The following is a 144,179-nucleotide window of genomic DNA, read 5'->3' as shown; positions in this document are numbered from 1 at the left end:
TTGCTTACATTGGACTGTATTTGCCACTTTGTCAGGAGAACCACTGAATGTCCCTGTGAAGCAACAGGGAAACATAACCCATGATGGAACAAGGCAATCAATAATTCTGAGCAGACAGAAAAGGTGGAGATATCATGAATCACTGGGCTACCTTATACATTTAATAAAGTTTTAGAAATTGCATGCACTTGGCAGAGACCAGTCCTGTCCTCCAAGGTCCAGGGGGTGCTCCAAATGGCCGGGACAGGGGGCCTTGGGCAGCCACCCCACATCCACCCCGCCAAACCTCCACACTTAAAAAAAAGTTTTAGCGTGGCCGCAAGGTGGCTGCGGATGGGGAACGCTCTGGCCCCCGCCGCCACTGGGGGTCAGAGGGGAGGACTGCTCTGCTTCCCCCAGGCAGCCACCCCTTGGCCACGGTAATGATAATTTTAAATAATTTTAAATAAGGTTCGTGGGGCAGGGGCAGCCGTTTGGCAATGCCCCCCCCCGGATGTTTCAGGGGGATTTGCACCGGGGGTGGCCTCGCAGCTGGGTGGTCTAGGCACCCAAATAGCCTAGGTGCACCCCTGGCACTTGGATTCCTGACTGCTCTGTTGCCCTAATGCTCCTAGGTGATGCACCAGATCATGGAACTCCCACCATGGGGAGAGGAAATGCCCGCATATGGTTTTGAGGCAATTCGTGTTAGCTCTAACCATAGCTAGCCCTGATGCATCTCCAACACTACCTTGGAGTTAAAGAACACCCATAGAAAGCAGAAAGACAGTGCACAAGCCTGCTACATACTCCTGACCTCCAGCCCATGGTTTTCAAGATCTGGAGCATGTGAACTAGGGATGACCCACGGTTAGCTAAACCAAACAAATCTCCGTGCTCCTCATAATTAACAAAGCTAGGACTATTCAGCAGCCAGGCTTCACAAAGTACGATATTCCTGGACATTAATCCCGACCAAGCCTATACATATCAGCCTGGGGGAAATAACCTAAACAACCCAGGGCTGTGAGTTTGGAACAAGAGTATTAGCAGTGATTATTGTAGTGAGGAGCTGCATTTGCGAAAAGTTTAGAAGTCAGAGAGCTTTGACTGGGTATCCTATTTTTAACCATAATGAGCTCTACAGAGTTTCAAGATATCATCTGCTTATTAGAAAACTGGGCCCTGTGTCAAGTTCGAAGCCAGGCAAGCTTAGCTATGCATGCTGAAATAATTATCTTTCCCCTAGTGTTCTTCATCCCAATTCACACTGGACTGTAGAAGACAAATGTGAAGGCTGGTATGAGGTGAATGTGACTAGGATTATAATAGGAAGCATTTCACATAGTTTCAGTGCAATTCTCAACAAGATGGTGCAACCTTTTTATCTATAGCCATGGCAGCAGCAAGAGCCACATTCTTTCTAGATTTGACAATAAGCTTCCATCCAGAAACCAGGAGCATCGGTAGGCAACTCTTAACCATTTGCAGTGCACTGGGATATGGGATGTAAGAGTAGTATCTGCTCTTGACAAGGAGAAACGGGGGAAAGTAATGAAACTTTGAGCTGCCTTGCAAGCCAAAGTATACCCTTGCATGCACATAGTGGACCCACTTTTTTGGATACATCAGTATATCATGCTGATATATATGCATGCATGTGCACATGCGCACGCGCACACACACAGAATGCCTTCACTTTGGCTAGGCAAGCAACTTCACTTGCAAATCAGTAAGTCCACGGTTTATCCATGGCACAATGACAGATGTCTGTGGGAAAGTGTTGTATTGCCAGTGGGGTCCTGCCACTGGGACAGAGTTGAAACCGACCCATCCAGAGCAATTTTAGCAGCTTATTCAGGCGCACTGCATCAGACACAGACACTGCTCTGCCAGGTACACCAGTGCATCAACTACTAGTGCTAGTTTGCAATGTCCTGTTCACAGCCACAGTATGCAATGGTAAACACCTATATATGTATAGGTGATATAGCACCTATACCTATAGGTGATATAGCACCTATATATGTATAGGTGATACAGCAGCGATAAAGAAAGATGCTGAAAGGCATCATCTCATACTGCACGGGAGATGGCAATGGTAAACCCCTCCTGTATTCTACCAAAGACAACCACAGGGCTCTGTGGTCGCCAGGAATCAACACTGACTCAACGGCACACTTTACTTTAAAGCAGGCCTGCTCAACTTAGGCCCCCCAGCTGTTTTTGGACTACAACTCCCGTAATTCTCAGCCACAGCAGCCAATAGCCAGGGATTATGGGAATTGTAGGCCAACATCTGCAGGAGGGCCGAAGTTGAGCAGGCCTGCTTTAAAGGGAACTAGGAGCAGAGTCTGGGGACCCAATGTTGAGAATCCCTGGTCTACACAGACTGGCAGCGGCTTCTTCAAGGTTGCAGGCAGGAATCTCTCTTAGCCCTATCTTGGAGATGACAGAGAGGGAACCTGGAACCTAGATGCTCTTCCCAGAGCAGCACCATCCCCTAAGGGGAATATCTTACAGTGCTCATATGTAGTCTCCCATTCAAATGTAACCAGGATGGACTCAACTTAGGAAAGGAGACAATTAAGACTGTCATCCACAACCCTTTGGGCCCAAAAGTATCCACTGAGTTCCGTATTCTCAACAGCATAGGTCCAGGATACTTAAGAAAGTGCCTTCTCTGTCATGAACCTGTTGCCTATTAAAATCACTTGGAGGGGTCTAGTTACAATTGCTGCCAGCTCATTTGGTGGTGACTTGTGACCAGGCCTGATCTGTAGCTGCCCTGGGCTTTGGAATATGCTCCCTCTTGAAATAAGAGCATCTCCTTCTCTGTTTGCTTGTAGGAAAACCCTCAAGACACTTCTGTTTTCTAGGCTTTTAACTGGAATTAATTATACACCGTTTAATAGTTTTTATCCCATGAGATTGTTTTAACTTTTTTATTCTGTGCAATTGTTTTAATTGTTTTTACTCTTTTAAATTTGTTGTGTTTTAAAGCAGGGATCCTCAACGTTGGGCCCCCAGATGTTCTTGGACTTCAGCTCCCATAATCCCCAGCCAAAGGCCACTGAGCCTGGGGATTATGGGAGTTGAAGTCCAAGAACATCTGGGGGCCCAACGTTGAGGATCCCTGTTTTAAAGTGTGTACACTGTCTAGAGATGCACATATCAGGCGGTATATACATATGATAAATACATAAATATTCTGAATATTTGTGCTCAACATCAAATTATGCTGATTTGATGCTTCAAAACACTCCTGCCTGTTTCAGCAAAGCAGAACAGTTTGTTCAGAAAGCTTTGAAGCATGGTTGGGAACTGGAATGTAAGCATGGTTTTACATGATTTTCCAAAAAGCTTTAATATTAAGACTGTGTGTGTGCGCGCACACTAAGCTTTTAATTTAGAATGAGTCGTGCTTGCTACTGCAGGAGAGATTCCTTTCTGGATCCAATACAAGGCACATATTATCTGTTTACATTGGGATCAGATTCAGGAAGAGATTATCAACTTCATTTTATTAACTAAACAATTCTGGTCCTCCCAAACCCCAAATTAGCACCGATTTACAAGTAACATTCTGGGCTATGTAAAGAAGAATAAAAAGGATATTATTCCTGAGGAAAAAAATAGACTGTTGATTCAGCACATGATATTTTTATTAAAGGAAATCCCAGAAATAAAATTGAGCGTGTATGGACATGAAGTAGGTCAAATACTTTTAAAGTACTGGGTGTGTTCCATTCCTATGCTTTAGAGCCCCAAAATACACAAAGAAACAAATACAGAGTCCACAAAACTGACAGTGATAGGGCTGGGCTTCCCATATAAAAATGTTGTATGCAAAACTACAAAACATTAAACTCTGATAATCATAGCTTCATCTCTGGTAATCTGCAACAGAATAATAAGGTAATAGGGCAAGCAGAATCCTACTGCATTTACAGATGTTACTAAACAGAGGATTGTGAAAACAGATATTACTAAACAGAGTGTTGTGAAAATAGGATGCTAACACCCGAAATAAGGCTCAGAACAGAACAGAGAGATGCCCATAAAGAAAGGAGATGCCTGGAATGTGAACAATAAGAAATCAGGTTGTGCATACTTTAGTCTTAGTGGGTTGTCTGCCTGCTACAGCTTCAGTGGGGTGACCACACCTTGGATAGCTAGATGGGCGTTTTTATCCATGCTCAAGCAGCAGTGATTGAAAAAGCCACATGTATTAAACCTTTCCAGGCATACATAGGAAGCTGCCATATACTGAGTCAGACCATTGATCTATCTAGTTCAGTATTGTCTTCACAGACTGGCAGCAGCTTCTCCAAGGTTGCAGGCAGGAATCTCTCTCAACCCGTATGGTTATGTGCAAAAAGACAAGAGTATCTCTTCTAAACAGCAATGGGACAAATTATGGAAATTAGGGGTGTGCACGGAACCGCCACACTGCGGTCCGGCACTGGAGTGGGAGGTCGCTTTAAGAGTGGCGGGAGGGTTTACTTACCCCTCCCGCCGCTTTCCCCGCTCTGTCGCCGTAATTAGTAGAGTAATTGGGGCGGCAGGATACCTCCCTGCCGCCCCCTTCCCCACTGCGGCTCTGCAAAGCTCCCAGTAATGCTTTGCGCGTGCGCACATTGTGCGTGCGCTTCATGTCACTGACGTGCACACGCGCAAAACATTACTGGGAGCTTTGCAGAGCTGCAGCGGGGAAGGGGCAGCAGGGAGGTATCCTGCCGCCCCAATTACTCTACTAATTACGGCGACAGAGCGGAAAGTGGCGGGAGGGGTAAGTAAACCCTCCCGCCGCTCTTAAAGCGACCCCCCACCCCCAATCCGGACCACCCAGGTCCGGACTGTTCCGGGCCCATCCCTAATGGAAATGGACGTTGGACGTAACCCCGCCGATTACCTGATATGCCTTGTAATCCCCCACCCCCGAGTTACAGTACTACCTGCATATACCTCATAACCTTGTGGGTTTCCAAATCCTTGTGTGTAAATCTTTGTAGATATATCATGTACAAACAACTACTTTGTATATAATTGTGCTTTGGAAACGTACTGTATGCTTTGGTAGTTTGTTGGTTCAATAAAAAAATCTTGTACTATTTAAAAAAAATAAAATCTTGTCCTATCTTGGAGAAAGCCAGGGAGTGAACTTGAAACCTCCTGCTCTTTCCAGAGCAGCTCCATCCCCTGAGGAGAATATCTTACAATGCTCACACTTCTAGTCTCCCATTCATTTGCAACCAGGGTGAACCCTGCTTAGCCAATATTTGCTACCATAAGGGCATTCATTCAGCCTCAGTTTGGGTCAGTAGCTGGCAATAACTAAAACATTTTCAAACATGCTACTAACTGCTTTTGCACTGACAACAACTGTCCCTTCTCTGTTTACCGGGACAGTCCCTAATTTCTGGAATCTCGAATCAGTTACTGTTTTTGCTTCTTGGGGATGCCTTGTTGAGTTTTGTTTCAAATGAGTTGCTAGAGTTGTCCTTCTTTAGGATTCCTCTCCCTCCCCATTCTGGAAAATTATGAATCCCACCCCCTCCCCTTATTTGCATGAAGTTTGCATTAATTGCTCTCTCCAAAAAAAGTCTATATATTTTTTCCTGATGCCCATAGATTGTGATCTGATTTGGCATGTTGTTTGACCTAGTCATACAGTAAAAACAAAAACTACCTCCCCTATATTAATTTCATCTCACTTTCTCAAATAGTTTTTTCAAATAGCCAAGTAGAAATGTAGCAATGGAAAATATTCTACCCCGGATCTCTGATTTACATTAAAGACAACACGGAGAAAGGGTAGGGAAGAGGGGCCCAGCCCCTTCCCCGGATGGGAATATTTGCTCCCTAAGTCTTTTTCATGAGAATAACCATCTTTGAGGACTAATTTCAAATTTACACAATGGTACTCATGTAAGCTGCAACATTAGCCCATCAGCCCACAGACCACTCTCTCACGACACTAAGGGGAGTGAGGGAGGATGCTCTGTGCAGGAAATCTGTGTGGACAGGCACTTGGGCAAGTGCTGTCCTGGTCTCGGCTACTTCCGCCAAGCCACTGTCCAACAGGTTTCCCAGGTTGAGGCTGTTGCCAGGAGTGCTTTTTATCAGCTTCAGCTGATACGCCACATACATCCATTTTTGGAGACAAATGACCTTAAAATGGTGGTACATAGGCTGATAACCTCTAGGCTTGACTACTATAATGCGCTCTATGTGGGGCTGCCTTTGTACGTAGTTTGGAAATTACAATTCGTACAGAATGTGGCAGCCAGATTGGTCTCTGGGTTTATCCGAAGGGACCATATAACACCGATTCTAAAAAGAACTGTACTGGCTGCCTATGTTTCCAAATGAAATACAAAGTGCTGGTTATTACCTATAAGGCCCTTAATGGCTTAGGTCCCGGGTACTTAAGAGAGCACCTTCTCTGTCATCAACTCTGTCACTTATTAAGATCATCCAGAGAGGTCCGGTTATGGTTGGCACCAACTGGTTTGGTGGCAATTCAGGACCGGACCTTCTCTGTGGCTGCCCAAGGGCTTTGGAACATGCTCCCTGCTGGAATAAGAGCATCTTTTTCTCTGTTTGGTTTTAGGAGGACCTTGAAGACATACCTGTTTTCCCAGGCTTTTAACTGAAATTTAAATTGTAAGTGTTAATGTGTGTTTTTATATATTGTGATTTTTATCTGTTTTTATGAATTTTAAAGTTTTGCTTTATATTATGTTTTAATCTGTGCACCGCCTAGAGATTTCTATATAGAAAGGCAATAAATAAATAAATACATGCAATAAATAAACTGTGCCCTGCAAGCCCCCCACCCCACCCCAATGTGGAGATGTGCACCCCTGCCCATGCCCCCAGGGGCGACGCTGCCATTCCAGGACAGCTAGAACCCAGAGATACCCTCTCCCACCAATACCTGCACTGGGAGATTTGCATGCAGCAACATACCGGACCAGCACTGGGGATTTTGAATGGGTTGAAGGGTCCATGCCACAGCCCGGTGTCTGCATCATCCATGCAAATGGTTTATGTGGGGATGCTATTGGCAGGGTCTGAAAGGCAGCCCTCCAGAAGATATTCCCAAGCAGCCAAGTTCTATTTTTTTCCCCACAGAAAGGTTAGGGTAGCGAGGCCCAGCCCCTTCCCCTTTTTGCGGTTTGTGCCACCAAAGACTTGCTCATGATTGGGGCCAGTCACTAACGACAGTCTTGGGTCAACTGGAATGCTTAATCAGGGATCCAACCACCTGACCCATGGCTCAGTAGCCAGGCATAGGAGTGAAATGCCATGGGGACACCATGAGATGGTCCACCATGAGATGGACCATCAGAGTGGAGCGGAGAGAAGCGAATTGTCCAGACAAATCTGTAGATGGCAAAACATCCCCTTCTCCACCTGACACCTCCCTCATGAGAGCGTAGGCCATGGGTACTCATTCTGGGTTGCAGCCACCGGGAGTGCTACCCTGGGGATCACATTCCTAGTCTTGGGGACTGTGGACAAGCTGCTGCAAAACCATGCCCCCTGCCTGCCCACCCGCCCATGTGTACACGTGTGCCCTTGCCATTGACCCGGAACAGCGCCGGAATGCTCTTTGGGGGTGGCCAGAGAATGGGGTCTCTCCTCTCCCGTCAATCCCTGCACCTGTAGATCTGCATACAGCGCAAGGATGGACCGAGACCCGGAAGTTTTAAATGTATGGAAAAGTCCGTGCCAGTGTCCACCCCTCCACCAACACCACACACACACACACACACACACACACACACACCAGGGCAAGGGGAAAGAGAGCATCTAGATGGCCTCTGGGTGCTTAGAAGTCTGCACAGGGGAAGAGGGAGGGGAGGTTTCAGGGGGATCTGTTCTATTTTTTACAAAGAAAGGGTGGGGAAGTGGGGCCCAGCCACTTCCCGGGGGGGCAGGTTTACAACCCCTGGTTACTCATGAGCAAGGCGCTGGTTACTTCTCATCAAGGCATGATGATGATTTTGGCAATAAAATGGCCACATGGACTACGCCCGCTCACGAGAGTGTCAGGCTATGCGTGCTCTGAGTTTATTTATTTTATTTATTTATTTTTGCATTTTTATACCGCCTTTCGTTAAAATATAGCCCCAAGGCGGTTTACAAAGGTTAAAAACATACAATAAAAACACAATAAAAACAACATGCTAAGAGTATAAAAACATATAAAAACAGGCATAAAACAATACAAGAAATAAAAACACCCAGAAGCAGCAGTAAAAACGATTATGTAAAAGCCTGGGTAAAAAGCCAAGTCTTTACAAGCTTTCTAAAAGCCATGATGGACCCTGCCAGGGTAAAGCTGTGTTGCTGTGTGTTGGGAAGCTATGGGCGGAAATATCTCTGAGACTACTTTCCTGCTTTCAGGGATGGCAGCCGAAGTGCATCGGAAACCAGCCCCCTGCCTGGCCATTGACACCTATGCACAGGTGTGCTGTTGCCAGCGGCCCCTGCAAGTGACCCAGCTGCCCTAGGGTTGGGGATCAGAGGGAAATGCCCTCTCCCATGATTCCCCATGCCCTCTTATCTGCATACAGTGCACAGATGGACTGGACCCAGGATTTTAAAAACCTGAGTGAATGTACTGTCCCATTTGCTGACCCCATGGCCATGCACACAGATGTGAGGTGTGGGGATGTCCTCTGGGGTGCATGCAAGACTTCAGAGGGATTTGGGGAGAGGGAAGTAGTTGTCCACCCCCCTAATTTTTTAACAAAGAGAGTTAGGGGCACCACTAAAGCAGGGGCCCCCTTGGATTCCCTGGTGGTTAAATGGGTGGCTCAGGTTGCGAGCTCACAGTCCATGGGTGGGGATAGTGCCTTAGAGGGCACAGGCATATCACCAATAGACTGGCCCCTCTCATGAGAGTGCGGGCCCACTGGGCAGCAAGCTGCTTTCAGCAGCTTTGTGGTGGGTCTGTCTGGAGTGCTTTGCCTGGATCCCCCTTCATGACATCTCGCCTGGTTGTGGTGGGACAGACAACCCAGAATCATTTGCCCTCCCCCATCTGCAGATCCCATTCTAGCGAATGTGGGTTTTACCCTACACTGAAAGCGGGATTTGGTCCCCCAACCCACCCACCCCCGGAATTTGAGTTTGTGTGGTGCTTTCGGTGTGCGGAGCCACTTGCAGGGGCAGCAGTGCCATGTCTGGCAGAGGCACCAATGGTATTGCAGGACATTTAAATGGCTATTGATGCCCTTCCTCTGCTGAGGATGCGCGGAGCCCTCTGAAAATGCATGACTGTGCTCGGCATGCCTTCCTGGAGATCGTAGCCAATCACAGCTGAGCTGCTGGCATGGTGAAACTTTGCCCACAGACTGACCATGGAGCTGGCTGGGATCAGGCTTGGAGGCTGAGAGGCAGGGAGGGGCTTTCCTCTCCTTCTGCTCCAGTCAGGCTGGCCACAGTTTGCTGTACATCTGCAGCACAAATTGGAGCTAGGAATTGTAACAACACTCATGATTAACTGCGGTTATAGTGTATGTCTGAATCCACCTGCGTGCGTGCGTGCGTGCGTGCGCGTGCGTGCGTGCGTGCGTGCGTGTGAGAGAGAGAGAGAGAGAGAGAGAGAGAGAGAGAGAGAGAGAGAGAGAGATGTACATTCTAGCTAATGTCAGTTTTACATCTGCATTACAGAGAATTACTTTTGTATTACAGCAAATGCAAATTTTAAAAAGGATTTGTACAATCTAATCCCAAGCAAGTCACTCAGAATTAAGTTCCACTCAATTAAATGGGACTTGCACGACTGTACTTTCTAGCAGGTGTGTTTAGTATTGCAGAGAAATTACTTGTGTTCTCTAAGTAATTGAACATGAAGCCAACTTCAAATGAAAAACATGAGTTTGATATTTATTATTAACCAAAGCATAGGCTAAGAAAACCATAAACAGACTAACAGTCTCTTATGCAGAGAGGGAGAACTTCTCCATTTGAATTCAGGGCAGCAAGTGAGGAGGAGACAAACAAACACAGTCTCCACTTTCAGAAGTAACGCTGAACCATGGGCCCAAAGCACCCGCGATTCCACACCCCCTTCCCTCCACTCTCCCATCCGCATTCAGACGAAATTGAGATCTGCATCCCTGCAGTCACGCTGATGGCAATGACGCCAATGGCAGCCGGAGTGAAGAAGGAGCTTCGTCCCTCAATTCCAGTTACATGTGAGCGAAACTGTGGTGCCAGCATTTGTATGTAACAATGGCACCACGGAAATGGAGTTTATGGTGGCAAACCTCCACTCTGAACCAAAAGTTCAGATTGGAGTTCAAGGAGATCCCTTTCCACCTACAGTTGCCCACATTCAGACGTACAGCTACAGAAACTGGAGGTGAAGGGACCTCCGGTTTCCTGTTAAGTCCAAATTCGGCCAGTGGCTGCACGCACCCCCAAGCCAGTACACAGACACATTCAAATATATAAAAGCGTGCCCCACGTAAAGAACTGAGACAATGTCCATGGCAACATCCCAACATTCCCCTTCTCATTGTCTCATTATTGAATTCCAAGTCCCACGTTTTGTTTTATGGTGTGATACAATCTTTTATTCCCTGACTGCAGCAATTTATCTGTCTTTGAATTTGGCCTGTCTTCAGTTTTGTGCCAACCTGTAGGTTCTGGCAGTTTCTCTTCTCTGGCTGCCAGTGACAATCTTTTAGGTGGAATCCCTTTATTAACACTGCTTCAGCATCTCACTTCACATCAAATCTACCCTGCCTTTAAGTGAATAATGTCCGATGTTAACCAAGACAATTTCATTGTTGTCACCCTTACTCAACAAGCAATATGTATTCTAATGAGATCTCAATTATCATAATATTTTAATCATTCCATGCCACGCCATCTGTCTCACCAGATCTTCTGTTCTCTCTTTGGAAATGTGAATATTCATGAACATACATCACAATTTTAATGTTGTCATCCTGTGAACAGTAACAGTCTCATGATGCAATGCATTCGCTCCTTAATCTAAACCCCTTGTTCAAAATTTAGTGACAGGAAATCTAGCCTTCTTCCCACAAACAACATTCAGCCTTTCTTCTTTCTGGTTCTGTACTTGTACTGTTTCCAAGCTGTCTCACTGTGGTTTTTGCCCTAAGGGGATGTCTGGTCAGGGACCTGGGATCTGAGAAAAGAAAGGCAATTGTCCAGCTGTGCCGGCCATCTTGACCTGTGGATGGCATTCCGGAGTTGCAGAGGTGGGTGACAAGGCAGGCAAAGAAGGAGGGCAGTGTGCTGATGGGCCAGAACCCAAACCTGGCCGGCCTCCCCGCCTCACGGCAAAATGGAGCAACAGGCGGGGAGCCAGAATGGAGCAAGCCAAGGCTAGGGAGGCGCACAAGAATGATGTCACCAGCGTGCCTCCTGAAGGGAGGGGGCTCAAAGCGGAGGAGGGAGGAACAGGAACAAGGGGCACAGCAGCCAGGGATAAGGGGATAATAAAGAGGGGTGTTGGCATAATCGGAGGTGGGAGGTGCACAGCCTGTGAAAGGGCATATAAGGAGCTGGCCCTGGGATGAGGAGGAGGCTGGTGGTGAGTGCTGGGGCCCTCTGGAGAGAGGCCAGCACAAGGGGCAAACAGCCAGGGCTGGAGGAGACACCGGGTAATGTTTAACCCCTCCCCGTCCCTGCTCTGAGGCCGACTTCGCATGCTCAGGCAGGCTGGGTGAAGGGGATAGAGACTCATAGCCGGTCAGTAATATTTCTTAATGGCTGAGAGGAAGACCCGTTCACATGTCCCTTAACCTCAGTCAGTCATGTCCCTGAATGGGAGATTAATGGTTGAAAGTTTTGCAGAGACCTCTCTGAATGACGGAAGCAATCATTCCTTCCCCCACCCCCTTGTCAAGATGGTCAGGGTAAAGAAACTGCAGGTATGACGCTTCTGGGTCTAAGGTTGTCATCTCCTGCAGATTTCTGGGGGTTTGATGGATTTTAAGTATATTCCCTGGCACCTGGTTAGCCCATTTGTTTGCCAGGATTCTCAGCTTTCATTAAAAAAAAAAAAAAAGCTAAATATCTGGCTCTTGTTGAAGTGGAGTTAAGAAGCAAAATGTGCGGTCATTATTCGGTTCAACTGCTGGACTTAGAGATAGGCAGTGAACCACAGGAGGCTGGCTGGGAGACGTTCACAATAAGTCATCTACTTAAGGAATGTTGCCTTTGTTTTTTGTCAGCAGAGGATCTCTATAGGAAAGCTGAGAGGATAGCTTGATTTTGATGTAAATCATTGCCTGCCTGTGTGTTGTAATGTTTAAGGTTTTTGGCTTTATAGTGCAATCCATTCTATGTATGCCTACTTAGAAGTAAGGTAAAGGTAAAGTTGTGCCATCGAGTCAGTGTTGACTCCTGGTGACCATAGAGCCATGTGGTAGAATACAGGAGGGGTTTTCCATTGCCATCTTCCGCGTAGTATGAGACGATGCCTTTCAACATCTTCCTATATCGCTCCTGCCCAATATAGGTGTTTCCCATAGTCTTGGAAACATACCAGCAGGTATTCGAACCAACAACCTCTTGCTCCCTAGGCAAGTTACTTCCCCACTGCAACATTAGGTGGCTCTACTTAGAAGTAACTAAGTACTATTGGTTTTCAATCAGATTTTATCTCAAGTAAGTGTGTATAATTACAGTCCTAACTGAAAAGCTTGCTTATTGATTGATTGATTGATTGATTGTTAAATTTATATACCACCTTTCATTAAAACAATCCCAAGGCAGTTTACAGCAAAATTTAAAAACAAGATGGTAAAAAAGACACAATTAAAATATTAAGTTAAAAATATTAAACAAATCTGATTAAAAATTTAAAACAAAAGCATAAAAGCAATACAGAGTACAAAGAGCAGCAGCAGAGAATCAAATAAATGCCTGGGCAAAAAGCCAAGATTTTACACTCTTACTAAAAGCTGTGATGGAGACCGAGGAGCGAATAGCCACCAGGAGAGCATTCCAGAGGCTGGGGGCAGCAACAGAGAAGGCCCTGTCCTGTGTGCACGACAACCGAGCCTCCCTCATTGTCGGCGCCCGGAGCAGAGCCCCCTCAGATGACCTCGTCAAGTGGGCAGTAACCCTTGGGAGCAGGTGGTCCCTCAGGTATCCCGGGCCCAAACCATTAAGGGCTTTAAAGGTCAAAACCAGCACCTTGAATTGGACCCGGAAACAAACTGGTAGCCAGTGCAGCTCTTTCAAAATGGGTGTGATGTGCTCCCACCGGGCAGCTCCAGATAAAACCCTAGCCGCTGCATTTTGCACTAGCTGCAGTTTCCGGATATTCTTCAAGGGCAGCCCCACGTAGAGCGTGTTACAGTAATCCAGCCATGATGTGACTAAGGCATGGGTAACCGTGGCCAGATCTGCCTTCTTGAGAAAGGGACGCAGCTGGCTCACTAGCCGAAGCTGTGCAAAGGCACTCCTGGCCACCGCCTCCACCTGAGTTTCCAAAAGCAGAGCCGGGTCCAGTACTACCCCCAAGCTGCGTACTTGCTCCTTCAAGGGGAGTGCAACCCCATCCAGAACCGGTAAAATCTTCTCATCCCGATTGGCTCTCCTACTGACCAATATTACCTCCATTTTGTCTGGATTCAATTTCAGTTTATTAGCCCACATCCCACCCATCATGGCCTCGAGCCCCCGTTTCAGGAAATCTACCGCCTCCCTAGGATCAAGTGACAAGGAGAGATAGAGCTGAGTGTCATCTGCATATTGCTGACAACTCAGTCCAAGTTCCCGGATGACCTTTCCCAGCAGTTTCATGTAGATGTTAAACAGCATGGGGGACAAGACCGAACCCTGCGGGACACCACAGGCCAATGGCCACGGAGCCAAGCAGTAGTCCCCCAGCACCACCTTCTGTACCCTCCCCCCAAGAAAGGACCAGAACCACTGCAATGCAGTACCTCCAGTTCCCATACTCGTGAGGTGTCCCAGAAGGATACCATGGTTGATGGTATTGTACACCGCCGAGAGGTCCAGCAGAACCAACAGGGACGCACTCCCCCTGTCTAGTTCCCAGCATAGGTCATCCACTAGAGCGACCAAGGCAGTCTCAGTCCCATACCCAGGGCGGAAGCCAAAATGAAAAGGGTCCAGATAAACCGTATCATCCAAGACCCTCTGCATCTGGGACACCACCACACACTCTATCACCTTGCCCAAAAAGGGCAGGTTAGAGACCGGTCTATAGTTGTCCATGTTGGAGGAATCAAGGGAGGGCTTTTTAAATAATGGTCTTACCATCGCCTCCTTAAGGCACGATGGCATCCTGCCCTCCCTTAATGAGGCATTAATAATCACCTCCAACCATCTACCTGTCCCCTCCCTGGCAGCTTTTATTCGCCATGAAGGGCAAGGGTCAAGAGCACACGATGTTGCCCGCACACTGCCCAAGATCTTGTCCACATCCTCAGGCTGCACCAACTGAAAAAAATCCAACACAATAGGACCAGATGGTACCAGAGGCACGTCTGCCAGAACTGCCAAAACTCTGGAGTCCAAATCAGCACAGATGCGAGCGACTTTATCTGCAAAATGACAAGCAAACTGATCACAGCGGGCTGTGGATGGTTCCTCCCCCATTACCTGGGGGGATGTGTGCAGTAATGTCTTAGCTACACGAAACAGCTCCACCAGTCTGCACTGAGCAGATGCAATGGAGGCGGAGAAAAAGCATTTCTTCACCACCCCCACCGCCATGGAGTAGTCCCTAAAATGGATTCTAGCCACTATTAATATCTCAAACTTAGTATAGCCCTCATTTATTTTCTACAGATATTATTTTGTTTGTGTGTGTGGTTTTTTGTTTTGTTTTGCTTTACTTTGCTTTTTAAGCCATTTATTAAGCCATAATGAATTCTCCCTGCCCCCTGCTCGTTTCTAGGTTATACTAGTGTTCTAAATCAGGAGTCAATTTGGTGTTATATTTTATGTTACATCTCAGGATGTAAATGGTGACCATATTGTAGAACTAGAAAAGGTGCAGAAGAGGGCAACCAAGATGATCAGGGGCCTAGAGCACCTTCCTTATGAGGCTAAAGAACATCTGGAGCTCTTTACCTTGGAAAAGAGCTCACTAAGGGGAGACATGATCAAGGTGTATAAAATTATGTGTGGAGTGGAGAAGGTGGACAGAGATAAATGTTTCTCTCTCAGCCACAACACTAGAACCCGGGCTCATCCTATGAAACTGAAGGTCTGGAAAGTTACGACTGATAAGGGGAAGTACTTTTTCACAGAGCACATAATTAATCTATGGAATTCTTTGCCATGGGATATGGTGATGACCACCAGCTTGGATGGCTTTAAAAGCAGCTTAGACAAATTCATGGAGTACAGGTCTATCAGTGGCTACTAGTCTGGTGGCTGTGGGCCACCTCCAGCCTCAGAGGCACGATGCCTCTCAATACAACTTGCAGGGGAGCAACATCAGGAAAGAGGGCATGCACATACCTCTTGCCTATGGGCTCCCCAGAGGCATCTGCTGGGCCACTGTATGAAACAGGATGCTGGACTAGATAGGCCTGATCCAGCAGGGCTGTTCTTACATTCTTATGTAAAAGAAACCAAACCTAGGTAGCATTGCCCCATATCACTTGGGGAAGTGAGGACCACATATAATACTATATTAACCTTTTATATCCTCACAAAAACTGTTTGTCAATGTTCTAAGGCCTTTTCCTGAGAAGTTAAAATATTTGTGAACATTCCATAACATCACAGAAGCACAGCACAGTAGCTATAAGATTCGTAAGCAGTGGATGACTTCTAGTTTCCAGCTTGTTACATTAAAATGAGAACATTTCCCCAGGCACATTATGTGCCTTAAAGAATTCTGAACTTTATCATTCTAAAGCTGAGAACCCTTCTTCCAGATGCACAGCATTTGAACATGCAGTCATCTTGCTGCATTCTGAAGTTATACACTCACAAGAGGTCTTTACCATGTGATACTTACATATTGTTTGTGTACTCAACCACAGACAACAAAGGAAGCAGAATTAGCAAAAAGAAAGACTTTGTCAGAGCTTTTTGCTTAGGACTGGATAAACTAACATAAATTATTATTATTATTACTTATTTACACAGTCAGACAGGTGTTATTGACTGGTTTGTTTTATCCAGACATCGAGTCCTTCCCAAGGACCTGTGATGGCTGAATTTTATTGTCAGTGTTGTTGCTGTTGTTATAGATATCGTCGCAGAATACAGGCTGTTCCTAGTAAAGTTGCGACGATATCTATAACAACAGCAACAACACTGACAATAAAATTCAGCCATCCCAGGTCCTTGGGAAGGACTCGATGTCTGGAGATCTTTGTATTTTATGATTTTTTTCTATTTCTTTTTCTTCTATTCTGCTATCCCCTGGTATTGCTATGTCAATTATTTTGACTTTTTTTTCTTTATTATCAACTACAGTTATATCTGGTGTATTGTGTGGCAGATGTTTGTCTGTTTGTAGTCGGAAGTCCCATCATATTTTTACATCTTCATTTTCTTCAACTTTTTCAATTTTATGGTCCCACCAATCTTTGGCTACAGGTAGCTTGTATTTTTTGCAGATGTTCCAGTGTATCATCCCTGCTACCTTGTCATGCCTTTGTTTGTAGTCAGTCTGTGCGATCTTTTTACAACAGCTGATTAGGTGGTCCATTGTTTCATCTGCTTCTTTACAAAGGTGGCACTTGCTGTTTGTTGTTGACTTTTCTACTTTTGCTCTTATTGCATTTGTTCTTAGTGCCTGTTCTTTTGCAGCCAGTATTAAACCCTCTGTTTCTTTCTTCAAGTTGCCATTCTTAAGCCATTGCCAGGTCTTGGTGATGTCTGATTTTCCACTTATATTGTGCAAATATTGACCATGCAGTGCCTTATTTTTCCATTTTTCTGCTCGGTTCTTGACTTGTTCTTTCTTGTAGGCCTGCTTTGTTTCATTGGTGTTGAATAGTTTCGCGTTATTGACCATTTTAAGTGCATCTTCTTCACTGTCCTTGATATATTCTGCAAGGCCTCTTTTCTCCTCCTCTGCTGTTTGATGGACTTGCAGCATTCCTCTTCCACCTAAGCTGCGAGGGAGGTATAGCCTATCTACATCACTGTGGCAGTGCAGAGCATGATTGATGGTCATTATTTTCCTGGTCTTACGATCTAGCGTCTCTAGCTCTGCCTAGGTCCAGTCTATTATTCCTGCAGTGTATCTGATAACAGGTATAGCCCAGGTGTTTATGGCTTGCATGGTGTTCCCGCCATTGAGTTTGGACTTGAGGATTTTTCTAACTCTGCTGATGTATTCACTTCCAATTTTTCTTTTAACTTCAGTGTGTGCAATGTTATCAGCCTGGAGAATGCCCAAGTATTTGTAATGTTCTTTCTCTTCTAGGTTCTTGATGTTGCTTCCATTGGGCAGTTCTATTCCTTCTGTTTTTGTTATTTTCCCTCTGTTCATTATTAATGCAGCATACTTGTCTAGTCCAAACTCCATTGCTATATCGCTACTGAATATACGGACAGTGTTTAGCAGTGATTCAATTTCTGACTGGGACTTTCCATACAGCTTCAGATCGTCAGTGTACAGCAGATGGTCTATTTTACTAGATGTTTTAGATGTTTGGCATCTGAGGCCTGTTTTGTTTAGTATTTGTGAAAGTGGAGTCATGGCGATTACAAACAACAGAGGGGATAGTGAGTCCCCTTGGAAAATGCCTCTTCTAATGCTAACCTGTCCAAGTGTCTCACCATTGATTGTTAACCGCCCTTCCAAAAATGGCTCAGGGTGGTTTACACAAAGAAATAATAAATAAATAGATCCCTGTCCCCAAAAGGCTCACAATCTAAAAAGAAACATGAGATACACAGTAGCAACAGTCACTGGGGATACTGTGCTGGGGGTGGATAGGGCCAGTTACTCACTCTCTGATAAATAAAAGAGATTCATCACATTAAAAGGTGCCTCTTTGCCAAGTTAGCAGGAGTTCCATTTTCGGTTGAAAACTGCCTGTTTTGAAGTTTTTGATGTGAGGAGGAGGTATGGTACCTTTGAACTTTAAATATAATTACACAGCATTTTCAACTAACAGAATAGTTGATTCCCCTCTGTCCTGACTCTTCTGTTATCCCCTAGGTGAGAAGATAGGATGATCACTCACAGATATTGACTGAGTGCCCCCCAGTCAATATGTAGACACTCCCTCTACCACCACTACCCACTCCATGTCTCTTAATGACTGGCATGTTGCTAGTAAATAAGAATTTAAAAGTCACTAAATGGTTCATCGTATAAGGTTGTACAAGTTGACTCAAGTACAAGTTGACTCAAATGAAGGAAGTTTGCCACAGGTCCCTACTCTTTGTGCCACTAGGGTGGAGGAACTGGCTGGCTTGAGTCTTATTGCTTCACAGCACACCTGAAAGTAATGGAAAAGACACTACAGGCAGTTAGCCTCACCAAAATAAAAAATAAAAAATCAGGTGACCTAGCAAGCCAATAAGGGCCCTGTTACTCCTATATTAAATCTCTTCTAGGTGTGGCTCCCCAATATGACAACTTGTTGAACGTAGTAGCTATAGAGACTCTCCTGCTCCATCTGCCTGCCCTGCCCTAATACTTGACCACCACTTTATCTTTTACTATAGCCACCTAACGGTGCAACAAGGAAGTAACTTGCCTAGGGAGCAAGAGGTTGCTGGTTTAAATACCCACTGATAGGTTTCCCAGACGATGGGAAACACACCTATATCAGGCAGTGGAGATACAGAAAGATGCTGAAAGGCATCATCTCATACTGCGTGGGAGATAGCAATGGAAAACCCCTCCTGTATTCTACCAAAGAAAACCACAGGGCTCTTTGGTCGCCAGGAGTCAACACCAACTTGACGGCACAACTTATCTTTGACTGCATCTTCTGCCTCCAGCCCTTTTGATAGTTGTTGATAGTTGATAGCTCTTCAGAACTTCACCAGCAGCTCATCTCAGCTCTGTCATCTGCCTCTGACCCTGCTGGGCCCAACACATGGCAGGAGGTCTTGTGACAGCCAGGCAAGTTTTGCTCTTTCACCCAGAAGGAAAAGAAAATTATTCCAAAACAAATTTGAAAGGACTCCAAGTTACACATTCCAGTGGCATAAGCAAGCTTCCTTTAATTCAGATGGATGTATGCATTTCAGAACAAGGAGATCAACATATGATGTCATGGAGGGTTCAATTCTTTTTTGACTTGGTGGCTATATTTTAATTGGTTTCAGAATATAACTCCTATGGGATGAATGTATATATAAAGTTTGCAATGGTAAAAAGAGACTCATTATTCAGTAAGATATTTATAAAAATCACAGCTGCCGAGGTATAGAATTTACCAGGGAATCAAGCGATGGGCATGAAGTAATCTTTGTCAGCTTCCATCCTCTTTGGCTCAGTCATTTGGGCAATTACCATCCCCATCGCATGTTGAGGTCATCTGGGGTGTTCCATCTCCAGTTACCACCGGGTATGTCTGGTGGCGACTCAGAGCCAGGCCTTCTCTGTAGCTGCTCCTGGCCTATGGAATACACTCCTGGCAGATATCCATAATTTAGGCTCATTGTTGGCCTTTAGGAAGCTAAGTCAGACCATAGGACTATCTCACTCAGTATTAAACAGACTGGCAGCAGTTTCTCCAAGGTTGCAGGCAGGAATCTCTCTTTCAGTCCTATCTTGGAGATACCTAGGAAGGAACCTGGAAACTAGATGCTCTTCCCAGAGCAGCTCCTCCTCTAAGGGGAATATCTTACATTGCTCACACTTCTAGTCTCCCTTTCAGATGCAACCAGGGCAGACCCTGCTTAGCAAAGGGGGCATGTCATGCTTGCTACCACAAGACCAGCTCTTTAAGGGAGTCCTAAAAACTTACTTGGTTGGCCTGGCCTTCCAAGGTTTTTAAACTGGTTTTTAAAAATTAGTTTTAAATGGTTCTGAATTGTTTAAAAATAATTTTAAAAATTTTAATTATTTTCAAAATTTTAAAAATAATTTTTTAAAATAAAAAATAATTTTATTGTTTTAAGCAGTGTGTTTTGTTTGTTTTTATGTTTTTTAAACTTGTTGTGCACCGCCCAGAGCCTATGGATGGGGCGGTCTAGAAATGTAACAAACAAACAAATAAATAATAAAACAAATAAACTGTCTGTAGAATTCAGCACGTCACCTTAAGTGGCACAGTGGGGAAATGCTTGACTAACATGCAGAAGGTTGCCAGTTCAAATCCCTGCTGGTACTATACTGGGCAGCAGCGATACAGGAAGATGCTGAAAGGCATCATCTCACATTGCGTGGGTGGAAGCAATGGTAAACCCCTCCTGTAGTCTACCAAAGAAAACCACAGGGCTCTGTGAGTGCCAGGAGCTGAAATTGATGATGGCAAACTTTATCTTTACTTTAGAATTCAGCACATCTAGTTCTTGCACACTATTTGCCACAATCTGTTTTTCTGAATCTCTAACCTCCCTGCTTTATCTCCCATGTTCTGCCTGTTTCCTGCCCTCTCTCATGATCCAGCAATGAATCCACCTTATTCTTAGACTTCACCTTGTACTTTGACTTGTGGCCATGCAATTTTTCAACTTCTGGCCATGGACTTCAAAGCTGGTCTTTTTGTCTGCTTCATTCTACTGGTTCCCGAGGTTGTCCCATGTTCTTAATTCATATAAATTGTTTATGATTTCTGTCCAGATAAGTACAAAATATATGATGTATGGACTTTGCCCATATGTGAGGGTAGAACTGTCTTCAAAAGAATATGCATGAGGTTGAAAAAGGCTTCTGGAAGCAGAAAATACCAATAACTGACTAGTGTGTTTTCATGGATTGTTCTGTAGTTGTTTGTCATACCACTTTAAAAAAGTAAGTCGCTATGAAGGAAAATAATGGGTTGTAATGGCCATGTGGTGTTAGTGACTTGATTTCCAGTTTAATAACATAATTTAAACCGTGACTAGATACCTTTGATTGTGCTGTGGTCACAAAAGACCCTTTGACACCTTATTTATTTTGTTCCACTGAGGTAGTGAATGACTTAAGTGTGCAATCAATCAATCAATCAATCAACTTTATTACAGTCAGTAACCAGCGAAGTGTTCATAAATTGTCAGGTGAAAAGATGACAACCATATTGGCAGGGGCGTAGCAAGGTTGGACTGGGCCCAGAGACAAGATTTTAAAATGCCCCCCCCCCAAGTCCAGGGCCTCCGCACACCCCAGGCCCCCAAGGATTTAAGTCTGATATTCCAAAATAAGTATGCTGCCTGCAAATACATTTCACTGAATACACACACTCACGTCACAATATATAGTGATATACATTGAGTACTATACATTTGTATTACTTTTAATGCCTAGAACACACTAGAAAGATGAATTATTAAAATGGGCCCCTCGCTGCAGATTAGCAAAGGAGACTTTCAACCATGCAGGGTAAGCCTATGTTTGTTTTCCCAGAATTCTGAACAAATTCAGTCAAGTTTGATTGCAGGAGGTTTCTCACAGGAGGCTTTTAAAGCCCTTTAAGACACATCTCCTCTGGAATGGAGGTGCTGCATTCACATGTTGGCCAGATTTACCCTGAAGTCCCTGCAAGTTACTGGGGAGCAGTTCACACACAAGAAAAATAAAATAAAAGCACCACACATGCTTCACAGTTCTCACTCAGACCTTCTGGGTTGCAAAACAACTTGAACATAAGTGCATTTATAAATGAATGAATAAATAAATAAAATTAATAAAATACTGTTCCAGAAGTTTTTGCAATTTTCTGCCATGAAACAAGCCACTTACAGGACTTTTTAGATAGTTTTTTTTAAGTCAGCAAATTTTCCAAGCTGTTTCAAAATAAATATTCAGAGACTTCTCGGTCCCTCCCCCCACCCCCTTATCCAAGCCCTATGGCAAGCAGATCCCTATATATGGGGGTGGGGGGAAGGTAACCACAAAAAGGAGTTCACACTCTACCTGGCAAATGCTGGTCTGGGTTAAGCAGGGCAGCAGGGGGTCTTCTGCTGCAGAGAACACTCTGGCTGCCTCCTCCTTCCTGGCTTGCTTGGGCCCTACTCGAGTTCAGGCTTCACTGCGGCCTACACGGAGGCCTCCGTGGAAGCCCCGCCCACCCGCCGATCAGCTGAGAGGCGGGAGAAAAGGAGCTCTTTGCAGCTTGCCTGCTGCTTCGATTGCGGCCAGCAGAACAAGCAGGAGAGACGGCGAAGAGGGCAAGTGGCTGAGAGGCTATGGGGCTGGGCAGGGGGCAATGGGGAGTCACATGAGGTGCCTCTGGGGGGCCCCTCCAGGCAGTGGGGCCCCCAGACAACTGTCTCCCCTTGCCCTATCATTGTTACCCGCCTACATATTGGTTTTGTAGATGTAGCAATAACTTGCAGGCCCTCATTCTATCCATATCAGGTACACAAATCCCTGTGTGGGTGACTTATTTTTGGATAATCAATAGCGGGTGGGATGCCTGATAACCGCACCCCCTGACATTGATCTGAATGTCTAAACAGAAGTTATTCATGTACAAGCTGCATACATGTCTTTTCTTTTTGTGCACTCTATGTAGGGAAGACCTTGAGTTGGTTAGTTAGTTTGTTTGTTTATCATATTTGTACACCACCCCAAAAGTCTGTCTTTGGGTGGTTTACAGCAACAAAAAACAAATGAAAACAGAAACTAAAACCTTAAAACAATTTAAAACCACAAGTCTATTTAAAAAGCTTGGGTGAATAATTGTCTTTAGAGACATTTTAAAAGTTGTCAGAGATGGGGAGGCTCTTATTTCAGCAGGAGGTGCATTGCAGAGTCTTGGGGCGGCAACAAAGAAAGCCTGTCCTTGTGTAGCCAACAGACAAGCTGGTGGCAACTGCAGACAAAACTCTCTGGATGATCTCAATGGGCAATAGTGAAGAAGATGTTCTCTTAAATATGTTATTTAGCAGAGAAACCCAGTCTGATGAGAAAGGAGCTCACAGATGAGATCTGAAGACAATTGCTTTAAGGGATAAAACACGTAAAGATTTATTTTAAGACATTACAAATGTCGATTAAAAAAAACAAACACCTGCACCCTGTTCTAGCTACTTTGTGTGGGAAGGCAGAAGAAGGAACAGAGTGAACACGAGAAGAAGGGAGTGTCCTAAGAGATTCAGTCTACTAATGGACCAAGCATAAGAGACTTGAAGCAAGGATACAAGAATAAAGAGAGAACAAGGGGGCAGTCCTATATTGTCTACCTCTACTCCTAATGTCCCTAGTAGTCAATAGGAGTTATTGGTGTTATGAGTTGATGCCTATGGAGTCACAGCTCCAACAATCTGTGCCCTGCAAAAATGTAGGATACAGATCACACATCTGCCTACATGCATAAAGCTTGTACATGTCCAGACTCTGTGCAGATATTTAGAGCAGCAGATGCAATCTCACTCCTCGCTTCCATCATGCATTGATTATACTGAAGTATGTTGTCTGCACAGGGCTATAGGGAGGTGTTCTCCTGCAACGACACGAAATATTTTGCCTAAACATTTGCCCAAAGCTCAAACCTTGTGGAAATGTTGTAACGTTTATTTGGGCTGGTTCTTAATGGTCTTTCACAAGATTTCTTCATATGTTATCTCTCTCCTCTCGTAATTTTAACTCTCATATACAGCCTTGACTCATTGAATCTAGGTACTTTCATTATTTATTTAATTTAGTCATGTGTTTAACCCATCCAATCGGAGTGAGCAACAATGTTACATTAAAGAAATGGTGATGTCGTGTGTGATTGCCCAGTATGCTTACAGAGCCTTTGGGCTGAGGTGAGCTGTCGATCTAAGTAAAATTTTTAACGATCAAATAATGTACCCATTGGGGCTGTTCACATGACTGCATGAGCAATCAGGCAGGTGGGGGGGGGCAGGGTTCAACCTGGATCCAATTCATGTGCTGGTTCATACCTTTAAAACCCTTCAAGGCTTAATGCCCGTTTACCTTCAGGACCGCCTCTCCCGTCCAGTCCTGTCCTGTCCTGTGAGATCTTCTCAGGTTGCCCTTCTTTCGGTCCCTGGTCTCAGAGAGGTCCATAGTACTAGGGCTTTCTCTGTTGTTGCCCCCCCCACTCTGGAACTCTCCCCCCCCCCACACCAGATTCGGTCTGCCTCCTCTCTTTCAGACTTTAAATCCTTATTGAAGACATTTCTTTTTTGCCAGATGTTTGCCCTTTAATTTAAGGGCGTTTTTTTAAAAAAAAAAAATCTTGGACGCTGTTCTTGCCGTGTACACCGCCCTGAGTCTGTAGACTGGGTGGTATAGTAAATCTTAAATTAATTAATTAATTAATTAATTAATTAATTAATTAATTAAACCTACCTCTCCCACCCCGCCCAGACAACCACTTGCAGACCCAAAGGTGCTGGCAGGAGCAACGTGAATGAATCTTCACACTGCTCCTCATTGTCCTGCCCTCTGGAGATCCCACAATGCACCATGCAAGATGTGCAATGTATTGGGAGATTCCCCCAAGAAACAGGTGCTCTAGGTGCCTGTGTGCAACTAGGCTGGAAGCAGCCTGGCTCACACACAAGCAAGTAGCCTGGGTTAAGGTAGGGAGTGCTCACTCCCTTAACCTTGGCTAGCAGCTAGCTGGCCCACTGAGATTGGGCCCGATCCTGGTGGTTCTCACACGCAGCCTAACCCAGGCTGGGTGTCCCTAGCCTGGCTTAGGCTGTGTGTGAGAATAGCCTCATTATCTTGTCATAAGAGCCGGTATTTCAGTGGTGAAAAATCTGGGTTACCAATTCCAAGGCTGTGCATTGTTGGACTGTTGCCTCCCTAAGGGTCAAGTACTCAGAATAATGTGAATACCCACATATGGGACAGCAATCGTTACTGAGCTCACAAAAGCAGCAAGTGCAGTCCATGTTCAGCGTTTGTACAGTCAATGCAAGGGCTACTACACCACTGGAAACATGATTTCTCTCACATTTTTGCAACACTGTCTGCATATTTTCCCTAACTTCATGCTTTCTTCACCTCAGTATTATTTCTGTAAATATTATTGGTCATTTTGCAGAGAATGGCTTGTCAGTTTCCTTCATGACTGAAGCCACTTATGCTCCGGCTTGCTTGTTCTGTTCCCTCATGTTTCATTGTTTCCAGATTATAGGTACCTCCATAACTGTGAGCACAAGAAACATGTTTTATCTTGGCACCATGTTTTATCTTGGCACCAAATGTTCCTGCTCCACTGGGAGTCTGCCAGGGCAGGATATTTTAAGTTGTGTATGGAGAACAGCAACAGAAAAACTTTCCCCACTAAAAACATGAACAGAATGCACAACGGTTCCAGCATACTATGAGGAGCATCCACCTTTCTTGTAAGGATATATTTGAAAGCAAGAACAGGAAAGGAGTGCTGGGAGCAGGACAATGGGGCAAGAACACTACCGAAGGTGCCTCACTGGCGACAGAGATGAAATAGAAGCGCTAGATCCATAAAGCAGCTCTCATGCTGGCACTTGTTAATGCAAACACTGAATGGTCCAAACTGAAAGCAAGTTTTTGTTTTTCTTGTGTCTTGAAAACCTTTTATTGTGTCTCCATGCAACATAACAAACCGAGTGCATTCAATCCGTTTCTGGCTTTGAGAAGAAAGGTAGATACAATTCTTCTGTCTGCACCTGGCCTTTCATTTCTTTTTCTTAGTCCCTGTAAGAATGATGTGCTCGGTTTGCTTTTTACGTGATGTTCAAATGCTTGTTAAGTGTCTCATCTCAGACTATGCATGACAATTTGTGCGCGCAATCCTCTGCATGATAACTCAGAAGTTAACCGGCTGACCATTAACTTTCTTTCAGTTTAGTCTCTCTGGTGACTGACAAGAACTGACCTCTTGCATGATCGCACACTGTGCACTACTTCCATTATTCCCACTGGAAGTAGCGCATGATGTGTGATCATGCAAGAGGTCAGTCATTCTGGTACTACTCTCCTGTGCAGCACCATCACTGCATATGTTAGAGCCCTGCAGCGGCATGGGCAATTCTGCAATGCCTGCATTATGGGGGAAAATGGAAGTAGTGCTGTGTAACTGAGTGTTACACAGTTGTTGTGCAACTGCTTTGTTGTACAACACAAGACTGCCTTTCACGTTGCACAGCAGCCCCTAAAACTGGTGTTTGGCTGCACGGAATGTCAGCCAATATGTTTAAAAAGAGTTTTATAACCATATAAGAAGTTCCTAAATTGTTTCCGTTTATTTATTCTTGCACCAGAAGCAGAAGAGTGGCAGGTTCATACCAAGCAAGTTATGACTTATTTTGTCTAGAGAGCACAGATGTTAAAACTGAGTCATGGCTGTAGCTCTGTTTTCCCGGCACGTAATAAAACAGGCCTGTATGTGTTGGGACAGGGAGGCGTTTTCAGAATAAAATCTCATATGTGAAGGATTTGGCCATCTACCACTTCAGCCATTCGGAGTTGTGTCTCTTTTCTTTCTATCTTTCTATTGCTAAATACAACCTGGAATCTGACTGAGAATGTGTGGGCAAATAACATTTAAGATAAGGAGCTCTCAATATGATTCTTTTATTTCTTATCATGGCTTCTTGACTCTTTATTTATTTATTTATTTATTTAACTTATATACTGCCCAAACTTCCGTCTCTGATTTTCACATCTATCCATATGTAGTCCTTGGAGGACCAAACCAAACAAGATTTACATTGCATGATTCGAGCTTGCATGGTTGTTTTTTAAAATGTAAATAGTAATTGCACAGGGTCCTGATCCAGATCAGAACTACAGCAGGTAGAGCGGAGGCTAGCCCTTTACCTCTGCCACAGTCCTGCACTGGAGCACTCCGCCCCAGCTGCTATTTCATACAGGAGGAAAGCGCAGGATTGTTTATTTATTTATTTATTTATTTACATTTATATACCATGCCATCCAAAGGCTCTGGGCAGTATTCCTCCAAGTAGAGCACCTTCTTCTACATGATCCCCACCAGAGGCGTAACTAGGGAAAACAGCGCCTAGGGCAAGCACTGAAATTGCGCTCCCCTGCCCAAACATCTGACATGCATCTTTCAGAAAACTTTTATTTTACCATAATATTACCTTAAAAATTACAAAAATGCAGAAAATTACCAAAAATGCAGAAAATTACCAAAAATGCAGCATTTAGAGTGTTCTCAAAGTTGGAAAGATTAGTAGTCATCTGTAAATAGTCAGTCAATTATGTTCACCATCCAAACAGTACAACTGAATTGTTTTACCCTCTTCTCAACTTCTGTTCAAAAATGTCTTTTCAATCTTGGCTTGGATACTAGTTTTAGTGAGTATTGCTATTTCTGCCTGTGGAGTCTTGCATGTATAAGGACAATTTGATATCTTCTCCAGTTCTAATTTTATGATTTGCATTGAATGATAGTAGAAGGGCAATGCCCAGTTCTGTGTTTAACTGAAGTCAGTCCTATTCAGTTCAAAGGGACTTATTCCCAAGTGTGCATAGCATTATAATCTTGAATGTTTAGCACCTAGAGCTACTACCAATTGAAGGTACTCTTTAAACCATTTAATTACCTAATTTTTTTTATTTATTTCTCTGTGTAAAGCGCCCTGAGCCGTTTTTGGAAGAGAGGTATAGAAATTGAATAAATGCTAATAATAATAATAAAATCTTATCATGTCCCTCTTACAAAATATTTTAGGGTTGTGAGTTTAATGTTCTGTATCTGTCTGTCTGCATAGTTGGATGAAGAGAAACAGCTCAGCTCTCTAGCCTAAAAGCATCAGGAGGACTGTTATGGGTTTCTGTTTTTTAAGATGCATTTAATCCTCATTTGGAACATGAAAGGGAAAGTCATAGAGGGATGTTTGGTTAATGTGGCAACTTTGTTCAATACAGGATTAACAAGAGAATGCTAAATTGCTCCCTCCACCATATGTTTACTGCACCAGAATTTTAGCCCCTGCAGTTGTGCCTGGGCTTTTGATCTTAAGGGATCATGATCAAACCCACAACAGTTAAGTGGTTTTTGGGGGGGGGGGTTAAAGGAGTGATGTAGTGGGGGGGATGAATGGCAACGGTATTCCAGTTAACCACAGGTAAAGCCCCCCTTTTCTAACATCACCAGGATCCATTTAGAAGGAATGGGGCGGGGGGGGGGGGACACCACACTTGCAGGATTTTGTTTGAGAGCCAACCAGAGGGAAGCAACAAGTATTACTTTTAAAAAGCAACCCCTTTGCACTTTTTGCTGTTTGCTGTTAGTCGTCAGAGTTTCAAGCCAGAAAGGGGCGAGCCTGACTGTCAAGAAGCAACATGTAATTTTTACTATGTGCAAAGATTAGAACCAACCAAAACGAGAACAGCTGAGCAAGGGAGCCACAAGTTTCCAAGCAACATCCATCCATCTTCCGTCCTCCCCAAAGGAATGCTGAAGGCGGGCGGCAGCAAGGAAGTTACACTCACCTTGCCCCACCACCACCCGAAGCCCCGTGGCACATGACGACGAGAGATGCGCCGTAGGGTGCCCAGGGCTGCTGCTGGGCTGGGCACCATTGGGGAGGACGAGGAGGAGGGACTAGAGAGGCTGCCTGTGCCTGCTGTGCTGGGGCTACTGCCTGCACTGAGTCGGCTCAGGCTGCACAGACTCACTCCGAGGCCGGGTGGTGGGCAGTTGACTCAAGCTGCACGCACGCACATTGCTGCGGCTGCTGGGTGCGCTGTGCCCGCGAGGCCGCCACCACACTGTATGGCCGCGGCTCCCTCCCTCCCTCCCTCGAGCGAGCAGTACATGACTTCCGGCCCTGCTCTCTGGCTGTGGCCAGTGCACTGCAGCAACAAGGAGGAAGCTCCCTCCTCCTCCGGATGAGCAGGGGAACTATCCTCGCCGCCGCCGCACAACCGACCGGCACGGAAACCTGCCCTCCCCCGCTCACTCAGGCAGCTGAGCTGAAAACCTCTGCTCAGGTCCCCTGCGGCCCGCCCAACAGGCGGCAGTGCCACAAGCGTTCCAGCCAGCCTAGCCTAGCCAGGCGGTGGGGCCGGGGGGAGGAGAAGTACCCAACAACACAGGCCAACACACACACCAACCTTTCTCTCACACTCTCCAGCAGGGCCGCAGACAAGTGAGCGTACCGGCACCGCCCATCCCGCTGCTCGTATGCAAAAAGCCAGTGTGCCACCGCACCCTCCACCCTACTGTCAGGGAGGCCACCCCCACACTGCTGCCACCCCAACACCGCGCCACCCCCCAGCCAAAATAGTTGCAACTGCAACTTAGCAACGCAGCAACTTAAGCAAAGCAACCCGCCAGCCATTGGCCCCCGCGACACCCCCACCGGCCGCCGCCCTCAGCCAAGATAGAAGCCAGCGCTCCAAGCAAGAAGCCCCACCAAGTAAATTAATTTAAAATAAACAAAAATTTAAAAACCCACCTTACTGTCTGTCTGCAAACTTTATTTAAGTTGTTGTCATGTGAAACAAGGCTCCCACTCCTCCTGGCTTGTCGTCGGGCTCCCGGAGCAGCAACACATGCCCTCTCTCCTTGCCATCTCAGCATGCAATGCAGCACTTGCAGTGCGACTGTGAGAAACACACATGCGTGAGTGGGGGGCAGGGCAGGCATGCCAGGTGGAGCCAGAGGAGAAGCCCCAGGAGGTCCGTCCAGCAGGCAGCGCGGCGCCTGGCCAGAGCTGAGCTTGTGGGGGGCGCCATTGGTGCCACCGCTGCAGGAAGAGGAGGTCTCACCATCTCTGTCATCGCTGTTGGGCAGGCAGCATGGCACCCGGCTGGAGCTGACCTCGCTGGGGCGCCGCCGCCGCCAGCACTCAGGCACGCCGCGCACGGCGCCCCAAGAGAAACAAAAAATTTTGGGTGGGGTGTGGGCAGCGTCCACATGGCAATTTGGTGCCCCCTCCCATGTGGTGCCCAGGACACGTGCCCTGCCTGCCCTGCCTCAGTTACACCTCTGATCCCCACTGCACATTAAGATCATCTGAGGAGGTCCATCTCCAGTTGCCACCGGTTTGTCTGATGGCGACTCAGAGGCGGGCCTTCTCTGTAGCTGCTCCTGGGCTGTGGAATGCACTCCTGGCAGAAATCCATAATTTGAGATCATTACTGTCCTTCAGGAGAGCTCTTAAAACCTATCTGTTTGGCCTGGCCTTCCACCGTTTTTAAATGACTGACAAACTGTTTTAAATTGTTTTAAATTATTGCCCTAATTTTCCAGGGGTTTTTTTTTAGCTGTTTGAATTGTTTTAATGGTTTTATTCTGTTTTATAGTTTGATTTTAACTGTTAATTTGTTTTAATTGTTTTTATCATGTTGTAAGCCTCCCTGAGCCATTTTGGAAAGGTGGTATATAAATTAGATAGATAGATAAATAGGGCAGATTGCAGTGCATTCCGTCAGTGCAATTACATATGCATGGCGCTTATGTTTAACCAAAAAGAGAGAAAGGAAAACATTATATATAATGTCCAGACAGATTCTGCACTGCTGGCATGAAGAAGCTCACCTGTGGATAGTGCTCTGTGGATGGTGAGACTGTTCTGTCAGCAGCTTGCAGAGGAGGGGCTGCCGCTTCAGTGCTCACCAGATGGGGAGATACAGAGCTTCTGAACTCAGATGATGCCACCCAAACACAACAGCTGAGCCGAATTCAAACAGGGAAAGAGACAGGAAATGGGCTAGAAATAGGGAGGACCATGTGAGATGGGGTGGTGGCGGCATGTGACACTGGAAATCAGTCAGGAGAATATGAATAGTACACTGAATTATTTAAATAGGGCAGCACTGAAGACGAAGGTGGACAAAAGGTGACTGGAGACCTGGGGATCCCAGTGAAGAGCAAGGTCCATGAGAAAAAATGTCCATAGGAAGAGGAGGTTGTAACCCTCTCCTCTAACCACTGGGGTGCTTGAGCAAGCCCAGGAGAGGGAAATAAGCCTAGGGAGCTGGACATATAAAAATAAATTTAAAACAGTTTATTTTGCCATACATGTGTTTCAGAATATGAAAGCATAAATAAATACACAGCTGGGTTACCTCATGCTTCTCTGGCTATTAAATGGTTGCTCATTTAAGGATGACTGACATCACCTTGAAAGAATATTCAGAATCTGGGCTTTGACTAGCTTTCTGTAAAATGAATTCCAGAGTTATAAAGAAACATATCGAGTGTCTCTGTATTCACCTCTACTCTTCCCAGCTTGATGCCCATCATCCATAAAGAAAAGAAAGGAAAGGAAAGGGCAGGTTTATTGATTTGATGTCAAGACTTGCCTGAAATGGGGCAATAAGCAGGTTTGCTCACTGCTCACTTCCAGGAGTCACAAACAGGGCATCCCAGTTGCAAAGTATGAGAAAGTATGAGAAAGCAAAGAACTAAGCAAAGTATGAGAAATGATGCATCTCTTCAATTTGCTTAATTTATTATCAATTTGTTAAGGCCATGCAAAGGCGTTGGAGTTCTGAAGCAAACTTGCCAGTGCCCTTGCGCCTCAAGAGTCCCAGGGAGTGGGTTAAACCACCCTGTGCCTCCTCCAGGTTGTGGTCAAGGCTCAAATCCAGGCCCTCTCCATTGGCCCTGGATTTGCCCTTGCGTGCACCAAAGACCTCCTCATCAATGGCACAGCCTCCCTTAAACTGCCCTGTGTAATTGTCACCGTCCTGAAGCCTCCACCCTTCCTCCTTCTATGGTTCCTCCCCTTCCTGGAGGATTGACCTATCATCCCCAGTGGTTCGTGACCCTGTACCCCACCCCCTCAACATCTTTGCTGGCTAATGGCAGCTTCCTCTTGCCGGCACTGTTCTGCTCCCAGTCAGCCCCACAGCTTGGTACCTGGGGACCTGAAAGAGTGCCCAGTCCCCTTACTGACCTACTCTTGTACTGATATAGTCTTTGGGGGTCCTCCTGGCACCTGGCAAAAGTGTTTGTATGCTTTAAAAAAAATTCTCCCTGGCCTTTACAAGTTTTAGTTTAACTGCCAGTTTATATTGCTCTAATTGTGAATTATATATGTTTTCAATTACAAACCGCTTTGGAATACTTTATTTAAAATGTGATATATAATTTTGTTTTCTTTAACAAACCCAAAACTTATAGGCCGAGATTGTGCTGCCAGTTACCAGATTTTATCCAGGAAACAGTATTTTGGATCCAAATCATGAACAGGCATGAACCATTATTACATTTCAGCATCAGTATTAAAACCAAATGCACTAGACACAGAGTGCTGAAAATGTCTGGCTCCTTGGGTACCCTTTATATTTGTCCTTGGAAAAAATTGCTCTTTCTACAGCTATTACTTGAACAATACATATGCAATCATCATCAACAATACATGAGCACAGTGGTAAGCGGAAGAGAGCTATTTATTTCCTTGGAAAGAGTCAAGGATTACCAAATAGAAAATTTCCTGTTTTCAAACACTCATATATGGAATGTTGATTACCATGACAGCCATAAGGCTCATGCAGATGTTGCTTGAGATGTGTAATTTGCACCATATCCCATAAACGCTTGGTCTTGGAACCTGTTGTTTACCATTAAACAGGGCTGCATGAATGAGGGTGTCCAGGACAATCTGTCCTAAACCTCACGTATTGGCTCAGCTGAGGCTGAGCTAAAAATGATTATTCTCTTGAGGGATATCCCGGGCCCAATCCTTTGGATGAAGCATTTTCAAATACAATTACATTGAGATGCCCCAGCACCACCATGTAATTGTGTTTAAAAGGGTTTCATCCATCGGATATCTTTATTATTTAATTGTAGAAGAAAATGTCTTCAACATGAAATGTCTTTCTGTAATTGATATATTTTATGGTTTAAGAATAATGGCCACATTTTCACAGCAGTCTTAATCCTAGTTAAATGGGATTGATTGAAATCAGAGTGATTGTATGAACTTGTGCACAGCAGTAATCCAGGCTAAATTCCACAGCAGTTGATTGATTGATTGATTGAGTGCTGTCAAGTCAGTGTCAACTCTTAGTGACCACATAGATAGATTCCAGGATGATCTGTCTTCAACTTGACCTTTAAGGTCTCGCAGTGGTGCATTCATTACTGTCGTATCGAGTCCATCCGTCTTGCTGCTGATCATCCTCTTCTTCTCTTTTCTTCAACTTTCCCCAGCATTATGGACTTCTCAAGGGAGCTGGGTTTTTGCATAATGTTTCCAAAGTATGATAGTCTGAGCCTGGTGATTTGTGCGTCGAGTAAAAATTCTGGATTGATTTGTTCTATGATCAATTTGTCTGTTTTCCTGGCTATCCACGGTATCCTCAAAGGTTTTCTCCAGTATAAACCAGGATATTTAATCCAGGATTAAATCTGGGCAAATCATCCAGCCAGACGCCTTGACCAAGATCCCCTGATCATGAGAACTCACTCCCCACGCTAATCCTGGCTACCTACACATCACCCATAGATGCCTGCATCAAGAGTGGACCATGCCCACTCATGCTCCAGCCTCCCACCCACAATCCATGGCCATGCAGCCAGAACTTCTTCAGGTATGTTGTCTTCCTGACAACATACCACATTATCCATAGCTGCCATGACCACCTACACCTATCCCAACACCCACACTCCCACCCCTCCAGGCTACAGCACAGCATGCTATGGCCAGCAATGCATGGCCAGCAGCCCCACATTCCACTGGCTGCTCAAGCAACAGCAGCCGCATCCACTGCCTGTGGGACCAGTCCTGTGAGATGCTGCTTGCTCAGTTGTGGAGATTAGAGGGATGTGTGTGTGAATGTGCAACATATGAACAGGGAAAGATGGGGATATGAGGGGGTGCACAGGTGGCTCCTGGACCTCCCTTCACCAAGGGTCCCTTGGTCAGAAGGTGCTTCTCTTGTGTGTTTGTATTTTTCAAGTGGGGAGCCAAAGACCCCTTCTAAAAAGTGTGCTCCCGTTGTAGGCTGATTGGTGCCATCCCTGGTGCTACAATGGAATCAGGTGGAGGACAACTGATCTTGCTGGAACAGGGAGGAGATGCCAAGAGGGAGAAATTGATGTGTGGGCATATGCCTCCCTGCTCAACCAGCTGGTGAGCAATGGGACCCCTGAAGGGATGCTGTCCCTTTGCCTTCTGCCAGTGATCTCACTCACAGTGGCTGGCTGCAGGGAACAGTGCCTCCCTGCCCTCCTTGTACACCTGTCCATTGTGGGAGTGCACAACACCATTGGTACAATGGCAGACACTGTAGGCAGTGCTGTCCTAGGGTCCTTGGATTTGCCTAATCAATTCAAAGAGGGCTATCTGATTGCACACCCCACCTATCTGTCCATCCTGGACAGCCATTTCTGTGTACCTGGCTCCCAGCTCCCTTCCAGGATGATCCAGGGGTCAGTCAGGTTGCAACCTGGGTGATGGCCACCACGGCAGAGAAGGGGTTACTGTGGCCAGTGCTCCCCCAAACCTACTAGTACATTGGCTGACTTCCAGACTAATGTCACACACGCAGAAAAAAAATGCATGTGCAGTGGGAGAGGGTCGCATTTTGCCATTCCCCCTTTCCCTTTGAAGTGCTCTGTGCCTCCCAAAATAATGTCTCTGAGGATTGTGGAGCCCTCAGATGTGTATTTTTCAGGAGATATAGGTAGCTGCAAAGCGAAAGGGGGTCAACAAAAATTGCCCCTTCCCCATTGTGCATTCGAAACATTCTTCCCCCATGCATGGTATCAGTCTGGATATCAGCCATTTTCATTTAGGACCAAACTCAGTTTGAATTCTTCAAATGACACAATAAACAAAATTGGCTTTGAATACAAAAAAGAGAACTGGAATAATTAAGATGGCCATTGGTTTTGTGAGAAATAGAAAACCGGACAAGTGGTGGCATAATATATAATTGCTCAGCAGCAATATAATAGAAAATATAACAGTCCATTTAGTGAAACCTTATGAAAAGTACAAGTACAGTGAAACCCATCTACAAGTTACTTTACTCTGAGGAAATGACCAGATTTCCTGTTTTCTCACATCTGAAACCATAGCCTGTTCAGTGGGGAAAGGGACAGAATAATTTATTTATCTCACTTTTGTTTTACATACCTCATACCATATCAAAGGAAATCTATGGGCATGGCTCGAAAGGCAGCATTATTCAGCGCGCAATGTCCATTGTTTGCTTCTTTCCAGGGATTCCCAGGGCTCAACCCTGGAAACTCTTGCAAACACCAGGATGTGTATATGCAGTCAATGGAGGATGCCTCTGAATAGATGGAGAGGATCTTTTCCTCACCACCAAATACCTCAGCTAGGGATGTGAATGGAACCAGTGACTGCTGGTTCAAAGGTGGGGGTGATTGCTTTAAGGAGCGGAGAGGGTGCTCTTACACCCCCCATTGTGTTTCTCCCACTAGTATTGTGCTTTAAAACGGTCCCGCAGGGCCGCAGCCTACCTCCTTGCCGCCCAGGTGAGTGCAAGTGCCCGGAGTGCCCGGTGTGCGTGCGTGCAACATGGGGGTACTTCCAGTCCAGAATGCACCGGGGCAGCAAGGAGGTACGCTGCTGCCCCATGGGACAGTTTTAAAGCAAAGCACCGGTGGGGGAAATGAGGCAGTGGTGGGAGGGAGAGCACCCTCCCCAGTCCTTAAAGCTATCCCCCCCACCTTTGAACTGGCCAAACCACTGGACTTTCGAACCAGTTTGAAGGTCCGTAAAAGGGCCTCTGAACCAGTTCGTGCACATCCCTAACCTCGGCCACACCCATGTTTGGTCACCGTAGGAAAAGGAAGATAGAAGCAGGGTTGGGCATGTGAGGCAAGTGGAGGCTGGGACTGGTTTATTTACAAAATATGGGAGAAATAGTGTCAGGACTCCAAGGAGTGACCCTTGGGCTGAAGCCCCTGAAAAACACTCATTTTAATTTGGGAGCCAAGCCAGCCTTGCTCAAAGGGGAGGTGAACCTCTAATTTTGCCGCAATTAACAGCATGACCTCTGCTAAGGGAACAAAGAGACTCCATTTAAAGTGGCACTCTGTTATTTAGTAGGAGAGTATGCATCCCAGCATAGCATCCCTCCATTGGCTGTTGCTGACATCTCGCTTGTGTTTCTTTTTACAGTATGAGCCTTTTGGGAACAAGGAACTATTTTCTCATTTCTTTTGCTATGCAAACCATTCTGTGAACTAGCTTTTTTGGTTGAAAAGCAGTATATAAACATTGTTCACTAATGATTCAAGCAACTATTACTCCCCTGTGAATTGAGGGCATGGCCCATAATCCTCTGTGATGTCGCAGAGGATTTTCGCACATGCTTTTAGTTTGCATGAGGAACTGGCCAAGTTGGGGCTCAGACTCATACGCTGCTTCTGACGCAATGGGTGCTCCTTAAAGTGAAGTACCCTAGTTAGCTGTTCATCTGTTCATCACACTCATCTGGGATTGAGGAGCATAATTTCTGGATTAATGGCTTTCATCATCTACGTGCATATAATTATGCAGCCTAGAAATCTAAAGCAACCTCAGAGGAGTATTTTAGGTTTGTGGGGCTAGCGAAGGAGAATCTCAGGCAGCAGGACTGGAAAGGCCTCTGTTTGAAACCGCAGAGAGCTGCTGCCAGTCAGAGTAAGCAAAAGTGGACAAGGAGGCGGACCAGTGGTCTTAACTCAGTATGAGGCCCCATTCACAATGCCAAACTGGAGTTGAATGGGGCAGAGGTTGGAATCTGTGTACATCCACAAAAGCGACCTGCAGTTTCCCTCGCCAAACTCCCACCTGAACCTTTGGTTTGTCATGAGTTTCGCTGCTCCAACCTGAGATTTGAAGGCGGCAGCTTTATGTTTGAACACAGATGATGCCATAACCGAGGCTTTGTGCTAGTTCTGGAACCGAAATGATAGAGAGGGCAGCCCAGACCCACCCAGGGACATGGCAGCTCCATGCCTGCCACCCTTCTCACAGGCTGCCCCTCCGAGTACTTGCCCCTCCCCCCTGTGAGTGCTTCTGCCGCTGTTGCCTGGCAACAGGGATGCCGCCTTGTCCCATCCCAAGCTTCTAAGCCTGTCAAAGGGGAAAGTCACATTGGGTGATGCCTGCTTTCCACTGGGTCTCTTGTTCCCCCCTCTGGCAATCAGTAGGGAAAGGGGATGGGAAGGCAATATGGGCACTATGGTTTTCGGTCTCCGAAAAGGAATTGATAAAGTCATGGTGGCACCATAAACCAGGCAACACCATTAGACGGCTGCAAAGAGAACATCTTGCCGGGGGCAGGTTTAAAGACAGCCCCACCCTTGAATGTCTCTGCTCTATTTTGTGTACAGTGAAGTAGGGGAAGGGGGGCCCATCCCCCTCCTGTTGGGTAAAAGCATGTAATGTCTCTGGCATTATTCATGAGAAGAACCACCCAGCAGGAGAAGTATTGCCTCAAGTTCTCACTGTGTGATGATGATGGAGACGGCTCTCTCATGAGAGTGATAGCCCACTGAGACACGCAGGTGGGCTGGATGGCAGATGCCACCCAGCCTTGTTGCTTGACACAAACAAACCGCAGGGAGGGGTACCCCAGCAGCACCTTTCACTATCTTGGAGATTGCCGCAAAGAAGCAGTCCAAGCAATCTCTCTGCCAGTCCAGTTGTCCACTGGCACATGCCCAAGTTTGTTTTTACCTGCTACAGCCAATCTACTTTCCTGGGATTCCTGATAATCGGGGTTCCCCTCTCATGAAATTCCCCACAGCAGCCAATCTGCTTATGCCACAAAGCTGGTCCAAAGCTGGGAAATTTGAATGGACGGAAACATCTATCCCCGGTCCCTGTGTTTGCCTAGACTGCCCACCTGGTACCTACCCTGGACACATGGAACAGACACTACTGCTTGGGAGTATGAAAGGGTTGCCTGGAGAGGAAAGGGTCATGGTCTACAAGTTCTATTATTTACCAGAGAAAACAGGGGCCCCACACAACTGGGGGACCCTTCATTGGATGACCCACCTCATGAGAGCACAATCCAATGGTCAAGTCAAGTCAAGCTTTATTACGGTCAGAGACCAACATAAAATTACACATTAAATGAAGGTAATACTAGAGAAAGGTTACTTATTGATAGAGGTGATTGCAAATATGATGATAACTATTGTGAAAAGGCTAGAATTTAAAATAATTACAATTTTAAAAGAAACAAGCTACACTACTAAGAAACTAACACTGCCAAACATACTTTCCCATAATAAAATGCACAGAAAAGATGGAAGGGGAATTTAAACAGTAATAGTAATATAGCTGAAAATAATTTCATATGTGGTAAAAATCTAGAATTAAATTTAAGAATGGCTAAAACTATAATGGTTACCATAAATTGGACTATTACTAAAAATGGTAAAGTTACACTAAATTACACTAAATGGTAAAATACACTAAAATACGCTAAATGGTGAAGTTACACTGCATTAATCTAATAAAAAATATTATGCATTGCCATAGCGCAATTAGTATGATACGAAGAATATGGAGGCGAGTGTTATCAGGACCCAAATTAGGGGAGCCCATCAACTATCATCTTCCGTCGGATGCCAATCGCAGCTGCACAGAACTTGGCAACGATCTTTGTGGTGGTGGGGTTAGAGTCAGATAGCAGCAATTGGATATAGAAGTGACTCGTACGACCCAGAAGCTTGTTCAGCAGTGGAGAAATAAGGGCGGCACGAATGTCTCTGTAGAACAGGCAGTATAGAAGGGCATGCTCAGTGGTTTCAATTTGATTTGAGCCACAGGGGCATCATCGCTCTGCATACGGGATCTTTCTGTATCGTCCCTCTATTACTGCTGAGGGGAGACCAGGGCAGCGGGCCACAGTGAACGCCCTTCTGTGGTTTGGGGCCTCCAGTTGGGAAAGGTATACTGCCAGAGAGGCTATATATCTGAGCTCCTCACTTATACAAAACTTTGGGACACTGCTGAGATCCGCTTGATGCTCAGTGTCTGTGATGCGCTGTTTGATGATAGCTTTTGCTTGGTCATATCCCATGTTGATCAGGGACAGAGGGGCGAGGCCCAGGGTAGCTAATTTCATCTCAATTGCCTGAGCCCATATAGAATGGTAATCATCATGAAGGGTTAGACTGGCAAGACCAATTGGACTGAGGGATAGTTTAAGCCAATAGGAGAGAGTGGCCACCCACACCCTAGCCTCAATCTTGATCAGGCCTGTCTCCAGGCATAATGTAGCACTGGAGACACATCTTGGTACACGCAGTGCTGCCCTGATAATCCAATGGAGGCCCGAAGCTCACTGAACCTCTTGTCATCCCCAGTGGACTGGCCCTCTCATGAGAAGGCTAATCCCCAAGGAGCAAGCTGACATGGGGGCAGGGGCGTGGTTGGGTGTTCCTGGACTCGTTTGCCCGGGTCTGCCATCACAAGAGCATCCTCAGTCACAGTGGGGCTATCCTTTGCTCTCCCTCATATGCATATTTCCTCCTAGGAAGTCATCATTATCCCTTCCCAGGGTAACAGAAAAATAGTGCCCGGCTGTGCCAGTAAATGTTCTTGTGTGAGACTGTTTTGCTGAGGGGCTCTTAAGAGGGTGGTGGTGCAATTGCAATCAGGAAAAGGGCTTAAATACCATTTAAAGGGGTTTAAATGCCCTTTCCATGTTGAGGGTGGGCAGTCCATTCTGAAAAGGCACAATCGCGCTCCGCACACCCCCTTGAAGATTGTGGCCACAGATGTTTTGACACATTGCCCACACTCTTCAGATGTGAGTGCTACAGAGCTTGCTGGGATGTGGCCTCAGCATGCCAGGAAGAGGGAGTGGCTCCCGTGCCCTAAAACCAGAGGTTGCCGGGCTATGGTTGGATGAACGTCTGTGATGCAATTCACAGTTACAAAAATTAACCTCAAGTTCATCTATTTGCGGTTTGCCATTATGTGCAAATGTTGCCCTAGGCAGCTTCATGTGTTTGTGTCAGGGAGGAGCTTTCAGTCAATGTTTTTAGGGGCTTTGCCTGTCTGATGGAGTAATTTTTGCCCTCCTGCTGAAGCCAATTTTCCCTGTATGCACTTGAGGGTTACTCCTTCAGCTGAATAGCATTTGAAACCATCACAATATAACCATATACTGTTTATAATGGCTTCATCTTTCTCATCTATGCCAGTTGATTCTCCTAAATTCTGATCAACTTCAAGACAAACCAGAAAGATAAAAGTGACTAGGATTGTAGTTTGTCTACAGGTGCAATGAGAAAAAACCAGAGCTAAACAATTCTTCATTTGAAGGCAGAATAAAACCCATTCATTGCACTGAACATTGTTCACTTTTTTCTTTTTTCTTTTTTGCTTTTGCTAGCTTTATAGCTCAATAAGCCCTTTGGGGACAGGGATTCATCTTATTTATTTATTATTTCTCTGTGTAAACCACCCTGAGCCATTTTTGGAACGGTGGTATAGAAAGCAACTAACTAACTAACTAAATAAATAAATAAATAAATAAGTGATGACAGAAGAGCAATGTCAGTGAATTAAAATCTAGGAGAAGCTTTTGGGTTTTCCACAAGTGGGAGAAGAAAATTGCTATTACCTTTTTAAAATGTGCTCTTTTTTTTTTCAACAGGCTTTTCTCAAAATTCATATCAGAGGGGAACTTTCTTATTAAACTGTATAATAACTGATTTCATTTTTTTAAAAAAAGAATATACTTCATTTTCAAAACTCCAAAACATTTGGAAAATTTTCTATTTTTACCTCAGAGCTGTTCATATACACACACGGCAAGGGGTAAATCAATCAGACTCAGCAACCATGCTTTGGCTAAACATTTTAAGGGGTAACTATCCACACAGGTTACTGGGTAGTGGTAGTAGTAGCTTTTATTGGGAGTTATAGGAAAACTTCTGCTTCCCCAGCCCACCCTACCCCACCCCAGCCTCCACCAGCCACCATTGATTCATTATGCCTGACTCCTTTGAGCCTCCATACTTTAAAAACTCTTCCAGGGCCCCTGTGAATTCCACCTGTTCTGGTCTTTGTGAAAATAAGCTCAACCCAAACCAACCTTGTCCATACTGGTGCCTGCAAAGAGGTGATATGAAAGTATTTCATAGTTAGGAATTGCATAAACAATTCCAAAAGATTCCAGGAATGTGTTAAAATTTTATTTTCAAGGAGGGGAACAAGATTACTAGTGTATTTAATATGTACAAAAACAATAGGATATCCATTATACAAACATTGGTAAATGTTTGAAGCTATTGAATTGACATGTATCTTTGTGTAGCCCTCTGCTATGACATACTTTGTGACTATATCCATTATTTGCCTGGGTGGACTTCTTATTGTCCAAATATGTTTTGGTTCTAGTTCAAGTTATTCAGATATACCTCAATACACCGAGAGCCACATTCTATTCTGAAGCAAAGATACTCTGTAGGTGTGATACATTTACACATCTGATATTTCTTGAAGATTTAGATATTTGCATTACTTTGATCATCTTCCATAAGCCTCCTACTGCAAAATCTGGTGACTTATTTCCAAGTTGCGGCAACCTCTGAATTGTATGTGTATATTTCTAGAGCTCATGATTATGAAACAGAATGTGAAAATATACAGTTTTTTTAAAACTCAGAAATGGAACTGGGTGTCTGGTAAAACTCTATCCATTCCATCTTATCTCATGTAAACGTATTCAATCTTTATCCTGCCTTTCTTCAACAGAACTCAAGGCAGGATGCATGGGATTCCCAAGCAATCTTCCAGATGCTGACCAGACCCAGACCTGCTGAGCTTCAGCAGAGTTGCTACATCATGTATAGCTTGTTGGCATTTAATTCCTTATGTGTCCAGTTCATCCTTCCACTCTCTTTAGGCCCCGCATTCTTCAAAACCACAATGCGGATTATATACTTATATGGAAGTGTGCCTGGGCTGCATAGTATGTAACAATGGAAGGTTCTGGATGTTCTTAATGCAGTATTCTAGATTCTTTCTGTACAATAGCAAAAGTAGCAACCACTGACAACCAATGAGAGGGCAGCTCAATGTGTGAAGATAAATACAGCCAGACCTCTAGCAGCCAGCATCAGTAAACCACTGATTGGCTGTTGTGGGCTGCTAGAGGCCATCGGCATCACACTTATGCAGTGGAGACCACACCCACCCTACCTCCTCGCTCATGTCCTGTACTCAGCAGTGCAGGATATAACAATATGTCATGGGCCCTTCCATCACTCAGCTGCCAGAATGGAAGCACACACAACTCCATGAATACCTCCTACTGGGCAGGGGCATAGCTATAATTAAAAAGGGGCAGGGGAAGAAATCTCAACAAATGTCCCTGGGCCCCCAAGGGAGGAGACCGCCATGTGGGCAACAGCTTGTTCTTTGCATAGGAGCCAGAGAAAGGGCATACTGAGAATGTTTGGTTTTTCATCATCTCCTTACAGTTCTTCTGCAGCAAAGATATGAGGGGTGGGAAGGGAAATGTGGGATGTGAGGGGCCATCTTCCCTTTTCTCCCAGAGCCCACGCCTACCTTGCTATGCCCCTGCTACTAGATCTTTGCTTATTGTCAATCTCGGTAGGACTGATGAATAAAATAGTCTCTCTCCCCAACTCTCATTTAAAAAAAATGTTTTTTATTGGTGATCTTGCCCAGCTACCAATTGACTGATTAGCTGAATTCAGTAAACTGTTGCTTCCAGTCATGCTGTGGTGGTGCATTAATATCAGATGCACTAGCAAAGGGTGGTTTAAGGCACCTGTGCTGGGGTGAACTATTATGAGAGGGAGGAGTTGGCTCTTACAAGGTGGCATTTAGCCAGTGGATCAATCCACATGGAGGCCTTTTCCCCATCGCATCATCCATTTGCAGTTTTTCAAGGTACCTCATTACCTCCTGAAGAATATCCCCCACACTGTAACCCTTCTTGGTTGCTTTCTGAGCCAGCCGAGGAAGTTCAGATAGTTCTCCATCTCTGTCATTTAAGAATGTCAGGTTTGGCACATTGAAATGAGAAGCCACCATCCACTGGAGGACAGCCTGGAGCTCTTTGTTCAATGACCCATTGTCGCTATTCTGGTTAGTCACGATCACTCCATTTGAGCCACTTTGTCTCGCATTTGGTCTTACTAGTGGTGCTCTCCTTGGCCCTACTAAACGCTGAGATGAGCTAGAGTAACTGTTTTGCTTATTTGGTGTGTCACCACTGCCTAAATTCGAGCCATTACCTTCAGTCTCCAACAGACACAACTTTGTCATAGATTTTACCAACTGTTCGATATCTGGCATCGCCATATGCTCCATGTTGCCATACATATCCCATCCACTACTGGATGGTTTTGCGAAGGCTTTTATCCTCTGGGGCCTGATTTCGGGAGGAGGAGCCTGCCTTTGGCCCCGATTTGCACTGCTGGAATTGTCATCTACATTGGAAACAGCTTCACGCATAACCTTCTGGATAGTTGAAGAGAGAATGCTTGAAAAATCTTCCCTGCTTGGTTCTTGGTGTTGGGATTCCTGCCTTCCCATTACTCTCCTTGGTGAAGGGATCAGGTTAGGGAACTTGGCACCAATGCTCCCCCCAAGTCCAGGCCTCTCATAGTTCGAATCATGATTATTGTAGCCAAATGAAGGATTCGCTGGCTTACAAGCTCCACATTGTTTAGTTCTTTCCATTAGCTGTTTCTGTATCCTTGTTAATGCAGTATCAATAATGTGTTTTGCACACTCATCCATTGAAAAAAGCTTTTCTGGAGCTTTACTTCCAGAAGGATGAGGCTTCATCTCTCTGTTTCCCTTTTCCTTCCCTTGGCTATACATTTTGCTGTTCTGACTTCTGAGCTGTTGTGATGACCCTGCCAGACTCAAGATGTTGTCTCCTCTCTCAGCTTTCTGTGCTCTTCTGCTGGCATCTGGCATATGCCCCTCTGTGGACACACAGTTGCTATGGTGGCAGTGATATCACAAAGCACCACTGTGATTTGTTGGCTATATTTAACAAGGAATTTACAAGGTTGTTCCCTTAATCTGTAATGACTGTATATCCATGCTGAACAACATAACAAGGGTCCACCTTCAATAGCTGTGGGAATGTAGAGATGTTGATAATCTCCAGTAGTGGAAGCTACAAAATTCTGGTGATAAGCAGAAGAAGAAGAAAAAAGAAAGGACCTCTTGTCATGGCTCATATTTCAGTATCCCAATGTGCCCCCTCCCCCAATAAATGAAATTTTGGGCATAATTCTACAATATAATCAATTAAATGAGAGCTCAAATAATGTTCTGTTTGAATTCCCTAGAATGAATTGTTAACAAAAGAAGGTTCTGTTTAGAGCACTCTAGAATAAATTGTTAACAATAGAGTTGTCATATGTCCACTATTTTTCTTTCTTTTTTTCTTTTATATTAAAGCATTAATTTAATAAAGCTGATGTGATGGAAGTTCTCATTGTTTCTTAACATGTCTATCATAGAAAATTACTTTTAAATTTGTGCTGGCACTCAGTCAAAATAATCTATGAGCTGTATATTCAACCCTAGCACAGTATCCTCCCAGTGGCTATTGCTGGTGTCTACTGTTTCTTTTTTTACTGTGAGCCCTTTGGGGACAGAGAATCATCATCATCTTTATTACAATTCTATGGAAACCACTCTGAGAACTGTCATTGAAAAGTGGTACAGGAGGAGTAGGAGTAGGAATATAAAGTAGTCCAGCAAATGCATACATTTAATATCAAAAAATTCAAAGACCTTCTGAAGGTCTTTACACCTCTGCTTGCTCTGCTCCATGTCTCCCTGGATGACTTTGGAAGCTGAAGATGAGGACATCCATGTCCATCTACACTCCATCCTTTCTCTCTCTGACAGACAAACATGAAGGGGGGAGGGCGGTCTCTCCAACGACATATCCAGATCCTTGAGCTGAGGACGGTCATGCTACACCAGCTACTGGTATTTAATTCCCCCATTTTCTTCCTGTGATAATGGTCATTGACAGCATTTGGTCAGGAAATAGTCACTAATGAGGATGGCAATTAATCCTGCAAAGTACAGTTATCAAGGGGTATTTCATTAAACAAATACACTCTTAGCAAATAGCACCATCAAATGAGGTTAAAGGGACACATTTATATACTTTTTTCCCCCATGTGGGCAGATTTTAAAAAAACAGACAATCAGAACTTTCTCAATACTATAGTTGGTGCAAGGCAGAGTTTGGAAGGAATTCAAGATTAGCATCTCTCAGCAGCATGCTGTCTAATGTACTTTCTGAGACACATTTGTCTTTTTCCAAAAACATGGCAGATCATGAGGCAACTCCATTTCTTCCACTGAAGCAAAGGCGTAGTTCCAGATAAGTGCCAGAGATTGAGAAATGTCTGACATTTCAAAAAAGCATAAAGAATTCAGAGGTCATCTCATATGCAATAGATAGTGAAAACAGTTGGAAATAGAAGGACGTTCATAAGAACTGTTGGCTCCATACGTTTTCTGATCAGCAGTTCCCTGTAAAGCATCATAAGTTGATTTTTAACTCTTCCTGACCTGACCACAATCCATGCACTCCCCCACCATCTCAACTTATCTGAATTACATTAGTTAGCATACTTTCAGGGGAGCTTCCTACACTCTCCATTCTAAGGTTTAGTGCTAACCTGAATGGACTAAAGAAGTCCCATTCCCACTAGCCAATGCAGTAGTCCCTTGCCAACCATGAGTGTGCTTCACGTTTGGCCAATTTGCTGTAGACGAGCAATAGGAAAGCATTGGAAACAGGGAGTTAGGGGAATCACAGTCATAGAAGAGCCAGAAAAAAACAAGACCAGTGACATTTTCCCAGTCGCGGACACTCAAATCCGTAATTGGGGAACCCACAATTGGAGAGCGGCGAGTGTATAGCAAAGCAGAAGCAATATGGTGCAGAGAACTCCATTTTGACTTTCACTCCTGCAGTAGTAGACAGCTGGTATTACTTGCACTGGCCCCTTCCTCTCCCAACCTGCACCTCCATCTGCAGTGGGCAGGGAACCAATACTGACTGAAAAACCACTGCCATCATGTTTGTGGGGACCAGATCCACTGAAAGAACACACCTGATTCCAAAAACATTCCCCTTACAGGTGTGCGTTTTGGGTTGAGCTACTAGTTTTCAACTGAGATTTCTGATCAACTCAAACTGAAACACAAAACTTTACTGCTGCTGAAACCATCCCCTGATGGGTAGATTTGTCAAGATTTGCTATTGTTAGCAGAAGGTAAAACTAACAAAACTCTGGCTGAATAAACAGGAATGTATGTTTACATAGTGTCCTGGCTTGCTTCAGAGGATTCTTATATTTAGAACATTCAAGCCAGCCCCGTCTTCTCAAAGCCTAGCCAAATAACAATGTTGTCTGCTGCTGTCCTGTATCTCAGGCCTAGTGAGCCCAATAAGAGGTTCACGCTAATGTTGCTTTACAATTGTGTGCCTTCTTATTGGCAATCTCCACATGCCCACATAATGTGCCTAAGTCGTTAGCTATATTCTACCCCGGAACAATGCGCTGTTTTGAGACAGTTCAGGAATGTCAAAATATCCTTGCCTCGGAGAAAGGCTATTTGATGTGCTTTTCTAGCCACACTTGGGGAAAGGGAAAGGGTGTGTGTGTGTGTGTGTGTGTGTGAGAGAGAGAGAGAGAGAGAGAGAGAGAGAGAGAGAGAGAGAGAGAGAGAGAGAGAGAGAGAGACTCTTTGCTTCTCAGAGTTTGTCCAGACAGTACTTCCCCATGGCTAAGTATGCTGGCAAATTCTGCACTAGATTTTGAGTTTCTGTTCTAGTCAACACCCCACCGGAAGTAGAATCCCAAAGTACCAATATTGAGTTGGGTCTTGTACTAGCTCTAGTGTCTTCCTAGCCATGTTAGGCTACTTCCTGACACAAAGGAGATCTTACCTCACATGCTGTAAGGACTCAAGCACATATCAAGGTCTTTGATACCATTGATCGAGTGATGTTTCAGAGCTCAATATTCATGCACAGAAAGGTGTGTGGTGTGGTGCAGCCCTGAAACACTTCCAGGCCATGCCAGCCCTCATCACACGTGCACAGAGGTCACCAGCTGAGTTCTGTTTTGGAGTCCAGATTGGGTTTTGGAAATTATTCCAGATTTTTTAACCCAGGCCTGAATATGGATGTACCTAAATCACTTTATTTTGGGATCTACCAAAATTTTCTGGAGCAAAACACTTTGGTTCCAGCCATTCATGTGTCTGAGAGATGTGAGTGGTAATGGGTGAGGCAGAGGTACTATTGGGATAAGATGCCATGGACTGAGGATTTTTGCAACAGTCACTAGCCCTGTTCCATGTTAGATGCAAACACATGTACAATTTGAATGCATATACAGAATGCATACACATGCATATACACATTATGTTCAATGCACGCACAGTTATACATTGCCCATCAGTACCCCGTATTTGATGGGGCCAGTACCCAGGTTCATCCGTACCTGTGTACAGACACCTGCATATACATACAACATAATTACTGAAGCGGGCTACTGTTTTTAACACTGCCATTTCAGCTTTTGATAGGGAGAGCAGAGTTGCTATGATTAAACCTGCACACACACAAAAAGTACAAGAGCTTTAAGAGCATTGTGTCCTTCTTATACCTTCTTATATTCTGTGCCTTTAGAATGCAAACCTCCTACATAGACCCATTTAATCCTTTATTACAGTAGTCTCAGTGACTTGGAATATAGTTTCTCTTAAGAATTAATTGCATATGGTCTGAAAAAAGTGAATTCCTCCTAAATGGTATCTCTGTTTGCTATTTGTGTTGATTTTGATGATCCCTGCCCTGTCGAACCCTGACATTATCACAGGGATCAGTACGTCAGTCTGCAAACTGAAGTAGAAGATCCATGCAGAGGGAAAGAACTTCTTGAGGCTATTCACACATACTGTATGTGCAAAACCAGGCGAAGGGAGCCCAGCCTGGTTTTGCACACGTGTGAACCGCCAGGATCGGGCTGATCTTGGTGGCATCATGGCGGCAAACCCACCTGTGAAGCCTCCCTCTAAAATGGGGTTAGGAGAACAAGCACTCTCTTAACCCCATTTTTTAAAATCATATGTCAGCTGCAGCTGTCAGGCTGCAAGGAGCCCAGGAAAGGGAGAGTGGACACCTATAATGCACCACACACTCAAGTGGTGCATGATGGTATTTCCAGGGCTGGGGCAATGAGGGCCAACGTGCCCAGGCAGTAGCTGATGTTTGTCTAGGCAGGTGATCCACCCGCACAGGGAAGCCTGGAGGATCGTCTTCGGGGAGGTAAGCTTTTCTGGGCTTCTTCCCCACAGAAAGGGTAGCTCATTAATTCTTTCACCTCCAGTGGTTGGTTGGTTGGTTGGTTGGTTGGTTGGTTGGTTTGTTTGTTTGTTTGTTTGCTGAAGATCTCCCTCCAGCTGAAAAATATAAGGAAAAGCAGCTTAGGGGGAGGGGACTAATCTAGTGGAGGGGAATTAGTTAAGGTCCCTTCTAGTGTGGGTCTTCAGACTCTTCCGTTTCAGACTGCAACTTCCAAAGCCACATTTTGTTTTGTTTTGTTTTGTTGAACCCTCAGGGGGCCAGTTCAAACAATACAACCCAGCTGCAGACATGAAGAGGAAGGAAAGTACCAAGAGTGTGCCCATCGGGACATCCTCCACATTCATCTCCATGCCCTCCCAGGACCTTAATCGTGTGTTGGGGCTCCCTTTAATCGTGTGTTGGGGCTGTTCATCCAAATAGCTCCTAATCATGCACTCCAAATGCTTATTTAAATGGATTAACCGCCCTGCACACCACACACAGTTAAAGGATGTGTTGTTAGGGTGTGGAGACCTGTGGAGGTGCTCTCAACATAAACCTTCCTGATCACATGTGCTGCAAGGTCCATGGGTGTAATGTTTGAATAGGTCCATGGGTATAACTGCTCATCAGGCACATGGAACACAACATAGAGCTCCAAGATTTTGCCTTTCATTTCATAAATATTGGCCACAGTCTGCAAAGCACTGCAGGCAATGCAGTATACCTTTTCTTTTTCCATGATTTCAGCCTCAACATCTACAAGAACTATTCAGCATTCAAGGTGGCCCAATCTAGATCTAATACAAATTTGCATAAAAGTAGCTAATAAGCTCTATGATGACAGCAGATGACCGGACTCAGTAACCGGGCAACTTGGGCAGAGACCCTGGGGCATCACCCAGTGGCAAAGAGACCCATTAAAATCACTATGTGCTTTATGACTGGCCAAAGTAGTTTAAAACCAGATATTTTTTAGGTGAGGACCTGCCAGGAACCCAGAGTAAGAGTGTCGCTGTGCCGTCAGAGTTAGAAAACCTCCTCTGTAGCCATTGTTCACACACATCCACACACATTCCAACAAGACATTATTTTAATTATATACAAACATTTGTGAATTAATACTGAATTCTTTGTGTTACACTGTCTCCCTTCATCTATTTTTAAAGTCAGTGTAAATTATCCATGAGTATAAATCCCAGCCGTTAACATGTCTGCTCGGATTTTTTCCAGCCCAGGCTGGGTCCATAAAGTTTAGTATGAGGACAAACAAGGTTGCCATGTTGGATATGGTTTTGCTTGTCTGGGCTTGAGTCGGCCTGAAATATTTCGGCCAAGATGTGTCAGGTTTATGAAGGCCAACCCAATTATTGTTAGGACAAAGTTCTCTGATAAGATCACAGAGAGTGATGTTCATTCTGTTGTTTTTGGTTCTCAGCAAATAAATGTGTACTCAACTTGCACCTGCATGCAGCGTTCAGAAGACAATGGGCCTACAGGAAGCCATCGCTCAGTTTTGCCTTCTCTTCATTGTTTGATTTTTTTTCCCCTACACAGGAAGCAAATTATTCATATTACTGATGGAAACAAGTCAACACTGAAAGGGATACCATCAGTTGGAACTGCCAAGGAGCACTTTTGTAGGGGCTCAGGAATTGGGGTGGGTGGAGCTGCGGACTGTAATCAGGAGGACTGCAAAGCCCTGCTAACTTGAAAGACTGGGAACATTAGTCACTGCTAGAACTTTGTGCTATGGGAACACAGAACAGTGGGGTTCAGAATAAAGCAAAACTGGTTATCTTTGGCTGGGCACTCATCTGGGAGTACACCAGTAATAGCAGTGGGATAACAGTCACCAGCCCTATCACTGGAAAAGGTGGCATAGAAAACAGTTCCAGGGAGACAGGTAGAAAGATGCATACAATATTATGTATAAAGGTGCTGAACTAGGTTTGCCAACTTTTTTTTCTAGCATTGCTCTTGTGCCTAAGCGTTACATATGCAGAGAAATTCAGCAGCTAAAGCTTTTCCTAGTATGTGCATGTAGTGATGGTAAATACTTCACCTGCTGAATTCCAGCCTGTCATTCAGCTAATAAAGCCACTCCACCCCCACCCCCTCTCCAAATGTTGGCATCCCTAGACTTAACTAAGGTGGTCAGAGTACTTGGGCAGCAGTAAGCAGACCAGAGTTTGGACAGATGTTAGAGACAACATGGGTCAGTTCAGAACTTGGAGAGAGAGGCTGTGCCATCTGTGCTCTAGACTGCCCATAGATCCTCCCAACAACCTGGCAGCAAAGTCCTTGCTTAGGGAATGTATACTCTCTTGCTGTTTCTGCTACCACAATCCTCTTCCTTTTTCTGAATTTGCTTGGATGGAGAACATATGGAACATCTAGTCACTAGTGCTGGGTTTCGGATCTTCTCATGCCAGTCTATATATTTAAGTCTCTTAGCCAGCATGCGTGCCCAGGATTTGGCGGCGGAACTCTCGCGACACGCTGCGAGTGTTCGGGACTGAGGGAAATGTCGGTTGGGGGTTGGAGGAGCCCAGAGGGGGAGCCTGATGATGAGGGGGTGCCTCTACGGTGGCTGGGGGCGGCTAGTGAGGGTGGCGAGAGGAGCCACTGAGAGGAGCCTGGTTGGGCGGGCAGTGGCAGCCGGCTCCCGAAAATGGCCGGGTGGAGGCTGGAGCAGCAATTGGGGCTGTTGTGGCAGGCATGGGGGCTGGGAGGGGGGAAAGCGGTAGAGGAGGCGGGCAGCAGAGGAGGAGGAGGAGGCGGGCCCTGGCAGAGGCAAAAATGACAGGGAGCGGACTGGGGTGGAAGGGAGGGGGGAAGCAGTGAGGAGAGGACTAGCGGCGTTGATGCTGTGCGCCGGTTCAGCTAGTATTAGCCTATTTTGACCTGACCCCTTCTAGAGTACCAACCATGGTGAGGAGCAGCACTAGGGCTCAATGTATACATATATGTGCCTGCCTGTCTAAGCTGTATAGTAGTACCTTCAGATCATAACCTCCCACTGATGATAAAATTTATTCTATCCATATTTTCAAGGTGAATATTATAAGGATTAAGTGCATCAGAGGTGCCATTTGGGGATGTAGAATCTGTGTTTTAGAACATATGTACTTATTCCTCAAAAACACCTGTATCTGAGGTGCTGATAACAACATGTCACTCAGTGACTGTTGTTGTCAACAATGGAATGGACCGCCTTACCAAAGATGAGTGCCAAAGGGACACATCCTTTTGCTTTAAATTAAAAGTTGACTGTCCTGTGTAGATGATAGTACTACTGTTATAAAGTTTTTAAAAGGTAATAATTGCAAGAGATGCTTTGAAAATACATTTTCTGCAATTTCATCTTGAAAGCATTCAAGGACTATAGCGTTAGTTTACAATCTAGAAACATTCCCTTATTAGTTAACCATCTTAAGAAAATTATTTGCTGACATACCCTAATGTCAGATGGTAGGGGTGTGCATGGAACCAGATTGGCCACCCAAACCGGATCTGGTTCAGTTCAACCATCAAACCGGGCCAAACCAGTTCGGGGGATATACTTGTAAAGGGGGATCCGGTGAAGGGATAGGACCATTCAGGGGTAAGGGTGGCTGGGCGGGGGCAGTGAGCAAGTAAGTAAGCTGCTTACCTGGTCAGCATGGCTTCCAGCACAGCCACACGCTGCTGCTCGCCCTCCCCATAGCCCCAAGCAGCGCACACGCACCCTTTACTGAGCCGGCAGAAATTTGAATTGTACATCCCTAAACAGAACCAGTCTAAAGCACCAAAAAAAGAGCAGGAGAGAGAGGACAACGGACCCAAATGAGTTTGGATAAGGGGAACAGGTAAAGCTGATCAAGAGTAGAAGAGTGGGGTGGGAGAGAGAGAAGGAAGGTTGAACAAGTTCAGGTACGAAGGAGAAGCAAAGGCAGTCAACAGAGCCAGCAGGAAAGTGGAGGTGACACAGGCTCGAATGAAATCGGATAAAGAGAGAGTGTAGAGCCAATCCAGAGAACTGGCAGTGGAGCAGTGTAGAAGGAGGGAAAGACCCAGCTGAGTTTGGGGAGAGAGGGAGGGTCAAACCAATTCAAAGAACTGGCTGGAGAGAGGAGTGGAGAAAGAGTCAGAGACCCAAAAAGGTTTAGGGAGAAAGCCTAGGCAAGACCAGTGAGGATCATTGCCATTCTACAGAAGGCAGGCCACCAATTGGCTCTCCAGCTGCTGAGCGAATGCCAGGGCAGAGTTATACAATTGAAGGGAGGCTGCTGGGGATCCAGAAGGATGACCTGAGAAGGTGGCAGTCAGGGGACCACCACTGGCGGAAAAATGGAGGAGTGTTCTGAAGGGGAGTTGGCGCAACCAGGAACAGGAAGTGAAGGACATGTGGCTAGAGTAACCTACACTGAAAGAGACACCCCGCAGGGGCTCTCTGGCTAGAAAAACAGGTGAGGATTCACTCTAATTCAGGCGGTAAAAGCCTGCAGATAGTCCTTGCATTCCAATGAGAGGACTCTCTACACACTGCCCATCGTGAGACAAAACTCATAGAGAGTAGCCTTCAGACCAGGAAGGATAAAGACTCTCCTAGGTTATTTGGCTAGCGGTAGAGTAGGCTTCTTGTGAGTCCACAGTCTTGGGGCTGTTCTTCAAATCAGGGGGGTCCCTATTGTTGTAGTCCAGGTCTGATTTATATACTAAATATGCTCATTAGCTAGCATACAAAATTAGGCCTGTCCCATAGTGTCACCAAGTGACCAAGTTCTTTTATATAGTGACCTTGTAGGATCTGGGCGCAAGGAAGAAAGGAGATCAAACCAATCCTAAATGATTCAATGGGCTTTATTGAGTATAAAAGAATAACAACATCAATCTAGCTGAGCAGAAAGCAGAACATCCTATCAGTATTACTAACAGTATTTCAACCCTAGCCAGCAACAACATTCACCCAGTGTTCCTAACTAACATATGTGTGTGTATTAAATCTTCCTAGAGCCTAAAAGAATTCAGATATAGATGGAAAGGGGGGGGGTAAGGGAAGCTGAGGGCTGGCATGGTTTGGGGAGATCAGGAATTAGTAGAGGGAGGGGGGGGGAGGAGAAGAAGGGGAAGGGATGGAGGGATCCAAGGCTTGTGGAGGCAGCATATTACCAGGATCAGAGGCTTGAGAACGGTGGATCTTTCGGCTGAAGGAGAGAAGCTTTTGGCTGGAGACAGGAGCTTTTAGATCAAACATGCAGTTTGCTCAGAGCATGGCTGAGAGTCAGAGCACCATGGCTGGGGAAGTCTTGACTTCTCACTTTGCAGCAGAGGTCACAAACAGTCCCTTCTCCCATGGAAAGAGTTCCTGCCTCTAGCCCTGCGGCTTGGGCAGCAAACTCTGGGATTGCTCATGAGCAGATCTTGCTTGTAGGCACAAGATTGCGTGTAGGCACAAGACTGCTAGCTCTCTGTCCAGTAGCCTCATTCTTTATAGCTGTATTTTCCTTTGATCTCTCATAGAGTCTGTTCAAATCTCCTCATCTTTTCTTGCGTCCCCAAAAGGTGACAACTTGCTTTTACCTTCTAGATAATGTCTTTTTAATTATTCAGGCAGTCCAGGGAGAGCTTAATCCCATCTTCTGTAAACTGTGAGCTTAGAAGGGGGGGCATTGCCCAAAGCAAATCTACATCTCTGAGCTGCAAATGGGCATCTTCTCTTGTCCCAGATTTGCTAGCCTGATCCCAAAAGATGTTAAAGTGTTAGTAAAGTAAGAATTAAAGTCTATAGGTGTTTTATTTGTGTGCATTTACCTATGTTGAATTTCTATAGAGAGCAATTGAGTCAATCATTGACAAAAATTTACATAGACTTCTTGCAACAGGAAAGGGGAGATCAGCCTCTGGCCTCTTCCACAGACATTATCTGATAGTGAGTCACATTCTAGCATTTGGATTGTTCTGGCCTGGCTTTTGTGCTTCCTTGAGTACCCATTTCACAATACAATGCTGGATCACCTCTTCCCTCACAGACCAGTTGAGATCTGGGGTGTCAATTAACCCTGAGCCCGGGCATTAATTCCTGTCTTAATAAAATTGGAACCAGACACAGGCCTGAATTCCACATACTTCTGAGTTGGTACCTCTGGGTCTAATATGTTGGGGGGGCTATGGGGGCTCCCTTTTTAACTGAAGGGATAGAGTTGATCACCTTCCCCGCTTTCTCTGGTAAAAGATATATTGGGGTAGGGGGATCTTCTAGCCTAGCTGATTGGGGAGCAAGGAAGGAAGAGTTATCTCCATATGTACTATCCAATGTGAAAAGGAATAGAAGCCAGGTTCTCATGGATGAAACTGGGGTGCGATGATGGGAAAGCAGAGGTGCTTAGTGTCTCCAGAAAGAGCCCCAAAGACTGCACAATCTGTGAAGGGTTGGTTGGTTATTCCTATTGTGTAAGGAGAAGATGCTTTAAGGTCCCTCTGTGTTAATGGTTAATAGGGAATTATCTTCAAGTGGGAACAATAAAACAATGGATTCAAATGGGCTGGATTGGGGTATTAGGGGCTTCTGTGGCATGTTGATTCTAAGGCAAATCCAGGAAGGAAAATTGAGTGGCTTTAATGCCTAGGTGAGAAATGCAGGTGCATGCAGAGCCATGGATGCCTGGTTTGGGGCAATTACTGGTGGCCATCCAGGAAGCCCTTTGGGGGGTATTGGGGAACCCTGTGCAGAATCCTGGGAGGATTAGATGCTGTGACCATGCTTTCTTCCTCACCTGACTCCCTAGGTTACTCTACTTCAGTGATGAACACTGTTCCCTTCCTGTACTCTTTCTCTCAAACACAGGCCAGGCCAGGCCAGGCACCTCTGTAGAGGTGCCAAGGGGTGTTGCAGGGAATTCCATTTCTGGACCTCATAACAAAGGGAACATTAAAACAATTATTATGTTAAATTGCCAAGAAGCCTGCAGTAGGCAGGGGATACTGCAGAGAAGTGGGAATGGAGGAGAGAAGAAGATATGAAGGCAACTTGGCAGAAGAGAAACAGAAGAGAAAGGTGGAGGGACTCCAAATCCTCATTTGTGCTGCATTTTGTGGGAGAGGAAACCTTGGACATTTATAACAACTTTAGGTTTGCAAAAGCTACGAGTATAAAATTCAGTGCAATACTGGACAAGTTTAATATGTGCTCTAAAAAGAACCAAACTTTTAAAAGAAAGAATTCTTTTTGCATGCAGAGAAGGAGCAGAACAAATTATGGACCGGTACATTACAGAATTAAAGAGGCTCTATAAAAAGTGCTGCTTTGGTGAATTAACAGAATCTCTGATGAGGAACAGAGTGGAATTATCTATGGCATCAGAGATAATGTCCTTTGAGAAAAAACTGCTATATCAAAGAAATCTGCCACAAGACAAAGCTCTTACTATGTGCAGGGCATCAGAAACAAGAAAGGCCTGGCTACAAATCTGAGTTCAGCTGAAAGTGTTGTTCACGAACTGAACGTGAAGGAACAGAGTGAACAAAAGTCATCTCCAAAAATGGAAAGACCTTCCCCACAATCAGCTGCTAGGGGAGAAATGCTAAGGAGACGTGCACATAAAAACTCTGGAATGCAGCAGGGCTTTAAATAGTGTCATGCCTCTGGTAAACTGTGCTTTAACTTCAGAAAGCATACGGGTTTTGCGAGATGGCATCAGTTCTTAGCACATAAAACATAGATGCAGGTCACTGAAAATACTCTAGAGCCAGAATTTATGTAGATATGGAAGCAAGGAAGACTGTTAAGAAGGATTGATTTCAGCCAATGCACGATAATAAGACACCAAGGTTGCTGGGAGTAGCGTAGACATCTGTAGGCCGGGGAAATGCAGCCCAGCCTCCAGAAATCCCACAATGCACTGTGCAAGGAGTGTACTGCATTGGGGGATTTCCCTACTGCTGGACACTCTAGGTGCCCGGCTCTGTGGCTGCTTGGGCACACAATTGGGATCTGTGGTAGAAGGGCATGCTCGTGGGAAAATGTATTTCTTGTGTCTCATATTAAAATGTAATAAGACACTCTTGTTCACAATTGCACCCAAAGATGGGTTCTTTATTACAAGACCAGAAGCATGTGAACAACTCATTTTGATAAAACATGTGTTTATCATAAGACTATGCGGACCAAGGGTATGGAGCACTCACAGTGGAATATGCGGATTAGTATGCAGGGCTGAGTTGCCGGATGAACCTTCAGTCCAGAAAAATAAGGCAGTTCCTTTAGTCATCTACGCTTGCAGGAAAGTGCAATTTGTTTTTCTGGATAAACTAAAGTCAGAGCTAGCGAAGATGAAGGACTCGCCAGTAATTTTTTAAAAAAAGAGGAACCAATGGACTGGATAAGCACCTTACTTCTTGTGGATAAACATAATGGCCAAGTTAGATCAAAGGAACTAATAAGGCAATTAAATGAGAGCATTTCAAATTGCCAGCTAGAGAGAGATAATGGTGCAATTTGCAAATGAAGTCTTTTAGCTAGATGGATGCACCTTCAGGATTCTGACAACTGAAATTAACAGTGAACAATTCAAACTCTGTAGGTTCATCAACACTCTGTTTGGATGATATGATTTATTTATTTATAATTTGGCATTGCATTTTCCCCGGCAGTATATCATAAGACCATATATATTATCTGTAGCACATCAGTGGGTTGCACCTCCGTGGATGATGATGTTTGACTTCCTACATAAGAAATGACTGGAGACTTCAGGGAGTTCTGAATGCTACAAGAGGTGCTAGCTTGAAATGAAAGAAAAAGAAAAGTGTATTTGCCATTCCAAAATGGCATTTGTAGATGTTATTTCTTCTGAAGTGTAAAACCTATTAAAAAACAACTGCTTACATTAAAATGATGCCACACCTATGTTCTTTTTAATGTCCAGTGGTTTGGGGGTGATAGTGAATTATCTTGGAAAACTTAATCCTAGTTTTTTACTCCCACTAGGACATGGATTGGAAAGCCAACACCTATGACGTCAGTGTGGTCTGTATACCTAAAGTGTAAAAGCTCACTCATGCTTCTCTCTAAAATGTAATGATACTGAGGGGGGGGTTCCTGAAATGAGCATTAGCTGAATTCCGATTACTTCTAATTTGTATGTTTTCAAAGAATGCTAGATGAATCCCGTCAAATGTTGTGTGTGTGATTCTTCATTTATTATTATATTATTGTTTGCACAGTCAGACAGGTGTTATTGACTGGTTTCTTTTATCCAGATATTGAGTCCTTCCCAAGGATCTGGGATGACTGAAGTTTATTATCAATGTTGTTGCTGTTCTTATAGATATCATCGCAGAATATAGGCTGTTCCCAGTAAAGTTGCTTTTTGTAATTGGCTGATGGTGATTTCTGTGGCCCCTATGGTGTTGAGGTGCTCTTCAAGTTGTTTTGGAATTGCACCTAGGGCGCCAATTACCACTGGGATTATTTTGGTCTTCTTCTGCCACAGCCTTTCAATTTCAATTTGTAGATCTTGTATTTGGTGATTTTTTCTATTTCTTTTTCTTCTGTTCTGCTATCCCCTGGTATTGCTATGTCGATTATTTTGACTTGTTTTTCTTTCTTCTCAACTACAGTTATATCTGGTGTATTGTGTGGCAGATGTTTGTCTGTTTGTAGCTGGAAGTCCCATAATATTTTTACATCTTCATTTTCTTCAACTATTTCAATTTTATGGTCCCACCAATCTTTGGCTACAGGTAGCTTGTATTTTTTGCAGATGTTGCAGTGTATCATCCCTGCTACCTTGTCATGCCTTTGTTTGTAGTCAGTCTGTGTGCTCTTTTTACAACAGCTGATTAGGTGGTCCACTGTTTCATCTGCTTCTTTACAAAGGTGGCACTTGCTGTTTGTTGTTGACTTTTCTACTTTTGCTCTTATTGCATTTGTTCTTAGTGCCTGTTCTTGTGCAGCCAGTATTAAACCCTCTGTTTCTTTCTTCAAGTTGCCATTCTTAAGCCATTGCCAGGTCTGGGTGATGTCTGATTTTCCACTTATATTGTGCAAATATTGACCATGCAGTGCCTTATTTTTCCATTTTTCTGCTCGGTTCTTGACTTGTTCTTTCTTGTAGGCCTGCTTTGTTTCATTGGTGTTGAATAGTTTCTCATTATTGACCATTTTAAGTGCATCTTCTTCACTGTCCTTGATATATTCTGCAAGGCCTCTTTTCTCCTCCTCTGCTGTTTGATGGACTTGCAGCAATCCTCTTCCACCTGAGCTGTGAGGGAGGTATAGCCTATCTACATCACTGCAGGGGTGCAGAGCATGATTGATGGTCATTATTTTCCTGGTCTTAAGATCTAGCATCTCTAGCTCTGCCTGGGTTCAGTCTATTATTCCTGCAGTGTATCTGATAACAAGTATAGCCCAGGAGTTTATGGCTTGTATGGTGTTCCCGCCATTGAGTTTGGATTTGAGGATTTTTCTAACTCTCCTGATGTATTCACTTCCAATTTTCCTTTTAACTTCAGTGTGTGCGATGTTATCAGCCTGGAGAATGCCCAAGTATTTGTAAGGTTCTTTCTCTTCTAGGTTCTTGATGTTGCTTCCATTGGGCAGTTCTATTCCTTCTGTTTTTGTTATTTTCCCTCTGTTCATTATTAATGCAGCACACTTGTCTAGTCCAAACTCCATTGCTATATCATTACTGAATATACAGACAGTGTTTAGCAGTGATTCAATTTCTGACTGGGACTTTCCATACAACTTCAGATCGTCCATGTACAGCAGATGGTCTATTTTACTTGATGTTTTAGATGTTTGGTATCCGAGGCCTGTTTTGTTTAGTATTTGTGAAAGTGGAGTCATGGCGATTACAAACAACAGAGGGGATAGTGAGTCCCGTTGGAAAATACCTCTTCTAATGCCAACCTGTCCAAGTGTCTCGCCATTGATTGTTAACTGTATACTCCACATGCTCATTGCTCTTTTTATAAATATCTGAATGTTTTTGCTGACACCAGTTGTTTCTAAACATTTTAGTATCCATGTGTGAGGCAATGCGTCGAAGGCTTTCTTGTAGTCAATCCATGCCACACTTAGATTGGTTTTTCTTCTCTTGCAATTTTCTAAAATCATTTTGACAATCAGCAGCTGGTCTTTTGTACCTCTGGTGTTCGGGCAGTTTCCTTTCTGTTCAGCTGGAAGCTGCTTATTAATTAATAAGTGTTGCATCACTTCATCTGCTATTATTCCAGTTAATAATTTGAACATGGTTGCCAGGCAGGTTATCGGTCTATAATGACTTGGAACTGCACCTTTTGCTGGGTCTTTCGTTATGAGATTAGTTTTCCCAGTTGTTAGCCATTGTTCAATATCACCTCCTTGCAAAATGTGATTGAACTGTTTTGATAGTTGTTTATGAAGGCTTGTTAGGTGTTTAAGCCAAAAGCCATGCAGTTCATCGTCGCCTGGCGCAGTCCAATTTTTAAGTTTCTTTGCTCTTTCACTTATTAATTCTGGTGTTATTATTAGATCTTGCATTTGTTGGTTACATTTTTTGACCTCTTTCATCCAGCCTGCTTTTTTATTATAATTTATTGGATTGTTCCATAATTTCCCCCAGAATTGCACTGTTTCTTCTTTATTTGGTATTTCTAAGTTTCTTGCAGTTTCTCCTTCTATGCTTTGGTAGAAACATCTATTCATAATAATAATAATAATAATAATAATAATAATAATAATAATAATAATAATAATAATTTAATTAGAGTTCAAAATAAATAATAGAGATGCAGGACAGGGCTATATTCTTCATTCTTCATTCATGCCATTGCATTCAGCTTGAGGGTCACACATTGCACAAAGCAACCTGGTCTTTGTTAGAAACTGAGTTTGATTTCTTTAACATTCCATGTATAGGCCACATATCCACCACTGCCTGGTTGTTGTTTTTCCCTTTTCTTGTGCACCATTCCAGTTTTCTTATTAACAATATAGTGAAGAAACACACCTCCTTCATACAGAAACAATTGATACAATATGCAGTTTAGAAGGAGTTTGCATGGCAACTTTCTTCAAAAGAGGGTTGCCTCAAGCATTGTTTTAACACCCAAGCTTGCATAAATGGTTCTGTAAAGGCATGTTGTATCAGTGGATATGCTAGATTTGCCCAATGCATAATCCTCACTTGCTCACAGTACTTAGTCTTCGTACAGGACATTGTGTAGAGCAGGGATTCTCAATGTTGGGTCCCCAGATGTTATTGAACTTCAGCTACCATAATCCCCAGCCCCAGTGGCCTTTGGTTGAGGATTATGGGAGTTGAAATTGAACAACATCTGGGGACCCAACATTGAGAATCCCTGGTATAGAGCACTGAAACATGTTCAAAGTATTATCAGTACAGGGGACTGTTCTTACAGTGGTCTGACTCTTCTCTGTCTTAAGTTCCTAACTTTCATGTTTTTCTTTGCATTTGTAAGGTGGATTCTTCTTTCTTCTGGAACCAAGTAAACATTCCTTGATAATATTAATATCTAACTTTAGAAGAACATTCTTGGCAGAGCCCCAGGCATTCAGAGTGCCCTCAAAACATTAGTCATAGGCTGAAATGCATTTCTTACTTCCTGTAAAATTATCTGTATTGTGTAGCCAGATAGGGTTCACACTACATATTCCCCGGTACACATTTAGAGCATCCTGATGGTTCTCTGAGTGTATGGGTTCAAGTGGTTTCCTCTCCTTCAGCACTTTTGATGCCAGATGTGTAAGGCACTTCATAATTGTGTTTCTGGAATTTGCTTGTCCTTTTTACTACTCAACAGGACAAAATCAAATCAAATCAAATTTATTACAGTCCACCACCAGCTTATACTCAACACAACAAGCACAACATGAAAACATTTCACAGATGAAGAGGGAGAATTGGCCTCAGAGGAAGAGATTCCTCCAAAGACAAGCCCATCCCCATGGTCTCTTAAACTGAAAAATGTCATTTCCCCTCAAAATTTAGATTATTGTGGTGTGGGGGGGAGTAGATTGTCCATTCATAATTTAATGCAGGGATTCTCAACGTTGGGTCCCCAGATGTTACTGGACTTCAACCACCATAATCCCCAACCAAAGCCCACTGGGGATTATGGGATTTGAAGTCCAATAACATCTGGGGACCCAACGTTGAGAATCCCTTGTTTAATGGATCATCATTGGGGAAACTAGATTCCCATGCTGACAGCAGGAAGCTGGCCATGCAGGTTACATAGACCATTCTGAACCCACAGTGGTTCCATCAACAGTGTGATGGGAAACACCTCTGGCAGAGGCAGTCTCCATGAGGTGGGTGAAATGAAACAAAAGGAATGTCCACATTCCTAATTTAAACTTGTTTCAAACCTATTTCATGACTTCAAACCTATTTCATGACGTGAAACAAACCTAGAAAATGCTAGTTCGGTGAAATAATTTGGCACCTCCAAACATTCTCAAACTCAAAATGCCTAAGTTCCTTTGTGGAAGTCATAATGGCTAAACTATATCCTGGCTTAAATGTGTAGCATAGAGATGCCATGTGCTGCCTTCCCCTTCCCTTTGTAGATTCATATGAAGTAACTAACATGGCATTGTTGAACAGCAGAAGCTGGAAGTCTTTTTCAGAAGTGAACATTCTTGTTTTCATTTTGCTGGTAGTTCCCAGCCCCATTGCTAGAAGGCTGTAGCCTTTTCCTCTCAGACAAGGCAACCATCATTCATGCTGCCTACCTAACCTTCAGACTTGACTTCTGCAGTGTGCCCTGCATGGGGTTGCTCTTTGGAGGATGCATCTGGTGCTGCAGGCTGAGGCAGCTCATCTCCTGACAATATTAAGGGAAGTATGATATGAACTGAGTTCCTATTACTTTCTCTTCAAGATGCTGGTTTATGATGTATGATGAGGGATGGTAACCCTACTGCCAGCTTTATGCTACCATATCAAAACAATTAGCACTTCCTTTCCTGTTGCTTCTCTCTTGCCTCCCACTCCACCCATTCTTCTTTTTTCCAATTTAGACATTAAATCTATTATTTGCCTGCAGTAATAGCCCTCGGCACATAGGCCCTAACTTTGCTATAGTATGTGGGCATTTAAATTTATTTATTTATTTATTTATTTAGTTATTTAGTTATTTATTTCATTGGTATACTTACTTCCTATACTGGCTGTAGGTGGTTTACAATCAATCAATAAATTTAAAAAATCAAATTACACAAGCCAATTAAAACAAACCAATTAAATACAAAAATTAAAAACACAGTTAAAACAAAACCACTTAAAAGCAACCACCAAATGCCTGGTTAAAATGCCTGGTTAAATTTCAAGAATTAAATTAATTCATGTTAAATTGGGGCATGTGTTGCCTTATGTGACTTGTACATGTGTCTGCATAGCATAAGACAGTAGCTCTCAGATGTCTGCAATGCTGAAAAGTGGACACCTGAGATTACCTGAGCTGAATGGATGCTATACATGGAGGCTTTTCACACACGCAGAGGAAACTGGGCTAAGGGAGCCCGGCCCGGTTTCCCCCGCGCATGTGAACCTCCCGATGGCTATCTCACCTAATTCCCACCATCCCCATTAAATGAGGTTAGCAGAGCGAGCTCTCCGCTAACCCCAGTTTTTGGATCGTAAGTCGCCACAGGACGACTCCACACTGTGGCAACTCGCGAGGAGACCCCTGACCGGGAGGTTACAGCAAGCCTCCCAACTTCAGGGGGCTCCCCTGAATGCCCCGCACACTCACACGGGGCATTCTGGGGCTTCCGGGGGTGGGTGGCTTCCGATCCCCATTGTCCCTACCGGCTCCATGACGGAGCCACTAATCGTGTGGGCAGCCGAGCCAGCCACCCAGGGAGGGCTGAATGCTTGTGTGTGGGGAGAGCGGGTCAAGCTTGCTCTTCCTGCCAAACCCCATCCGGCTCTCCACCCTGCTCATGTGGAGAGCCTCAAAGTCAGTTTTGAAAGGGAAGCGAGACAGTACCTGTACAGAGGTCCAAACTAGATGTGTCATGCAGTTGCAAATATCTTTCCCCTAATTATTTTTGAACTGGTCTCAGAAGGCTGAAAATTTAAGAAGAGAAATGACAGGAGGTGCTGTTCGACCCTTCTCCTCTGGCTGAAATATTGGATTGAGTGAACCTTGGGTCTCAGGTATGTATTGCAAACATACACCTGCTACAGAGCTATAGGAATATTATGTGGAACAGTAGATGTCAAGGGTAGTAAGCAACAGAGATAGGGGTATGTCAATGAAGGGGCTGAATATCTGTTAATGTATGTATTATTCAATCTTCCCCTTGGTTCCCCCATAAATTAGATATGTATTCCAAGTAGAAGGAGCCACCTTTTTACACAATATAACCCTCTTGTAACCCTTAGGATAGAGTGGGCTATGCATCAAAAACACAAAAGGTTTTTAAATTGTGCTACAGCTCCTATGAAAAATACTTCTTAGCACAGAAAATAAAACAAACAAGAAAATGCAACCCTTGTTCTCAGTATGAGAACATTCTGGAAATTTGATTATGTTCCAGGAATGTACTTAGAAAACAAACAACCTAAAAAATTCCTGAGCCCTACCTCTTGGCTTGCAACCCAGGTTCCCCATCTGCACAATGGGACCTGAAGACCCATGGCTGATATTTAACATCAAATCTGCCTAATCCCAAATTAATGAGATAACTCTATTGCTATTGCTAACCTAGTTTAGGAAACTGTGTGGAGAATTCTAGGGTTTTTATTTATTTATTTTGGGTTGGACTACAGAATGGAACATAAATACATTGTCTTCAAAATAGTATTGTTCTCTGAATCAAATATATTTAATCCATGCCTGCTTTCTCTGTGTTGCATTTTTGTGGTAGGCAGGTCTGATTTTCCAGATTCTCAGAGCATTATTCCATATATCAGGGAAATAAATGTCATAAATACAGGGGTGTGCTTGAGCATGTGTAGTGTACACACATAATGCCATACCCCACTCAGGTATGAAACAAATTAGGTGCACTTGGGCCAATCATATCTCAGCCCAATCAAGATTGTTGTGTGGATAAAATAGGAAGGGAGACCCATTTATATCATTATTTCTTATATCCCCCCACTTTGGGGACTTTTGGGGGATTCTACATATGCAGATTCGCATATCTGCAGTTGGGTAATAAACAACCGACCTCGGCATAGGCAGAAAAAGTGGGAGGGCATGTTGATCTATCATACTTGGGACACATTATGCGAAGACCCAGCTCCCTTGAGAAGTCTATAATGCTGGGGAAAGTTGAAAGAAGGAGAAGAGGATGACCAGCAGCAAGGTGGATAGACTCGATTACAACAGCAATGAATGCACCACTGAGAGACCTTAAAGGCCAAGTTGAAGACTGATCATCCTGGAAAGAATCTATCTATGTGGTCACTAAGAGTTGACACCAACTTGACAGCATTTAATCAATCAATTAAACCATCAATGTTGACCTTGCATATTCATGGGTCGGGGGGTGGCCACAGAGGTCATTTCTGGAAATTACCATGGAGGTCATTTCCGGATCCCATTTTGTGTTTGGGGGCCTCAAAATGGATCTGTTTTTTAAAGGGGGGGTGGCAATGTTCAGCCAATTTTCAGTCAATTGGGCAGCATTCTGGGGTACAGCACAACTCAGGAGGAGCAGATAAGATGGTAGACAGTTTCCCCACACACACACATACCCCACCCCAAATTTGATGTTTTTGGCAACGTTTTCCAATGACGGGGAGCCTAACCTATAATTCCCCATTTCCCCAATGACTTGATATTCGTGGTATCCATATCCACAGTTGTAGTGTGGAACAGAACCCCCGCAAATATCAAGGTCCTCCTGTATACATTGTATTCAGCATATTTATACCACCCTGACTTTCTTGGAGTAAGGATAGAATTATAATGTAATATATGTAGTATATAATGTAAACTCCAGTTCCCAGCAAGTGCTCATTCCCGGCTCAAGCAGCTACTTCTGCCAATTTCATATTGCCCGAACCTATCAACCTCCGGTTCCCAGGACACACTTCCCTCTGCCACCTGATTGCTACTCAACTTCAAATGTCAGGTGGCAGACAGAAGTGCAGCTTGGAAACCAGAGAATGATGGGTTCAGATTACACAAAATCAGTGGGAGTTCTGTTCCCTCTAAGGCATGCGCATGTGCACGCACTCACAAGTTTTTGGATGTCCGCTCAGTTTTTAGATCTCGCTCAGGTTGTATCAGGAAGGCCCCATTCTGAATGCAGGTGCACACACACAACCTTGAGACTGCTGCCCAAAACAAAACTCATTCCACACAGAGAAGAAAAAAATTAGAGGGACCACTGAGTGGGATCAGCTGGGAATGTGCACTTGCCAGTTCCTGCCAACCAGACTTCCTGGTGGTCACGTGAAGCCACTCATATTATCTCAATCATCCTTACCATGGCCACATTCATAGATGAGAGCATTATTTTCTCCATACTGCAGATTGGAACCTGGGGCTGCAATAGTGGCTTGCCTAAGTCCATCTAGGGTGTTCATGGCTAAAGCAAGACTGAATTGGGGACACGATACTGTTGTCAGTTGAACCCATCAAAATAAAGTATACTTGCAAGCATTGCTGCTATAGAACATGTCCATAACCCATCCCCCCTGCACCGCCCTTAGCATGAAAATCAGCAGCAGAGCCAGGCTTAGGGCTGCTTTGCAGATTATAGCAGCAAGTACACACACATCTATATCTGTAATGGTTGCAGGTCTTTGCCATGTGTCCACTGGGTATTTTGAGAGACACATCTCCCTTGCACACATTATGTATGCCCTGCAGGAACTGGCTGTGTAAATGCAACAAATATGATTGTTTTGATGAAATGTGAATCAGCCCTTAGGCATATTTTGCAGTTGAAGCAAAAGAAAAAAAGGAAAAGGAAAAGAAAATGGCATTCTTCCATGGTCTTTTTAATAGCACATTGAGACAGAGATGAGAGGAATGAAAATGGCCCGCCCGCCCTCCCCATTCCACTTCTCTGGAATCAGTGCCATAGCAACTGCTTTGTGTTGCTTCCTGGTAAATGATCCAGCATTGCAACCAAATCAGCAGCTCTGTGGCTGCAGCTCATGTCTATCTTTCTGATACATATAATCCACATTCCAAGCCTGACCACCCTGAATGCTGGGAAAGGTTAGGAGCAGGCACAGATTTTGAAATCAATTAAGTCAGGAATGCAAGACTTGAAGCGTTGTTTGAGGATACCTGTCTCATCTTGTCTGACCACACCTATTGAATGCCCTGTGGGGATAAATAACAACATTGTACGCCTTCTTTCACCTGTGTGTTGACCATATTAACCCAGATAATTACATTATAGCATCTCCTGTGTTCTTTCCCCATCATGATTCAAGGACAATATCTGAAAGGTAATAAAACTGTTAGGAACATTATGAGCATCTTTAAATTAAGAGACATGGAGGTCATTCACACAATCAAAAACTGTGTTCTATTTGGGTTTGGGAGCTGTGTGTACTCCTAATTTTCAGTTGTCTAGGAAAAGCTGGGTAGAAGTGATTGTGTAGAAGCAAGGTAGGAGGAAAAGATACCCAGTATTTTCTCCTCCCTTGCTTCCACACAATCACTTCTACCCCGGTTTTCACCTTGCTTCCACACAACCAAAAATTGGGAGCACACACAGCTCCCAAAACCAGGTAGAACACAGTTTTTGATTGTGTGAATGACCTCTGAGTTTATTTCTGGTGAATCTCTACTGAAATAGGATAAGTCACTCTAATTGTATTATTCTATATTGCATTGCACTGCACTTGTGGTGATGCTGCCTCTGCTTCCAACTGTTTATGCTGGTGAGAAGTCCACATTCCAGTGCTCAGGGAATAAAGTTATCAGCAACACAGTTCAGGTTCTCTGAGACAGGGTGATTTTCAATTTGGCTGGAATTAATACTTCACACAGGCCCTATGGGGAAAGGAGCTGTATAAGATTGGCTAAAAACTGGAAAGCTAGCTGGAAGGCAGTCCAAGAGGGTAGGAAAACTAAGGGGCAGAAATCCCAGAGGGCAGAATGGCTGAAGGAAAGTGTGGCAGAGTAAGCATTAGAGTAAGCAGGGCCAGCATAAAGGATCAGAGGCATCATTGAGCAATCACCAAGAGCCCAGGGCCCTCCTAAGGGATCCTCTATGCCCATGGCTTTCATGAGGTAGTGGTAAAAAGCCACTCTACTGGGGCCCACCCAAGTAGAAGGGGGCCTATATCATGCAGTTTGCCAAAGGCCCCTGACACCTGGTCCTGGGAGCAGTATGCAGGAACCCAAGATGTGAGAGACAGTGGTATGTGTTGGAAATTCTCTGTGGTGAGAGAATCCCTTTCTCATTATAGCAGAGTGCACAGAGGCACAACACAGCAGAATTTAGTTAGGCATGTGTATATGCTGAGAGTAAAGTAACTTGGAGCCAATTCATAGTTTCAAATCAATATATAAGGCATTTATTAAGGAACTCCATTCTAGATAGGAAAGTGAGGCGTTAGGATCTCTAATCTATCTATCTAGTTGGATGCAGATGGATTCTGCATCTTCTCTGCACACATGGTGCAGGGAGAGGAGCTTGCCATGTTGCAAGGTAGAAGGACAGGTAGGGAAGAGAGATAGGAAGGAAGTTAATCCCTAAGAGTACCAATCTACATTTCAAAGGGATAGTGTCAGAGCAGTGGAGAAGGGATGACCAATGTCTTGACCCTCTAGCCCTCTGACTCACTAGTCTGTCCTCCACTGTCTGAGACAAGAGACAGTGCAAAGTCCTTTAACTTCCAACAGTATGAAGCTCAGACTTGGGGTCTGGGGACTAAAATTAACACATCTCTTCAACATCTCTTCAAACACATCTCTTAACACATTAACACATCTCTTCAAACACATCTCTTCAACCAGGCTTTCTCAGCTTTTTAAAACTTGTTTTTAAATTGTTCTGATTATTTAATTGTTGTTTTATGATGTTTTTAATTGTTAATCATTGTTTTATGCTTTATAATTTTTGTTTTAATTATTAACTGATTTTAATGGTGGTTTAATGTAAACCGCCCTGAGCCTTTTGGAAGGGCAGTATAAAAGTTTTATTAATAATAATAATAATAATAATAAGAAGAAGAAGAAGAAGAAGAAGAAGAAGAAGAAGAAGAAGAAGCAGCTATGGTGGCATAGGTATCTCAGCACTGTGCCCATATGACAATCTTCACCCTCACCAAGAGACAGAGGGATAGGATGGGGCTGCATTTTGCATATTGATTTGAATCAATCAGCTATGTGCTCCATCAATCAGCAATGTGCTCCATTCTTTGACTCTAGAATTCTAATGAATTTGATGTGTCAGGTAGGCGCACTTACGTAAACAAGATGTGTTGCCATTATTCCAAGAGGGAGATAGCATATTTTTTTAAAAAATGTTACCCCCACTAGATGGTTAGTTGTACAACTGGCTTATTACCAGTTTTCTGCTCGAAAGCTCATTCCTATAAAAACAAAATAATCCTAACCCTTTCCACCAGCTGAGCTCTAGGAAGAATCCTTTTTATGTTCAGGAAAGATAGCTGCTTTTTGTATATGAAATATAACAACAGTATGTGGCTTGCAGATTAAACAGGAATATCCTCTACTTGCAGATCAAAGGATAAATGAACATTACCGTTTTCAGTGCGGTTGTACATTGTTTGGCATTTAACTGGCTCTGACTTGCCCATTTTTCACCAGTAAGGAATTCAGAAATGCAAACTACAGGTCAAATAAGGCTGCAGATCTTTGAGTTTTATCCCTTTTCTTGCTCCACTTATAAACACAGATCTGGTCTCCACATGCAGCAGAGTGAGGAGATAAAATCCTGAGGTGGTAGAACGGACAGTACCTCATCAGACTGCAGGTGTGAGGCATAATATTCAGATGCTCCACATATAAAAGGCTCTGTGCCACAACAAAACCAGCATAGCGAGGATAGAGATTCTAGCTAGTTCTGTGTTTGTTCTTCTCGTTTCCCATTTATAAGGATTTAAAATAACAACAATGAGGGTGCATCAAAAACGCTCACGCACGCCATCTGAAATGTGTCCATTCTACCATTCCAAAGATCTACCACCTCATTTTGCAGCATGTAAAAACCCAACCTTAGGAAATTAGCATCCAGCAGGGGTGGTCCGGGGCATTTTGCTGCCTGAGGCGAATGAAAATGTAGAACCGCCCCCTCCGTATCTGCAGATGGGTGCTCAGCATTCTCAGGTCAGGCTGCTGGGGCAGTAATAATGACTCAGACTATGCCACCAAGCCAGGTAGTGGTATCCCTAGTTCCGATCAGCAGGGGGGTTGAAAGAAGAAGTGCTCCCCAACTGGAGAGGAGGGGAAATGAAGAGCATGCCTAGTGGGGAAAAGAAAGACAGTGACAGTGGATGGCAGGGTGGTGCTAGTGTTGGGGGTCTGGCACTCACCCCCCATGCCCCTCCTCACACCTGAGGCGACTGTCTCACCTTGTCTCATAGAAAGGCTGCCCCTGAAATCAGGTGCCAGAATCTCAAACCTACTTACTTCAAAGTACTTCATCTGGTTTTAATGATACAGTACTTCACCCAAGTAAGTGGCATGAAACAACACCTACCCATTATTTCTAAAGTACATTTTACTGGGGTGCAAATCCATCTGACCCACTATTCTGCCTCTATGTGGCTATTCCTGAAACTGCAAAAAATGCCCATAGGAGAGATTACAATTTCCTGCAGTCAGGAAAACTGCCGTAAATATAACATATACTGCTTGTACATACAATGTTTCTCCATGCAATCCTGCACATGTGGAATAGATCACATGGGCATTTTCTACGCAGGCCTTTGGCTTGCATTTCCTCTGGAATGGAGGTGTGCATTCACATATCAGGCAGATTTACCCTGAAGTACCTGCGAGCAATCAGGGAGCATGTGACTTCACACACGATTCGGGTTTTTCACTGTGTGTTAGAGTATAGCCCGATTTATACCCAGGGTTTTAAAAAATGCACTTTTTGCATCGGTTGAGGGCGGTGGGGGGGGCAACTTCAAACTTGCAGTAAAGTCTGCTGTCTGAATACCCTCCTGGAGAAACAACCACTTGTTAATGTCTGTGCTGGCCTGGGCTTTATGTTTAGATTTGTTCTCTGCATGTACTAAGAAGTATCCTTTTTTGTCATATTTTCTAAGGTTAGGACCTGACCTGCTGTTAGTGCTAAATATTTATATACTCCAAAAGCATGTAGGCACTTACAGATAATAGTCAAGGTCACATCAACATTTACTTCATTTTAATACATGTATTTGTCCTTAACACTCTTTACTCCTGTACTGGTGACACTGAGAGCTGAAGTGAAAAAATAAATGTAAAGAAAACACAGTTAAAAAAATACTGAGGTTTTCCACACAATTAGTGTGATACACCATTAGGGCTTGTGCACACTGAGAGGAGCTGGATCGGCCACCCATATGATAGCCGGATCCGTCACAGAGCAGGCAGGTGCAGTGGGAATCAAGGGCCATGTGGCCCTTGGAAGTCCCCGGATGCCCCGCACAAGTGTGTGGGGCATCATGGAGAGACCCCTGAGGCCGGGAGGCTTCTTGAGAGCCAAGGTAAGCAGTGGGGTGACCAAATCTGCAGATGATACCAAACTCTTTTGGGCAGTGAAATCCCAAATGGATTGTGAGGAGCTCCAAATGGATCTCTCCAAACTGGGGGAGTGTGGCGACAAAGTGGCAAATGTGGTTCAATGTTGGAAAGTGTATGGTGATGCACCTTGGTATGAAAACCCCCAATTTCAAGTATACACAGATGGCATCTGAGCTGACGGTGACTGACCAGGAGAGGGATCTTGGGGTCGTGGTGAGCAGCTCGTTGAAAGTGTCAACTCAATGTGCAGCAGCTGTGAAAAAGGCCAGTTCCATGCTAGGGATCATTAGGAAGGGGATTGAAAATAAAGCAGCTAATATTATAATGCCCTTATACAAAACTATGGTGCAGCCACACCTGGAGTACTGCATAGAATTCTGGTCACCACATCTAAAAAAGAACATTGTAGAATTGGAAAAGGTACAGAAGAGGGCAACCAAGGTGATCAGGGGCCTAGAGCACCTTTCTTATGAGGCAAGACTACAACACCTGGGGCTATTTAGTTTAGAAAAAAGATGACTGTGGGGAGACATGCTAGAGGCCTATAAAATCATGCATGGTATGGAGAAAGTGGATAGAGAGAAATTCTTCTCCCTCTCACATAACACTAGAACCAGGGGTCATCCCATGAAATTGATTGGCAGGAAATCTAGGACCAACAAACGGAAGTACTTTTTCACACAATGCATAATCCACTTGTGGAATTCTCTGTCACAAGATGTGGTGACAGCCAACAACCTGGATGGCTTTGAGAGAGGTTTGGATAACTTCATGGAAGAGAGGTCTATCATTGGCTACTAGTCAGAGGACTGTGGGCCACCTCCAGCCTCAAAGGCAGGATGCCTCTGAGTACCAGTTGCAGGGGAGTAACAGCAGGAGAGAGGGCATGCCCTCAACTCCTGTCTGTGGCTTCCAGCAGCATCTGGGGGGCCACTGTGTGGAACAGGGTGCTGGACTAGATGGGCCTCCTTGGGCCTGATCCAGCAGGGCTGTTCTTATGTTCTTATGTTGTGGCGCAAAAATGCACCATGTCATCTCATGACTGCAAAAACACAGTTAACAGAACGAGCACTCTGTTAACTTCGTTTAAGGGCAGGGGTTCCTAGGCAGGCTAGTTGCCATGGAACCACTGGGCTTGCAAGCAAGCCCAACGGTTCCAACCATCACTGGAAAGCGGGCTAAGCTCCTTTAGCCCACTTTCCAGTGATCATGGGAATAGCCTCACTATATTAACCCACTTGGGGAAAATACCTGAATCAGTTTAAACACATAGTTTGTTAAACTTCCTCTGACTCCATCAAAGAGGACTAAAATGCACATATGGCAAACACTGATACTTTAACTCCATGGATATCCAGATAATTGTTTAGAGCTACGTATATAGATAAATACTCCATCTTGTCATTGTCATATTGGTTTCTTTCTTTGGGTAATGATAGAGCTCAGATAATACAGTAAGAACACCCCTCATAACATCCCTCCTGAGGAAACTTAGAATTTCCTGGTGGTGCTCACCTATATTTTGCATTTTTTTAAACTGAAGAGTTTTCAAGTTTCCAAAATGAACAGTAACTAAATGGCCAGCTAAATCATCACTGTCTGTTCTGGGTCATATCTGGCTTGGGTCCTGGATACTTAAGAGATCATCTTCTTTGTCATGAACCCTGTCACCTATTGAGATCATCTGGAGAGGTACAGTTACAGTTGCCACCAGCTCATTTGGTGGCTGCTCAGGTATGGGCCTTCTCTGGGGCTGCCCCAGGGCTTTGGAATATGCTCTCTGTCAAAATAAGAGCATCTCCAACACTGTTTCCTTTTAGGAAGACCCTCAAGACACACTTGTTCTCTCAGGCTTTCAACGGCAATTAATTTTAAACTGTTTCTTTTATCTCATCAAATTTCTAAACGTTTTTATTCTGTGACATTGTTTTTACTCTGTTTTATATTTGTTTCATATTGGGTTCATATCAGGTGGTATATAAATTAGATAGATAGATAGATAGATAGATAGATAGATAGATAGATAGCCCACTTGCTGAAAGTAAAAATTGGAATGTACTCCTTTTGTTCTGCCAAGAGGGAAAGCATGCTTAAGGAATATAAAATATGTCCTCACTAGGCCAAAGTGTCTACAGCTGGCACTGTACCAGCTGTACTTCTATGGAGGGATTGCTTTGAGCTCCTTCCCAACAGCTAATCTACTGGCTAGGTTTCTCCATTCTCCTTTGCTTGGGATGAGGAGGAGCTCAGCAATCTTTCTCTGTGTGACTTGCTGCAGAAGTTTTCTGCTAAAATGTGTATACTTGTAAGTTTGTTTACCTAGAGTAGGATCTGTATGTTCTATGTGAAATAGTCATTTCTTTTGATGCTCTCCTAATACTCCCATTCCTCTGGACCCCAATAAAGCAAGCTTTATTGATTTATGATCCTGGCCCTTTTCACATGTTACATTGTAAAAAGAGCCATCACACATGTAGAGGGATGAGTGGGATCACATATGCTGCTGCGTTCCACACATTCGACTGTAGTGTAGAACTTACACTCATGCAAATGAATGCAAATGTGTGTGAGTTCTCTCCCTATTATTGGGAACCCTGCATTCCCAATAGTAAGGAGAGTTGTATACACATATACAGTGTATAAATAAAGGCATGGGGAGTTATTTCAGAGCCTATAGTTGGAAAAGCATGTCAGTGCCTTTCTTAGACTCTCTGCTATTACAGTAGCAGGAATACAGACTTAAAAACGAGTTCATATGCAAAGCAGAAGCATCTTCTTATTGGAATGTAACATTTTCTCCATCATGGTTTCTGTACAGTGAAAACAAAGCTGAGAGCACACATGATACAGTCACCATGCTGAAGCTAAGGAAGTCCGAGTCTGGATGAGTGACTGGTTGGGAGTCTATGTATACCATCTTGAGTTCCTCCACGGAAGAAAAGTGGAATGTAAAGCAAATACATAAAATAATTTGGAAAAGATTATAATGCTCCTTTGGTGATGGTTGGGGACAGGGTATCAGCTGTTCTGGAAAACATACAAATAGTACCGAAATAACACCTTCCCCATTCATTCTTACAGAAGCATTAGCACTGTTTGCTTATTTCACATAGACCTGTAGCCATAAAAGTAAGTGTGTCTTCTCAGAAGGCTTACAGTGGACAACAGTTCATGTGGCAGAGAAGCATGAGCTAAGGAAAGGTTAGGGTTGCTAAAGAAAGGAGAAGGGGCCTGACTGAGAGAGAGAAAACCTGTGAGAGCCAGCGTGGTGTAGTGGTTAGAGTGCTGGACCAGGGCCGGGCAGAACCGAGTTCAAATCCCCAGTCAGCCATGAGACTTGCTGGGTGACTCTGGGCCAGTCACTTCTCTCTCAGCCTAACCTACTTCACAGGGTTGTTGTGAGGAGAAGCCCAAGTATGTAGCACACCGCTTTGGGCTCCTTGGAGGAAGAGCGGGATTTAAATGTAAAAATAAATAATAAATAAATAAATAAAACAGAATCTTCTGCTAAGCACTGCTTCAGATGCAGCCCTGTGCAGGGGCGTAGCTATAATCGAGCGAAAGGGTTCAAAGAACACGGGCCCCTAGCTTCGGAGGGCCCTCCAGCTCCACCCCTCCCTATTTTCTTCATTATCTCCCTTACTCTGGGGGGCCGCCAGAGAGAGGGATGAACACAGGCCCCCTCTCCCCTAGCTACGCCCGTGGCCCTGTGTGAATTTTTTACTTTTCTCTTTCCCTATGTGTCTGTTTATGTTGCCTCCTTTTCCTTTCTATCCGGATAGCAACCAGGCGCAGCTGTAGGAATGGAGGGCATGAGGAAAATACGAGTGTAATCAAGTGTAAACACATTTACTTAGAAACCAACTCCATGGAATTAATTGGAACTTTCCAAGTAAGTGCAGGGCTTGATTTGAGCCAGGCCCCGTGAGGCCTAAGCATCTGAACCTTTCAAGCCCATGGTGGATCTCTGGAATCTATGGAATAACAAGAGTGCCTCTGAGAGCATGCAAAGTGCTCTGCTCACACCATTTAGTAATCATGAGCCCCCGCATATCTGGGGTTAGGCGGCAGAGTTCCCAGGTCTGTTGCTGCGATCTCCAGACAGAAAGTAAGCAATGAGAAAGGTATTTAGGAGGTGGCTGTCAAAAAGTAACCGCTTGTTTTCTCTGCGCGCTGGGAGCAGAGCGGAGCGTTTGAGCATGCGCGAGGGCCAGGCAGGCACATCTGCCGCTTTCCCATAGCTGTTGCTGCGCTGCCCAGCCTCGGTGGGTTGCAGCCGCCGCGGCTCTAGCGCGCTCACTGCGGGCTTCTGTGGGGCGTGGTTTAGGGTTTGGCTGCTCCACCCAAGAATACCCCTCGTGTCGTTCCAGCAGCCAAGCGAAAGGGGGGGCATCGAAAGGTGAGGAGGGGGAGATCCCCAGCCACAGCCCAGGAAGCGCTCCGGGACCGGGACCCAACGATCATCCGGGAGACCATGGGGCTGGAAAAAGAGAAAGCGGACACCAAGATCTTTATGGACGACGATGGCTTCAACCGAAGTAGCAGTCCGGCTCTGTCCGACACAGAGAAGAGCCTGGAGAAAGCCCCTGACAGGGACCCACACGGGCTTAACACGCACTTGAAGGTGAGGGCGGTCTGATCCCCACGCGAGCAACAGGAGCCAGACGCTACTTCCTTCCCCACCTGCGGGGGCTGCTGCTGTTGCTTGGCATTGTAGTGATTGGGCTCGCTGCTGCATTTAATGATTATTCCATTTAAGGCTTCTCGGCGCTGTAACAGCCCCCACCCCCTTCTCCGTCCCATCCTGAGAATGAATAGTCGCTGTAGTTTTGATACCTTGACCCCCGTTTTCTTCCCTGGTTGTCTCTTTATTTCGGGGGAGGGAGCATGATCTTATGTTGATCACGCTTACATTCATAGGCAGTTGTGCAGACCGAATGAAAATGGATCAGCACTGCATTTCCAAGTTGTGTGTATGTATGTATGTGTGTGTATGTAAATAACCAAGGCTATAAGGCTTCCATCCTGAACAACACGCTGATTAGGAAGCAAGCTCGTTTGAACACAGTGGGACGATTGCACTGTAAATCGCGTTGACGTAGAGACCTTTTAGTAGGACGCTAGTGGCCTTTTGATTCAGCAAGTTGCTTTCAGATTAGTAACAAAAGCAACCGTCTCCCACTGCGTTCGCTGCCCCCTCACCAACTTTGCATAATTGTCCTTTCCATTTCCAAATAGAGGCTTATGTTCTTAGGGCTGGTTGTGTCTCCTTCCAGCTGGGATTTGACGATGTGATAGCAGAGCCTGCATCCACTCATTCCTTCGACAGAGTTTGGATCTGCAGCCATGCACTCTTTGAGATCAGCAAATACCTGATCTACAAGCTCCTGACACTAATCCTTGCCATCCCGCTGGCCCTGGTTGCAGGGATTCTCTTTGCCGTGCTCAGCTGCCTGCACATCTGGTAAGACCTTGACCTCTCCTGTCTTCTGAAACGTTAACATTGTACATGTACATTACAGAAGGACTTTACATGCATTCTGGAATGGGGAATACAAGCAGTACTTTCCCCTCTTTCTGACTCTAGGCATTGCCATCTTTACAGAGGGTCTTTTTGGCTGATCTCCTCTATTAATAATTTTTTCTTGCACTTTATCAGCCCAAATTTTATCCTTCTATCTATCTATCTATCTATTCATTCGTTTAACATTTATATCCCACTCTTCCTCCAGCTAAGAGCAGTGTAGATGGTTATTTTTATCCTCACAACAACTCTGTGAGGTAGGTTTATATTATATTTACTTGAAAGTAGCACCTACTGAATTTAATGGGAATTATTTTCACATAATTGTGCCTTTTACACATGAAAAGTGCTTTAAAGTCCCGATCTTATTTACAGCATTATCCCCATTGTGTTAAGTTTGGCCAGTGACACATGCACATATATCATTTAATTTCTCCACATGATGACTGGCAACAGAATGTGAAAATTGGCTGAGCTGAAAAGCATTGCGCTTAATGTGACCAGAACAATGACATGCTGAGGCCCTAAGCTATGACACGCTTGAAAGGCCCATAGCATTACAAAATACTATTATTATAACAAAAAGGACAATTGAATTAGAAATAATAAAGCTTTATTTTTACTTGGCAAAGATGCATTGAAAAATGGATAATCTAACCAAAAATAGTTATCCTGCAGTAAGCTTGTTTGCATTAGAAAAAAATTTAAGTGAAAATACAGTAGGTAAAACTTGAATTTTACTCATTTTTTTTAAATTTGGGGCCCCTCCTAATGTGAGGCCTTAAGCTTATTTAACTTTTGCCTAAATCCGGCACTGAATGTTGACACCATGTTGTTCAAAAAGCACCATGTTGTTCAAAAAGCAACCACCAAACATGTACCTGCATGTAAAATAGCAGTGTGCTGTGCATTTTTTTAAAAAAGGGGGATGTTTGCACAGTGGGCATTTGTGCAAACCTTTTCTTAAGGCATTTCAAGATATCAGCTTCCACAGCAACTACAGTATCCATCATACAAAAGGGTGAAGCAGGAAGCGCCTTGTAAGAAGAGATCCTTATCATCGGGGTGTGGGTGAATTGGAGAGACCATCCCTGGTTTTCTGCAGTGGTGCCTATGCTGCTCATGCTGGTCTTGCCACTTCATTTGAGATGGCCATATGGACAGCAGGTGTCAGGCAAGCTGATTCGGCCCATCTGTTACTTGCAAAAGTACTACGATTACTGAAAAAATGGACAGCATCTTCTGTATCTGTGGCTGCAAAGTGATTCATCCTTCCAAATGATGAACCCCTAAAATGATGAACCTTCATTTGGCCTTTGAAACACATTGCTTCTGGTCTTTTCGTCTTATGGCACATGTGGGCACATTTGGCCCTGCATTTTCTTACTGTAAACCTTTGGAACTGGTGTGAGCAGGGACTAGGTCATCTTTTCCAATATTAAAGGGGAAATTAAAACAGAACACTGCAGCTAAAGGGCTTTGTAGGCCAGCGCAGCCATGATGCAGGGTGAAGCAGACTGTTGTGGACCAGTTCTCAGGGGCAGCCCAGCGGCCCACTCAGCACTCCCCCTCCCGCCAATAGATGCCCTGTGGTGGAAGGTCAAGGGGCACCACATTCCTTTGCCTTTTCCTAAAAGCAGGGGTGTCCTAAGGGAGCCCTGATGGGGTGCGGGGCCTGGGGCAAATCAGCCAGTGTGGGGCCCCTTCCAGTTAAGTCTAAAGGGGGTTAGAAGAGCAGGGCCTGGGGCAGTCGCCCTGCTTGTCCTGCCCTAAGGACAGCCTGCCTAAAAGAAAAGGTCTGGGGAGAGATGTGAAAGGAGGAAATAATGTGTGTGTTGTTGTGGGGCGGGGTGTTAAAAAGATAAAGGGAGGAGCAAGTGCCATTTTGTGTTTTGCTTTGGGCAGCAAAATATTCTGAACTGGCAGTGATTTGACTGAGAGAATTCTGAGGCACAAATTATCCATACTTTGTAGCCTTCTTCAGCAGTGACTGAAAAGGAGGATGTTGTCCTCTGGTACAGCCACCCTTGGAAGTACCGATGCACTCTGAAGCCCCGCCCCCATGGCCATGAGTTAACTGTTGTTCTGCAGAAACAGCATGGGAGCAGGACAAGAGTTAACTGTTGAACATCAGTGCAGGGCGAGAGGTCATCAGCATGTTCTGTAGCCTCTGTGTTCAGCCACACTGTACCCAGCTACAGTAATGCCAGTGGAGGGAGCTTATGAAAAAGTTGGTTCAGGTCAGAGTATAACTACTCAAAGCAAAAGTGTGTGGCAGGGTAGTTTGAGAAAACGAAATTGCTAAGTTGAGTCTAACTCAAAACATCTACTCTGAGGTAGATGTTGTTGGTGCCATAACACTGTCGTAGTAGTGAAAATTTAACTGGAACAAATTGCTTGAAAATGCAGATTTAAAATCTTATTCTGTCTCTTTTCCAATAGGATACCTCCTATTCCCCAGCTGTAAAGAGATATCCAACTCCACTCACTTGGAGGAGTTTGTTAATTACTTTAGCTAGTTGTGGTGAAATTGCAAGGTTATTATTATTATTTATTCATTTTATATTTATATCCCGCTCTTCTTCCATGGAGCCCAGAGCGGTATACATGGTTGTTTCTCCTCACAACAATCCTGTGAGGTAGATTAGGCTGAGAGAGAAGTGACTGGCCCAGAGTCACCCAGCAATTATCATGGCTGAATGGGGATTTGAACTCAGGTCTCCCCGGTCTTAGTCTAGCACTCTAGCCATACACATCCTTAAAACTTTCATGGACTCAACCTGCCTTCACCTTCCAGCTTTAACGTTTTCCTTGAAGATAGCCCAACTTGACATTATGCTGTACAAGTGTACTGTTGTGTATGCATTCATGCATGTGTTTGTATGAATGACTGTACTTGAGTTCATTTTAAAAGTTAACCTGGATACAGGCTCTTCAAATGAATGGTACAGATAGGAAGTGTACTTTTGAACCTGCGTTCAACATAACATGTGAATGACTGTACCTGAATATAGATAGGTGTGTGTGCGTGCATAGATATAGATATACACACTCGTATGAGTGTTGAATATAATGTGTTAATGGGCCTAGTCTATCTCTCTTATGGATCCTTTAAGGTCTGTTCTGGTTTGCAGCTGAATTTTTCACATATCTAAAGTTGTATCTTAATCCAAGTTGTTCTTATTACCCTGCCTTGCCTCTTATTCTACCATAAGTTGTTCATTCTTTCTAAAGACCAGCTTTAGGAGTAGGTTCAGTATCTGTGATAACAAAACAAATTTGCTTGAAGACACAAATGGCACAACAGACACACAAAGTTGACTTACAGCAATGGTTTTTGCCTTTCATTTCAATGGGAGAACTAATCCATACAATTCCCTTGGGCAGACCAGTTTTCTCTCTCCACTGGAATGAACTGGGAAACCATTGTGGTTGGGAGGGAGCAAGTCCATGACTGTGCATAGCCCTCTGGATCAGTGCTTCTGTCAACTTCAGCATGGTGTGATTCAGACAAATCAGAAGATGAAAGTCCATATTGATAGTACACCTGTCTCTGTCATCAAAAAGGGGAAATCAAACAAGAAACGGAAGTGTCTAACTGTTCTGGAAATAGTTTCTTTCATTTCCTTAAGATGGTTTACTGTACCACTATCTTCCCAACGCTTTTTCCACTTTTGTCTATTGAAAGATGGGGTAAGGAGGAAGCTACTTTGCTGGACCCTTAGAAACCAACACCATTTAGGAAAAAACATTGCTGACCTGGTATTCAACTGCTTCAGAAGCTGAGACCAAAAGGAAAAGGAAAAGAAAAGCTCCAGAGAAGGGATACCATTTATTAATGTCACTTCTTTACCATCCCAACATACACCTTACAACTCCCCCACAGTGTGTGTTCTCAGAACAGCTGTGCTTGTCCAAAAACTTAGAGGTGGAGTTGGGTGGATGGAATTGTAGGGGCATTGTTCTGTTTTCCTGTGGAATCCCTTTGGTTTGGAAGAGTGTAACTGTTGCTTGTTTTGAGGGCAGGATAATGAATTCCACTCAAACACTCCCAGTGTCCTTTGGGAAAGAGCCAAAGCAACTCCACTGAGGGGACTGCTAGATCCCCTGGCTCAGCCAATTTCCATAAGAGGGTGTGATCACTGTCTCACTATTTTGTTTCTTCAGTTTAAAAATTGAGACCCTGTTATTAACCTTCCTCAGAACGGTGTGTGTTGGAAGGCTACATTCCATCCTGCGTAGAGAAGCATTTTGGAAACCCTCCGTTAGGAAGGATTGCTGAAGTGCCAACAGAGAGGAGTTGTTACTGTGCTAGCATGCCAAACATTCACATAAGAGCTTGACCTCGCATTCCTTCTGCACCCAGAACTCTCTGTGCCTTGAGAAGCAATTGCATGCTCACATTGAAGGGCAGAATGTTTTACCTCTTCATGGTCTGGAGACCCTCTCCAATGTGGAGAATTGCAGACTTTAAAAAAAATAAAATATTCAGGGCGAAAACAAAACCCAGTAGTGTGTCTCCTTTATTTTAAGCTACTGTTACTAATTTAAAAGTCTCTTACCTTGGACCTTTCCCTCTGGCTGGCTTAGTTACACTGGTGACCATAGTTACACTATCTGGTAGGTATGAGACTACAGTCTGACACCGTGCCAGTCCCAAGCACCAGTTTAGCGAGCTGTTTCAAGGCTTGTTAAGGAAGAGCTGCCTCTCTGCATTCTTCTTCTGCTTGACTGGATCTTTCTTCTTTCCCTTAAAGCAGGCTTTAAGCTAAGGAAGAAACATCGAGCCAAAAGCTACAAGACCAACCTGGATATTTATATATGCTTTAAAATAGATCTTTGTGGCAAATGCTTAGCTGTTTGGGTGTGATGGCCTGACGCACTAGCAATATCTCATATGATAGATGACAAATTCTACCTGTAATTGTAGAGATCAGATCCCTGCCCGAGCTTTGAAATGTAAGTAGGAGTTTCTCCACACACAATTTGAGCTGTATTTTGTTTCTAAGTCACTCCTTTTGATTTGCCACTGGCCCTTATACCCATAACATTGCTTCTGTCACCTCAGAAGTGTCATTCAGGATTGCAGTTATCCAGTTATCTGGCTGCCTGTGGTAACAGTTGCCTCAGAGCAACCTGCCAAGGAGGTTTTACAAAAAAGTTGCTTCCCCCACCCCGTTTTGGCCACAAATAACTAACAAGCGTATGTGAAGGCAGGTGGACTTCCAAAAATGTTTGTGGATTCATAACCTTTTGTGGCTCTCCTTGCCAATTTTGCAGTAGCTTCATTCACTATGCAGAGCTACTCACAGGCCGTTCTGAGGAACAGTAGAGGATTTCTGTCCTAGACTTTTCAAGACTGGATCTTCAGATCGCATGTGGTGCTTGTTGAATCGTACCTGTGTCCCTTAAGCTTTATATGTGTGGTTATGTAAACAAGTAGTGCAAATATGGTGCCACAAATTGAGAAAGAAAAGCTGAATATGATTGAGAAGAATGAGCTTGTATGCATATATGTAAACATCCTCAAAAAGGATAAGGAAGAAGTTACATCATACATTCAACCAATAAAGTAAAGTGAAGTGTGCCGTCAAGTCGATTTCAACTCCTGGCACCCACAGAGCTCTCAATAATTATCAACAAATTAGGAAAGGAAATTGCTTATGAAACCATCACATAAGGAGGCCGGGTCCTTTGAATTTTCCAAGCTTTTTCCCTATACCAAATCTGCAGTGACAATGAAACTGTAAAATGGAGGGTATTTTAAACTGTAGGCATTTTATTCCCAGCATTCCACATGGGGGTGTGTGCTATTTGCTGTTTCAGCAGAGAAAAAGAAAGGAAAGGTTTCAAAAGGACAATTCTTTTTCAAATCCATTGGAGTTAGCTGAGAGTGCAGCTCAGGCAGATCAGCATCGAGTTGCCATTGCTAAACTTTGAATGGTTAAGTGGCTCAGCATGGAAGCAGAAAAATACCGGGTGCCATTAAACAGCCTATGTTTAGAAAACTACCAGCAGTCACAACGTGGAGCGCAGCAGGATTTACTTTCTGGTCTTCATTTTGCCCGCCCGATGATATCACTGTTCAACCCAAAATAAAGCTTTATAATGAAGTTAAAGGAGCATGAAGGCATAGCCTCTCCTTTCCTTTCTCGCAAGCTGAAGAGAGCTTGGTGTTTCTGGTGATCAGGCTCCACCCGGATTAACATAATTTCCTGAGGGTGTGGCTGTTTCCATGTCTGCCGTATAAGGCTCATTTCTGCCCGACCCTATTTTGAAACAGGGCTTCTGCACACAATGTGCCCAAGGCTATGTTGATTTACAGCGAGTACTTTCTCTTTTCTGCTGGTTGGGATGTGAACGTATACAACTGTGATGTCATTATCATAGATGTCAGAATTCTTATTCACTAATTACTTTGCACTTTTGCCATGCATTCCACTTTTTTCAATCCTGATTTCAGAAAAATTTTCAAATAATGACCTGATTGGAGAAGTCCTCCCGTCCCTGGTGCAATTCAGGTGCTCTAACAGCAACACCATACCAGAAGAACGTTGGTGAAAGTATTAGCTGTTGACATGATGGGTTAAAGATTTCAGTGTGTGTATGAGGAGCTGTATAAATAAGCTTTAACTCCTGAGATTACAGTTGGGCAATATAAACTTCAGAATGAATTGCTTTCAGGCTTGTTGCAACCAGAGGCGTAACTATAGGGGGGCAGGGGGGGCACGTGCCCCGGGCGCCATATTTTTTGGTCACATGGGGGGCGCCGCCATGACAAAAAAAATTCTTTTAAATTTTTTTTAAATTTTTTGTTAATACAAATGTTTCCTGCTCAGTGCAGCAGCGCTGCAGCAGTCAAGGGAGCACGTTGGCGCCCCCTCCCCCATGAGCGGTCCCTTCCGCGCCGCCTGCGCGCCCCCCCCATTGCTTTGCTGGCGCCTGGCGGCCAGTCAGTGGCCTGGCTTGGCGGCGGCGGCGGGCGCTTGTGAGGAAAAACCTAAGTATAATGTAGCATGTTGGGGGCGCGGGGGGCGCCATTTAAATGCTTGCCCCGGGCCCCGTTTTCCCTAGTTACGCCTCTGGTTGCAACACTCAAGGTAACAGAAATAAGAAAGAACCATAATGCTAATTGTGTGATTCTGCACCAGTGGTTCTCAGTTGGATGTTGAGATTAGTATCTTTGAAAATTATGCACCGTACAGCACTGTAATATTACTTTGCTTGGATCTACACCAACATGTAGAGCTCTTTTTTTTTAAAAGTGATATCTGAAGGAGCCTGTTTTTCAAATGTTACTTTCCCTGGAATCCTTTTTCTTGCCACCATGCTGTTGGTGCATTCATTAACACTCTGCCCTCCTCTTTTCCCAACTACTGTAGCCTCCATCTTCAGACTATCAAAAAGAGAAGAGGGATCTATATGGGTATGTGGACCATAGCAGAATAGGGAAGACCAGAGTCTCTATGCTATACCGTACCATTAATTCAGGCCAGAGGCATTCTTAGGCCTGGACCTCAAGGCACAAGTCCGAGGCCCCAGCCTCCCTGCTGTCCTGAAGGGCCTCAGCAGCAAGCCTGCCAGTGGTCAGTGCCAGGAATTTCTCCCCGACGCGGCCACCATCACGGGCTCTGCAGTGCCTCCCTTCCCCACTCTCTTCCTGCCTCCTGGCAGGCTGCTACTGCTGCTGCTCCCCCCACCTGCCAATCAGCGGGTGAGTGGCGCTAGCACAGAGGCCTCTTCCTGCCTCATGGCTCTTCAGAAGCATGGGATGAAGGCTGCCCAGCAAGAGACGGCTGAGCTTGAGAGACAGGGATCCAATGCTGGCTGCCACCAGACTTATGCAAGCCCTCTGCTCTGCCTCCCCCACCATGCCTGCTTGTGTGCTGTGCCTGCCTCATCATGAGAGCCATCCAGAAGGTGTGTGGGTGGGATTGTATGGGACTTTTATGGGTTATCTCCCCCCCCCCCTTTTTATATTTCCAAGATGGCCTAGGGCTTGGAGATATGGGGCAGGATGGAAGGGCTCTGTATATTTAATTTGAAGCAGATTGGTCAATTTATTTATTTTTAATGAATGTTGGAAAGATTAAACTTCAAAAGGTCCTATAAGTGACCTGTTCTATGGCAAAAAAATTACAAAAACTTCTGGAACTGAAGCACCACCATCCCGGATGATCATTCCACCCCCTTGTGGAATAATCTGCCCCTTGCCTTCATAAAAAATGGTAAAGTACTCCACTTTTCTGCCCAACCCTTTAGATCTCTGGGAATGGCTTGACATAGGACTTTGAAATTGGGCACAGATGTAGGGCAGGGTGGCTAGAATCTGGGAATTTAATTTAAAGGAAATGAGTCAATCCTTTGATATTTTTAATGATTTTTTTTTAAAAAAAAACTTCAAAAAAGTCATATAAATGGCTTGTTTCATGGCACAATTTTTTAAAAAAAACTTATGAAACTGGAGCCCACCCACCCCCTGCTCCGCATGGACCATCATTTCCTCCCCATGTGGAGGAATCTACCCTTTGCTTTCATAAAAAGAGTGAAGCACCCGATTTTTCTGTCCAACCCTTTAGATCTGTTGAATGGCTTAGCCTAGGGCTTTGATACCAGGAACAGATGTAGGGCAGGATGGCTGGGCTCTGTATATTTAATCTGAAGCAGATCGGTCTATGTGTTGATTTTTTAAAATAATTCTGAATGTTTTAAAAACTTTTACACAGTGGGAATTGTGCACTCAATAATGCTGTGTGAAACTATGGGGGGGGGTGCTACAGATGACCAAGGCTGCAGTCATATGCACACTTCCCTGGGAGTAAGCCCCACTAAATACAGTAAGACTTCTGAGCAATCCTCTCTACTGGTTGCTGCAATCATTTACAAAAACGGATTTGTGGGCTAGGAAAAAAGAACTTTGCAGACTATTATCTTTTGTTCTTTGTATGTCTGCATTAACACCACTTTGCCACTGATGTGCCAGACTCCAACCATCTCCAGGATTTGTTGAGCTTAGACCCAAACAAAAATGGCATTCTTTTGATGGATCTGCTTGATATTTAATAATAATGTGAATATTGGTCGCATAATGATAATAAATAAAGCCACCTAATGGTGCAGCAGGAATGACTTGACTAGCAAGCCAGAGGTTGCTCGTTCAAATCCCCACTGGTATGTTTCCCAGACTATGAGAAACTATGCCTATGTTCCCCAGACTATGGGAAACAGCTATATCAGGCAGCAGGGATATAGGAAGATGCTGAAAGGCATAATCTCATACTGCGTGGGAGGAGGCAATGGAAAACCCCTCCTGTATTCTACCAAAGACAACCACAGAGCTCTGTGGTCACCAGGAGTCGACACCAACTCGATGGCACACTTTACTTTTTAATGATAATAAATTGTGGCTGAAGTAAGAGTTCACAGCGTTGATCAGCCTTTCAGATTAGTGATTCTCTTTATATTTATCTGGGGATGAACAACTGCCCCTATTTAATTGCAGCAGCACTGACTATTGCTGGTGTTTCTTTCTTCTCAAAGAAACCTTATGTTTCTTTGAGAATTTTTCCACTGAAAAGTGTAAAATAATAATTTTTTTCTCTCCTCTTTCTAGGCTTGTGGTGCCTTTTATAAAATCCTGCCTCATGATCTTGCCTTCTGTGCAGGCTGTATGGAAAACTATGACAGATGTCTTCATCGCACCAGTATTTCACAGTGTTGGAAAGTGCTTTGCGGCAATCAGTATTCGCTTTGACCAAGAGTGAACATCTGGGATTCAACGCCACTCTAGTCTTAAATGATGTTAGGCTTCCTTGCTGATATAGCATGGGAGATGTTCACTTAACAATTCATTCCGAAACTACTACTGTTATATATTTCCAAGTGGGTTGCACTTTTTCTGGAAAGGAACTTTGCTTTGGAGTGGGCAGGAATAATTTAAGATAAACTAGTCCATTTTCATTGCTAGCAAAAAAATAAAATAAAATAATGGGATACATTTGCAACATTTTATTTTAATGGTACTTTCATTGCCTGATTCCCATAGATATGTCACAGGGCAGTATTATTAACGTATCCTATACCCTTGAGTACAGGTTTTTAACTGTTCGGAATCATGCACTGTTTCTTGAAAACTATACAAGGAATGGATCTGGCCTATTTTTGGGTGTTACTCTATGCAACAGAATCTCAGAATTATGAATGGAATAGAAGTTTCATCATCTGAAGCTTTCAACATTCAATCCACCCAGCTCTCAAACTGCTAGCTCCCATAGCAGCTTAATCCATCATTATCCCTGTGTGTGCCCAACACCTCCACACTCCCAAATCCAGTGATGTTCTATGCATGGAGCTCCAAAGTGCACTTCTCAGGACCAGACTTGGACTATGGGCTTCTTGGAAACAAGCCTGGGGTGAATGTGTTCCCAAACCCATGTCCCTGTATTTGGTTCTGAGATCTGGAGCTGTGAGTCATCACTGGGGTCTGAACTGGAACCTGGAGATCAGTGGGAAGTGGGTATGGCTCTGTTAACCAGAACAGAAGACTAAGCTCCTAGTTCAGGCCTGACCAATCCAAAACCTGCATACTTCCTACCACTCACAGGGCCCAGTGTTGTATATTCGCTTTAAAAAGCTGCTTATTCACACGGCTAGGTTCTAGCCTCAGACCAAGAGATTCCCAGTTCAGGCACTAGAATCTCTGAAATCATGGAGGTCAGACCAAGTGTGCACCAAGACACACATGGAGATCCCCTACAAAGTAGGATGCATGGAGCTGCTCCCTTTTGTTATAGTCAATAGGAATGTCCTTTCAATAGCTCTAAACCTGATTGAGACTGCACAGAGTTCTGGACTGGGGAGTTACAAAGATTGCCCCCCGCAATTGCCTCAGTTGTTTGGGTGTTTTTATTAGAGGCATTTTCCTGATTACTATGTGTCCCTGGGGACTTTGTGAGGTTCTACTGTAGAAACTGTAGACACAGTCCAGGCTCCAAAAAGTTGTGCGTACAAGTTTACACAGAAGCTATGTGGAGAAAGGGAATCAAATGCTTCTGCCTCCCGCCTACTATGCAAATTCTCATGGATCAAAAGGAAAAAGTGTGTCCAAAACCCACTCTTTAAAATAAGATGTTGGTTTGGGGCGGGTAGTAGATCTTTATGCTATATTTAATGAACTTTTGACTTTGCTGTATATATTGTTTTTATGTACATTGTATTGCAATGGGTCACCTTGAAGCTTTATTTTTACAGTCTCTGTATTCTTGCCAAACTATTATTCTAAAGAGCCAATTACCTGCTGTCATGCACTTCTACCATGCACAGAAGGTCAGGTCCATGTACGTAAGCCCACAAAGTTTCTAAAGTTCAGAAAAGAGTCTGAGCTGCAGTCTGCACTCAGGACCTGATACAAAAGCTAGTGACTTGAGAAACTAGAGCATCCCATGAAGATAGGGAGAGGAGGTCCGCGTTCAGATGTGCATGTTTTTGCCCATGTGGAAGTGGTGCACCTCATGAGCTATCCACCTCTGATCTCAGCAGCATGTGGATATTCCCTTCTGCCCTTGGATATGAATGGCTTTCCATCTATGGCCTCTGTTCCCGCCTTGTGCGGCTGTCATACACAAAAACTAGCATGCAGTGCTTTGTGGGGGGGTGTACATCTCTGGAGTGAAGGTAGTGAAATTTTTGATGAAATTTTGTTGCCTAGATTGTGCAAAAATCAGTTGCATTATAGCTGGACAATGCAAAATATACCAAATACTATGTACTGTATAATTCCACCTTCATACCTAAACTCTGTAATACAAACTATGCAAAAGAAATTTGAAATGTGTCTTTTACAAATACCTTTATTAAAATCCTCTGTAGTACATTCAAGATTTCTTGCCTTGATACTTTAACAATGTTTAATAATTCATATAATAAATATGTTAGGCTCTTTGATCTTGTAGGATGTTCTCTTAAAAGAAAAAAGTTATTTAAAAATCCTGTTACTAGGGAATGGGTGTCAATTACTCTAAAGACTAAAAATAAAGGATCATTTTCTATTCACACCTACAACGTTAATAAAGTGTGTGTGTGTGTGTATGTGTGTGTGTGTGTGTGTGTTTTCACAGTTGATGCAGCAACACGAATTGTATACTAAATGATTATTTGTTCATAGTTATGTATGAGAATCAACATAATTCACTAAGTTTTTTCAAGGTTTAAATTATACACTTTTCTAAGAATACTGTCAACTAGAACTCTTAAACTTAATCCAAACTTGAAGGAAGTGAACAATATATCCTTCAATATAATAAAAAATGGGTGATTTTAAAAAGTGAGGGAGACAGGGAGTGCTCAGTGCTATCTTGAGTACTATCTTAATATTTCCATATGGATTTTTTCCCAGTAAAGTAAGTTATTTATGATTAGCGAAACTAAGACTGCAGTTCTGTAAATGGTTACATGTACATAAATCCAATATATTATCGGATTTTTGTGCACATCACACATTAGGAAGTAGAGCATTGTAATTTAATAAACCTCAGTATTTTTAAAGCAGACCTGCAGTGAAATTCTTTGCCTTACAAATATAGCCAGATTAGTGTTGCACTACTGTAATCAGTTGCACAAGCACAATGCAATGAGGGCAAAAAGTAAAAAATGTCTGTTCCAATCTAGTTCTTGAGCTAGCAGAAGAAACTGACACACATAACAGTTGTTCAACACCTTGTATAACATATCGCATAACCTTTTATGTGTCCTACAGTTGTACAACATTATGGAGCGCCACAATTTTGTACACTGCGAGAATTTATTGAGGTCATTCATACAATCAAAAACTGTCTTCTACCTGGGTTTGGGAGCTCTATGTGCTCCCAGTTTTTGGTTCTATGGAAGCAAGGTAGGGAAAAAACCTGGATAGAAATGATTGTGTGAAATCAAGGTAGGAGGGAAAACTGGTACCTTGCTTCCACACAATCACTTCTTCCCAGTTTTTCTCCAAACTTGCTTCTACACCACTAAAAATTGGGAGCACACACAGCTCCCAAACCCGGGTAGAACACAGTTTTTGATTGTGTGAATGACAGTGTACTTTGGACAAAATGATATCCAGTGCTCAATTTAAATGAATGTTTTCCTTCTATGGATTAAAACAGGTCCAGATAGTAGAAATGAAATGTCTGGATAAAATTCCTTGAATGTGATTCCTCTTGCTTTCTAGATATAGAAAGAGAGCCAGTGTGGCGTAGTGGTTAGAGTGCTGGACTAGGACCGGGGAGACCCAAGTTCAAATCCCCATTCAGCCATGAAACTAGCTGGGTGACTCTGGGCCAGTCACTTCTCTCTCAGCCTAACCTACTTCACAGGGTTGTTGTGAAAGAGAAACGCAAGTATGTAGTACACCATTCTGGTTTCCTTGGAGGAAAAGCAGGATATAAATGTAATAATAATAATAATATAGATACCTCTATGCAGTTTTGCTTAAGTTCAATAAGCCATCCTATACAGCTGGCCAGAATCTCTTCTCTCTTTAGAATTTAATAGAATGCCTGAGGGGGGAAACTCTTCTGGTATTTTGTGAACTTGAATAACTTTGATTTACTTTTAAGCATAAATAATTTTGAAGCTCAGCTTTGAAAGCTGACATGAACGTTCACTATAAAAATGTCTGTATCGTTGCCCATAACACAACCCAGCCAAAGGAGAGTGAAAGTATAATAAGGATTTTACTGGGCACTTTCCCACTCAGTAATACTCTTCGAAATCAAATCATGGTGTACTGAAACGAGAGCTAAGTCTAAGGCCTAATCTATCTATCTATCTATCTATCTATCTATCTATCTATCTATCTATCTATCTATCTATCTATTACACTTTTATACCACCCCAACTCATGTCTCTGGGCGGTTCACAATGATAAAACAGTTAAAAACACATTAAAACAATTAAAAACTAACAATTTAAAAGTCAATCACAGAATTAAAAACCTATTAAAAAGCTGAAAAAGCCTGAGTAAAAAGATGGGTTTTAAAATATTTTTTTAAAATTGTCAGAAGGAGATAGTAGAGTAGACTGTTCAAATTTTAAGTGATGGGTACAATTTTTCACTGCTGTATAGAGCAGAGTGAGCACTCCTGTATAACATTCATTGCCAGCCCAACATAGGATGACTTCCAGCATGTTGCATTGTGATTCCAGTCCCCCTACAAAAAATGTACTGTAGTTTTGCACTAGGAGAGCTCACTACAGCTGCTTTGTAGGAGGGAGCCCTTTGACTCAGCTGCTGCTTAGCATATGATCACAGACAGCACCGCCAACTTTGTTTTTAATTTTAACTGACCATCAAAAATTGGGATCATGCACAGCTCCCCAACTAGGGTAGGAGGCATCTCCTACCTTTGTTCTTGATCAATTGCTTTACTGTCTTGTTAATGCAACTGGCTAATTAGCAAGGCATATCTGGTTATGAAGGATCTTTCTCCTTCATCTCTTTTGGCTGTCAACACATTTCATCACTGTTCTCTTACTGCCATGTGGAACAGCATGTGCTAGAGCATCCCACATCTCTGGATTATGAGCATTGTGCAAAACTTCAAGTCTTTCAGGTTTCAGCCTTCTGGATGCTTGCTAACTTTAATTCCCTCAAGGTTTATTAGTACAGCAGTGTGAACTGTAGGAAAGGATGTGGACAGAAATCCTTAAATTGTATGACTAATGGAAATGCTCTTCTGTCTCACCCATTCAAGAAGCAAAATGTTTTCCAGGATACAGTTGAAAAGGTCAGAACAGTTCTGGAGCACCAGACCACACACTCACATACACAGGACACCAAAGAATTAATCCATTATTTTTCCTGGGTGTGCTATTTCCCCCACCTGTAGAGATAAAACTTTTGCTGTCAAGTTATATGAACTCTCTTTTTTAAAAAAAAAATCCCTATGGTGGAAAAAACAACTTTGAGAAAAACAGTATGAGATCTAAGACTAAACTCTTCCTGCTAAAAACCATGCAACATTTTTTAAAAGCTTCTGACAGTTGATATGAATATATTTGACCTATCACTACAAGAAGGATATGAATTTTGTTTGCTAAATCCTCTTTATGCAGAACATGATGTTGGCACTTATTAGAACAGATGTCCTTATCTCAAAATATCTCTGATTCACAACACTCTACAGAGTTGACCACTGTTTGAATGTCATCACATATATATAGTTGTAGTGATCAGCCACCCCTCCCCTAAAGAGTTAACTGGAAGTGAACCCTATCCTGACTGACAGGCTCGTGAACTCCAGAGCTCAGCCAATCAGCACACCAGGCGAGTGGGACCGAAAGAGCCATTGGGAAGAAGGAGGGTTTCTTTGTTAGAAGCAGGCTGCGAATGAGCAAAATAACAACACATGTAGCCAGGGAGGATTGCAGCCTGGGAGGATGACTGCAGCTATGGGAAGACATAACTGCAGGGGCTTGAATTCTCAACCTAGGTTTGGTGAGTTCAAGAAAAAGGAAGCCTGGGCTTTGGCTTCAGGAAATTTAGTCTAAGGAAATGTGTGTGCAGTCAGATTTTGTGTTAGACTTTCTGTTTCTTTGGTGTGTGTTTTGTATATCCCTGATAATGCTCTATTGTTTTTTTACCTCAAATGTAACTAAACTAAGTTTAGTTAAGTAAGTAAGTTTTTCGTGATTTTTTGGTTTTTTGCATTTCCCTATATACCTGTTCTTTGCAACTGGGCAAGCACGATTTTTAAAGTGTGCTGCCCCAACATCATCTGGGGTGCTTTTTGAAGTATTCTTGTAACCTACTGAGTCTTTTTACCTGTAACTAAAAGCTGAGAAAGTCTCAGACAGAAGCAGTCTGTAGCATTTGAATAAAACTGCTTTTCTTTTTGTTCTTTTCTTTTACAAACCTCGCCGAGTGGATTTTTAACTCAGGAGAAAGGGGGACTGAAAGGGGGACTGAAAGTTTCCAAAGCAGTTTACATAGATATAAATAAATAAATATAATGGTTCCCTGTCCCCAAAGGGATCACAATCTAAAAAAGAAACATATGCTAGACACCAGCAAGATCCACTGGAAGTATGCTGTGCTGGGGGTGGATAGGGCCAATTGCTCTCTCCCTGCTAAATAAAGAGCATCACCACTTTAAAAAGGTGCCTCTTTGCTCAGTTAGCAGAGTTAGCACTTAGCAGACATGTAACATAATAAGGCCAACTGAAACCCTGGGCAAAGCATGTGAAAGAAAAACATAAAGGGTTGTACTAACAAAGATGTTTATTTTGACTACCGAAGATAATACAGTAAAGCATAAGATAAAAGAGGTCATGTATACTGAACAGCTGCAATCAACTATTAATGTTAGGGAAGAAATGAAAGAGGTAATGAAATTTATTGGTGAGAATATGGGAAACTCCTATATTGGGCAACAGCGATATAGGAAGGTGCTGAAAGACATCAAGGCTCTTCTCACAATCCGTGAGAAGAGCCTGGGGAGGATTTGCGAGGAGAGCGGGCTAAGCCCCCTCTCGCCACAGATGAGCAGCAGTCTGCTCTGGGCGGCAGCAGCGGCCACCCACACAACTGCCAGCTCCATCACGGAGCTGGCAGGGGCTGGGGAGTGTGGGGGCCACGCAGCCCCCAGAAGCTCCAGCATTCCCTGCGTGAGTGCACAGGACATGCTGGAAAGACCCCCAAGCCGGGAGGCTGCTTTTGAGCCTCCCAGTCGGGGGTCTCCTCATGAGTAGCCACGCCGCGGAGCCACATCAACTCACGATTTTAAAATCCGGGTTTGCAGAGCACTCATTCCACAAACCTGGTTTAAGGGGAGGGGTAGTTTGGCGGGTTAACCGCCTGGAGGCCACCGGGCTCGCCTGCAAGCCCGGTGGTTCTCACAGTCAGGCGAAATTGGGTTAGGCTTCCCTAGCCCGATTTCGCCTGATCATGGGAATAGCCTCAAGATCTCATACTGTGCAGGAGATGGCAATGGTAAACCTCTCCTGTATTCTGCCAAGAAAACGACATGGCTGTGTGGTTGCCAGGAGTCAACATCAACTTGACAGCACAACCTTTCCTTTTCCTTTATAAAAGGGTTAGGATTTGTTCTGTAGATTTTTCTCCTCCTCCCTTCTCTTTCCTGCTTTCAGATTGGCTATTTAGCCTCAGTGGCTGTAATTACTCTTAAGATGCTCCAGTTGTTTGAGATACAGCATTAACAAAGATGTTTTAACACTGAAACACATTTGCTCGATTTTGCAAGATCTTTGTTTTTAATTGTTTTATCTGCACATTAAAGGAGGTCTTAAATCTTGTCTGGAGTAGGGTAGTATGCATATTTCATTGCCACTATATCGTCTCATTAGGTGTTATTTAACAAGTAATATATTATTATTATTACATTTATATCCCGCTCTTCCTCCAAGGAGCCCAGAGCGGTGTACTACATACTTGAGTTTCACCTCACAACAACCCTGTGAAGTAGGTTGGGCTGAGAGAGAAGTGACTGGCCCAGAGTCACCCAGCTAGTTTCATGGCTGAATGGGGATCTGAACTTGCGTCTCCCCGGTCCTAGTCCAGCACTCTAACCACTACATTACGCTGGCTCTCGTTATGTTATATTTTAACTGTTAAATATGCTATAATCTGGTGGCATCTGGTGGGCCACTCTGTGGAGCAGGATGCTGGACTAGATAGGCCTTGGGCCTGATTCAGCTGGGCTGTTCTTATGTCCTTATAATCTTATAATCATAATATTTTAACTATGTTAAAAGTCTCAACAGATTTTCAACACCCAATAATCAGATCAATAATTCCGAAATGACCTCATGCTCACGAAAAGCAGAGCATCTTTTTCAGATCACATCTACGATGATTCAAATTTACCATATATGGTCATTTGTCAATAAACTGAATGTTCCAAGTTAAAATCCTACAAATCTCAACCTGTCCTTTTAGTTCTCTTTTCCAAGTACATTAATAAAACATGCAATGACATATACAGGTGGCCCTTGAATAGTGATTGTGCCCATTTGTGCACCACCTCCCTGTATACTAATTTAGTTATAGCGCGGGTTGGGGTAGTTTTGGTTATTTGCTGTTTTCTACACACACACACACACACCACCACAACTAAACTGGTATAGAGTTTAAATAGCCAGCTCTCCACTTCTTAGCTGGCGCACAAAGAAATTTAAAGAAGTGATGCGAGAGGCATAGGCTGCTCCATCCACTCTCCCCTCTTGCATCTCCTCTTTAAACCTCCCTGCATGTCACCTGAGAAGCAAAGAGAGTGGCTGTTTAAACTTTAGACCTCCCCACACTTCTCAGCTGAGCTGAACAATGGGGAGGTTTACAGTTTAAATAGCCTCTCTCTCTGCTTCTCAGGCTCGACACATGATCCGTGCATAGAGCCTAAACTGAGCTTTGCGGGGAGAGAGGGCTTAGCCCACTTTCCCCACAGACGAGCAGGGAGCTTGCCCTAGGTGGCCGGATCGACTACCTACTCAATTACCGAGCCCATCACAGAGCCGGTAAGGGCAGCAGGGATCAGGGGCTGCCCGGCATCCAGAAGTCCCAGAATGCCCCACATGAGTGTGTGGGGCATTCTGGGGAGACCCCCGAGGCCGGGAGGCTTGTTGGAGCCTCCCAGTCAGGGGTCTCCTCATGAGTCGCTGCAGCACGGAGCCATGGTGTGGTGAATCAAGATCGCCAAAACAAAGTTAGTGGAGTGCTCGCGCCATTAACATTGTTTAAGGAGGGAAGGATTAAGCAGACTAACCACCGGGAGCTGCACAGCTCCCGGCGGTTCTCACGACCGCTCCAGGGCTGGGCTCCCTTGCTCGCTTTCGAGCGGTTGTATGAATAGCCTCTCTGTGTGCAGGCTGCTCCAACTGCTCTTGCCATGGCAGTAGATAGTTTAGCTAAGGGACCTAACCCCATTTGGGGGGTTAGGTCAAGCACTCCAGTGTTGCAGTTTCTGCAAACATAACCCCCGTGAGATTAGAAGGCCTCCTGTATCCCATTTCTTGAATTGTCCTAGCCGTGTAATCTACACAAAATGACTTTGCCCAGTCAATGACAGTGTATATATACAATTGTTCTGTGATGATAGTCTAATGTGCTTATTGTACACCGTATTGAAGTAATTTCAGGAAAGTTGGGAGAGAAATATCTTTAATACATCAGGAAAACTCCTATACTACCAGAATCACGTGAGTACTTGGCTGTAGATCTTCACTATACCATAATTATGTACATGCTTTCATGTTCACAACATTTGATACATCTCTGGCAGGTGTCCAGGACATCATGCCCAGTATTTAGAAATCCTGTGGAACACAAGTATCAAAGTAACCTCACAGGCTGACTCTGCCTCTGGAAATATTATTGACTACATGTTGTTAGCTTCTGATCAGTTGAATTGCTAACATACGCTTGATCTAGCCACACTTATCATGAATACCAGTTTACAAATATGGTTCATTGTCAGTTTCCATAGAATCTAATTGGAACCTCATAGTTCAATAGTCCAAAAGAAGTCAGTGGGTGTGTGTGTGTGTGTGTGTCTCATCCCCGTATAGCTACAGCAAACAAGAAAGGGCAATTCATATTCTTTGTGCTATGTGAAGTCATCACTAAGCTCGCTTTTACGAGTAGTTTACTTACCTAATGTTTCTACTTTGATGAATAAACCATTAAAAAATAATAACTGCACTTTGGAAAGGCGGATACTGCAGATGGAGTCAGTTCCGAGGTATTAGTTGAACTATTTGCACATATAACTACTTGTGGGAGCAGTCTATACACAGGAGTTGTTTAATGCTGTAACTCACATGCTATTGCTCCCTCCCTACCATGAACAGAGAAACTGCAATCAAGGATGTTTCTTGATCTCAGAACAGAAGTGAGATCTCATGTGAGTTTGCTCTTCTGATGTTAACATTGCTCATGCAAATATACGTGTTGGCACTATAGCTGCATTAGAGAACATTGGGCTGATTTCCAAGATCTTGGCGATACATTGCATATATACAGGATGTTTCAAATATTTGTATATTTCTCCTTATGATTTATTCTTACTTTGTAGTTGAGTATAAGCAGCCACTTCTGTCCTCAACAGACACCACAATTCTTCACAGCCTGATCTGGAGTTCATCTTACTAAATGTATAAACTTTGCCAACCCTGAAAATTCCTCCAACTGCTTTTGCAATCTTGTATGGTGCTTTTTAAAAAAAAGATCTTACACCAAACTTATAAATTCTGGCTGAAATTCTAACTGCAGAAGTGGTCGCACTTGGCTTCATGGTAAGGCTCCCCCGATATCCATTTTCAAATCAAATCTACATTTCAGTCTAGGTGACAAATGTAAAAATACTCTTTTAAACTACTTTTGAAGAGGATCTGACTTGAAACACTGTTTCTAGGTGAAATCACTTGACCATTTATATATCTATCTATCTGTGTGTGTATTTATATATATATAAAACCCAGCTCCCTTGAGTAGTCCATAATGCTGGGGGAAATTGAAGGAAAGAGAAGAGGACGACCAGCACTAAGGTGGATGGACTTGATTACGACAACAATGAATAATAATAATGCACCACTGAGAGACCTTAAAGGCCAAGTTGAAGACAGATCATCCTGGAGAGAATCTATCTATGTGGTTGCTAAGAGTCGACTCTGACTTGACGGCACTTAATCAATCAATCAGTATATCTGATATACTGATCAGTAATCAATATATTACTCCATGTTTGTACCCAGGCTGCCATGGGTTAGAGATGTCACCCCCGGGTAGCTCTGATATTTGAGTGGCCTGAGACAACTAGCTTAACAAGTGGTAATTTATACATAATAAGGTAGGGATATTCCTCAGTGATAAAGTAAATGCTCTGCATGCAGAAAATCTCCAGTATTTTAATTAAATAATCTCAGGGCTAGGGCAGACCATCCCCAAACATGCACTTGAGCGTGAGGAAAGATGCTGCCAGTCGGAGTAGACAATACCGAGTGCCATGGACCAATGACCTGACTAAGTATATAGTAGTTACCCTTTCAAATGGCTTTCAAATGGCCATCAGTATCTACTTATGTTAAACTCTTGACACTACATGGGGTATTTTTATTTTATTTTATTTTATTTTATTTTATTTATTTATTTACTTACTTACTTACTTACACATTTTATATCCTGCTCTTCCTCCAAGAAGCCCAGAGTGATGTACTACATACTTCGGTTTCTCCTCACAACAGCCCTGTGAAGTAGGCTAGACTGAGAGAGAAGTGACTGGCCCAGAGTCACCCAGCTAGTATCATGGCTGAATGGGATTTGAATTTGGGTCTCCCCGGTCCTAGTCCAGCACTCTAGCCACTACACCACACTGGCAAACGCAGGATAATCAGCAGCCAGCCAGAAACATTACATACAGGAAAGGGGCTGGTATCGAACTCAATTTATTGGAAAACTGAGTTGGGACCAACAAGATAAAAATATACAATAATGTATGGTCTCACCATGTGAGTGCTCTTCCGGCTATAGGGAATGAAAAATAATGGGGTGCTTTTTTAAAGAGGTCACAGATCACATTATCGTGATATATTATATGCCTTTTCTTCGGTTTCCAGTATCTGAGACAAAAGCACAGCAACCACACCCTGAATTCCATGCTTCCAACATGATGAGTAAAGCAGTGGGAGGTTGGGCTTGGTGTGTGTGTGTGTGTGTGTGTGTGTGCCCATGTTTGAATGCATCTCCATCCACAGCTCTTAGAATGTCCACCAAGGGTCAAGTAATGCTGCTGATTTGATTCTAATTGCCACCGCACTCCAACTAGGAAACCTCTTCATGCACCAATGGTTCTTTTCTTAGAATAATATGAAGGGCAAAAATATGCTATATAGCAGGTAGGCACGAACCATCTGGAGGCAGAAAGGGCAAAAAAAGCAAAAGCAAAAGCAAGGCAGAGAGCTGTAGAACATTTGCATGGTTTGGAAAGGATGCAGTGGGGAACAGCCACGTCTCCCTCCTGTCACTCAACAGCCAGTCCAAGTTTCCGTGACAGTTGCCTTGCGGAGGGGCAGAAACCACTGCCTGAACAAGCGGTTGTTTGAGTTCAAACTTTGCTTTGGGACGGCTGTGAAATAGAGACCTATAAAAATTCCACACACGGTTTTCCTTGTTTCGGGGCACAAGCACCAGAGATCCTCGTGACAGCTATTTGCTAGGCTGGGGGGGCGGGGGGCACTGAAGGCGTCTGATTGTATCCAGAAGGGCCCCCAAGGGCTAGGGGGAAGCCCTGCCTTCCCTGCACCAGCCGGTGACGCCAAGTGAGTCAGGCGGCCTTCCTCTGCCTGCAACGGCTCCGGCTTCCCTTGGATCGCTCAGGGCGTAGCGTGCCTGTGTGTACTTTGATGGTTGCTGCTGCGACGGGCAAAGGCGCAGCAAGCGTCGCCTCAGGTTGCCAAAAAGGAAGGGGGGAGAGAAAAGAGAAAAGCCCAGCCCAAACCCGCAGAGAGCGGCTGGGTTTGGATCGCCCCGTCGTGTGTGCGGCTTCTTTCCCCTCTGCCACCCGCTGCCGCTGCTAGGCCTTTGGGGATGCGCCTGGCTCGGCCACCTCTGTCCTCCACGCCCGCCGCCCTCCGAACAAGCCCTTGGCAGCCAGCCAAGCTGTGTAACTTGGCGCTCAGCTACCTCCCACTCGGCAGCTCTGCCTGAGCGTGGCTTTTCCTTTCTTGTGTTCTTTTATTTTTTTCCTCCCCTCCTTTAAAAAAAATAATAATAACAATCCCACAGGATCTTCCTTCCTCGGATCCTTTAAAATATAGATCCGTGCAATCCTCAGCAGAGCCTCAAGCAAGCCCAGGGCAGCATGTCTGGGAGCAAATACGTAGATTCCGAGGTAGGAACTTGCTTTGCTATTTCAATCTCGCTCTCCACCGCACCCCCCGCCCCTTGACACCGAGTACCTGCTGGAGCCGTCTCTCGGAGTGCTCTTGGCTGGCTCTTCCCTTATCTTGTTCTCCGCCGAGAAGTCCTTTGCACTGCTGGAGACAGACTGTTTTCAGGGCAATCGGGGGTTATTTGTCTGTGTTGTTGTTATTGGTAACCCGACCGCCTGGCTGGGCACTTGTTTTCTCCCCCACGCAGAGCCTCTTTCCCTCCGCGATCCCAAGGCTGCGCGGTGAGTGGAGTCCACCCAGACTAGAGATTGCTAGAGGCTTCAGTGAGGCTACTCTAGTGTAAGTGTGTGTGGGGGGGAGGGTTTTCAAAAAATGCTCGCCTGCTGCCTGAGCAAAAGCACGCCGGAATGGAAGCACGCCACCCTCACCCCCCACCACAAAACGACCAATTTAATTTTTACAATTCAAGGCGGGAGAAGAGGCTCTATCGATGGCGTTTGCCAAAGTAAAACTGGAGTTCTATAAGGGACACTTCACTTAGGAGGATCCGCGTCTGTTCTGGAAAGTGCAGCGAGGTTGGGGTTTTCGGGAAAGGAAGTCGCTTGTGTTCTGTTCGCCAGATTATACCGTAGTAGTTCGATCATGTAACTGCTCTTTATTGAGCAGGGGGAGAGCAACTGGCCCTATCCAGCCCCAGCACAACATCCCTGTGCTGTTGTTGCTTGCTGGTGTCTAGCTTCTGTGAGCCCTTTGGGTACATCTTTATTTATTTTTATTCATCAATGTAAACCGCTTTGGGAACTTTTGTTGAAAAGCGGTATATAAGTATTGGTCGTCGTTGTCACTGGATTCATTCACACCTGGGTCGAAATCGCGTGAAGTCCATTAACGTAGGGTGTGGATGAGGTGAGGGGGGAACATTTTGCCTTCATTTTAGGGGGATCCCTTAATGGGACGGCCAACAAATGGCAGCTCTGTGCACAGAGTGACATTCCAGGAGAGCATTAGCGGAACTTTCAGCTTGCTATAGTCAGGAGAATTGAACGAGGATTGGCTATTCTTAACCTCTTTCATCAGCCGGCAATACTCGGGGGGTGTTTCAGCCGTGGTAAAGGGCTTTCCCCATCCGTGGAGTGCTCGCTTATGGATGAAGCTGGAACGTGTTCGTGTGTCGCCTGGGAGTGAATGGGTGCAGGGATGCAATTTAAAATCTGGGCAGGCAGACGAGTTTAAGAAGGGATACAGCGCTCTGTCGTAGCAGCCGCGTCTCTGAACGCACTTTTTCTCCCGGGAAGGAGTTGTTGTTTCGGGAGGTCCTGGCGGTATTTGGAGAGGCTCGACTTTATTCTGCCACAGATTCATTCCTCCTCCCCTTGCCTTCTCCCTTGTTTCGGAGGACGCTTCAGGAATTGGCGAAAGGGGCATTTCCGCCCCAAGAACCTGCCTGGATAGCAATAAGGTGGCCAGACCTACCGTTGAGTTTTAAGGTGGCCAGACCTGCCGTTGAATAAGGTGGCCAGAACGGTGAGGACTGGAGTAGTCGAGAAAACAGTCAGTGGGAGTGGATACAGAACAGAGACTTCGCTGCAGTCCGTCCCTGCGCATTCATTCTTACTTGGGGGAGTGAGCCTCGCTGAACTTAGTGGGACTTTTTTCCGCAGAAAGTTCCCCGAAGGAAGTTCTCGCATTGGATCAGGCTGAACCAACTGGCAGCCAACGCGGTGGCGCAAACGACTCCGTCTCCGGCGCGCGTCTTTTGCAGCCTCCCTGACCGAAGGGGTGACGATCAGCTTGGGGGTTTTTTTGTGGGGCGGGCGAGGGAAAGGGGGAACGCCAAAAGCGTGGGAGGACGAGAAACGAGGCGATTGTGTGGGATACCAGGCTAATGCAGTCTTCCCAAACGCAGGGGCTGGGGCGGGGAACCGGGTGGCTGCGCCCTGCCCGCTGGGGAACTCTCATTCGGGAAGCGCTGCTGGCTTCTCCCTCCATCTAGTCAGTGCGTCTGGAGAGGACCCCTGGCGGCAGGAGTAGGAGTTGCCGCTCTGCCTGGTACCGAGGGGTGTGGTGTAGGTACTTTTTATCCATTTAAAAAGCCAGCCTCGGGGCATTCCGTGGATGAAGTTTCTCCTGGCTCCGCAGGCTCTCTAGCCCAGCCCAGCTTAGCCGGCTGCTCGGAACGTCCGATGAGCGAGTGAAGTTTTTTTTCTCCCGCGCGCTCCACTCCCAGAGCCTCTCAGTTCAGCGTGTGGCGTGGACTGATCGCTTTCCCACCCTTCCTTTTGTAGGACTTTTTCTACACGGCGCCCCTCAGGGAACAAGGCAACATCTACAAGCCCAACAACAAGGTCATGGCCGATGAAATTAACGAGAAGGACATGATCCATGACGTCCACACCAAGGAAATCGACCTAGTCAATCGTGACCCCAAGCATCTCAACGACGATGTGGTCAAGGTAGGAAGTCCAAGACTCTCCCCGCAACTCGAAAAATACCCCTCTCGCGATCGCCTTAAAAGAGGATCCTTCATGATGCGCCCGAAGCGGTGGGGTGGGGTGGGGTGGGGAGAAATGAGGCTCGAGGTTGCTTGGGTGGTGTGGGTGAGTGGGAGGCTTGTATTTGTTTTGATTTGGAAGATGAACAGAGAACGTGCACACCGCGCAGGGACTCCCCCAGGAAACCGTTTGATCATATTTGTGACCCTTTCTTAACCATGCGCCTTCGTTCCCTAGTGGAATGTTTCATAACTCCATTGCCTACTGAGCGTTGGACCAGTGGATTCTGTGCATAGGCTGGGATTCTGTGCCTGAAGATAACTGCACATTTATCACTGTTGTGCTGAGGAACCTTGGCAAACTTCTAATAAATTAACAACAGCATGTTCTAAAAATCCCAGGAAGGAAGTATATCCTGTTAGAGGAATGACATGATTTCCTCCTACTTATTTTCTGATGGAGGGGTGTTTATCAGAGGCTGTTTACTGGTTTTTGTTTATGTGGCCCACTGGATAAGCAGGGAACTAGTATTGCTGGGCATGTCCCATCACTGCTGTAAGGCCATGACATGCCTTCAAGCAAGTCATTGCCTCAGTTGCTCGTTTGTAAAATGGAGATAAGACTGGCTGCTTCTCACAGGACTGTTATGAATATGAACACGTTAAAACACATTTGCAAATGAGAAGTTATTTCTGAGGTCTAGGCATGAAGGGTAAGGACATGTTAAAAGGACTGCAATTGTGCCAAACTGTTAATTTAAGCAATGCATTCCGCATGTGTGTTTGGCTGGAGGAGAAGTTGTTAAGTCGCTGTACCAAAACAAAACTTTTGCAGGTTTTGTGACTAAACAGGAAAAAATGTGTTTGTATATTTGCTCATTAAATATCGAGCTGCCCAAAGCTGGCTTCAGAGGGTGGAGCTGAGAGGTTTTTTTAAAAAAATAAAGCCATACCCTAACACTGGAAACCAAAGAAAGAAGAAAACGATAAGGCTCCAATGTTGAATCATCTTTTGATTATTTTGATTACTCCACAGTCAACAGAGCAGCTGGTTTTTTTAAAAAAATGTTCTAATACAAGTATACACAAAAACTGCAAGTGGCAGGAGCTTCCTCAGAAGCACCATTCCTAAATATGCCTATATTTCCACATATGAATTCTTTCACACACAGGAGGAATGTCCAGTTCTAAGATAGTGCCCTGCTACCACAGGCAAAAGGATTATCTACACACAAATACTTTCCCCCCTGAACTGTTGTCTATTCATATATGCAAATATAGGCAAATTTAGTCAATCAATTAAAACTCATACAATTAAATGGCAATCCTGTGCTCATTTACTTGGGATAATGGCCTGTTGAACTTCATGAGAGCTGGTCTTGTGGTAGCAAGCATGAATTGTCCTTTGCTAAGCAAGGTCTGCCCTGGCTTGCATTTGAATGGGAGACTACATGTGTGAGCACTGTAAGATATTCTCCTTGAAGGACGGAGCCACTCTGGGAAGAGCACCTAGGTTCCAAGTTCCCTCCCTGACATCTCCAAGATAGGGTTGAGAGAGACTCCTGCTTGCAATGTTGGAGAAGCCACTGCCAGTGTGTGTAGATAATACTGAGCTAGATGGACCAGTAGTCTGACTCAGTATAAGGCAGCTTCCTATGTTCCTTTGAGGCTTACTTCTGAGTAAGTGGGCATAAGATCAAGTTGTTAAATGACTAAGATTTTTAAAATCCGGTTGGAAGAGACACAGGCCTGATAGTTGTGGGTCTTGCTGTTTGTAAACAAAGAAACCCAGCACCAATTATGTTATATGGAACTGGATTTCCATGGAATAGTTTTGCAAAAGGATGGCTTTTTTCATGGAAGCATGCCGACACTCTGCTTAATCCAAATGGAGGTTAAAAAAATATAGATCTTTTTTTCCAATCTCAAAATGCCAAAAGAAGGGGAGGAGAAAGCATTAAATAACTTGGCACAAGCCCTTTCTGGATTGCTTGTCAAATTTTCAAAATGTCAAACTTTGACCATTCCAATAAATCTGAGTCAATGGAAACTGTTATCAGGGCCCATCTGGGTCAGGGAAATCATGGAAGCAATCCGTTCTTGGCAGGAACACATTGAATTGCAGATGTGATGGCCAAGGATAGTGTAAGCCAAGCTCCTTGGACTTTGGGGGAGCAATCCTTCTGCAGTCTTCTTAGCTTAAGCAGTTGCATGCTGCATTACTACACCATGCTACAGCATGTAAAGTGGGTGCAGAAGCTGTAAGATTTCAGTCACTCCGTGGTCCACTGTGGAGAAGACTGGTTTATTCTCTTGGTGCAGAGAGAAGAAATTGTTCCTTTCTGCAGGCCAATTCTGCAGGAATCAGGACTTGATCTTGCAAGAGTGCTAAGCATCATGGCTAAGCTGGATGCTGGATTCAAGGGAGATGGAAGTGTGTGAGATTGCTATTGAGTTAGCGCAGTTAGCCCCCACGTAGCTGGAATTAGGGAGCAGGGTGTCCAGGTTAGACGGCATGCTTTCCAAATAGATTTAAAACCTGGTAATCTCATTGTGCTTTGACTGACTTGAACTGGTACTTGAGCTAGCCACAGGCCAAGAGGAAGCCACCTTCCTTTTGGGCTGTTTCCAAGAGGATTGTGAGATTCAGCTAAGATCTATGATGTTTTGGTTCTGTCATTATATTTACCATGCCTTAGAGATTATTCAAAACAGCTCCCCCCCAAAAAAAAACAAATGGTACGGTCCTCCCAGGAAGAGACCAACTCAGAATGTGTGTGGGGAGAAGCATAATTTAATGCTTCCCCACATTAAATACTGTCTGTGTTTTTGAAATTTAGAATATTAATGTTAGGGAATATTAATGTTTCCTTTTATCTAAGGTGCTAGCTAGGAGCAATCAAAGATGCAACTCCACACCTAAAGTGGTACAGTCCTAAGAGGGTCACATCACAATTTTTTTTTAAACATTTTAATTAAGGCCAAATTTCATGTTACATTAAACTCCTCATTAAGAGACAGGCTTAAAGCAGATAATGAACAGAAATTTACAGCAAATAGGCACTTCCAGGATGGGGAAGGACTTTTGGCAAGAAAAGTGGGGAAACCTCCCCTCCACCACCATATGCAGTGGTGTATCAAGGACGCTGGCGGCCCCTGTCCAGCCAGATGCCAGTGGCCCCCACCATCTCAGCCAAACCCCCTACGTCTGACATCAGATGCAGGAGGCGTGGCCATGGTCACAAAATGTGCTGCTCTGTTTTTGAGACGTTTCGGCCAGCGCTGGGCTCCCAGACTGGCCGCAAATGTCTCTCCCTGCCTTTGCAAGCAGGGAGAAGCCATCCTGGCCAGGCTGCAAACATGGCACTGGCCAAATTTTACTTCCAACCAGGGTCATGGCTGGGGCACCAGGCACAACCCCTGGAGCGTGGCAGCCTGGATTATTTGAACCGATTCACACAGTGGACGCTACTCCCCTGACCATGTGGCATGCTCTCAGTCTCCATCCCACAGCTCATGTTAACCTGTAAAAGACTGCAAGTAAAAAGATCATGCCGAGCAATGTACATGAGAGCAACTTGATTAAATACTAAATAAATACATATTTTTTGTTTCTTAATTGGGAAGAGAAAATAGGCCTAGGATGGGAACTGTTTGGGGAGTTCAGAAAAGAACATACTTTCTAACCTATTCTTCAGCAGCAGCAGCAGCCAAAGTTCCCAAAGCAACAAAACCTACTGAGGATTACTGAGATGTACAAGGCTGGATGGAATCTCGATAGCAGCAAACATTGTTGCTAAAGAGAGAAAGACAGATCCTACTGGGAATAGAAGGCCAGTTGCTGAGGAGTTAGAAACACGTCTCTCTGAAGAAATGTTTGCAAACATTCCCCAGGGGGAAGATTAAAGATTACATCCCATGTCCCAAAGGAAAATGAGAACATTGGGAACGGCTTCAAACAGTGGACCCTCTCAGGAACAAATGCCCCCCCCCCCCCCGTGTACACATATCGAACCAGGGTGGGGTTGTCGTTTGTGTGTTGGGCTAGGACTGGGGAGACACAACATCCAGTTCCACTTCCAGCACAACTCAGCCATGAAGCACAGAGTGACCTGGGCCACAGTCATCATCTCTCAGCCTAACCTGCCTCACAGGATTGTTTGGATAAAATAGGGAAGGGAAGACCATGTATGAGATCCTTGTCGGGAAGGCAGGATAAAAATGTGGTGATAAATAAAGCTATGCTGCTAGAGTTCAAGTGATAACCAAGAGGACTGTAGCAACTTGAACCTTGCTTTGAATTCTCCACATCCTTGCTTTTGTAATTACAAATAGGATGTTCTTTTGTAGATCTATACGGTACTCAGACTGTTGCTATACGAAAGCAACAATTATTTTCCTTCTCTCTAGGTATAAGACAGTAAATCAACCAACCATTTTGCCATCTGCACTACTGTTGAAGGATTAGGGCCTTCTGAAGGATTACAAGAATCAGATGAGAATGCCACCAAAATCTGAAATTCAACAGAGACTCCATTTAGATCCCTCTGCTTAGGAACTAGCCCTAATGTAATCTAATTTAAATCAAAGGCTTGTCTACATAATTAATAGATCACAATAAAATGCTGCTCCTAAACTGTGAGGCTATTCACATGGACATGCAAAACTGGGCTAAGGGAGCCCCACCCGGTTTTGCATGCATGTGTGAACCACTGGGATCATGCCCGATCCCGGCAGCACCACGGCGGAAAACCCACCTATGGAGCCACCCTTCTAAATGGGGTTAGACGAGTGAGTGCTCTCCTAACTTCATTAATTTGATCGTGTGTCGGCCATGGCTGCTTGCAGCTGTGGCTGGCAGACACGGGGAGGGTGGAGCCCCATAATGCACCACACACTCGCATGGTACATTATTGGAGCTCCAGGGGTGGGGTGACATGTCCTGGCACCCTAACCCTTGGAGCCTTTGGCAGGAGCCTGTGCTCATCTGGACGGATGATCTGCCCACCCAAGGATGGACGACTGCTCATGTGCAGGGAAGTAAGCGCTTTCAGGCTTCTTCCCCACTGGACCAGGTAGCCCTTTCTCACTGATGGTGAGAAAAGGCTCTGTGTCTTTTTAAAATGCATGAAGATAAGGAGGTGAATGTACCTCCCTCCCCACCAATATCATCGGGAACAAGGCTAGAATCCTTCTCCCCATATCTATAATGTTTTTTGTGGATTTTAAAAAAAAGTTAGAACATTTAGTTGTGTGAATCTTTGCCTGCCATGCGAAGTGAACCCAGGAATACTTTTGCTGGCTCTTCTGAAAGTTTCAGGGTAGCCAGTTATCATATCTATGCCACTGGCATGGAAATCAGTAGATCCAGCTTCAGAGTGCCGTTGTGGTCAGTCTAATTCTCAGGGTTAGACAAGTTCACCTCCCAGTTTTAACATAAGACACTTTGAGCTAAGTCATCCCAGTGTGGACTGTTATTTTTTGGCAGGTGTGGCACATGTAGAAATCACATTTCTCGGCATAGCAACAACACATGTGATATGCACATCACTCTCATGCTTTGTGCCAGTAGCTGGCCAAGCATGACTGCCAAGTAGATCCTTCATGGGAGAGGTAGGCAGCTGCTCTGATGCCTGGCTTGTGCTGTCTCTTAGGATTTGTCAACCAAGAGATTCACATCCCTCTGGATCATAGGTTGGATATCTGACATCATTCTCTTGCTTTGTGTCAGCAGCGGCTGGTCTGAGGCTCTCCAACTGTTGTTGGACTACAACTCCCATCATCCTCAGCTGTAATAAATTGCAAAGGTTGCAAGGGCCAGATCGGTCCCGTCTTACCATCCTGCTGTGCCTGAATAATCTGCTGCCTGAGGCAACTGCCTCACTTCACCTCACAAAAGGACTGCTCATGCCTGACAGCCAAGTATTGCTTACCATTTGAAGTGGCAACAACTACCAAGCTAAAGCAAACTGAATCCTTCATAAGGACAGCCCTGCTGGATCAGGGCCAAGGCCTATCTAGTCCAGCATCCTGTTTCACACAGTGGCCCACCAGATGCCTCTGGGAAGAAGCCCACAGGCAAGAGCTGAGGACATGCCCTCTCTCCTGGTATTTAGATGCAGTATTTAGCAACAGCTGGAGAAGGGGCATAGGTAGGGGAGAGGGGGCCCCATGTTCGCCCTTCTCCTTGGCAGCCCATTAGAATGAGGGAGATAATGAAGAAAATAGGGAGGGGTAAAGTTTGGGGGGACCCTCACTCAATTATAGCTACACCCCTGAGCTAGAGAACCTCAGGTTAGTCATCACCCCTGCTGTCTGTTGTCCTACCAAAATGGGGCATTTATTTCAGTGGAAATCCCTGGAAAGCCCCTGTAAAATCCATCATAAAGCCCACTTGAAGGGTGCATACTTACTCAGGATCCTAAGCATAGATTCAGTATTCTTGAACCACACTGTCATACAAATAAGACAGTTAAAGAGTGGTTTAAAAAAGGTGGATGTTTCCACTGCTCTAGGCATGCGACCTGGGCAAAATGCCTAATTATTATTTATCTACTCCCATGTGACTTGCTTCCAAATATGTATGTCTAGAAGTGGGGTGTTCATCTCTCACGTTTCTCTCCGAAAGGTCACTTTAGTCCATAAAATACTATAGAAAGTGAAAGGATTGTGTGACATGACAGCAGCTTGTGTAAATACAGTATGTCTCCCCCCCACCCCGCCCTGCCCCTTCTCATTTGGGAAGAGAAGACAGACAGGGGAAGGGGAATGTTCTGGGATTTATGTTATTGGGTAGAAGTCAGCCAGAGTTGTTGTTGTTACTGGCTTACATGCTCCACAGCAGCACAAGGGTGGAAGAAGGGCTGTACACTCGCAGAGAGACTGGAGAGTAGCTGTGACAAAGGCCTCTTTGCAACTGAGGCAATTTTTGCCTCTCTCCCCGCCCTCCAAAAGCCCTTCTGCAACCCTCAGGGACATATATATGCAAGTGAAAAGGGCTTTTGAAGGGAGGGGAGAGAAGCAAAAAATCGACCCCTTTCCCTCTCTGTGTGCTTCAACTGAGGAAGAAGAAGCCTTAAGATTAACCACAGCTAATCTCCAGCCTCTCTGTGAGCATGCAGTCCGTCTTCCACCCTCATACTACTGCAGGACATGTGAACCAGTAACAAGACCTACCCAATTGTTGTTGTTCTTATTTTCTAGAGAGTGAGAGTACAGAAGCTAGAAGTAAGAAATTAACACCAAATACAAAGGTGCAATCAGTCTTTTAACTAACAAGGTGTCTTCTTAGATGCCATATTCCAGAAATCCTGCTACATATGAGATATTTATGTCCCACTCCCTGCTGCACGTAGTCGAAGCATTTTAGCCATTTGCTCGGGACTTTTGCATTTCTTGTCATCCACTCTGTGCTGACACCTACCCAGTGTCAGCACATAAGCTGTACCACTCATGGAAGACAAATGATGAGGCAAGGGACAAGGAATCTGCTCTGTAAGCAGCTCTTCAAATGGCTTCAGCATTTGTTTGAAAAAATGCTCCGGACTTGTGAAAAGCTGGGGATGTGCACCTCCAGTGTTACCGTATGAGATGCTAGATGAAAGAGCGAACTGCACTTTGGGTCCAGAGCTCTCTAGATAAACAAGCTTCCAACAGTCGTGAGTAGAAGCATCTGCAGCACAGAGTCTGCTTGCTAGCAATCAGAAGCCAAATGGATAGAAGTCCCAGGAAGGAATTATGCATGGCGTAGAGAAAGTGGACAGAAAGAAATTTTACTCCCTCTCTCATAACACTTGGACCAGGGGCCATTCCATAAAACTGAAGGCTGGCAATTTCAAGACCAACAAAAGGCCCTGGAAAAGATCACCTTTTCACACGGTGCATAATTAATCTATGGAATTCTTTGCCACGGAATGTAGTGATGGCCACTAGCTTGGATGGCTTTAGAGTGGGCTTACACAAATTCATGAAGGACCGGTCTATCAATGGCTACTAGTCTGGTGGCTCTAGGCCACCTCCAGCCTCAGAGGCAAGATGCCTCTAAATACCAGATGCAGGGGAGCAACAGCAGGACAGGGGACATGCCCTCAGCTCTTGTCTGTGGGCTTCCCAGAGGCATCTGGTGGCCCCTGTGTGAAACAGAATGTTGGTCTGGAAGGATGGGCTTGAGCCTGATCCAGAAGGGCTGTTCTTGTGTTATGAAGGATTCACTTTGCTTTAGCTTGGTAGTTGTTGCCATTTCAAATGGTGAACAGTAGTTGGCTGTCGGGCATGAGCACTCCTTTCATGAGGCGAGGAGAGGCCCTTGCCTCAGGCGGCAGATTATTTAGGAATAGCAGGGTGGTAAGATGCAACCCCTGCCACCACCACTGGAGTTGCTCTTTGGGACCGATCTGTCCCTTGCAAGTTGTGCAAGAAGCACCTCTCCTCACATTCTTTGCAAATAGCACAAGGAGAGAAGAAGAGGCTGCTGGCAGCCTTCCCTCTTCCCTGCTCCCCCCCCCGAGTCATGGGGCAGGGCACCATGTGACAACTCACCTCTAGTCCTGCGATACCTTGGGCTGCCTCTGCTGCCAGGAGGCAGGGCTTCATTGCCCATCCCTCTTTGCTGCCCCCCCCTCCAATAATGAACAGAAGCAAAATAACATATGCATAAGAAATTATGCAGTTGTGCCTACTCTATGTGAACTGCATAGAGTAGGCACAACTGCATAATTAAGCTTTTTGGTGCAGAAGTTTGGTGGATTCTGCTCACAATTTTGATTTTTGTTTTAAAACACAGGGAGGCTATTCTCACGGTTATGCAAAATCGGGCGAAGGGAGCCTAGCCCGATTTTGCATGCGCGTGAGAACCACCAGGCTCGCAGCCCAGCCTGGTCTCACGAAAGCGGGTCACCCGCTTAAACAACCCTCCCCTTAGCCCAGGTTAGCGGAGTGAGCGCACCGCTAACCCGGGCTTTCCGATCGTGAGTTGCTGCGCTTTGGCTCCGCGCCGCAGCAATTCACGAGTGGACCCCTGACCAGGAGCATGAAAAGCAGCCTCCCGGCTCGGGGGTCTCTCCAGCATGCCCTGTGCACTCGCGCAGGGCATGCTGGAGCTTCCGGGGGCCGCACAGCCCCGGATCCTCTTAGCCCCTGCCGGCTCTGTAACTGAGCCGGCAGTTGTGTGGGCAGCCGCTTCAGCCACCCAGGGCAGACTGCCTGCTCATGTGTGGGGAGTCTGCCCGCAAACCCCATCCAAGCTCTTCTCACCGATCATGAGAAGAGCCTCGGGGTGTACGCAGCCCCAGGTGCGGCTTCATGGTTACTGTTAAGGCACTGAGCTGGCAATGCAGAAAGTCCCCTTGAAAAGAAGCCCATAGAAATCGAAAATAAGCCAAGCGGCATCAAACTTTTGACTTACACAGAACTCTTCATCTGGCAGAATGTCCAATAAGGTAGCCACCTTTTAGATCAGGTTTTTCCAGATATCAGCCTTTACAAATGCATGAAGATGGGAGGGAGGAGTTACAGTAGAAAGGAAGCAGGCAGGCCATCAGTTGAACACATGAAACTGCCTCATAGGTTATTGGTTAGGTTATTGGTTCATCCAGTGTTGTCTGTACTGACGGGCAGCAGCCCTCAGAGGCCTCAGGCCCTTTCCCATCACCAGCAAACATCCTTTTAGCTGAAGATACCAGGGATGGATTGAACCTAGAACCTTCTGCATGCCAAACATGTGCCCCTGTACTGAACTGTGGCCCCTCCCCAAGCACCCCTTTCTGCCTATCGTTCCTCCATTGAAAACAAGCCCCTCATGCCACTGATTTGCTCTATTAGGATTGTGTTGCACACCTTTGCCCTGGTGTGTGTTGCACACCTTTGCCACTTTAACATGATGCCTAAATGGAGCCTCCGAGTCCAGAGGCAGTATACCCGTATATTCAGAGGCAATATACCCTCTTCCAGGGGCAGACTACAGGGGAGGACTACTGACTTCATAAGCTTGCCCTCTGAGACCACTGTTAGATGCAGGAGCCTGAGTTAGATGGACCTTGGTCCAATCATCAGGGTAACCAGTAGTTAGCCCTGGGGAGAAAGGTAGACATGGCTCGGGAAAGAAGCTGGTTGGTTGGGCACCATGCCTGCCTGCCCCTCTATTCCGATTGGTTGTCCAGTGATTTACCCAGCATGCCTTCTGGGTGTTTCCCCACCCCGCACTCTGATCACAGGCCTGAGTTCCAGAGGGGAATGGCATAAACATGAGCCATTGATGAGCCAAAAGCCAGGAGAAGAGTGTGTGGGGAGGGCTGGGACTACTGCCCTAACCAACCAGCCCTTCTCTTCCACAGCTCACGCGCACACACACCCCACTTTCCTGCCATTTTCTTCCAGTATCTGAGTGAAGCAGCACAAGTTCTATGTTGGGGTTTGTCATGTGGCAATAGAGGAAGGCTAAGCAAAGAAGGGAAACACTGCCCCAACCTGTTTGGTTCCTACTTTGGCCATTCCTGATTTTCAACACGTGGAGCTAAAGATGCTCCAGACACTTCAGGCATTGACAGCACACTACCCACATTCTGAAGTGGTACCATTCACAGTTTCCCTCCCACCTTTCTTTTCATAGACCAAACCATATTGAAAGGATGTTTTTTTTTGTTTGGGGCAGGGTTGGGGGGGTGCGTGGGGCGTTTATATATAACTTACAAATGAACCAAAACAGTGGCTTCAGATATCAATAGATTGAATTTGTATTTTCATACTTACCTTCTGGGTCAAGCTCATAGTTTCCAGTGTCAGCATGAAGGCTTGAAATTTGCATTTTAAAAGTGGAAATTTAAAACAGACATGATCTCACATGACACATGGGGAAAGAACCCTTGAGAAGAAAAGGGATTGCAAAATAAAATCACAGCACACAGCACAGAAGGCTGTGTGTGTGTGTGTGTGTTAAGCAAACCACTGTAAAGAAGCATTCTTTACTAGGAGACTCTAACCATTCTTACATGTACCAAAACAAAAAAACACCCACTAACATATGTGGAGCGTATGTGCAATGTATATTAATTAGAATTTATTCCATAGCCTCGGTTTTCTTGTTTCTTCCACAAATGAAGCCTCTCCCTACACCCACACATGGCCTTTCTGAATCTGTAAATACTGCCTGGTTTTTGCAGCTAACTGGTCTTTGCCTTTTAGTATCCTTGATCCCATACAGCCAGATTATGCTGCCTTCTGAAAGGGCAGGGCAGAGAGAAAGGGGCCCTTGTGTGTATTTCATCTGACAACTCCTACATAGGGTCACACATAACTCAACTTTGTTTCTGTTTGTTTTTGTTTTGTTTTTAAAACTTCATACTTACTGAGAAGTAAGTTGCATTGAAATTAGTGGAATTTTACTTGCAAGTAAACACAGTTAGGATCCAGCTTTTAGGATCCAGTGCCTTTACAAATCTATTTTGATGTTCAGAAATTAAGCTATTCCACAAGTGCAGGTAGTTATTGAAATAATCCACTTAAGCAGCTCTTTCAGCAGCCCGGAATTTAACTCGCATCAGGATTAAACATATTCCAGATTCTTGGCTTGGTGATTAGCAAACTCCTACCCACCCACCCACCAGGTATGTTGGCATCTGAGCAAATAGTATTATTTACATATCCATGCTGATCTGGAATTTCTGTTTATGTTTTAAAGGATTACTATCAAAAATCATTAAAAGCATAGGATAGCCTAAGTTAAAAGAACATTTTCTGCACGCAGAATAATAACTATAATTAATAGTTTCAGATAGTACTTTAAGGGCTGCTTTTGCATTGGTGTATAATTATCATGGCACTGTTCAAATACTGCTGGGTGTCCCCCTACGGTTCTAGCATTTCCTTAAAGCAGCATTTTAAAAACATGTTGAATTATTGCTGCAAGACCTAGGAGTAGTTCACTGCAATTTCCTGAGGAGTACAGCAGGAAAATGACTTGACTAGCAAGCCAGAGGTTGCTGGTTCGAATCCCCGCTGGTATGTTTACCAGACGATGGGGAACACCTATATCGGGCAGCAGTGATATAGGAAGATGCTGAAAGGCATCATCTCATACTGCATGAGAGATGGCAATGGTAATCCCCTCCTGTATTCTACCAAAGACAACCACAGGGCTCTGTGGTTGCCAGGAGTTGACACTGACTCGATGGCACACTTTACCTTTACTTTTACTTTACTTTACTAAGAGGGCTGTGAGGATGACTCAGAAACATACCAGGGCAACTTCTGTTGTTCTGGGCAGAAACACAGGAACAGGGGGTGCTACCTTATACCAGTTCAAAGCATTGGTCATTCAGCTCAGTATTGTCTACACTGGCTGGCAGTGACTATCCAAGGTTCCAGACAGGAGCCTTTCCCAGCTGTACCTGGAGCTGCTGCTAGAGGCAGAATCTGGGACCATCTGCATGCAAAGCAGATGCTCTACCTCTGACCCCATCCCTAAGTTGACTGGAATGCACTTTTGGAAGACAGCATCTTCTATACTCTCTTACACAATGTCAGAGATTGTGGGATAATTACTGCTCTGCAATTACTGTACTGCTTTTCCTTGCAACATGAGAGCCAGAGAAAAAAGGAAGAGCAATCATTCATTGCTTCTGTAAGAAGTGCAGAAGTGAAGTTACTATGAGAGTTAATATACGCGTGGACAATTGTTGTGTGAACATACCACTGTGGGCAGAGTGTTTTGATATTGTTTTCTTCCTCCTCCTTTGGTATAGCCATATGAGGTTAGAATGGCTAATGTGCTAGTGCCAGCCAGATCTTAATGTAGGGGGTGCAACTCCCCACTTGTCCTTGAAGCTCACTGGGTGACCTTGGGTAAGTCACTGCCTCACAGCTTAACCTACCTCATATAGAGTGTGGTGGTGATAACCTGGAGTAGGGGAAAGTATGTACACTGCCCTGAGCTCCTTGGAGGAAGGGCAGAGTAGACATGACATTTTAAAAAATGAGAGAGATTGCCATAGTTCCTGATTTATAAATGGAGCCCTAAGGCTGAGAAAATCCATTATCAGAGCTCTTTTGCACTGATGCCTGTTCTCTGAGCACTGGATCAAGCATGCAGGGCTGATTCAGAGTTGCTTGGCATGCAACATAGGACCAAAATAGAAGTCACTTGTTACAACTGCCTTTTTATACATCAAAAGCAGCTTCAAGAGGGGGCATTGAGAATGGAGCAGGGACTTAAACTTTGGTCATTTTTCCTCACCATATGATGCCCCTCAGAATTCCAAATGAGAATTTTGTGGGGGAGCGGTAATGATGGTATGGGCTGATTTGGAACAGAAAAAATGGCTGGCAGGGAAAGGGTTAAGCACCACTTTATTCTTTCCCATCTTTTCTTCACTCACAATTGTCCTTTGTCCAAACTGCTTTTGATTTAAAAACCGGCTGTTCTGGTATGAACTAATCTGCCTGCTTTCCTTTCACTATAATCTTCATTGATAATTACCATCCTCACAAGTTAGCCCACTTTAGCCTTAAACATTCACATGTCCACCATCTTGAATTGAGGTGGATGACATCATCACAAACAACGCCATTGAGGTGTTCCTATGTGTCCCTGCAGGTGTAGCAAATTTGGTTCAAATTGGTTAGGTGGTTAGGTGGTTAAGTTAGCCCTCTTGTGCCTCAAATGTTCACATGTCTACCATCTTGAATTGGGGTGCCTGACATCATCACAAACTGTGCCGTTGAGGTGTCCCTATGTGTCCTTACAGCTGTAGCAAATTTAGTTCAAATTGGATAGGTGGCTCATAAGTTAGCCCAGATGCACTTCAAACATTCATGTGTCTGCCATCTTGAGTGGGGTGGATGACATCATCACAAATTATGCCACTGAGGCTATCCAAACTTTGGGTCAGATCAGTTAGGTGGTTCACAAGTTAGCCCACTTGCATCTCAAACTTTCACACGTCCCCTTCTTGTATCGGAGTGGATGACATCATCACACAAACTATGCCATTGAGGTGTCCCTGAAGCTACCCAATTTGTTCATATTGTCCAGGCATTGCCCCACCCCCACCCAAAATGCCGGATGATCTCATAAGCTTACTTTCCTTAAAGAAAGTAGGTTAAAAATCAGGTGGAGCAATGTTACCTTTGTATGTGTTTAGGATCTAGTTTGGCTTACAGAAGTAGTAAGATACACCGTATTTTCGTGCTTCTAGGGCTTTTTGTGATGGGCAGACACTTCTGTATATATTTCAAAGACATATATATATGAATGAGAAACCTGCAGAAAGCAGAACCCTCAATGAAGCATACAGAGCTTGTATATTAGTTATACATATATTCGTCTGCAGTTGCCACCAGCTTGTAGGGATATGCACGGAACCATCTGGTGCTCCATTTTAGTAGCGACACACCAGTTCTGTGGACTGGCGTTCGAGCCGGTCCGAAGGTAGGAGGTGGATAACTTTAAGGGCGGGGGAGGGTGCTCTTACCCCTCCTCTCGCATCCTCCCCCCACTGGTGCTGTGTATTCAAATGGCCCGGTGGGGCAGCAGTGTACCTCCCTGCTGCCCCATATGGTGTGTGCACATGCACGAAGAACTTCCAGTCACTTCTGGTCCAAGGAAGCAACCGGACGGCAGGGAGGTATGCTGCTGCCCTGCCGGGCCATTTGAATACACAGCACTGGTGGGGGAAACACGGTGGGAGGGGTAAGAGCCCCCTCCCCTGCCCTTAAAGTTATCCCCCCCACCTTCGGACCAGCAGGTGCCAGTTCCCTGCACATCCCTACCAGCTTGTCTGGTGGCTACACAGGGTCGGGCTGCCCCAAGGCTTTGGAATATGCTCCCTACTGAAATCGGAGCCTCCCCATCTCTGACAACGTTTGAAAGGCAGTTAAGACACATTTGTTCATCCAGGCTTTTAATTAGATTTACAGTTTTAATAGTCTTTAATATTGTGTTAAATTTTAAATTATTGTAATGTTTTAACCTTAATATTTTGTTTTAATTTGTATTTTTTTAATTGTAAACGGACCAGATGTCAGTTTTGGGCAGTATACATATGTGCTAAATTAAATACAAACGTACATAAATACATATCTAGGTGCAAGCTAGGTATATGCCTAAGTGCTTATAGTTTGTATGCACCAGTCGGGACTGTATGGAAGCCATTTTAGTCATTTATAAGTGTAGTGATCAGTCTCTGAACAGTCCCTCCTTTCTCCTAAGGAGTGAACTGGAAGTGAACCCTGTCCTGACTGACAGGAGATGGCCTCTAGAGATCAGCCACTCAGCACACGGTGGGTGGGATCTAGAGGTCTGTGAGGCAAGAAGAGAGAGTGCTTTGGGCAGAAGCAGATGGGCAAGAGAGGACAGGCGGAAGGCTTAGTGAGGAGCAATGGAATTTTACTGCTTCATGGTCAATAGCAAGCCTGGAAAATTCTCTCATGGAAGGACATCTGCAGATCCTTGGGAGACAGGATTGCAGAAAGCTTGAATTCTCTCCTAAAATTTGGGGTGAGTTCAAGGGGGAAGGAAGCCAGGGCTTCTGGCTTCTGGAAATTTAGTCTAGGGAACCGTTTGCTAGTCAGTTTCCGTCAGAAACTTATTTTTGCTTTTGTGTGCCCTGCATATCCTTACAACTGTTCTATGGTGTTTTATCTGTAATGCAGCTAAGCTAAGAAACTCTGAGCCTGCACCATTCCAACAGGGTGTTGCAAAAGTCTCTATAAACCAAGCCTGCACAACATAAGGCTGGGGGGCCAGATTTCTGGCCCCCAGGTATCCTGCAATAGCACAGGAGCTGGAAACTGCCTTTTAGCACCAGCCTGTGCATGCTTTCTCAGAAATATGCTCCATGGTGTGCCCGGTGAGGCTTACTCCCATGTAAGCATGCCTAGCATTGCAGACTGAAAGCAACAACAGTTTAGGGAAAGGAGAGGACTTGGCATTTGTTTGGGGCTGGCATGCCACTCTAGGGGCCCCACTGATTGAGCAGGGACAGAACCTATTCTCTGGCCACTATCCTTGGTTGAAACTATGGGTCCATTGACAGGGGGAATAGATCCATAAGTAACTAATAATAATTTTATTAATTTTAATGTAATAATGTGCTAAAAATTGACTTTGGCCTCTGCACTCCAAGTTGTGGATGGTTCTGGCCTGCCAGGGAATTTGAGTTGTGCAGCCCTGCTATAAACTCTTCAAGGTACTTTTTTCCTTACATCTATGTACTTTGCAACTGGGTAATCATGATTTTTAAAGTATGCCACCTCAGTATCATCTGAGGGTGCTTTTTGAAGTATTTTTGCCGCTACTATGTTCTTTCTACCTGTAACTAAAAGCTGGGAAAGCCTCAGGCGGAAACAGTCTGTAGTATTTTGAATAAAGTTTATTTTTCTTGTTTTGTTCTTTGCAATTTTAACCAGCCTCTTTGAGTGGATTTTTAACTCAGGAAAGGGGAGCTGGAAAGGGGTTTACTCTGGTGCAAACACACTTCAATTTGATTGTTCAGCAACTCTACCAAGTTTTCTCAACACATGTAGGTGCACATGGAGGTTTTTGTACACTTTTCCAATAGTAAAGAGAAGGAATGTTTCCCTGGAAATTCACCCAAGCCAGGGGGCAATAAGCTCTTGATAAGTGGGTGTGGTGGCAGCATATTATCTACCAGGAAAGTTTTGGGGAGCAGTCTTATCTTTATGAATGAAAGCAAGAGAGAGGATGATTCATCGTTTTTCTTCCCCTCACATGAGCTTGCTCTAAGACAAAGGCTGGGTTAAATCTGCTACAATAAGCCTGTTCAGTTATTATGGAATCTAGGGATGCTATAGTCACTATAGAATCCAAGGGAAAGAATTGTAGTATGCAAAGACAAGGCAGTGGGGTGGAATCAGGGATATTAATAGTTTAATGAAATAGATATTATGCCCTCATTGCCCTTGCTGCTGGCTGTTTGTTAGCCCTGCCCCTACTTCAGGACTGGAATACAAGTAACTAAAGCCCCTTTCAAAAGCTGGCCTGGATCAAGGAATGGATTAACCAAAAACAGCACAGTCGCATACAGCATTTCCAAGACTGCGCCTACAAGCCCTACCCCCGCCCCATAATGAAACTGCGCCCCCTGTATTCCATGCTTAAGCACTTGTCTGCAGAGACAAGCACTGTACTGGAAAGATCCTTCCCTCACATCATGGTGAGGATCTTCCCACCCATAAATCCTGTAACCATGGCATTCGGAGAGAAGCCTGAGAGGAATAATTTACCCAAATCTGAAGGTTTGGAAGTTCACTTTGTAATGCCATGAGTTTGTTTGCTGTTGATGTTGTTTGTCTTTAGCCTTCAAAAATATAACGAATCCTCCAAATTAGCTAAGCTTTGATGAAACACATGGTGATTGAGAGGCCAGCCTGATCATTTTTGTGGTCCGTTTGTTTACTCTAGTACAAATAGTTGTAAAAGTGAGGAAATGTTTTTTGTAGTTGGCCCTTGCAGAAGTATTCCTTAGTGTGCATAGGAAGAAGACCACCCTTCTTCTTTGCTCACAGAACATTTTGAACATTTGTGAGGATTTTAGTGGTTCACAAGTAGTTTGTGTTTATTCTAATCAAATTCTCGTTCTGTTTATGCTCCTTTCCGCCCAGTATAATTGAACCCTTATGTACCCTTCATTTCTACTTTAATGCCAATGCCCATGGTTCATCAGTGCACAAGAAAATGTTTGCTTGCCATAGTGACAGGCTAACTATGTGCAAACCATGTGTAGAAAAGTCATAACAGCCATTTATTGCGGGTAACGAATGGCCTATCCAGGGTCTCTGAAAGTGGCTTTTTGACAAGCAGCTGTCCCAGCATATGGTTCCCATGTTTCTTTGTGCAACATCACACCAGACACACAGAAGGAGAGTGCTCAAGACATCTGCATGTTTGCTTTTCCCACTTCAGCATGTCATCCAAATCCACCCCTCACTGGGCATGGAAAGCAGCACTTTATGCCTGTGCTGTGTCCTGAATCCCAGCATTGAATCACCTGCTTACACTGCTGGCAAAAATAAGATGACAAACCCTGCCCCCAACTTCCCTTAGGGTACCTCCAAGTATGCAAAAGAGAACCCTTTGTGAAATGATTGTACTTGGGAGGGAGGACATCTAGTAAGCTAAGAAAACTAAGTATCTCTTATTAGCTTGGAGAATTGGCAGTACTCCTTTATATAAATGTAAGCATACAAATGTAAGGACATCCTCTCTAGCCCTATTCACATAAACAGGGCATGTACAGCAACAGGGTCAACTCTAGAGCAACTAGTTTGGGCAGGGTGGGGGGAGAGATAAGGCAAAGAATGAAGATTTTGCTGTACATTAAATACCTAGAGCTAAGGTAATGAATGTTAGTTTATTTACCTTGTTCATGAAGTTTGCTTCACATCTTCAAACTTATTCAGAAAATGAGCCAGAGTCCTCTTAGAAAATACTAAGGCTGTTCTCATGAGCAGCCAAGCCTAGGCTTGGCTGCCCATGAGAACCACAAGGATCCTCACAGATCCCGGTGGTATCGCACCACCAAACCCAGCTTCATAGCCTGGCTATTAGCCAAGGTTCAGGGTGCAAGCGTGCCCTTAACCCAGGCTTGGACTGGCCCACAGGGCAACAGGGCCTATTTCCGGTGCACCCCACCCACGGGGCGCCCCTGCTCCCCGCTGCACTTGGCAGCAGTGAATATTCCCATCCTTAAGTACCCATTCTGCTCAAAACCCGCAGCCCTTCCCACATATATTCCACCGCCCTCTCAGTGCCCCCATTCCGGCCCTACCTTAACCCTAGTTCCATGGTTGTGTGACGGTCACAGATACAGGTACCTAGACAACCTGCCTCATCGGGGAATTGCCCAATGTACCACGTTCATCATGCAATGCATTGTGGGATTCCCAGAGGCCAGGATGCATTGTCCTAGCCTCCAGAAAGCCACACAGTTCCCGGGACAGCCGCTCATGTGTGCGGCCAAGCCATGCAGCCAGGAGATGGCAGGAGGGGCATGGAAACCATCTGGGGGGAAGGTAAATTTTGTGCAGTCTCCCCCCCCCCCCCCCCGGTTGTATGAATACCCTTACTGTCTTTGGATTAGGCCAAAAATTCCAGTCTGCTTTCCAGACTCATTTTCTCTTCCTAGCCAACACCACATGGCAGGAAAAAGTGAGGTGGGGGAGAAAGGTCAGCTGAAATCTACAGGAGAGATGAATCCCTTGGCATACATAGTGTGTAATTCCTGGCTAGGAAGGAAGCTAAGAGATTGAACTGGCTCCTGGGAGGCTAGAGGAGTCTCCTACCTGTCTGGCTGCACTGGCTTCTGCTGATTTTTCTGGGAAGAGGAGTAAGTGAATGAAATGCTTTAAGGTGAAATGAATGGAGATCTTTTAAAATAATTCAAGCTATAGGATCATAGTATACTGACATTTTGCTCTAAAATTCCAGACTGGTGGATGGGAGAGTGCAAGGAAGGGTGTGTGTGTGTGTGTGTATAGAATATTGGGGGGGAGCACTCACTATCCCTTCCTACCCCTTGGAGTCATCCCTATACAGCAAGCATGAAAGGGGGTTGAATAGTACCTGCTCTCACTTATGTGCGTTCAGCAGACCCTGTGTACAGGCCCTACATGAGTACCAAGCTCCATATGTGCCACCTGAGACCCTGCTTTTGGCATGAAGTGGTCCCTGGAATGCTAGCAAGCATGATCCTAGCCTTCCCCTTCTCGCATGCTCACTATACATGTTATGACAAGTGAACTGGGCTTCTGCCTTTCCAGCTCATGGATGTTTCATACATGAAAATGAGTGTTCTGTAGAAGGCTATAGATATGGCATGTGAATTGAAGAGAAGTGCATGTTGGGTGGGGCAGTCCGATGAAATTCTGCACTTGGGCTTCTGTGCATCATTAAACAAGAACCCAGCTCCACTTGGTTTTGATGATGTCACAAAAAGAGAGCCGTGCTTGCTAACTTGAAAGTTTCTGGACATCTAAGTCAAGCGATGCACTGCAGTCCCCCGCTCCAGGGCATCTCAGTTAACAGCTTTAAACTCTAGCCCTCACTTGAGAGAAGGCCAGAATCCTCCAGGATGTAGAGTTCATGGGTTTAGGAAGAATTGCATGAGGGATGAATATGGTCCACAGAGTTGTTTATATCTGGCGCATTTGCAGTGTTTTCAACAAAATGGTAACTTATCAAAGTTCAGCTCCTCAAATAGGAAGGAGAAAAGATTCCATCACAGCTAAAGGTGAAAGTGCTGCATTCCTTAGACAGCCTGTCGAAAACATGGGCTGGGTTTTTTAAAAGACAGTAAGGGAGCTGAAGGATTCAAATGTCCCTTCAGCAAGAAAACAGAAGATGTTATCACCAAGTGCAGACTGGCAGTAGACTCATTGGTCAAATGATACATCCCCACTTTGAAAGTAAGAAGCAAGTGAAAGGGCTTTGTGACATCTAGCTTTCAGAAATGAGCACTATGGCAAGGAACAAAGTGCAGCATGCAGGATTAACCAGCTAAAGATCAAACCAGACATTTTAAGTCTGTACTTTGCAAGTACATACAGACATCTCTCGCCAACCGCTAGGGTTCCATTCTGGCAAAACCTTGCCGTTGGCAAATTTGTGGCTGGCAAGGCATTAAAGTCTCTGGGAACTGGGGTTAGGGGAACCATGTCCGCAAAGAGATCTTAAAAATAAAGGGGGAAATACAGAACAAAACAAAAAACACCATAAAAAATCACCCAAAAATCCTGTAATATTGCCAAGAGTCACCAAGAAGACTGAGCAGATCGAACTTCTGGAAATTTTTAAAACCCCCCCCCCAATTACTCAAAGGCATTTTAAATTGGCAAGGGACAGCAAGATCAGCAAGGGTCACCAAGAGGAATGAGCAGATTGAACCTCTGAACCAAAATCACTGAAACCCCCTTCCCAAATCACTAAAAACCTCGCCAACTGTAGATACTCGGCCCGTGGTTGGCAAGACCTGTCACAATTTCCTATTCACATATACTCATTTACCACGGTTGGTAAAACCATGGTTGTCAAGGGATGACTGTACATCTTTTTATAATGTTAAATAGCCTCAGTGGATCAAGACTGCAGTGAGGGAGGACGATTTAGCCCTAACCCGATCCGGATTACACCTCTCCACAGCTGTTATTTCCATTGGCACCAATGGAAACTTTTATCCTTGGCAAATAGATGTTGGAGGTCCAATCCAGATTAAGACCAAGAGGCTCAACCCACGAGCGGTGGGTAGAGTCTGGGAGGGTTCAGAGGCTTAGCCTGCTCTCCCCGCAGACTATCAGTCCTGTAGCCCTGGGCGGCCGAATCAGCCGCCCACATGACTACCAGCTCCATCACGGAGCCGGTGGGGGCTGCGGCGATCAGAGGCCACCCAGCCCCTGGAAGTGCCAGGATGCCTTGCGTGAGCACGTGGGCCATTCTGGAGGGACCCCCAACACTGGGATTCTGCTTGTAGCCTCCCAGTTGGGGGTCTACTCATGTGCCTCCGCACACCGGAGTAGCACACAATCAGAAAAACAAGGTTGACAGAGCACTCGCTCCATTAACCTCATTTAAGGGGAGGGATAATTAGGTGGCCTAGCCACCTTTAGCCCGCTTTCTAGTGATCATGGGAACAGGCTCCATGAGTAGTAGGAAGGTGTTCTCCCATTCCTCCACCACAGTTCCAGTTTGTGGGGAAGGGTTGCTGATCAGGGTGAACATTAAAAGCATGCACACACATGCAAAGCACATGCTTAAAGTACTTTGTAGTTTGGCTCTCAATGTACCACAGAGAAGGGCAATCAAGGGCCTCTTCTGGCTGTGCAACGGTTGGGGGTAAGGACATGCCCTTCCGCAAATGGTTGCACAACCAGAAGAGGCAGCTCCTACAGCAACTCCATCTGTTCCTGATTCAGCATTGACCATTCTGAAAAACAGAAACATGGGTCTCCTTCTCTAATAGCAGACTTCAGTATTGAATTGGCAACCATGGGAAAGTATGGAAGGTTTGGCAGCTGTCTGTGATTCTGACTGCCACCAGAAGAGCTGACTGTGACTTAGGTTTTTGAAAGATGTTTAACCCCAGTATATGCATTGAACTTTCATGTCCTTCACTTTGGCACTCAGATTTTAGCTCCGCTGTTCACCCAACTCAATGGGATACTGAGTCCATGTGGAGAGAAGGATCATGGCCACAGGACCTGCCACAATAACTCCACTCTTCCTACTGCTGCTCACATGATATTACCTGTTGGGTCATGTGAATACTTCTTCATATTCAGTTCAAAAAGAGACATGATTCAAACAGCCTCCGTGATTCAAACAGCCTCCTTAGTCAAGCAATGAACAGTGGTTCATCAATAGTGGCCCCGTTCTTCAGGTTTAATCTGGATTCCCTCCAGGTACAGAGCAGCAGAGTGTGGTGGATTTGACAGGGGGATTTCCCCACCACCACCACCAAAAAAAAACCTGCCTTGCTAAATTGTTTGGATTGCATGGTTGTAAGGGAAGTGTTGATAGATTAGAACCCTGGCTGTCCTGCCATGTAGATGTTTCAGTCCCCAAACAATCCTGCTTCTTCTACACTTTATCTCTTACATGATGTGTGTGTTGACCTATTGTGATTTTCCCCTCCAGTGTTTCTTTGATAAGCTGGAGTGAATATCCGGAAGTCTGTTGGTTACATGTATATTCCAAAGGAAATGGGAAAGTGCTGGTCAGAAAAACCCTTCATAGCTCCAGTACTTTCTTTGTAATTTTGGCCGCTCATTGCAAATAGTTTCCCTAGTTAAAGCTAATTTACAAAATTATCCATGTGATTGTTAATTGTCATGTAATTATTATAGCCTCAGGAATGTTCAGAACCTAAGGGAAAATCCCACCATCTTATTTCTCTCCTTCTAAGTAACATGCCTATCTCAGTAAACTCATTCTCTGGTATTATTCCAAGTCTGATGGTCCTGCTTTCCCCAAATGAGATTTCTATGACTCATAGTTATGGCCATGTTATGAGCAATGCATATTTGCTCCAAGTGAATTGTTTCAAAAGGAAACTGAGCTCTATGGGAACATGAGTGTGATAAAATCTTTTTCTATTGTTATAATCTTTTCTGCTATACAGTTTGGGTCAGTAAGCACACAAGGACACGTTATTCGCCCTTGAAAATGACATTTTTATTATTTCCAAAAACAGCCCCCTTATTCTGACAGTCATTCTTGGTAACAATGTATTACCGAATCCTTGGTGATTGAAAGAGGAAGAGTTTACTAAGAGCAGAGGCCTTAACTTATCTACAGTATTAATGAGTTCAATGATCATGCAATGTACAGCAGAGATTTTTAATAGTATTGTAATCATCTTCACTCCCTGTGAAACAAATTTAAATGATGATAGCATGGTGACAGACCACCTTTGCAAAAGACAAAACAGACCAAAAAAACCCACCACCCAACAAGCCTTTTAGGAATCAGAAGCAGCACCTCCATAGCAAATGGAGCAAAAGACAATGGCTCATGGACTGTGTAGGGTTCTGTGAGCGGTTTGCGTACTGTGGGTACTGCTTTGACTCCAGACGTAAATTGTGCTGCACTGAAATGGTGTAAGGAGCTGTACAGTCGCATGGCCATTGTTTCCAGTGGCTGTGCAATGGCACAACTAACTCCCTTGGGCAATTTTAGCATTTGTGAGAGTGCACACTCTAGCGCAACTTGCATTTGGAAGATGCAGCAGCTCCTGTGGTGCAGAAAAGGCCTGCAGAACTCTGCATGATATGTGAGCCGTGCCCAATCCCTGCCTCTCTCTTATCGATCCCACTTCCAACATTGGATTCTAGCCTATTTTTCCATTATCCATACTGTAATGTGCCTTGTGAATTGTAGGAGAGAGGTATATTTTATATTATATCGTGTGTGTGTGTGTGTGTGTGTGTGTGTGTGTGTGTTTATATATGTATGTGTATGTATATATATGTAAACACTTTAACAATGGTTTGGAAATCACTCTTAAACTAGGCTTGTTACAATACTCTTAACATGTCTGTTTTCTTAATTAGAAGCCATAAGAATCTTATGGAGCCGCAGTGTCATTAATTAAGAAGGATCTGTTAATTCTTTTTAGCTGTTGCCTTTTGAAATCCTAGACATTCCATATAGAATGTGTCCTTTTACAAAAAAAGACACTTATCAGCTTTGTATGAGACGAGTGGAATGTTCTGACTAAATAAGCTCCCTTGGCACTGGGGTGTCCATCATTAAAAAAAAAATTGAAGGGGGCATAGAAAAGGCAAGCTGTGTCCCACATTTCTGAAAGAGAAAGCGGGGGCTAATTGAAGGGGTGTTACTCTTCCTTTTCCCCTCTTGAGCTACCCTTGGTGTGTGTGCAGAATCCTAGCTTGGTGACCTGCCTTCTCCACTGCACGCCTGTGGCCATTTTGCACACACAGTCCCAGCTACTGCTCCAAAGTCAACAGTGGCTGCTGTTGCCTGGCAACTGCAACACAAGTAATGTTATCTCCCTCACCTCCACCCATTTTCCCATGCTTCTGAAGAGCAAATCCACATCTATGTGTAGTCCAGCTACCATGTATTTGGGGGGCTATGTGAAGTAGGAAATTAATGTTTAGTTTGTCACAATTATATATTTTGATGTATTTCTGAGTTTTTTCATTAAATGACTTTGTGTATACTTTCAAAATGTCAGTGAAAGTCACAGGGAATGGTGGAGAAACATCCTCCTTGGGTGTGATTATCACAATACAGGGCTGTACCTGGGTAGGGCTGCTCATGTGAAGCACCAGGATCTGGGCCAATCCTGGCACTTCCTTCCCCAGTAGCCCAAGTTATTTACCTGGGTTTTTCCTGGGTTAAAGGGTGCATACGTGCCCTTTACCCCAGGTTGGGGGTTGTGTGTATGCTAAGGCTGCAAACAGCCCAAGCAGACATAGAGCCTGGTGCCTAGAGTGCCTGGCTTGAGGGGGGAATTCCTCAAGTGCGTACTACTTGTGTGGTGCATTTGGGGATTCTTGGAGGCCTGGAATTTTCCCAGCCTCCAGAGATCAGCGCTGCTCCAGAGATCCGCTCAGAGCCACAAAGATCATGTGGACACACAAAGAGCCAGACCATCTGAGGGGAAAATAAGATCCATCTTGCCATCCCCCCCCGCGCCCTCCCCTCTGGGCTGCAATGATCATGTGAATGACCTTTACATCTTGTTTCACTTCCATCTTCAGTGGCAAATTAATGGACTCACAATTTCCCACACAGTTGTCCTGATCCAGCCAGCCAGCACCTAGGTCAAGAGTACAGTATTGCTCTCTAGAGTATTGCTCTCCCAAACTCAGTGAAAATTCCTACAATTTTTTTAAATTACTGTGAAATCCACAGCATAGCAAAGCCTAGTCCAAGTTTCCTGCATCTCCCATGCTTTCTTTTTCTCTCTCTTTCTCTCTCTTTTCCCTTTATGCATATAGCAAGACTGCCATTGTGTCACAATTGTCAACCAGAAATCGGAGAAAGAACACCAGCTTGCTTTGGAATATATTGGGCTGTATACAGACCATAGATTTTTCAGAGCTCAAAGTGATACAATAGAGACATTTGTTGTGCTTCAAAAACCAGCAAGACTGGTTTGACCAAAGAGGATAGCAGGACAGTAAACCTGAAGAAGCCCACTGTGGTGCAGTGATGGCTCTGGCAAACCAGTTTCATCTCTTTTACAGATTATTGTGTTTCCAGACTTCTGTGTATGAATTGACAAAAAAGCAGCTTTTCAACCATTCAACTTTTAAAATGTGGAGTCCACTATAATAATATTCCCTGTTCTAAAATAAGGGTATACATTAACACACACACCAGGATTCTTTGTTTACAATTTAAATTATATTTTCATCTCTTTGCCTCATCCAGCCAAAGAAGCTATTCTGTGAGGTAGTCACCTTAGGTAGCCACTTGAGGCAGAACAATGTGAGTGCCATTTAAGCAAGAAGATTTTCCACCTCAGGCACCAAAATGCTGGGGGCTGGCCTGATCCTTCCTGCCTCTTCAACCTGTTGTGGTATAATATGGTCAACATACTATATCACTACTGTGATATCAACTTCAGCAACAGCTTGGTGAGCCATCCACAACTGATTTATAAATTCTAGCTCATCATTTGATTAATTGGCCTTTACATAAGGACATTATTTTACTCCAATGCCATGAACTGTGGAAGCTTCATCCAGTCTGAGATCCAGCAGGTACATTACCAAATCATTTTGTAAATTGTCCAAGAAAACATAATGATCAAGCAGGAATACATAGTTGAAGGATTACTTATCTACTTAAGCCATCTTCACATGTTACATTCAACAGACATACAACCTGTGTACACTATGAGGCTATTCACACATGCATGCAAAACTGGGCTAAGGGAGCCTAGCCTGGTTTTGCATGCACGTATGAACTGCCGGGATTGGGCCCGATCCTAGCAGCGAAATGGTGGCAAACCCGCCTAAGTAGCCTCCCTTCTAAATGAGGTTAGAAGGGCTTCCCTGCACTTCGACCCCCCGGAGTTGCAGGGAGAAGCCGTCAATCATTTGAGCAGGTGATCCACCCGCCCAGGGAAACATGGACGATCATCTTTGGGGAGGGTAAGTGTAACCCGCTCTCCCCACAGACCGACCCAGAGCTCTTTTCAGTGCTCGGGAGAAGATCTCCTGTATGTAAATACAGATCTGCACACATTATTATTTATTTAAGTTATTTACATATGTTCAACACATGTGCATACTACAGTTCCTATCTATACACTGCTTTTGAGGGAACTTATACCCATGTTCACCTTAAAATGAACTTATTTACAGTCATTCACACACACAATATATACATGTGTGCATGTATACAGACACCTGAACTTGTGTACAGTCTGAATACGTTTCTCTCTCTTAGCATATCATCCCTTCTTGTTTGATACTGACTTAAACCAAATAAACCTATGGATTTTAGTTCAAGATCTGCTGCGGAACAGTTTGTATGTGTACATATGATGGAAGTTTTACACAGAAAAGTAGAATTTTGCTTTGATATTTTGCTTTCTCTTTTGCTTTCTCTTTTTGCTTTCTCTTCCTGTGCTTGGGAATACTAAATGCTTCTTTTTTCCAGTTTCATGACCTTTGTCTCTATAATGTTCTTTTCTGCCTTGTATTTTGCCAGTACAGGCCACTGAAGTGGGTCATCATTGCTTGTAGTTCATCATTGTTTATCTAAGTGGACTCCTAGTCCCCCAAAGACTGAACCACCATGTGCATTGGTGATTTGATGACAAGACCTCTCATCAAGCATCCATCACAATGGCCATTATATAATGACATCATGATCCATAGTATGGGAGTGAGGTGAGGACCTGAGGAGGCTCTTAAATAATTTCTTAGCCTTATCCCTGAGTTATGATGTCATAATGGTATCATACAACACATTGGGAAAAGAACAAAAGCCTTCAACTGACAGATGAAGCCTTTTGCAGGACCTCAGTCACCATTCCTAGTAATGGTGATCAAAATTTATTGAGGTCAACATGTGTACCTGAAATGGTTCTCTGCCTGCACTTGCTAAGTGCTTTCCTAGCTCCTTAACCCTTAGAATATGTCATGGTTGTCACATTTGTAACACTCATTAGCAGATGCAGTTGAGAGAGAGAGAGAGAGCGCACACGCAGTCATACATGAGGAAGTGCCTAACCTAATACAATGATTCCTCTATTTCTTGGACATGTCGGTGTTACTTATAATTATAATTATAGTTTTCAAGCAGGCTTGCAGCTTCACACACTACTGATGTGCACTGTTAAAACTCCTCACATCAATCAAGTTTATGAAATTTTTCTGACTACTGATAATGCAGTAAATGGACTGTTTGTGTCAATTTATGGCTGTTTCTCAGCCATAATAGACTTTTTAACTAGTTGATTAAATATGGTATCTCAACACAGAAGATATTTTGAGGTCATCTAATGAAGATTGACTATTATAGACAAATGTTTGTTTACAGTCTCAGTCCTGAACACATTGCCTGCATAAAGACATATATGTTGATTTTTCTGATTGGGGTGACATTGCGTCTATTTCAGTAGTGGTAGAGAATAGAGGATTGGGCGTTGGCAGGCCAGCATGCCATTACAGGGGAAAGGAGCCCAGTAATTTAATTACTGTTTTCCCTTTCAGCTGCCCGGTCAGCTTTCAGACCTCGAGGAGTCATTCCAACCGAATCTAACAATGCTCCTTTTAATGCCAGATTTCAAAATAAGATTGAAATCATCCATGACTTGATTGTGGATGAAGGAGCCAACCTGGCTTGTATAACTGAGACTTGGTTGGGGGAGGCTAGTGGTCCAAATACCTAAAGTGGAATGTTGCCCTTTTAAAGGTGCCTGGGCTGTGCAGCAAATCGCTGTTCGAATCGCAATTCGTGCATATCCCTACCTGGGACATCCCACTTAAGGTATTTTGGAATATCAAAATTTGAGTTTTCCTTAACACTTAGAGAATATATATTTATGTTCCCCTGGGTGCCCCCCACCACCCGCCCTGTACATCATGCAGATTTAGCTCCAGTTTTCCACTTCTCAGAATTTCACAACCCCACTCAATATTATCAATGGGTTTTAAATATTATTTTTAAGAAACTGGTGTTTCACGAGTCAAATAGTTCCCTTTTGATATGTACAATGGCAAAATAGATATTGTAGCTATTGAACAGGCAGAAAATGGAAAGTATGACTTTTCAGTAGCTGGGCACCTCATACTGTAAGAGTACTGGAATAAAATAAAATACACTGCCCCTAGAATAGTGTTAAATCTCCATGTACAAATCTCATGTGGCAGGCTTTCTCTGTGACACAACCATCAATTTTCTGTCACCAAAAGAAATATGTTTTTGCTTTGTGAATAGTACACTTTTTTCTGATAAAGCCATTGAATCTGCTCAACATATTGAGCAATTTCAACACAGTCTGGTAGACAATTTTAAGTCAGGTAACATCAAACACATCGTGAAAGGATTGTTAATAAATATACTTTAGAAGTAACCTGGCTAGATTTGTGTTTAACATGTACTTTTAAATTAATTGAGGTGATTTATAAGCCAGAATGCTGCATAAAAGTAGTCAACATCCTTTATAAACATTTAAAAGTATAAACTATTCAGCACCAGTAAATTGCCAATGGAAATACGTCATTGGAATATACTTTTTATTTTATGTGCATCACAAGATTAAAGTTAGCCTTGCCAACCCAGAAATATGTTCCCTGTACTAAGAAAGCTTCCAGAAATTCATTTTCCATATTCTTCATCACAGGTCATGTTGAATTTGGATGGTTATAGACCTACACAGGTGTACAGCTCATATTCCTCCCTCCTGCTGGTTTTCTCTACCGGTTTTGGTGGGCGATGTGGAAAATTATTCATAGTAGTGACCCACTGAAATTAAAAGGACAAGTTGGGCATTTTTAAATTCCAGTGGGACCACTTTGAGTAATTTTCCACATCATATCACCCACTGAGTGCTATTTTTTAACTCTAAATTTAGTCTAAAGCTCATATGAACTAGAAAACTATTCACTGATCTTAGATGTAGGGAAAAGAAACCTGATCCCCTCATTCTTTTTCATATAATTTGTATTATAAAAATCAAATCACAATTTGTAAATTAATGTTTTTCAGTTCTTTACTTATTGTCTAATTGGTCTTCTAGTGAGGAAAAGATCATATACATAAAAGGGCAATCATACACTTAAAGAATTTTGAAGAATGTATTGCTTTGGAAAAATAATTCCTATGTAACTTTAGCAATATAATGCTGCTTTGAAAGGGCAAACAGAATGTCAAGAGTTTATTGTACATTGCTATATTTGTTTTAAATTGGAGTGATACAGCAGGTAAATAGCATTTTCCCCCCAAAGTAAATTATATTTGCCATACAACTTGTGTGTGAAATAGAATCTTACTCTTGCTATTTATGCCTACAGCGAGTAGATCTTTAATACCTTAGTAAAACTTTTTCTTAATGTTTCAGGAACTGGGACTATCACCTTGGGTCTAGAGTGCTTCATATGCAAGAACAAGGCACTAGGGATGTGCACAGGCTACAGTTCGGGCCATGGTCCAAATTTGGAATGGTGTGTGGTCCAATGAACCAGTTTGGTCCAGTTCGGCAGTTTGAGGTGGTGCAGGGGGGAGGGCAAGTAGCAGCTTTAATAGTAAAGCCACAATGTCCTTACCAGAGTGACCACTGGTCCACGCAGTGTCCTGCTGCTGCACCACTCCCCCAGCAGCCCACATGTAGTGGCAGCACACCTCTGTCGCTCACCTGGCCTCTGTGCAAGCACAGAGGTCTTTTGCATGGTCAGCATGATGTTGCTCACCATGCAAATGGCCTCCATGCATGTGTGGAGGCCAGGTGAGTGATGGAGCCACGGGCTGCTGGATGGAATGCCATTGCAGTAGGAAGCTGTGTTGAGTGGCGGTTATGCTGGTAAGGACCATACAGCTTTACTTTTAAAGATGCCACCCCACTCCTACACCACCTCAAACCCTGGACTGGTCTGTGGTTCAGCAGAACTGGACCGAACTAGTTCACTGGACTACAGACTGGTCTGAATTAAGACCACAGCCCAACTCTGTAAGTCACTTCCACTAGGGATGTGCACGAAGAGTCTTCGGCACCGGCGGGAGTAGTACTTTAAGGGTGGGGGAGGGTGTACTCACCCCACCACCTCATTTCCCCCGCTGGTGCTCTGTAAACTTTAAGCCCCTTGGGGTGGCAGCATTCCTCCCTGCCGCCCCGTTCCCTCCATCAGCCAGAAGTGGCCAGAAGTAGTGCGCATGCACCCGTCATGCATGCACATGCACGGCAGACGGGCGTGTGCACGCACGCATGATGGGCGCATGCGCGCTCACTACTTCCGGCCGACGGGGGGAATGGGGTGGCAGGGAGGAACGGTGCCACCCTGAGGGGCTTAAAGTTTACAGAGCGCCGGTGGGGGAAATGATGCGGGGGGGGTGAGTACACCCTCCCCCGCCCTTAAAGTACTACCCCCGCCAGCGCCAAAATGCTGAATACCCCCCCCCCAGCACTGAAACGTTTCAGAGGCCATTACAATGGCCTCCGAAACGTTTCAGGCACATGCCTAACTTCCACCAGTGATGGAGAGGGTCACCCATCGCATCCCCTCCCTGTTGGAGCTCCCTCTTCCTCAATGTACACCATCCTTACCCTTGGCAGCAGTTTTTTAAGGCAGGGGTGGGCAAACCTGACCCTCAGCTGTTGATGAACTACAACTCCCACAATCCCCAGCCACAATAATTGAAGGAAGGAAGAGAGAAAACCCCAGTGCATTTAGAAAACATTTCCATAGGTCTTTGGATCCCAGCCTCTGTATTTTCTTTTTCTGATATGCCTGCTCTGTTTGGTTATTTTGGCTGCAGTAAATATCCTGTGCTATGGAGTATATCAAAGACATATTCATGGGCCAAGCTATTTTGTCTCAACATGTTTCTGTAAAATTTCTTGTGGAAATGTTATGACAAACTTCCTGGACATGTTGGCGTTTCATCATAAAACTACAAAATATGTACTTCTACAGATATAGTAGTAGTATCTGCTTATTTTCTTTCATTGATTAGAAATAAAGATTCAAAGCCCAAAAATACAGAGAGGATATTTATTCTTCAAAGTTCCCCACCAAAGGTTGAGTAAACTTAGGAGTCATGGAATAAGGGGACAGGTTCATGTGTGGATTGGTAACTGGTTGAAGGACAGAAAACAGGTTGGAATAAATTGACAGTTTATACAATGAAGGGAATTAGAAATTGGGGTCCCCCAGGGATCGGTACTGGGACAAGTGCTCTTTAATTTGTTCATAAATGATCTATGAGATGGGGTAAACAGTGAAGTGGCCAAATTTGCAGATGACACTAAACTATTTAGGCAAGTGAAATCCATAACAGATTGTGAAGAGCTCCGAAAAGATCTCTCCTGACTGGGGGAGTGGGTGACAGAATGGCAAATGTAAGCAAGTGTAAAGTCAAGCATATTGGAGCAAAAAACCCCAAATTCACATATACACTGATGGGATCTCAGCTGTCAGTGACTGAACAGGAGAGAGATCTTGGGGTCATGGTGGACAGTTCGTTGAAAATGTTGATTCAATGCACAGCAGCTGTGAAAAAGGCCAATTCCATAGTAGGGATCATTAGGAAGAGGACTGAAAATAAAACTGCTAATGTTATAATGCCCTTTTACAAATCTATGGTGTATCCTGGGGTACCCAGATGTGTACCTTATTCAGCATTATGTTTGGAATCTGGATCCCTTACTATTTTTTTTTTAAAGCATGGGAACTTACTTTCACCAGATGGATTAAACTTTGCTTGGAAATTCAGGAGCCCTCCTATTTTTTGTTTCTATGGAGAGACTCCTTTCCTAGCCCTTGGCTGTCATTTGTTAACAACAAAATATTGCAAATGGGTCTATCTCCTTCTGAAATTTTACTCATGGGAAATGAGAAGGCGAAGGTTACACATATACAACGCCTTCATGACATTGAGCACCAGAATCTTGTTTCTAGGGGAAATAGGACCTGCTCTCCTCTATTTTTTAGTATCATGCCCCCTTCAGGGAATAGAGGTGCTAAATATTTAGCTTCCCAACACTTTTTAAAGTTTAGGATGGCTTTCACTAGAGCCCATATGAATGTGCTGCCTTCAGCCCTTTTGGAAAAAAGATTTAATAAGGGATCGTCAGATTTTGGCCTATGCCCTTGTGGTGCAGGCCTCCCTGAAACAGTTTCTCATGTGCTGTTATATTGCTCCCTGTACTCTGATACTAGGAAAGAACTCATATTCCCTCTGTTAGAGCAATTCCCAGGAAGAGCTGACCCCTTTTATTTGAATTTTTGTCTTGAGGATCAAGATAATGAGATTACTAAGGGGGTGGCAAAATTCTTTTATGTCGCTATTAGACTAAGATCCTGTTTAAGATCTAATTCTTAGGAGCTATTGTTTTGTCCTGATAATTATGTATTATATTACTGCTGGCATATTTTGCTTTTAATCTTGTTTTAATCTTTGTATGTTCTCTGTATTATCATTATTATGGCTGTAATAAATTGATTCATTCATTCATGGTGCAGCCACATCTGGATACTGGGTACAGTTTTGGTCACTGTATCTTAAGGATATTATAGAACTGGAAAAGGTGCAGAAGAGGGCAACCAAAATGATCAGGGGCCTGGAGCACCTTCCTAATGAGGCTAGGTTACAGCATCTGGGGCTCTTTACTTTGGAAAAGAGGCAACTAAGGGAAGACATGATTGAAGTGTATACAATTAGGCATGGACTAGAGAGAGTGGACAAAGAGAAACGTTTCTCCCTCTTTCATAACACCAGAACCAGGGATCATCCCATGAAACTGAAGTTCGGAAGATTTAGGACCAACAAGAGAAAGTACTTTTTCACACAATGAATAATTAATCTATGGCATTCTTTGCCATGGGATGTGGTGATGGCCATCAGCTTGGATGGCTTTAAAAAGGGGCTTAGACTGACATGGAGGGCAGGTCTATCAATGGCTACTAGTCATATGTTTGCCTGTGGACTCCCCAGAAGCATCTGGTGGGCCATTGTGTGAAACAGGATCCTGGACTAGATAGACCTTGGGCCTGATCCAGCAGGGCTGTTCTTATTTTGTGAGGGAACACACTAGCACTTCCACAGTAGCAGAAAGGCATCTGTATTTGTACTTTATACATATTATACCTCACCTCCCCCCCACCCCAGATTGAACAGAACCTATCAGGTGAATACATATTGCTTGAAATGTAATGCCCAACATTAACCCTATGTGATCGAGTTGTCCCAGAGTTCAGCATATACTGTCAACATAAGGTGGACATATGACCCTATTCAGGCATTGAGCCCATTCTAATGCCCAGCCTTACTTGGGCAGAACAGGGCTAACCGAGATAGGGCTGGTTGTCTGGGGCCCTGGGATCACTCCTGACCCTGCTGCTCCTCTCCTGGGTAGTCCTGATCAGCTACCCAGGTTTAAAGTGAGGTAGGAGGATAAGCACACACCTCCTACCTCACTCTCTGAGCCTATCTGAGGCTCTGCACTGCCGGCAGCTGCTCCTGGGCTGTCAGCAGCCATCTTCATGATAGAGTTGGGGGGGAAGGAGTGGCCAGGCAGCATGGAGCTTCCCCAATGCACTGTGCTGCTCATACAGTGCATCGTGGGATGCCTAGGAGACCCGGTTTGCTTCCCCACTCCCAGTCATTGCTGGGTTTGCCACCATGCCAGTCATGTGGGTGTGCAGGCAGCAGAACTCTGATGGGCAACTAATCATCTGAGGGAAGGCAGAGAGGCTCCTGCCTTCCCCCTAGCCCACCCCCATGTGATCATAAGAACATAAGAACAGCCCTGCTGGATCAGGCCCAAGGCCCATCTAATCCAGCATCTTGTTTCGCACAATGGCCCACCAGATGCCGCTGGAAGCCACAGGCAGGAGTTGAGGGCATGCCCTCTCTCCTGCTATAATTCCCCTGCAACTGGTACTAGGAGGCATCCTGCCTTTTGATTGTGTGAATGACCTCATTATGTTGTACAAGTGTGCAGATGTTTGTACACTTGTACATGTTTTTGTGTGAACAACTATGCCTGCATTCATTTTAAAAATGAACCTGGGTACAGGCCCCTCAAATGCATGGTATAGACAGGAAGAGTACTGCTGCACCTGGGTTCGACATAACATGTAAATAACTGTACCTGTATACAGATTTGTAACTTTGTATACTGTACACTTGGTGCATGCGTGTGGAACATAACGTGAATAGGGCTATAACTGAGCCACTTTCTGACATACCATATGCTAATGAGGTTACTCCCAATGCATTAAAAGTACTTGCTTCCACAAAATCTAGCTATAAAACTGCCACAAAGGTTCTTAAAAAAAACAAAAAAAGAGAGAGTGTAGTCAAAAAGTGTGCTTGGTGCACGAATCATGGAGATGTGCCATTTTGGTATGAATTGTAGCAATTGCTTGACTTGTGGCTTGTTTGTAGTTTAAGCTGCGGCATCTGAGAAAGCAAATGAACTTCTTTTTCCCTACCTCTGCCTGGATGTGCAAGACATAGCTTGCCATCTTAGCACCAACTTTGCTCAAATAATTTTTTTCCTAGTGCTGTATTTGGACCCCTTGCCCTTTGTTTCCAGAAACAAACATTGAGGTTGTTCACACAAGCATTTCTGGGGTGGGGGAAGGGGAAGGTTGAACCTACCTTCCCCGCAGACAGTCACAGATCTGCTGTGTGGTGTGGGACTCACACACCCGCACCATCTGTGCTGCTCTGAGCTGCACAGATCTCTGGAGGCCGGGAAAAGGAAGCCAGGCCTCCAGATATCCCTCAAAGCACCATGCGAGGAGTGGGGTACATCGAGGGATCTCCCCTCAAGCCAGGCACTCTAGGCACCCAGCTCTGTGTCTGCTCGGGCTGCCTGCCACCCAAGCAGACACATGACCCCGGACCTGGGTAAAAGGATGTGCTTATGCCATTTTTTCCAGGAGGCTTTACACACAGGACTTCTACCCCGAATCTACTTCAGAGGAGACTGTGTGCATTCACATACCAGACAAACTTACCCCAAAGTCCCTTCGAGATTCTTGGACCCATTCCACACACAAATAGGGCTTTGTGATGTGAATTCTAGCTTATCTCAACATATTTCCAGATTTTTTTAATGCTTTTTTGAAGCTACTTTTTCTGAAAATGCCGGAGCAACTAGGGAGAGGTACTGACGTAGAGTCATTAGCATCATAAGAGCGATGTTCTCTTTAGAAATGCAGATGGCTCTTTAGGGAACTCACTCTCCTCCTGCCCCCCCCCCCATTGGCTAGAAGGAAAAGACGGGGCATGCCATGTGAACTTGTTTCAAAACAAAAGCCGAGAGCGGGGGGGGGGCTGCTTCCCTCATTGCCTCAAGTGTAGGTCGAAGTGGCCTCGCTCAACATTTACCCCGAAGCATGAAGCCAAGTGCAAATACCTCCCAGGTAAAAGCCCAAGTAAAAAACACGAGCTAACGAGGGAGGCAGCACCGGGATCGGCTTCAATTCCAGCGATGCACGTGAGCAGCGCTACCCAGGTAGAGCTGCCCAAGCCTGGGCACAGCTGCTCATGTGAACAGCCTTGTAGTCTGGTGGATATCAGGTAACATTGCTGTTGCCTCGTATTAAGTGAAATGAATGAATTCTCTGTATAAAGTTTATTTTTAAAATTGATAGAGTGTGCTGTGCACGCGTCCGCGTGGTTGTCAGTTTTTTGCTTTTCCTTCTGACCTCCTTTCACCTTTTTGTCTGCAGATTGACTTTGAAGACGTCATTGCCGAACCAGAGGGAACCCACAGTTTTGATGGGATCTGGAAAGCTAGCTTCACCACCTTCACTGTGACAAAATACTGGTTTTATCGCTTATTGTCCGCAATCTTTGGCATTCCCATGGCTCTCATCTGGGGCATTTACTTTGCCATTCTGTCATTCCTGCACATCTGGGCAGTGGTGCCATGCATCAAGAGCTACTTGATTGAGATCCAGTGTGTTGGCCGGGTTTATTCAATCTGTGTCCACACCTTCTGCGACCCATTCTGGGAGGCTCTTGGCAAAGTATTCAGCTCTATCAGAGCAACAGTACGGAAGGAAATCTAAGTGACATTCAAGGAACCTGAAGAGAAGGCCTTCCCTCATCCCATTATTTTGGTGCCAGTCGCAAGATTGTCAGTGATGAATGAAGTGACCAGCACACAACAGCATCAATTGAGGACACACCCAGAATACAACAAAGAATCAATTCAGATTTCATTATTACTTAATTATTCTTCCTGGATTTATATTCTTCACTCTTTTCTGGAGGAAGGTCAATCTACATTTTTTTTTTAAAAGCTCTCTCATTTCTATCGACCTATTTGTTTTGCTGACCCTTTAGTAAACTGACTGATGTTCTGCTTACCCCTTCCATTCATTTGTTGCAAGATAAATTTACGGTGATGTAATAAAGAACTGCAAGAATGCTTTCCAGCAATATCACACTGCTCATCATTTTACTGTGAGCAAAAAGGGTCTAAAGCTATTGCAGCATAATGGACGTGACAAGCAGGCAGATTTCAAACGAATGTTCTTTTTTCAGATGTATTGTCAGTTGACTGTAACCCTTTTCTGTAGTAGACTATATCTGACTGCTCTACACACACACCCCTCTAGATCTAAATAAATAACTTAACTAATATATATGCTCAAAAGAGAGAGAAACCAAATGCCTTTAGAAGAAAAGAGCCTTCAAGTCAAGATAACTTTCAGTGTCCACAAAAAGCTACAGCTGTTGCCGTTGTTTGCTGTGTCCTGTTATCCATCCTAAAAGATTATATCATGTGTCACTAAAAGGACATATGTCACTGAAAGGAGTCACCTTCATTATTATTTTTATACTGAATTTGACCAACTATTCCTCTAACTCTGTACATCAACTCTTGATTGGTGGCTTTTATATGTGGCTCTAGGTCTCATACACAGAGAGAATCATAGAGTTGGAGGAACTTTAGAGACCATCTAGTCCAGCTTCCTGCTCAGTGCAGGCATTCCAGAGCTACAGCATCCCCAGCAGATGGCTGTCCAGCCTCTGCTTGTGAAGGACTCCAGGAAGGAAGATCTCTCCCTGCTTCCTGAGATCTGCTTACTGGAGATGCCAGGGATCAAACATGGAGCTTCATATAATCATGTGCTTCATCACTGACCGATGCCTCCTACAGATTTTCAATATTCGAGATTAAAATCAAAGCCAAAAATGTATTGTGGAAATATCTGTTGGGCTTTGGATCCAATTGCCAAAGCAGTTCCATCAACAGGATCGCTGTTGCACTGCCCATATTGTGTGATGATTTATCCCTATTATAATAGTCAATGGATAGATACTGCGATGTTCTTTTCTTTTCTTTCTTTTTTTAAGGGATAGCAAGGTGTATCCAACTACTGCAGAGTCATGCCAGCTATAAACTGGGTTTGAAGGGGTGGTTTGCTCTTGGTTTATTGTGAGCAGGGCCAGCTTCAAAATCCCTTGGTCAGCCAAGGTCAGCATGCTGCTAGTGCATTCATGCTTTGCTTAACTTCACACTAATCCACCAAAGAGTTGCTTTAGCAACACTACATTGTGATTCACTTTTTTCTCCTCCTCAGCTGAGCTGTACACAGCAATCAGGAAGTCTTCATGGAGGTCATTTTTGTGAAACTGTCAGTGACTGAACAATACAAAAATAAAGCATTTGTAAGATTAGTTCATGCTGTGACCTGAATGGAGCTTTTACCCGCATCATAATGTACCTGTGGTGTGAGAATACCCTCATCAGTTTTGCATGCATCTTTTTTTTTTTAATAGCTGTGAGGTTAAGTTAGCTGAGATAAGCTTTCTTATGAATCCAAACTGAGGAATTTCAAAGCCTGATCTTGCTCTTTTGGGGTCAACCCAAGTAAGGTCTTGTTAAGCACAAAACCTGTCATGGCCTTCCAGGTACAGCCCAAGCATTATTTCTGATAATACCTGCATAGTTCTTTATATCGTATGGCTGCTTCAACACTTCTTTTAAAAATAGTACACTTAGTTCACCAGCACCACCAAACTTGTGACACCAAACCCAAGGATTCCTAGAAATCAGCCTCAGTTTTCTAATTAAATGCATTTGTCATTTCCCTTTTCGCAGGGTGCTTTCATAAATTGCCATAGCAACTGAGGTCAAGCAGGGCTGGGCTACAGCTAATTACACTGATCACTCACTGATCTCTCAGGATCCATGCAGACCAGTATTCTACAACACACCAGGCTACTGGCCGACATGATGCACAGCATACCGGCAGAGTGGAAACTGCGTTGGGGCTGCTACAGACTCATAATGTGTCCCAACACTGTTCTGCAAACAGTTACATCACAGTTATTCCCATTTGCCACAATTGCACAACCACTCATTCTCAACAGTGTGGGCTGTCTTATGAATCCACAGCAGCTTCAGCACGGTTTGCACCATCGCTAGTATGCTGTGTATCATGTTGGCAACTGTTTCCAAAGACCTTCTTAGTGACCATTTTCCTATGCAATAAATGAATAGTTTCCTTTTTCTACAAGGCAATAGTTCCCATCTTGTGAAATTTACATTTTCCCAGCACTTATCCTGCAATACTTTTTTGCTGGCAAAATGCAATTCTTTCCCTAGGAAGTGCATTGATTGCAATTTGGAAAGCGGCATGAATGGAATGTTGTTATTCAAGTTTCATAGGTAACAACAACTCCTGCTCCATGCCCCCACCACTTGATAACTTTTTCTAAAGTCCTACTTAATTTTAGTTCTATTTTCAAGTACTTTTAGAGACAGACCTCTTGTCTACTGTATTCAAGAAAAGTAATACTCGTTAGCTCTTTACAATAAACATAGGAAACAATGAGCCTTTTCTCATGAGCAGTGAGAAAGGGCAAGAGGGTTAGCAGGGAGGAAGCCCTAAAGAGCTTATCTCCTCGAAGATGGTTGACACTGTCCTCTTCAGTGGGTGGATAACCAGTAGCTCGGAGGGCCGGAATGCATTGCTCTGTGTCGTCCCCCCCCCCCCCCGGAACTCCAATAATGCACCGCCCAAGTATGCAGTGCATTGTGGGAATCCCCCTCCCCTCCTGAAAGCTGCCCAGGATCTTCTCAGTCTGCCAGCCGTGGCTACAAGCAGCCAAGGCTGGCAGACAATCACAGAAACTGAGTTTAGAGAGCGCTCACTTTCCTAACTTCGTTTTGGAAGGCTGCCTAGGTGGGTTTGCCTCCGAGGCACCACCATGATTGAGCCCAATCCCAGGAGTACACACACACCCCGAAAACCCGGCTGGGCTTCTTTAGCCTGATTTTCAGTGCACGTGTGAATAGTTTCACTGTTTCCCTTCAGCAAGGTTCCGCTATCTTGTTGTGGGGTGGGAATCCCTTTTCTCCATTTTTAACTAGGTTCTTTTAAAGTTGTGCCCCACCCACAGCAAGGCTATTTGCCCCAAGTCTTGTCGACTGTGGACTATAATTTCACTGGTGTTGGAAGAGGTGTTGGCACTAGAAGAACACTAAGAAGTCATTCAGACAATCAAAAACGGTGTATGTTCCCAATTTTCAGTTGTGTGGAAGCAAGGTAGGAGGAGGTTTTCCTCTTACCTTGTTTCCACACAACCAAAAATTGGGACCACACACAGCTCCCAAACCTGGGTAGAACACAGTATTTGATTGTGTAAATAACCTCTAAGAATATGATCCATTCATTTCTGGAAAAGTCTTTATAATTGTGACTAGATAGACTACAGCCCCAGTTTGACCTTAGTTGCGAGGGTACTATATGAAAGTCTGTAAGTAGGTGCTTCTGTGTGGTTATTCACATTCCACTTCCTGAGGCCTAGGCCGCACTCCATTTCGACAGAAACCTTGTCACACTGACAAAGAAAACAAAGTTGGGCACTGTTGCCCACAGGATCTGTTTTACTCAGGGTGCGAGTCACTACTGAAGCCAATGACAAAATTCCAGTTAGTTGTCTATAATTCTAAACTGTGCCCTCAGTGTTGTAACAGGTCCACAAAGATCAGAGAAAACATCTGTGGAGGCACATAACAGTACACCTAGAAACTACTTTTGCTCCTATTGCATTTAAAACAAACACTGGTCTGGCTCTAGTTTTACATTTTTACTATGTACATAATAGAGAGTGTACTATTAGATATATATTTTGCAGTATTTACAGCACATCTTTGGTGAGAATGTAAACAAGATATATTTTATCTATACATAAGGAAAATCACTTTGAAATCTACTGTGTAAACAGTGTATCCAGAAAGAGCTCTCAAATGCAAATAAATTGTTGATCCAAGATATTTACATAGCTATTGTATGCTTATGTCGTATAATAACTGACACCTTTTTTATTCTGCATGTTCAACAACCAAGGCTACAATCTGCACAATAAAAGCTGTTTTAATAGAAATTCCTGTGGACAGTTCTATTCTGAAAATATCAGAAGTTCAAAAAAATGTGTTGAACGGAAGGGCAGTCTCCGTCAAATAGTACATACTAATGGAAGAACAGCCTCCATCAAGCTTTGTCCCATTCCTGAAAGTTAGTGATTTAATACAAACTAGCCAACCCCGCACAGAGCATCTGTGCACTCTTTGGGGCCGGCGGTTCCCCCTTCCCCCACCACCTTCTGCCCCAGTCTCTCCTGTCCTCCCCTCAACCTTCTGCCCAGGTCTGCACCACTAGCACGCTTTCCTTCTCTGCCAGCCAGGTGCAGTGCGGCTCCGGCACCTGCCCGGGCTCTTCTCAGGCACAGCTCCACTGCCCACCTCCTCTCACCCCCACTGGGCCTCCGCCACCTGGTGGCCCACCTGCCGCGTCACCATGGCTGGCCTGGGTCCTCAGCTGCCACTGCTTCTTCACCATGGCCAGCCAGGCTCCTCTCGGGCGCAGCTCCGTTGCTCACTTCCTCTCACCCCCACCGGGCCTCCACCACCTTCCACCTTTTCCTGGTGGCCATGCCACTGCCTCACTACAGCCATCCCTGACCCACCGCGACTGCTTCCTCACCATGGCCGGTGCCTCTCCTCACCACCACAGCCGCTGCCTCCCCTTCTTCACTGCCGCCTCCTCCCCCTGCTACCTAAGCCCACTCTCCCTGCATACGAGCAGGGTGGGAGCCCTGGGTGGCCAGATCGGCCGCCCACATGATTGCCAGCTCCGTGACAGAGCCAGCGGGGGCTGGGGGGAGTGGGGGCCAATCGGCCCCCAAAAGCTTCAGCATGCCCTGCTTAAACATGCAGGGCATGCTGGTGAGACCCCCGGAGCCGGGAGGTGGCTGTTCAGCTCCCCTCCGGGGGTCTTTTTGTGAGTAGCTGCGGCGTGGAGCCATGTTGCAGTTACTCACAATGAAAAAACCCGTGTTTGCTACTTGAGCGGGTTACCCGCTCAAGAACCACCGGGCTCGCCACCAAGCCCAGTGGCTCTCACGATTGCAGAAAATCGGACTAGCAGAGGCTAGCCTGATTTTCTGCAATCGTGTGAATAGCCTCAGTATAAGTTTGAAGTTGTCTGACTAGTCATTTAAGTTAAAATGCCTTGTTTTATTTGGAAGCCATAACCCTCTCCCTCCCTTTCACCTTCAAGAGAGGAAAGAGAGTAAGGCCATAGTCGCA

The 144,179-nt window shown here is 44.5% G+C and overlaps 2 protein-coding genes across 10 annotated transcripts; both read left to right on the top strand.

Annotated features, from left to right (window-relative positions):
* The first annotated feature begins 75,213 nt into the window (after nt 1-75,213).
* Nucleotides 75,214-88,583, top strand: CAV2 (caveolin 2). 3 transcript variants are annotated; one of them, XM_053257196.1, is made up of 3 exons: nt 75,214-75,632; nt 76,285-76,472; nt 81,293-86,132. In XM_053257196.1, the coding sequence occupies exons 1-3, from the start codon at nt 75,483-75,485 to the stop codon at nt 81,297-81,299; spliced, it is 345 nt and encodes a 114-aa protein (XP_053113171.1). In that variant the 5' UTR covers nt 75,214-75,482; the 3' UTR covers nt 81,300-86,132. The 3 variants fall into 3 exon arrangements, with proteins under 3 accessions (XP_053113171.1, XP_053113169.1, XP_053113170.1); XM_053257194.1 differs by lacking the exon at nt 81,293-86,132 and adding an exon at nt 86,146-88,583 and having other exon boundaries at nt 75,218-75,632; XM_053257195.1 differs by lacking the exons at nt 75,214-75,632; nt 81,293-86,132 and adding exons at nt 75,801-75,981; nt 86,146-88,583.
* Nucleotides 88,584-98,924: 10,341 nt separating this feature from the next.
* CAV1 (caveolin 1) lies at nt 98,925-142,975 on the top strand. Of its 7 annotated transcripts, none has more exons than XM_053256081.1 (3): nt 98,925-99,415; nt 101,702-101,869; nt 138,301-142,975. In XM_053256081.1, the coding sequence occupies exons 1-3, from the start codon at nt 99,386-99,388 to the stop codon at nt 138,640-138,642; spliced, it is 540 nt and encodes a 179-aa protein (XP_053112056.1). In that variant the 5' UTR covers nt 98,925-99,385; the 3' UTR covers nt 138,643-142,975. The 7 variants fall into 7 exon arrangements, with proteins under 7 accessions (XP_053112056.1, XP_053112059.1, XP_053112058.1 ...); XM_053256084.1 differs by lacking the exon at nt 98,925-99,415 and adding an exon at nt 99,553-99,697; XM_053256083.1 differs by lacking the exon at nt 98,925-99,415 and adding an exon at nt 99,613-99,755.
* Nucleotides 142,976-144,179: the final 1,204 nt, after the last annotated feature.

This window comes from Hemicordylus capensis, chromosome 5 (genome assembly GCF_027244095.1).
Source record: "Hemicordylus capensis ecotype Gifberg chromosome 5, rHemCap1.1.pri, whole genome shotgun sequence".
Taxonomy (NCBI): Eukaryota; Metazoa; Chordata; class Lepidosauria; order Squamata; family Cordylidae; genus Hemicordylus; species Hemicordylus capensis.
This window is presented reverse-complemented; position numbering and strand designations above follow the sequence as displayed.

Bases quoted from the DNA above. Each gene is read 5' to 3' on its own strand.
- CAV2 (XM_053257194.1), top strand. From the start codon at position 75,483: ATGGGGCTGGAAAAAGAGAAAGCGGACACCAAGATCTTTATGGACGAC. The intron at 75,633-76,284 runs GTGAGGGCGGTC...GTCTCCTTCCAG, and splicing joins GGCTTAACACGCACTTGAAG to CTGGGATTTGACGATGTGAT. The intron at 76,473-86,145 runs GTAAGACCTTGA...TCCTCTTTCTAG, and splicing joins CTCAGCTGCCTGCACATCTG to GCTTGTGGTGCCTTTTATAA.
- CAV1 (XM_053256081.1), top strand. From the start codon at position 99,386: ATGTCTGGGAGCAAATACGTAGATTCCGAG. The intron at 99,416-101,701 runs GTAGGAACTTGC...TTCCTTTTGTAG, and splicing joins GCAAATACGTAGATTCCGAG to GACTTTTTCTACACGGCGCC. The intron at 101,870-138,300 runs GTAGGAAGTCCA...TTTTGTCTGCAG, and splicing joins TCAACGACGATGTGGTCAAG to ATTGACTTTGAAGACGTCAT.